At 44.6% G+C, this 117,910-nt stretch overlaps 5 protein-coding genes across 16 annotated transcripts; 1 reads left to right on the forward strand and 4 right to left on the reverse strand.

The window, feature by feature from the left end:
- Positions 1 to 794: 794 nt before the first annotated feature.
- On the reverse strand, positions 795 to 13,799 carry LOC138802317 (5-aminolevulinate synthase, erythroid-specific, mitochondrial-like). Of its 2 annotated transcripts, none has more exons than XM_069985489.1 (11): positions 13,706 to 13,799; positions 7,769 to 7,964; positions 7,463 to 7,630; positions 5,878 to 6,012; positions 5,569 to 5,791; positions 5,167 to 5,351; positions 4,259 to 4,438; positions 2,832 to 2,996; positions 2,290 to 2,558; positions 2,048 to 2,210; positions 795 to 1,491 (listed from the first exon to the last, which is right to left on the reverse strand). In XM_069985489.1, the coding sequence occupies exons 1-11, from the start codon at positions 13,730 to 13,732 to the stop codon at positions 1,328 to 1,330; spliced, it is 1,875 nt and encodes a 624-aa protein (XP_069841590.1). In that variant the 5' UTR covers positions 13,733 to 13,799; the 3' UTR covers positions 795 to 1,327. The 2 variants fall into 2 exon arrangements, with proteins under 2 accessions (XP_069841590.1, XP_069841592.1); XM_069985491.1 differs by lacking the exon at positions 13,706 to 13,799 and adding an exon at positions 11,857 to 11,975.
- A 9,084-nt stretch (positions 13,800 to 22,883) lies between these two features.
- Positions 22,884 to 26,263, reverse strand: LOC138802753 (three prime repair exonuclease 2-like). The gene is made up of 2 exons (XM_069986384.1): positions 26,115 to 26,263; positions 22,884 to 24,925 (listed from the first exon to the last, which is right to left on the reverse strand). The coding sequence occupies exon 2, from the start codon at positions 24,899 to 24,901 to the stop codon at positions 24,254 to 24,256; it is 648 nt and encodes a 215-aa protein (XP_069842485.1). The 5' UTR covers positions 24,902 to 24,925; positions 26,115 to 26,263; the 3' UTR covers positions 22,884 to 24,253.
- A 15,556-nt stretch (positions 26,264 to 41,819) lies between these two features.
- On the reverse strand, positions 41,820 to 58,303 carry LOC138802667 (three prime repair exonuclease 2-like). Of its 3 annotated transcripts, none has more exons than XM_069986218.1 (2): positions 58,216 to 58,303; positions 41,820 to 42,658 (listed from the first exon to the last, which is right to left on the reverse strand). In XM_069986218.1, the coding sequence occupies exons 1-2, from the start codon at positions 58,240 to 58,242 to the stop codon at positions 41,984 to 41,986; spliced, it is 702 nt and encodes a 233-aa protein (XP_069842319.1). In that variant the 5' UTR covers positions 58,243 to 58,303; the 3' UTR covers positions 41,820 to 41,983. The 3 variants fall into 3 exon arrangements, with proteins under 3 accessions (XP_069842319.1, XP_069842320.1, XP_069842318.1); XM_069986219.1 differs by lacking the exon at positions 58,216 to 58,303 and adding an exon at positions 50,523 to 50,672; XM_069986217.1 differs by lacking the exon at positions 58,216 to 58,303 and adding an exon at positions 48,331 to 48,467.
- Positions 57,913 to 68,001, reverse strand: HAUS7 (HAUS augmin like complex subunit 7). Of its 3 annotated transcripts, none has more exons than XM_069986215.1 (10): positions 67,892 to 68,001; positions 66,873 to 66,988; positions 65,132 to 65,199; positions 62,458 to 62,519; positions 62,111 to 62,220; positions 61,452 to 61,607; positions 60,823 to 60,913; positions 60,137 to 60,346; positions 59,786 to 59,897; positions 57,913 to 58,460 (listed from the first exon to the last, which is right to left on the reverse strand). In XM_069986215.1, the coding sequence occupies exons 1-10, from the start codon at positions 67,943 to 67,945 to the stop codon at positions 58,399 to 58,401; spliced, it is 1,041 nt and encodes a 346-aa protein (XP_069842316.1). In that variant the 5' UTR covers positions 67,946 to 68,001; the 3' UTR covers positions 57,913 to 58,398. The 3 variants fall into 3 exon arrangements, with proteins under 3 accessions (XP_069842316.1, XP_069842315.1, XP_069842317.1); XM_069986214.1 differs by lacking the exon at positions 67,892 to 68,001 and adding an exon at positions 67,609 to 67,681; XM_069986216.1 differs by lacking the exon at positions 67,892 to 68,001 and adding an exon at positions 67,355 to 67,435.
- A 58-nt stretch (positions 68,002 to 68,059) lies between these two features.
- LOC138802664 (deoxyribonuclease-1-like) lies at positions 68,060 to 99,783 on the forward strand. 7 transcript variants are annotated; one of them, XM_069986209.1, is made up of 11 exons: positions 68,060 to 68,079; positions 72,614 to 72,762; positions 78,946 to 79,088; positions 82,741 to 82,829; positions 84,286 to 84,369; positions 84,795 to 84,910; positions 93,162 to 93,274; positions 95,398 to 95,555; positions 96,188 to 96,284; positions 96,381 to 96,432; positions 97,935 to 98,300. In XM_069986209.1, exons 3-11 carry the CDS (start codon positions 78,951 to 78,953, stop codon positions 98,147 to 98,149), a joined length of 1,062 nt encoding a protein of 353 aa, XP_069842310.1. In that variant the 5' UTR covers positions 68,060 to 68,079; positions 72,614 to 72,762; positions 78,946 to 78,950; the 3' UTR covers positions 98,150 to 98,300. The 7 variants fall into 7 exon arrangements, with proteins under 7 accessions (XP_069842310.1, XP_069842309.1, XP_069842312.1 ...); XM_069986208.1 differs by lacking the exons at positions 68,060 to 68,079; positions 72,614 to 72,762 and adding exons at positions 77,298 to 77,338; positions 77,559 to 77,572; XM_069986211.1 differs by lacking the exons at positions 68,060 to 68,079; positions 72,614 to 72,762 and adding an exon at positions 77,318 to 77,338.
- Positions 99,784 to 117,910: the final 18,127 nt, after the last annotated feature.

Raw genomic sequence — 117,910 nt, forward strand, 5'->3', positions numbered from 1 at the left:
TAAATGTCCCCATATCAGTTTACCCGCCATAGATGCCCCATACCAGTGTACCCATCATAGATGCCCCCATAGCAGTGCACCAGCTATAGATGTCCCCATAACAATGTACTTGCACCTGTATTGTACCTGTTACTACCTGTGGATGAACACTCTCTCAACCTATAGATGCGTTTCAGTCAGAAAGTGCTTTGAACACCTGTGTGTGTATGCTGCGAGTCTTCATGGCCCCTCAGAAAGACACAGACTCATCTGTCACATGATCTGAAAATCCTGGCTGTCCAGGAAATATCCCCCTGCAGCAGCCGTGTTCTGGAAATGACAAATAAAAATGTTGTCTATCATGTTTGCAGGGGGTAAGACCAAACTGAGTGTATTTGCAGCTACATACTGTATGTCTCTTATGTAAGGCTTAGAGCGCCACCTGGTGGCCACTGAAACTGGGTGATAGGTTGTGAAACACTGTTGTTTATTATTCTGTTCATTGCTTCCTCTTGTTTGATACATCCTGCCTGAGGTCATTGGGGTGGTCCCCAGCGCCCCACCAGCCCTGATTGATAGATTTCTCCCAATACTCCCAAAGCGACACTGAATCAGAAGGGTGAAATCCAACATGGCTGCCCTTCTCTTCCGAGACTTCATCTGGTGTTAGGAGCGCTAGGGGGCGAGCAGGCCCTGTAGGTTTGGTCACAACAGTTTAATGTGCATGGGGCTCTTTTCACTTTAACTGAGACTATTATAACAGTGTTGTAAAGTGGAGTTCCCCTTTAAGTAGTCACCATCACACCCAACCACAATTACTTTGCAGAACACTTTATTGTCAGTTGACGTGTGAACATCTCAAACACTCCGGCAGCCCAGAGGTGGCCGCTCGTCTATTTTATGCTGATAATTCACAGATTCTATCATGTTTGTATTTTTACTGGAAATAAATTACAATAGAAGCTTGACTATAAGATGCTGGGGGGTGTAAGGACAGACTATAGGAGTAGTGGTTAGGTTCCACTAAGGGGGAGAAGGGGAACCTGCAGCCTCCAGCAGATGCAAAGCTACAATACCCATCATGCCTGGACAGCCAAAGCGATAGGCAGGCATGATGGGAATTGTAGTTTTACAACCGCTGGAGCACTGCAGGTTCCCCTTCCCTGAAGTACGGGGTAGCTATCCAGCCAATATTGTTGCATTCATGCTATCTGCTATGTTGCAGAGATAGCATCACAACAACAGACAGCTTGGACGTAAATATATGGTTACTAGCCAATGTGGACTGTAGACATTCATTTTCTTTTAGGACTGCTTGCTTCGGGGTGTTGAGGCTTTCCCTGCAGGCTCATGCGTACATAGTGATATATTTCGGCTCCATGTTTCCAAAGTATGTACGCTCCCACTCGCTCATCAGATCGAAGTGCAGGGGTCTGTGGCAGAAGTTGCACTCGGCAGCAGATGGTGACTGCACTGGCATCCCAACCTCCTTCCATGTTTCAACCAGAGACTCTGTGGAAAGTGAATGGGAGGGTTAATTTCAGAATGTCTGGACCAACAACCTACTTTCTTATTTTTTGCACAGAGCTTCTATACAGACTTATGAGTTTCCATGGTAACAGACTACAAACAAAACCCATGCATAGTCTGATACAATTATACTCCCTTCCATCTGTTACCTACTATTACTCAGCTAAAGACATGGTGACTTTTTTTTCTTTCTTTCTTTTTTGTTTTCCCCTGGCCTGGAGGGGGGGGGGGGGATAGGGGGGATAGGAGGTGAGGGGGGAGGGATTGGTACAAGGGCACAGGGATACAAATTGTTATGTACAGACAAAACCAAATATTTTATATATGAGGTACGAGTTTGGTTGTAAAATAGTAAAATGTAAAAAAGTTATGTCATCTACCCTTTTGCGCTACTTTTGTAAGGCTTTTTATATATAATTATGTATGTAAACATCAATGTATATGGAATATGTTTGTATCCCTATGTACCTTTTTAATGTAAACTGAATTAATAAAAAATAAAGAATTAAAAAAAAAAGACATGGTGACCATTGCTTACCCACAAAGTAGTTCATCATGTCAGGGGTGTGATGTGGAGAGGGAGCCAGCCTCAGCAATTCTTCTCCACGGGGAACGGTCGGGTAATTGATGGCCTGGACGTAGATGTTGTACTCAGATAGGAGGATGTCACAGATCTTGGTGTTCACTGCGGCGTTGCCAACCTGGTGTGGGATAGAATGAGTTACCCATAGACCGCTTCTCTGATGGCAGAATATATAGGTCAATATTTCTATTTGTTACCCGTATGGGGATGATGTGGCTGGGACAGTTGATGACGGGCAGTCCAGCGTCCATGAGTAGTTGGCGCATATGCTTGACATTGCGCTGGTGGGCACGGCGGAGAGCTTGTCCTTCCTCGCTTTTCAGGACTCGCACAGACTCCACAGCTCCAGCAAGCACCATCGGGGGCAGAGAGGTGGTAAAGATGAAGCCGGCGGCATAAGAACGCACCGTGTCTATGAGGGCAGCTGAGCTAGCCACGTAGCCACCAACACAGCCAAATGCCTTCCCTGGTGGAGAAAAGATTGAGCGTTAGTGACAGGAGTCAAGTCTATAACATATAGGTTGGGTTCTGACCTTCTTGTCTTAAAACCAGTCTGCAGAACATGTGATTCCCAGCCAGCAGGGGACATGTAGTGTACACAGCCAGCCAGTGAATGGGAACTTCCAAGTGTCCACCAATGACCACCACTGGTAGCCACCTCTCCTCATAGGCCTTGTTGACCATTACTTTTTTTTTTACCAAAATCCTAATTCCCTCTTATAATATCTCCTTCACTTACCCAGCGTTCCTGAGATAATGTCCATCTTATGCATGACGCCATCCCTTTCTCCGACTCCTGCTCCCCGCACTCCATAAAGCCCCACTGCATGCACTTCATCCACGAATGTCAGGGCACCATATTTGTGTGCAATATCACACATCTCCTCCAGGGGGCAGATGGCACCTGTAAATGATACGAGTGATGGTGAATAAACAAAGAATATGACAATAGATGTTTACGGTATTACAAACTCATATCCATCCCCTTAAGCAAGCAGCATCATGAAAATATAGTGCTCCATGTAAATATAAAGATTACGTATTGTACCTCCCTGACAATTGTGCCTTAGGGCCCTATTCCACCGGACGATTATCGTTCAGATTATCGTTAAATCGTTCGAATCTAAACGATAATCGTTCGGTTGAAATGCAGTAACGATTAACGACCGAACGAGAAATCGTTGATCGCTTTATAAGACCTGGACCTATTTTTATCGTTGCTCGTTCGCAAAACGTTCGCAAATCGTTCGCATTGAATAAGACATCGTTCGATCGTTCGCAATAGATACGAACGCAATAGCGAAGAAATACGGAAGAAGAAACGATCGCAATTACGATCATAAGTAACGATTATCGTTCCATGGAAATGAGTGAACGTTTTCAGGTCTTTCGCAATAGCGGTCGTTTGAGATCGTTAATCGTTAACGATTATGCTAACGATAATCGTCCGGTGGAATAGGGCCCTTACATGCTTTCCGATTTATATTGCTGCCATTGACCCTCAGAGTAAAAATACTCATCACCTAATGTAGCTGCATGGCCTTCTAGGTTTGCAGGCCGGGCCTGGCCTCTTCTTGCCATGCTCCTGAAGAAGAGCACAGGTGTGGTGCATTGGCACCTACATGCGGAACATGACAGAGAAGGCACCATTTTATCCACATCCTAAGGGCTTGGATACAGTTAAATGCAGCATGGTACTGGATCCCCAGATCTCAGAATTCACAGAAATTTAACAAGTTCTAGAGAAACAGAGAATACACCAAATCTTTCCCCTGGAGGGAACCATGCGTATGCTCCCTCCTCTCTACTGAGGCTCAATCCTGGAGACTGATCCTCAAAATCGACTAAAGAATAAAAAAAAAATCTATTCACTGCCTCAAAAACATGGTGAACATCTTGTCACTTATGATGATTCAGCTTGAGAGCCCCTTTAAGATGAGTACTGGATATGACTTGGAGGGGTTGTCTCTGCCACTGGACCCCCACCTATCTGACTTTATATGAGCTGCACATTGAACATTTTCGGAACATGATGTAATGTGACGTTCTCCTCATTAAATGGATTACTGTCCTGTCTGGGACATCTACAGCCATTGTCACATATCAGGTCACTTTCTACATTGTTCATTGTGCTTGAAGGGATAAAAGGAGGATTTGGTTACTTACCATCCATAGAGTGGACAGTCTCAAAGGCAACAATCTTGGGGGTTTTAGGATCTGATTTACGAAGCAGTTCTTCAAGATGGGCAGGGTCATTATGGCGGAAGACGTATTTGGTCACCCCGCTGTTACGGATGCCCTGGATCATAGATGCGTGGTTACCTGCATCCGAGTAAATCTCACAACCTGGAAACAAAAATATGAAATGATTATTTCTGTAGGATGGGGAGAAGAGCGGCAAGGGAATCTGTGGCAGAATACAGACTACCTATAACATCTGTTTATAAGGTCCTGCCATATCTCCTACCACCTCTGCTCTCCTTTCTTCTCCATCCTTCTCCTCTCCTTTCTTCTCAGAGTTTCATCCTGTTTCCCCCCCAATTCTCCCTTGTCTATCCCTCTCCTCTCTAGCCCTTCTCTTCTTCCCTCTCCTTCTTTTCCATCTCTCTCCTTTACCTCATTTCACTCATCATTCTCTTTTTCCTTCCCTCCTACCCTCTACCCTTCCCTCTATCCTGCACTTTTTCACAGTATTAGGCTATGTTCACATGACGGTTGTTTGGCCACTGTTCACTGTATTATGTGTTAAATCGTCCGTTGCTTGCATTGACTTCTATGGAAATTATCATAGAAAAGAACGTCCAATATTTTCCAAAAAAGTATGTTGTGGGAACATAGCCCCAAGGTTTATAAACCATGTTATCATTACTTACCACCACCATGAAATAAACATGGGGGTGGGGAGTATATATGGATGACCTATGTTGGGGTTAACCGTTTTCCTTTGCTATGACTAAGAGATTACAGCCCCTAAACCTTTCCTACTCCGACCTACATCCCCATCTGCAGCTTCCATAACAATATGGTAGGGAACAACTTCCTCTTAATCCCATCTGCAGACATACATTACCTACCTGGTAACATCTTTGCCAAAGTGAACAGAGTGGAGTCGTTGGCAACAAAGCAGGAAGAGAAGAGCAGGGCCGCATCCTTGTGGTGCAGATCCGCCAACTCACATTCCAGGTCCACATGGTATTTGCTGGTGCCAGAAATGTTTCTAGTTCCACCTGCACCAGCTCCATGCTCCTTAAGAGTCTCCCTGATGAGAAAAAAGATGGAGATTGTAACCACTTTCAGCCATTTTGGAGACTACGGATAGCTATTTTTGGTCGCCTGGTCAGTGCTTAGTATGTACACCTAACTGCATTCACAATTATACAGCATTCAGAGCCGATATCTTACTGCTGTGATATATTTTCATGGACCTCTTGTCTTTAGGAGAGCCTATATATATGCTTTTCCCTCTTTCTACTTACGCAATAGCTTTAAGCACCCGAGGGTGCCTGCTCATGCCCAGGTAATCATTGCTGCACCAGACGGACACTTCCTTCTTTTTTCCCTGGAGGTCAGAGAAATCCTCAGCAAACGGGTAGGCACTGGCCTTACGGTTCACAGTCTTGAACACCCGATACGTGTAGTCCTGTTTCTTCTCCTCAATCCTCCGGTAGAAGTACTCATCGTAGCCAAAGGCAGCTCCACCTGGTGAGTACATGAAGGTCATCCAGGCATGGTCGCTCTGACTTAACAACAATGGGGCAACTTTTTCAAGGAAACTTGTAACATACCTGGCATGTTTTCTTTCAGCAGATGAGTTGGAATGAGAGGAGCCCCAGTTCCAAGGTTCACTTTTTTAGGAGAGTCACCATAGAACTTCTTCTTCAGGTTGGATTTGACTTCATACAGGAGAGAACTAAGAACATCTGATGAACAGATACAGGAAACATAGGAGATTGGCGGCAGAAAAAGACCACCTAGTCCATCTAGTCTGCCCTTATATTATCATCTTAGGTAATATAGGGTAAACTTTTTGACCTGCATTTCCAAGTATATAGATCAGTTGATTATCATAGCATAGTGTTCCTATCTATTGGTGCCAGACTAGAGCTCTTTAGGCCTATGGCTGTAACTATGTTTTCTTGGACTCCCTAGGGCAGCCTCCAACTTCTTTAGCCACAGGTAATCAAATGGCGAGAGATCTGACTTAAGCAAGCTCAGGTTTGTCCAAACCCAAGCGTGCAGCATTTGATTAGCGGTGGCTGAACTTGGATGCAGCCCTAAGGCTGTCTGGATATTATACCTATTATCCTTAATTTACAAGTCCAGTAAATCTTGAAGGCAGGTAAGTCAATCCAATAAAATAAGTAAATTCACACGGGCGGATCCGCCGGGAGTCTCACGCACGAAATCCGCAGCTAATCCGCAATACATGTATTAATAATAATAAGAATAATGCGTGTATTGCGGATTAGCTGCAGATTAATAATTGCGGATTTTGTGCGTGAGACTCCCGGTGGAACCGCCCGTGTGAATTTACCCTAAAGGGAACCTGTCACCCGGCATTATGGCACAGAGCCCGCCCGACCCCCTGGGGGAGCCCCGGATGCTTACCCTTTCCTGCAAGGCCCGCTCCTGGACCCGGTCCCGGGATGTAGATCTCGCCGGCAGAAGCCGTGCACGCGCTGCAGAGATGAGTTGGACTCATCTCTGGTAATTTGTATACGGCGCGCGCTCACCTTCCGGCGCCGATATCTCCATCCGGGGCCCGGATCCAGGAGTGGGACTTACAGGAAAGGGTAAGTATCCTAGGCTCCACCGGGGGGTCGGGCGGGCTCTGCGCCGTAATGCCGGGTGACAGGTTCCCTTTAATTCCAACTAAGATGGCACCAGGTATGGACGTTAACCTGGTTTAACACACATCGACAAGCTGTCAAAATGGGATGCTGACATATACATGCACATACAGGCTTGGATACTGACCTAATCTGATGCTATATACATTGTCTAAATGTTAGGCTGGAATCACACTTCGACTGTGTACGTATACATTGGCAACCAGTCAAAATGGGATGTTTGCGTATACAATGTACACAGATTAGGATCCATTGACTTCAATGATCTTAATGTAGTCTAGGCTGGGCACTACCTTGGGGTAAAACACGTATATGTTCCGGTTATGACCTGAGTGTAGTCACTAGCTGACTACGTTTGGACCATTGACCTCAATGGGGCCCCTCCATGCTCATGTGTTGGCATACTATTAGGACAGCTTGCCAATAGTCATAGTGTGAACCCAGCCATAATGTGTAGGATGTGCATCCTGTTCTTGATACCATTTGAGATTCATCTAGTCTCCATTTTCAGTATCTCTACCTGTCTTAAAAGCCTTTAGATCCTCTTGAACTTCAGGACCAGCTTTCTGAACGATGAAACTGTCGTCTTTCTCCATCTCTGTCTCGATAAAAGGGCACTTGGCGTTGACAGTGGCAGCCTGCGGAGCTGCTTGGGCCAGGGTGCGCCTATTGGAGGCTCCAGAAGAGACTGAAATGGTAAAAGTTTCATGATGTCATCTATCATGGACATTATAGCTAGAATGGTGGAAGTTAGAGTTAAGGCGGTGCTGTCAGCCATTAGATTACAGGGGAAAGAGAAGGTCAGAATGTTTCTTTTACTACTCACCTCCAGGGGGCAGTGTGGTGTCCTTGACCTTCTGTTGGTTATTAATAGAAGAAGAGAAGGCGCGGGTCACCATGACTGGACAACGTTCCGCACTGCGCAGAATCATTGGTGATGTGACACGCAGGAACACCGAAGGGTCCCGGGTGTAGAAGGGACAGAGTTTGATGAGAGACGCCATGTTCACACGTTGCAGTGTCTGCAATGATAAGCAGTAACAACAACTGATGTTACGAGAAGTCTTTTAGCCATTCGCATGTCTCATGTGGTGTCTTGAGTAATAGTTTGGAGGTTTTTGTCATTACAACCATTGAGAAAACACAAACAGTAGTGGAGGAAACATCTTACCATCTCACCAACATTGCACCATAGCACCTTGTGGCTGGAAGATGGTGAAAGTAGGTATCCCAAGACTGAAAGTCATCCACAAGATAGGGGACAACAAGCTGATCGTGGGGGATGATCGCATTCTCATCAATGGAGTACAGTGTGAACATGGCTAGTGCCCATTTACTTTCCTGTGATTGGTGGGGGTCCTAGTGGTCAGACTCTCACCACCTATAGTGTGGATAGAGGGAAATTCCTTTGTACGTTGGCATCCGACATCATTATTTGGAACGATCCCATATATACCATTGGGCGATCCTGCCTCCACTGTCTACACTGGCACTTCTCAATGTTCACTAGGTCAACAGTCTGTATGACAAAATGGCTGATTCTTTACTATTCGTGCTTCATTCGCTGAGTGGACTGGGACTATCTTAGTGACAGTGACTTTTCACTGGCATAGTGCGTGTGTCTGAAATAGATAACACCAGTAGACTGCGTTATCTGTGGTGCTACCGAGTTACACCCAGCCGACCATGGGCCGGATCACCGGCCGCCCTGTACATGGGGCTTCAGGAACAGCCGAGAAAAGATGGGTCATGGGAATTTTATTTATTGTGAGGGTGAAGAGCAGGATGTAATATTAGAAAGCAAACAGCAAACATTAGTGTCCATATAAGATAACAGACTCTATTGGTGAGATTATCGACACCGGCCAAATCTGAGCAGACCCCAGGGCCCAATGAGGGGCCTTTTACACGGTCTGATTATTGTCAATGAGTGTTGCTAGAAATACTCATTCTCCCAATAATCAGCCCATGTAAAAGTGTCAGCGATCAGCTGTGGAGCTGGAAAATGATGACTTGTTGGCTGATCGTATGTTTTGTGTGGGCCTATAAATTATTATTTATCTGTGGCTCATCTCTCTGATGTGTGGCTGATAGCAATGTATATAAACGGCCGCATGAACAATCTCTGTCTCATTCGTGTGGCCATTTATACACATTGCTATCAGACACACATCAAAGAGATGTGCCGCAGATAAACAATAATTTATACCGACGGCGTGATTAATTGTGACGGCCGACAATCTGCCAGTGTGTAAAGGACCCTTAGAGGCCCATGTTAATTTATGTAAATGTGTGGTAGGCAGAGGTTCTACACTGACCCCCCCCCCCCCCAAGAGTCAATCTATACATGGAGCAAGATTACAAAAACAATGGTTGCTAAGAACAATGCCACACTTGTCCATAGGATGTGGTATTTCCGCACAGTTCCATATATATGTATATATATATGAATTAGCCCTAAAAAGCACTCTTGGGTTCTTTTTTACAGAGAACGCCTAGTCACTACAGGGTTAAGAAATGAATCGTTATAGAACGCTGGATTCTGTCACCCTCCCTACACTGACAATTTCACAACGTTCTAAGCACTACTCTGTCAGCTCTCCCTACACTAATTAACTACCACTGTGAATATTGCTATCTAACTGAATTCAGCTGCTGTCCCTGCTCTTTCCACTCTCCCTACTGAACGGCACAAGAATCAGGGAAGACTGTGAGAAAATTTGCCTCAGCGTTGCGTTTTTATAGCATGTACATAACGTACGTAATGACGCTTATCGTACAGCCAATCACAGTAAAGCCAGTAGAGAACATGGCTACTACATTACCTGATGTGCTCTTCCTTCCCAACACATTCATCTGCTCTTTCAAATTGCTGGGAGGAAACTTACGCAGTTGCGTACATTGAAAGATACACATTCGCATATACGAAAATAATCATTATAGCCATCCGATCATTTAACAAATTGTTTGTGACCGACGAACAATTAGCATGTTCGTCCGAACATACAAACATGTTCGCTAACCACTAGTTATTATGGATCGGGGATCCCGAAAGCAGATGCTTCATTCCCCTGCAGGTGAAATGAGACAATACACAGAGCCCATTGAAAGGGAATGGTCTTGTTGTGTCAGGAATAACAGTTTATAGGGGAGGTGTGGGCAGCGGACCCCTATTTAGGACCCCTATTTAGCTAGAATTTTAAAATGGGTTTGCTAACATTTTGGGAATGTAAATGCCCACGCACTTCATATTACGTCAGCGGGGTGACTGAGCCATGGTCTTCAGTGTGCAGGTTATCCGGGATCTTGCTCAAGAGGAATGTGGCTACGAATTCAGTGACGCAAGAGGCTTCTGTCCAGCCGTAATGATAAGAGCCCATAGACCCATCACAGAGCACCTCCACCCACAACTAAAAAGTGCTGCTACTTACATTCTGGAAAGCTGGGTGACCTATAGCTGGAGGGCCAAATGTTCCCCATCTCTCATATAGATAAACCTCACCCAATGATAGTTTGTTTTGATGTGCTTTATACCCCATTTTGTGTAACATTCTTGCATGCGTTGTGCCTATAGATCTATATAGTATATGCAAGAAAATTTCTGCCTAGTTCCTGCTTAAAAGGATTTTCTTGGACTAGGATTCTAGGATTGAAAAAACAGCGCCACCCCTGTCCTCATGTTGTGTGTGGTATTACAGCTAGATAGGTATTACAGCTTGCATGACCCTTCAATTAGCTTATCTACAAGAGTGTCAGAAATGAGACCCCCTCCGGTCTCAAGTGTAGGCCTATGAAAAAAATCCTTAAAAATACCCTTTAAGTCAGATAATGCATTTGTTTTTTTTTTGCATCAAACTATATAGGCTAAGGATTAGATTAATTTCCTACCTGGCACATTACTGTACACTGGGTAGTAGCTGCACCTGGTATTGAAGCTCATCCTATTGGTACACCTATTGGAGTGAATAGTATGAGCTACAATATCCTGTTAGGCTGTTGCCTAATGTAAGACGCTTTATCTGAAGAACCCCTAATATAAAATCCAACTTGCAAGATGTTTTTTTTAAAAAAAAATCACAGTTCAGTGACAGCCTTTGGCTTCTATTGTAAGGCCTAGTCTCAAAACAGTGCCCAAGATCCGAGACTAAAAAAAGGGCTATATATAAAATATACCTTAAATGGGTCGTCCAGGACTAAAAAAAAAACATGGTTGCTTTCTTCCAAAATATAGCGCCACCGCTGCTCTCAGATTGTGTGTGGTATTACAACTCCATTCACTTTAATTTAACTGAGCTGCTATACCACATTCAAACGGAAGACAAGAGTGGCGCTGTACGCAGGAGAAAGCAGCTATGTATTTCTAATCCTGGATAACTCCTTTAAAACTCCTAGTCCAGGTGTAAGAAACCTTGACCCTCCAGCTGTTACAAAACTAAAGCTTTAGCTTTGGCTGTCCAGGCATGATGGGAGTTTTGGAGAGCCAAGGTTCCCTTCCCTTGTCCTAGTCCCTAGTGTAATCTCAGGGTCCCCACCTACCATGTTACATATATACTATGGCCACTGATCCCACTATAGCTATGGCCACCTCTTATATTACATTACTGTTAGTTTGACGCCATCGGTTACTGTGGTGAAGGCCGGACCTGTATCTGGTCGGGTCTGATTTGCCATTTTTACTAAGAAGAGCGTCTTTATCAGGAGGGGAGCTAAGTGTGATAACAGGCGTCCTGCTCAGGAGGAGATACAGAAGAGACCCAAATTCTGCTGATGTCAGCAACAAGATGAGTTCTACACGTCGGCGGCATCAACACACCGCCCAGGAGATAACACTGGGGCAATGCCCGACTGGCCCGATCCTCCCATATACACATAACTATATACAAGGAAACCAAAGGGCGTGTGGGGCAACAATACCTTCCTGCATCCAAACAGGGTAGGGGAACATATGGCTCTCCAGCTGTTGCCAAACTACAATCTCCATCATGTGTTGGCTCTCTAGGCATGATGAGAATTGAAGTTTTGCAAGAGGTGAAGGGCCAAAGGGAAAAACAGGCCTCGTTGCCTATAGCAACCTATCAACGCTCAGCTTTCATTTAAAAACTTTTTGAAAAAATGCGCTGTGATTGGTCGTTTTTGATAAATTAGGCTCAATCAATTGACTGTTCTGACACCAGCTCACCCCTTCCCATCGAGTACACATAAATGTTTGGCACGGCCAGAAGAGACACCTGCTTGACGGTGTATAGACGCCCTAGTTTGGATCTATTTTATGACCCTTTAAAATCGTCCTGATAGCTTCCCTATTATAATGGTGTGATTGCAATAGATCTCATGTCTTTTTTTCCTTCTTCTACTCTCATAGGGGTCTGGGATGCTGAGATATGGGGAGCTGTTTGCTTAGGGTCCTATTACACGGAGCAATTTTTAATGATTAACGACTAACGATAAACGATCTCAAACGAGATTGTTTATCGTTAACCTGAAATTGTTCACCATATTACACAGAACGATGGTCGTTAGTTATGATCGTTACTACAATCGTTATTGCGATCGTTACTATGATCGTTTATTCCTTCTGATCCCAGCAAAACAATGAACAATGTGCAATTACACTGAACGATTAGTGAACGAATGCGGAATGAATTGAGCGAATGAATGTGGAATTACAACGAACAATTAACGATAATTTTAGGTTCAGATCTAAATCAACGATCAACGACATACGAACGATTTTTCCATTGTTGCCTGCAATTACACAGAACGATTATCGTTTAAATTCAAACGATATAATGATTTTTCGCACGATAATCGTCCTGTGTAATAGGGCCCTTAGAGTTTGCAGTATCCCAGTACCCAGTACCATGACTAGGGCTCTGTTCACATCTATGATGAGGTTTCAGTTTATTATAGTAAGCATAACAGTCTATTGGTCTATTGGATTCTCTCGTATTGTGGTTTTACAGATATCATTCTAACATATATATATCAGATTCCCAAGAGCTGATATCTGAGAATATAAATATGTAGATTAAAGTGTCACCTGTCGTCAGAAAAAACTTTTGACATATCATAGAGACATGTCAAAGGTTTTCATCGGTCCGGGTTTGACTGTTCAGACCTGTACCGATCCAGACATAGAGTGGGGAGGGGTCCTCTCCCCGCTCTATCTTCCGATCCATACAGGTCTGAACAGTCTATGACATGTCAAAAGTTTTTTATAATGACAGGTACACTTTAAGGCTATGTTGGTAAACCATAAAATAAAGGTAAGAAAACAATGCTCTCCATTGAAGTCAATAGGAAATTGTCTGGTAGTACCCACGCCACATAGAATAACGTCCATAATTGATTATGACCGTTCAAATAATGAACATGCTCAGTATTTATCACCTGGTTTTGCAAACCTGGTCAAACTGCTTTAGTTTTACTTAAAATTACAGTCACATGTTGGTATTATTATACTGTGTGTTAACACAACCCCAAAGTTCATTCACTTTTAACATACAGTCTAACATAAAAAAAAAGGTTAAAAAAAAAAAAAAAAAAAAGTAAAAAAATAAATTTATAATAATAATACAAACATAAAAATACCAGCCAAACAATAGTAATAGATAAAAATAATAACTATCAATAGTATATTTTGTAAAGCTTACTGTGGTATCTTACATATGGCTATAGGCATAGCATCATAGCTTCGGTAAGATTCACCATCTAAAGTGCCAACAGTGAGTCTGGTAAGAATAAGTGTATTAAAAGTTCTTACCTGTTGCCCTGCACTGAGGACGAACATGAAGTGCTGAGCACGACTGGTGCAGATAGTGAAGGCTACACATGGTCACACCCCGCCACTTCTCATTGGATCAGGGAGTGTCACAACTTTATAGGATTGAAAAAAAAAGGGGAAGATGAATACTTGTAAACAGAGGAGGCATTCAACAGAATAAGGGCTAATGCACAAGTTAGTAGAATTCCGTCCGTACACGGACAGTGTTCTGTGCACTGGATCTGAGAGCTCCCGGCATCATGATTAATTATGATGTAAGGAGCCCCGATACTTTTTGAACATTCGCGCTAGTGTACTGACACAGCTGCGCAGCTCTCTTTGTACACTAGCACACACTTATAAATTGTTCAGGAGCTCATGACATCATAATTAATCATGATGCTGGGAGCTCTCAGGTCCAGTGCACAGAACACTGTCCGTGTATGGACGGAATTCTACAGATGTATGAATTACCTCTAAAGGGGGCTATTATACAGAGTGTTTTTCTGCCAAATTGCCGATGCGGTAGATTACCGTAGGTGCGCAGCCTAAGCCTGATGATTGTGTAAAAAAAAAAAAGAAACCTTATACATACCTGTCCACATTTCCCGGTGTCCTCGCTTCTGCCCACTGCTGAAACTTCTGAGCTGGTCTCTGCATTGACAGGCTGCTCAGCCAATCACTGGTCGTGGCACTGTCCCGGTGATTGGCTGAGCGGCCTGTCGCTTCACACAATGCGGGATTAACTGAAGCTAGAAGAACACCAGGGTGCGTGGAGAGGTAGGTATAAGTTTATTGTTTTTTTTACACAGTCATCAGCCGTCTTTTGCGCATCGTGTAATAGGGCCCCATGGGAGAAAACCAACATAGCAGAGCTGCAGCTGTTTTATATGGAGGAATTGACTAAAATATCTCCAAGCTGATGTGTACGACTGATCAACAATTCCAGTTATTAGCACACAATGGCAGATACTAAAATCAAAGGTTCCCATACTTTTTTTTTTACCACCCACACTTATTTGATGCTGGATCAATTTCCTCAATACATAAATGTTTTGTTTGATTTGGTTCTTCATCTGCTTTTTAGGTTAAATTTGTATAAAAATATAAAAAATAATTCTGCCTTGCAAGTACCCCTGTATGTGCAGTGTATGTAAGGTGTCATAAGAAAACCATTATGGTCAAATGTAATTGTACTTTGTCTTTGGAGCCCTCTAGTGGGAATAATGGGTATAACAAGGAGAAAAGTGAAGTATGGACAGAGACAGAAACATGTCATAGACATGGTATAACTAGAAATCACTGAAGCCAATAGTCATTTTCCAGCACTGCTGTGATATGTTTGGGGAAACCAGACAGATGTAGAAAAAATATAGATTTGGGTAATGTTTCCTATAATTTGTGAGTGTGAGGAGAACACTGGTAATAGAGAGGAATGAGAGTGAGGAGCTGTACAGGATGCTGCACCATGTTCAGGCTGTACATCACTGGTATATATCTGATACCCAGTGCCGGACTGGCCCACCAGAAGACCAGAGGATCCTCCGATGGGCCCCAGCTTTAGAACCTGCACTTACATTTACTGACATGTTGTTTCTCACTGGTTCTTCATTGGTGGGCCCCCAGGATCATTTCCTCTGGTGGGCCCCAGATACCCCAGTCTGATACCTAACCAAATGTCACAGTGTCATATACAGTGGCATACCCTATTCATGTTAATGAACCAAACAGAGTTTACTAGTGACTATTTTTGAACACATAAGCGTGGTCTGCCAGTCACTTTTCTATTTAGCTCTTTTTATTATCACTTTTCCCCTTGTATAAGAGCTATCAAAAAATCCAAGGCTCTATATACATGTGGCGGTACAGTCCTTCAACGTGTTCTTGGATATCCCCTATTACTTAGTAGGTCTTTTTATTACAAAACACCATGAAGTGTAGGTATATGTATAGTTCCTTTTTACAGCACCTGTGGTTGTATATAGACTTGAATAAATTTATTGTAAAAACCAAGGGAATCACTTAAGCCGACGGTAAGCCGGCTGCCGAGCTAACAAAGAGATTTGCTTTGCTTTTACTGTAAATTCGCTCATCTCATACTCCATCTGACTAGTCCTCTGCATCCTTAATACCAGGGAATGGAATAGACAATTCCAGCTTTCCCGAAGCAGATCCCCATAAAAAAACCTTTCCTGCTGGGGACAGTTCCTGACATGGACAGAGGTGGTAGCAGAGAGCACTGTGTCATACCGGAAAGAATACACCACTTCCTGCAGGACATACAACAGCTGATAAGTACTGGAAAGCGGGAGATTTTTAAATAGAAGAAATTTATAATTTTATAGAATTTCCTGACACCAGTTGATTTAAAAACAATTTTTTTAAAGGGCTGTACTGTTTGTAGTCCCAGGAGCATAGCCGGCACCATCTGTATTATGCATCACCCCAGTCTGTTACTGGGTCCGTTCTTTATGCCAGCTGTGGGTACTGCGATATAATGGTGCCCTGGTATCCTCCATCTGGATACATCCCCAAGGGAACCAAACACTCCATCAGCAAAACAGGATGCCCACTACCATAAAGGAAATCAATACCAACTTATAAAGCACAAGATGTTATTTGGAGCCATTCATTGTACTGTTACTTGAACGTATGGCCTAGGTTCTGTTTTTTGCATGAACCGAAACTTTATTATTCTTTTTTATCTGTTTCTATTTTTTTTTTATTTAATTTTTCTTTACAATAATATAGTTGCAGCCATCTTGTCTACGCTTGCGGCGGGCACTGGTGAAGACCAGCGGTCCCTTAGACTCCGCTCCCTGGTACGGCTACATCATCGCTAGCGGTGGTACAATTGGATCCACAACCCCAGTCGTGACAGATGGTCAGTGGTATTTACAATATCCAGTCCCAGATAGTGGTATATACAGTGTCCAGTCCCTGATAGTTAGTGGTATATATGTGGTACTTGGCCAGTAGTTGGGCTAACTGTGACGCCAGTTATATGGTGTACGGCTAGGGAAGGTGGTTGTTGGGCTTGAGGAGGTGCTTAGAGAAGTAAAGTAGAAGAGGGGTAGTTGTAGCGGTGCTTGAAGAGTTGAGTAGAGTAGAAGAGTTTGTCGAAGGAGCCCCAACCCAGTGTAGCAGCTTACTTTGCTGGAACTTGAAGATATATACTTTATAGTGAGAAGTTTACTTGTACCTGTGTTTAGACTATGTCTGACCACCTTTTTCCCTACAGTGTCGAGCTACCCGTCCCAATAACGTGATACAAGCCCCAGCCGTGGTTATCTGGGCTTAGCTAAGTGTCCAGGGGTGTCCCAGATACCTGCACTGCGAGATAGGATACCTAGACCTTCTTTACGGTAGCTGTGTCCTATCCAGGCTGGCTAGTTCCTCTTGTGTTCAGGATACTGCTCTGCACTTTTTAGACGTGTTCTTGGCATGGGTTAGGGTGTTCATGGACTCTTCTCCCTTTTTAAGTGCTTAGCACTGCATAATAGATTTAGTAGAAGTAGTAGTAAAAGAACTAGTTGTCTCTAGCTGCATCTGAACACACTCGTGTCTAGACTAGACTAACTTGCTTACTTTCTCTCACACGGAGCTAACTAACTCCTCCTTTAGAGGGTGAGTGAGTGTGTGGAGAGCAGGGATAGGTAAAAAAGAGAAAGCACCTCCTATTGGCTGGCACAGAACCAGGGCCGGTTTTAGACTAGATGTGGCCCTGGGCAAAGTTGAAGGTGGGGCCCCAAATGCTGAAATATTTTAGCAACAATTTAAGGTCCCCATACATTTTACTCTTTTGTTGGTGGTACCTGTTGCTCCTGGTGGGTTCGGCCATCAGTGTAAGGTGTATGGGGCTCTCTGGACAGTCCTCTGACAGATGATATCAGTGGACATAGGGGGTCGAGCTTGATGGAAAATCAACGCCCAACCTCTTTGTTCTCAGAGAGATAAGCCGCCATCAGATCTGTATGGCTATGGCTTTTCCCTCTCATAGAGAACACAGGAACACTTAGATGTGGCAAATTTCTGTGTATGGGGAGGACAGGACCGAATGGGAGAGATAATTGTCAGCTGAAGGATTGTTCAGCCAGCAGTTATTGGAAGTGTACGGCCATTTTTAAGGCCGTATTACATGGCCTGATATTCCGCAGAAGTGAGCGCCAATCTGGTAGAATGGAGCTCGCTTAGAGAGCCTACTACATGGCTCTTTTATGATGCAGCAAAAGCTATGGAGGAGATTTATCAAACTGGTGTAAAGAAGAATTGGCTCAGTTGCCCCTAGCAACCAATTAGATTCCATCTACTTAGAATCTGAGTAATGAAAGGTGGAATCTGATTGGTTTCTAGAGGCAACTGAGCCAGTTTCACTTTACACCATGTTTGATAAATCTCCCCCTATGTGTATATACTGTATATACAGTATATCATTAGTGATGTCTGTGCAATCCTTGCTGTATATAGTAAACAATAAAGATATATATACTACCTGATCACGTTCCCCGGTGTCCTCAGGCCGTGTCTGTGATATATACTACCTGATCATGTTCCCCGGTGTCCTCACAGAGCGATAGCGTCCTGATTCGGACTATTTTCGCTCCATGTATTAGGGCCCTTACTCAGTTCAGAAGGTTACATGCCGGGACTGCCGCTACATGTCAGGACTGCCCCTACATTCTGGGACTGCCGCTACATGCCGGGACTGCCCCTACATGCCGGGACTGCCCCTACATGCCGGGACTGCCCCTACATGCCGGGACTGCCCCTACATGCCGGGACAGCCCTTACATGCCGGGACTGCCCCTACATGCTGGGACTGCCCCTTCATGTCAGGACTGCCGCTACATTCTGGGACTGCCGCTACATGCCAGGACTGCCACTACATGTCAGCACTGCCCCTACATTCTGGGACTGCCGCTACATGTCAGGACTACCCCTACATGCCGGGACTGCCCCTACACTCTGGGACTGCCGCTACATGTCAGGACTGCCCCTACATGCCAGGACTGCCGCTACATTCTGGGACTGTCGCTACATGTCAGGACTGCCCCTACATGCCAGGACTGCCGCTACATTCTGGGACTGCCGCTACATGTCAGGACTGCCCCTACATTCTGGGACTGCCGCTACATGTCAGGACTGCCCCTACATGCCAGGACTGCCGCTACATTCCGGGACTGCCGCTACATTCTGGGACTGCCACTACATGTCAGGACTGCCCTACATGCCAGGACTGCCGCTACATTCTGGGACTGCCACTACATTCTGGGACTGACGCTACATTCTGGGACTGCCACTACATGTCAGGACTGCCCTACATGCCAGGACTGCCGCTACATTCTGGGACTGCCGCTACATTCTGGGACTGCCGCTACATGTCAGGACTGCCCTACATGCCAGGACTGCCGCTACATTCTGGGACTGCCGCTACATGTCAGGACTGCTGCTACATTCTGGGACTGCCACTACATGCCAGGACTGCCGCTAGTGGTGTAAACACAAGAACTATTTATATGAATTGCTTTAAAAAAATAAAATAAAAAAACCACTATAATCAGGACCAAAAATTACCTTTATACCGTTATTGAAGAAAACACACTATATATAGGCCAATATTACCACCATAAAGTGACCGCCCCATAATGACTCTATATACACTATATACAGACCAATATTACCACCATAGAGTGACCACTGTATAATGAATGACTCTATATACACTGTATACAGACCAATATTATGTGGCTGTCACTCTATGGCTGTACTTTTGGTATGTATATAGTGTGTATATAGAGTCATTATGTGGTGGTCACTGTATGGCGGTAATATTGGTCTGTATATAGTGTCATTATGTGGTAGTCAATCTATGGCAGTAATGACTATATATACACTATATACAGACCAATATTAATGCCATAGATTGACCACTGCATAATGGCTCTATATACACTATATACAGACCAATATTGCCGCCATACAGTGACAGCCACATAACTCTATATACACACTATATACAGACCAATATTACCGCCATAGATTGACCACTGCATAATGACTCTGTATCCAGACCAATATTATGTGGCGATCACTCTATGGCTGTACTTTTGGTCTGTATATAGTGTATATAGTCATTATGTGGTGGTCACTGTATGGCGGTAATATTGGTCTGTATATAGTGTCATTATGTGGTAGTCAATCTATGGCAGTAATGACTCTATATACACTATATACAGACCAATATTACCGCCATACAGTGACCACCACCTAAGGACTGAATACCACCTTATTTTTTTTCTCACCGTATTGCCTTATATACATAGGAGCTGCAGCCAATCAGCGGCCTCAGTTACACTATACATAGGAGCTGCAGCCAATCAGCGGCCTCAGTTACACTATACATAGGAGCTGCAGCCAATCAGCGGCCTCAGTGGTCACCTGCAGCAATTACATAGGACTGATGAGGCCGGAGAATGGCTGCAGCTCCTATGTACAGTCTATTCACCTGAACACTTGGAGTCAGCAGTGCTTATACACACACACCATTATATATATATATATATATATATATATATATATATATATACACACACACACACACACCATTATATATATACATATATATATATATATACACACCATTATATATATGTATATATATATATATATATATATATATATATATATATATATATATATACACACACACACACACCATCACTCACACACACACACACACACACACACACATCCATGAAAACACATTATACAGATTCAAACCATCCAGTCCATACACTACACACATGACATGTAACACACACTACATTCATCCATTATACACTTACATTCATACACATTACACACTACATATACAGTATACTTACTCCATCTAGCATGCTGGGTGTACTGATGCATCCCCCTCATGTTCCTTAGCAGCAGCAGTAGGCTGTCATCCTCACCCGGCAGTCCTCTCCTCCATCGTCCCGACAGCTCCACATCAGGAGGAGGAAGTCACGTGCAGTAAGAGGAGCTGGAGGGAGGGGGAGGGGGAGCTACACACACGGAGCAGCGTCCTGCAGCCTCTGCGTGACCCCTGACAGCAGCAGCCAGGGATCATTCCCAGACGCTGCAGGACGATCTCCTACTGGAACTGCCTTAGGGGGCCCCTGGGGGATGGGGGCCCTGGGCATTTGCCCTGCTTGCCCCCCCCTAACGCCAGCCCTGCACAGAACACATGGTATACGTAATTTATTAACCCATGACCTCCCTCAGCTGTGCAAACAAGAACATAAGCATATAAAGGATACTGACATCTAGTGGCGAAACTGTAAACCACTTCATCACCACTTTTAACCTGAGAGTGAGAACTTTGAAACAGATGCATAAGGCACTTAATAGTGGGACACCACATACAGTGTCCAGTCTTTGATAGTTAGTAGTATATACAATGTCCAGTCCTTGATGGTCAGTGGTATATACAGTGTCTAGTCCTTGATGGTCAGTGGTATATACAATGTCTAGTCCTTGATGGTCAATGGTATATACAGTATCCAGTCTCTGATGGTCAGTGGTATATACAGTGTCTAGTCTCTGATGGTCAGTAATATACAGTGTCTAGTCTCTGATGGTCAGTAATTTATAGTGTCTAGTCCTTGATGGTCAGTGGTATATACAGTATCCAGTCCCTAATGGTCAGTGGTATATACAGTACCAGTTCCTGATGGTCGGTGGTATATACAGTGTCTAGTCTCTGATGGTCAGACTCAGTAATATACAGTGTCTAGTCTCTGATGGTCAGTGGTATATACTGTGTCTAGTCTCTGATGGTCAGTGGTATATACAGTGTCCAGTCCCTGATGGTCAGTGGTATATACAGTGTGTAGTCCCTGATGGTCAGTGGTATATACAGTGTCCAGTCTCTGATGGTCAGTGGTATATACAGTGTGTAGTCCCTGATGGTCAGTGGTATATAGTGTCTAGTCTCTGATGGTCAGTAATATACAGTGTGTAGTCTCTGATGGTCGGTGGTATATACAGTGTCTTGTCTCTGATGGTCAGTGGTATATACAGTGTCCAGTCCCTGATGGTCAGTGGTATATAGTGTCTAGTCTCTGATGGTCAGTAATATATAGTGTCCAGTCTCTGATGGTCAGTGGTATATACAGTGTCCAGTCCCTGATGGTCAGTGGTATATACAGTGTCTAGTCTCTGATGGTCAGTGGTATACAGTGTGTAGTCTCTGATGGTCAGTAATATATAGTGTCCAGTCTCTGATGGTCAGTAATATATAGTGTCCAGTCTCTGATGGTCAGTGGTATGTGAAAACATGGTATTAACATATGAAAAAGGGATGGATGTAATTTATACAAATATTTTATAGTTGAATTTGTTAGATTAACCTTTCAGAGTGTCGGTAAGGTGATTTTAGAGACCATGAGAGTCCCCTCTGTGGTGCACAGCTATTTCCCATTCTGTCATTCTCCAGGACCAGAGCTGTGCTTCTCGCCAGTAGTCAATCAAATAGTTTGAATATAGAATATAGAATATTGTCCTTTAAAGTGAATACCATTAGATACATCGCTGCGCTTACCCTAATTGACGCAGGCGCAGGGATGCCGGTGGCGAAATCTTTTTTTTTAAATTGCCTCCTGGTTCCCGCACTAGGTACCGGTCTTTTTCCAAGTACCAGCCCGTCCCAGAGCACGGGGGCAAGCTTAGCGCCAACCAGTGTGGCAATATTCCCTCCCCTGTGATGCGGCTCCATTTATTCTAATGGAGCCGCGTCACAGTGGGGAGGGGGTGTCATAACATTGGGGCCCAGTGGAAAAGACCGGTGCCAAGTGCCGGAACTGAGAGGCAATTCAAAAAAAGGACTTTGCCTCCGGCACCAATTAGGGTAAGTGAACAGCGGTGTACCTGATAGGACATTCGCTTTAAAGGGGTAGTCCGGCGGGGGGGCATTTTTTTCAGGTGGCTGAGGAAAACAACGTCCACTCACCTCCCCGGTTCCAGCGGCGGGTCCCGCATCGCGGCACTCCGGTCCCTGTGACGTCTCAGGTCCGCTTTGCCAGTCATTGACGGAGTGACGTTGTTTCCCTCAGCCACCTCATCTCCGGTCCCAGGAAAAAAATGCCTTAATCTTCATCAACCATCAATAACGCAAGGACACAAAAAAAGATATTTTTCATAAATGCTCAATATATATTCTTTGTTTTAAATTCCATCAAACAATGTAACCAATTCACGACCGGCAGTACAGAAACAAAAATCACCCATAAGTGCTGAAACATCCATCAGACCCTGTCATGGCATACCCGCATGGTCCATAAGCCGCAGTTCTTTCACTTAGCTGAGCTGATGGAAGGAGTAGCTTTGTGGTACATCATCACGCAACATTTCGGGGATCCACAAAACATCTTTGTCAAGGGTGTTGCCTTTCGATGTTTAGTTGCTTTTTGCTCATCCATTTCCAAGGACATGTTCCTGCATGGTTACTGCGGTTCTCTACACAGTGCTGCTCAGGCTACACAGGTATCGTGCATTACAGAAAACATACTGACATCTTTATTAAAGTATTATTTTATATATCATACATGGTTGCCTCTATGTACTGTATTTTGCACATGCACTTTGATTTGATGATGCTTTGTCTATTTGTGTATCGATCATGCTGTCCTAGTAATATATACATCCATGAATGGTGTTTTTTTCCCTTTGTGCTATTGATTTTCCTCCTTGTATGTATGTGTGTGTGTGTATATATATATATATATATATATATATTAAAAAAAATTCTGAAGTAATCAATATAGGAATATATTTCTGAAATATTGTGGATGATATCTTTCTTTTTTTTTGTGAAACCAAGTTTTGGGGTTTGTACTTTGAGGAACAGTGCAGAACATCTTTAGCAGTCAGACTGGCCCAGTTTGCAGGTCCACAGCCCAGGCATTCATTACCTCCTACACACAGCAAATGGTAAATCCTGCCCCCACTTCCTGTAATCTGTCCTGATCTAGCTGTTACTAGAGACAGATTTCCTCTGACAACAGGCAGGGGACAGCAAATTGCAGAGAAATAAGACACCTAGTGACAAGACTTCAGAGCTGTTTTTCTGCTGTAAGGAGTCATTTTTGGTTAATCAATGATATATACATATGTTACATATCACATTGACTATCACATGAAAGGAAAAATCAACTGTGACCTTCTAATGTACAATATAAAGCTAGAATTCTCTCATCATGAAAAACAGTGGAGGCTTTACCTAATAAGAAAGAAGGGCCCCCAACCAATTTTATCCACTTGATCCTAGTATGATCTAGTTTGCGTATGCCAGGGAGAAGGCGCAGATCCGTCCCTTCTCCCTGACCTGGGGAGGCCTGGGTTCAGGGGGGGGGCTCGGCAAGGGGGGGGGCCTCCTCCCACGCCTTATTTATCATGATTTATGCAGGCACAAATCATGATAGGAGCAGGGGTAGATTTGTTGCGCTGGGGGAAAGGGGGTGCGACCTAATTTAATACCAAGTAGGTACAAGTAGGCTGATCTTAATAAATGTCCCTCTTTGTGTTCATGGGTCTTATCTCCTCCCACGTCTTGTATTTGGCCACTTCAAGTATTCTCCTTGCTTCACAAATAAAGACCGAGATTAGGGCCAGGGCGTCCCCCTCCGCAGTGTGAGAATTTGGTGGTTCTTTTCCAAAGTATCCCTTGTATATTTCTGTCAAGGCGCTTCCCAGTTTTGGAGTTGATGTATCCAGTTTTCGGAAAGTATGGAGAGAATCTAGGCACAACGTCTCGTCGGGGAAGTCTACATTTAGTTGATATATCTCAGTTTTCAAGAGGGCAAAGTGATAGGAGAATCCATTATGAGCGACCAGACATATGGGTTTAGCTTGACGTTTGAGGAACCCCCCGATAGCTTGGATGAGATTCGCATTGAATTCTTGCTTCTCGTTGTTGGTGAGATTTTCATTGCTGAGGCCGGTCATGTTGGAGGCCTTTTCTGTGAGGGGTTTTTCTGGATCCACACACAGACACAACTTGTCCATAATCCGTGGGAGCTGCCCTTTCCCTGTCTCATAGAGAGAGGACACATGGACGGCAATTAGACAGATCTCAGTGATTTTTGGTGCATCCATAGGTAGACCGGTGGCTTCCAGGTCCAAGAAGACAAAGGTTCTTACCGCATTCATAACTGAGACCTGTGATGGAATATTCTGAAAAACACAAAATAATACGCCACATCAACTAAAGGGAAGAGACTTTCTCATCTCAGTACCTAGATACCACAACCATTACAATCACCCTTCTTACTGGACCATTTCCTTTTTATTGCTGCTCCTAAATTCCCTAAAAATCTAAGAAACCAGAGCTGAGGAGGACACCTTGCTTAGCAGGCAAAACATGCTGATGATCTATCCACAGGGGTACTTCAAAGTCTTTTATATATTGCTACCCTTATATATGTAACATAAGAGACTATTCTTACCTCATCTCACTCCCCCAGTGTCCTCCTGCAGTGTCTTCCAGTCCCCCACTAAACACTCCCAACTCCACTTCTGAGACAGACTCTTGGCAGTAACAGCCCACTCACCCAATCACTGACTGAAGCGGGACAGTGCCGCGGCCAATCATTGGCTGAGCGGGCTTTCACTGCGGGGGACTCGAAGACGCTGCAGGAGAACTCTGGGGGAATGTGATGAGGTAAGAATGGGATCATTATGATGTTCTATATAAGGGCAACTATATGTAAAAAAATCTATAAAATTTAAATTTAAAAAATTTAAAGGCCAGAGTACTCCTTTAAATGTTGAAGGACATAGACCCTAGATTGTGACCTGTGGATATGCCATAAATGCTTAAAGTGACTGTACCACCAGGCCCAGGCTGAAGCACTGGAGGCGGCCGGCCCACCCTTAGTGGGAGGAAACCGTAGCCCCTCAATGATAGGGTCCCATTAATTCTAATGGAGTCACGTCATGGAGGGGTTGGAGTTTCTTCCCACTAAGGGTGGGTCAGCCCGCCACCAGTGCTTCAGCCTGGGCCTGGTGGAACAGTCACTTTAAATTGGAAATAATCCTTTAAGAAAACTGCAAATTACCACATCCCATATAGACATTGTATAAGCCGATGAGTGTATATGCAGAGAATATAGGAGCAGATACTGATGTAGCAGAGCTGACAGGTGTAGTCTTATCTCAGCCTATCTTTAGGAGCTGGTGTCTCTCCAGGTCATTACAGGAAAGTTTCTGGCCATTTTCTATTCAGGAATTGCTGTCTTTGCCAATGACTGTTAGTCTTTAAAGGGACCCATTAGCTGTATAGCTGTCAGGAACATACTTCTACTACTACTACTACTACCACTACTACTCCTCATTTGTATATATGACATCTATAGGATCTTACCTGCTATGGTGACAGTCCCAGGGCTACAGCTGATGTCTGTGGACTAGTACGAGAGCTGTGTGTAAGCACACCCTCCAGTATGTATCAGTGGTGACGGTGCCAGTCAGAGGGCAGGCGGAAGCTGCTGCTGCTGACACTCCCTGCCGACTGCTTACTGTCAGTTTCGTTTCAGCTTAGAGAAGTCATCAGCCTAAGGCTATGTTCACACAACATACATTTTATGACAAGAACGGACGTTCTTTTCATAGTAAAATCAGTTGCATTGAAGTCAATGCAAACAATGGCCGTTGTTCACACAATGTATTAATGTCAATTATATCCGGCCATTGTGCATTGGTTTTTAATGCAATCTTCAATGCAACAACGGTCGATGTCTGTATGTTGTTGGAACATAGCCTTAGGTGGAGGTGTCTGTACAATAAAAACATCTGTATAGTGGTTGACATGACAAACATCAATGGCGTAGCTGGGGAGTCCTGTTGTAAGCAGAAATAATAGGGGATATATGGCATCAACTGCGATACAAACTGCAGCTGTTGAAGAACCTCTTTTTTTTTTTGCTGTGTTTTTTTTTTTTTTTTGTTGAGTCAAGGAGCATTACATGTTAGTTAAAGGGGTTTTAGAAAAACATGTTTACTTTTTCCAGAAACAGTACCTTTTGTCCCCAGTTTGGGTGTGGGTTTTGCAGCTTGAAGTGAATGAAGCTGAATTGTAATACCACACACAACCTAAGGACAGGGGTGGCGCTGTTTTTGTAAGAAAGTACCTGTAATTTTTCCAATCCTTGATAACCCCTTTTAAAATGTTACTGTCACTTTAAATATGGTTGATCAGATCCTACCAATCGCTAGTTACAGGCAGGAAGTGCAGAAGTCCTCAAGTAGATGCCCTCCATGTAAGTCTATGGGAACTGTCTATGATAGAAAGGAGTCAGATCACACAGACATTGCGTCTTGCAGTATAGCCAGAGCCCCCAGAACTGGACCACCGAACAGTGGGTGAAGGTGCCTGCTTTGATGGATCATGTTTTTTCTTACATAATGTGGGCGGTCAGGTGTGTGCCTGTTAAAGGTAGTAGGTAATCCCTGTAGTGTGACGGTGGTTCAATGCAGATGAACCACAGAGTCCAGGATAAACTGAACCACTTGAACACTTTACTGGAACGTCTCTTAAAGTACAGCTTAAAGGAGAAGTCCAGTGAAATTTTTTATTAGAGTATTGTATTGCCCCCCAAAAGTTATACAAATCCCCAATATACACTTATTACGAAAAATGCTTATAAAGTGCTTTTTTCCCCTCACTTACTACTGCATCAAGGCTTCACTTCCTGGATAAAATGGTGATGTCACTTCCTGGATAACATGGTGATGTCACTTCCTGGATAACATGGTGATGTCACTTCCTGGATAACATGGTGATGTCACTTCCTGGATAACATGGTGATGTCACTTCCTGGATAACACGGTGATGTCACTTCCTGGATAAAATGGTGATGTCACGCCCTGACTCCCAGAGCTGTTTGACATCACCATTTTATCCAGGAAGTGACATCACTGTGTTATCCAGGAAGTGACATCACCATGTTATCCAGGAAGTGACATCACCATGTTATCCAGGAAGTGAAGCCTTGATGTAGTAGTAAGTGCAGGGAAAAAGCACTATATAAGCATTTCCCGTAATAAGTGTGTATTGGTGATTTGTATAACTTTTGGGGGGGCAATACAATACTTTTTTACAGGACTTCTCCTTTAAAGGGGTACTTAAGCGATTTTATTTTCTTTCAATTCAACTGGTGTCAGAAAGTAATATAGATTTGTGATTTGCTTCTATTTAAAAATCTCAGGTCTTTCAGTACTTATAAGCTGATGTATGTCCTGCAGGAAGTGTTATATTCTTTTTAAGTATGACACAGTGACAGGAACAGGAACTGTCCAGAGCAGGAAAGGTTTTCTATGGGGATTTTCTCCTGCTCTGCAGAGTTCCTGACATGGACAGAGGTGGCAGCACAGAGCACTGTGTCAGACTGGATAGAATACACCACTTCGTGCAGGACATACAGCAGCTGATAAGTACTGGAAGACTGGAGATTTTTTTATAGAAATAAATTACAAATTTATATAACTTTCTGCCACCAGTTGATTTAAAAAATAAATAAATAAAATCAGAGTACCCCTTTGCACAAGTTTTAACTAAGCAGTTTGCACTTATGTGTGATCGCAAATTCCCTTTAACCCCTTAAGGTCAAAGCCTATTTTCGTTTTTGCGCTTTTGCTTATTCCATTTTAAGTTTAAAAGTCCATAGCGCTTGCATTTTTTCACCTAGAGACGTATATGAGCGCTTATTTTTTGCGAAACCAATTGTACTTTGCAATGACAGGCATTATTTTTCCATAACATATGCTGCGAAACCGGAAAAAAATCATTTGCGCTGTCAAATTGAAAAAAAAAACGAATTTGTTTTGATTTCAGGGAGTTTTGCATTTACGCCGTCCGTCCTATGGTAAAACTGACTTGTTATGCATGTTCCTCAAGTCGTTATGATTACTATGATATATAACATGTATAACTTATATTGTATCGGATGGCCTGTAAAAAATTCAAACCATTGTTAACAAATATACGTTCCTTAAAATCGCTCCATTCCCAGGCTTATAGCGCTTTTATCCTTTGGTCTATGGGGCTGTGTGAGGTGTCAGTTTTTGCGCCATGATGCGTTCTTTCTATCGGTACCTTGATTGCGCATATACGACTTTTTGATCGTTTTTTATTAAATTTTTTCTGGATTTGATGCGACCAAAAATGCGCAATTTTGCACTTTGGAATTTTTTTGCGCTGACGCCGTTTACCGTGCGAGATCAGGAATGTGATTAATTAATAGTTCGGGCGATTACGTGTGCGGCGATACTAAATATGTTTATTTATTTATTTATTTATTTATTAATTTATATTTATAAAATGGGAAAAGGGGGGTGATTTGGACTTTTAATAGGGGAGGGGATTTTTTATTAATAAAAACACTTTTTTACTTTTTTTTTACATGGACTAGAAGCCCCCCTGGGGGACTTGTATATAGACAGCACTGATCTTTCATAGAGATCAATGCTGTGTATATACACAGCAAAGATCCATCAGATCGGTCATAGATTACTATGGCCTGCTGCAGGCCACAGCAATCTATTGCCGAGCCGGGATCAGCGTCATTCCGACGCTGAGGCCCGGCACGGGCAGAAGAACGGATCTCCCCCCCGCGATCGCATCGCGGGGGGGAGATCCGACCCACTAGACACCAGGGATAGTGTGCATAAAGCACTTCAATGCAGCTGTCAGGTTTGACAGCTGCATTGAAGTGCTTAATTAGCCGGCGCGGCAACGGGACCCGCGCCGGCTAACAGAGGCACCCCGCTCTGAACACCCCCCGCGGCGCCATGACTTATCAGATACGTCATGGGTCGCTAAGGGGTTAAAATAGTGGGCAATAGTTTTGGATAAGTTAGACTTAAGTAGGGACACTTTGGTAGGGTCTCTTTAGTAGGTTTTAGGTACAAGACTTTGTAGAGTAGTTAGTGGCTACCAGAGGGGACCTGTCTAGGCAGTGCAGAACTCAGGGTCAGGGGGACCTTAATATTTGACTCTTTATAGAATACCCGTACTCATGGTTTAGAGCATGGGTCTCCAAACTGCGGCCCTCCAGCTGTTGCGAAACTACAACTCCCATCATGCCTGGATAGCCAAATCCAAAGCTTTAGCTGTCCAGGCATGATGGGTGTTGTAGTTTCGCAACAGCTGGAGGGCCGCAGTTTGGAGACCCATGGTTTAGAGAATACCAGCTTGTGCCGGAAGAGATCACAGAGTGCCAGATCCAGGAACGAACGTGTGTAGCTAATTCCTCAAGATCACCAGAGGAGAGTGAGTGAAAGTTCAGTGGGGTACTGCGGCTATAATTGCTGTTTGCCAACCACTGGGGATATTCCAGACAGCTGAAGGACATCCTAACTCTCTCTTGTGCAGTCTAAGTGTAATCAGATTTTATTCTCTTGTGCAGTCTAGTAAGGAACGCTATCAAGATATGCAGTGTCCCAGAGCAGGTCCACTGTCTTTTCTAGCTGGTATAGTAGGTCGGTATCCTGTATATGTGCATGCACTGCGATAGATAACTGTAGTATGCAAATCCCGCCACTTGGTGTCACTGTTCTACAGTACACTACTCAGGTACAGCTACAGGAGAAGTAATGTATAGGTTAACGGTTTTGGATTAATTATGTGTTCTATCCTATCAGAGAAGTTGTTTGTAAGCTATGTGAGATCCAATCTTTATCGAGGGTGCCTCACACAACACCCTCCACTCACACACAGCCTGGGACCTGATCTGATAGAAAATCACACTCTTGCACATGTTCAACATCACTTAGTATTAACAATTACAAAATTAACAGAAAGGTATACAGATTTGTAAGTTGTTTCTATTTAAAAATCTGAAGTATTTCAGTACTTATCAGCTGCTGTATGTCCTGCAGGAAGTTGTGTATTCTTTCCAGTCTGACACAGTGCTCACTGCTGCCACCTCTGTCCATGTCAGGAACTGTCCAGAGTAGTAGTAAATCCCTATAGAAAATCTCTCCCACTCTGGACAGTTCCTGACATGGACAAAATGGCACCATTTTAGACTGAAAGGAAAACACCACTTCCTGCAGGACATACAGCAGCTGACAAGTACTGGAAGACTTCAGATATTTAAATAAAAGTAACTTACAAATCTGTATACCTTTCTGGTTACAGTTGATTTGAAAAATAATTATTAGTGGAACACAAGTTCCCGGACAATACAATTAGACACAGTCCCCCCTTTATGGCAGTGGGAACCCCTAGTACCAAAATAATTCCCTGGTCACTCTGCAGACAGGACTTATATCTGCTGCCATTGTCTTGGCTATATATATATTATGGAATCTTGACAGGTCAGAGCTTTTTTGTCAGTAGAGTTTTAGTCAGTGCTCAGATAAGCCGCCCCTGTGTATGGCCCTGATGTCGTCCTTTGGGGCAGATTGCCCTACAGGTACCATGTTTGACCTACAGGCAGCATCAGACTGGTACTCCATGGAAATGGCTTCTATCTGTAAGAATATGTGCACATCCACATCATCAATAAGGTTTTGCCCCTAGTGGTCGGTGACCGGATACGTTGGGGGCGGTTATAAGAGATGAGGGAAACTGGACCATGTTCAAGTCTAATCGTTCTGCATTTAATTACAATGGCTGGAGAAGTTGGATGCAGCTCTAGGGAGTCCTGGATGAATAGTTACATGACAGTCCAGTTCTTCTATCCCTGATAGTCAGTGGTATATACAGTGTCTAGTCCCTGATGGTCAGTGGTATATACAGTGTCCAGTCCCTGATGGTCAGTGGTATATACAGTGTCCAGTCCCTGATGGTCAGTGGTATATACAGTGTCCAGTCCCTGATGGTCAGTGGTATATACAGTGTCCAGTCCCTGATGGTCAGTGGTATATACAGTGTCCAGTCAGGCCCGTATCTGCCATGAGGCGAGGTGAAGTGTTTGCCTCAGGCGGCAGATAACACAGCCCTTGAGGGGGGCGGCATCAGTGTCCTGTGTCCTTATCATTACAACTAGTTACGGCTCAGTGCCCGGCCGTGTTTCCTGTCAGTTGCCTCATGAGAAGCGCTGAGGAGGCACTGGAAGCCTTGTATTCACAGGTATTCACATCACATAAGACATAGATATAGTGTCTCCTGCTGTTAACCCTTTCAATAATGCAGTTATTATACTCTGCATCACTTACACACTGTAGAAAAGAAAAAGTTACCAGCAGCGGGGACGCTATATTATGTCTTCTCTGCACTGCCGACCTCCGAGCTGACCTCAGCACAGTGCAAGAGCAGGAGAAGAGGCATAAAAGTCATGTTCTGCTCTGCTGTTAACTCTTTCTGTATAGCAGAATGTAAGTGATGCACAGTAATACTCTACATTCTGCAGTACTGAAAGAGTTAACAGAGCAGCCCGTTTTATGGCTCTTCTCCGGCTCCTGAGGTCAGAGGTCAGCAGTTGTAGATTGTTGTTTGTTTTGAAGCTCCCAGGGGGCCCATAGTGGCTCAAACAGTTAAAAAATCTGGTCACTGCACAGAGCACACTGTTATCTATAGTGGTGTCCCATACACACTGCGGTAATGCACTGTGCCTGTCCTGGATCTTCTCTCCCTGACTATTGCTCTGAGGGGGGGGGGTTGGCGCTTTGTCAGTTTTCGCCTCAGGCGGCAAAAAAGCTAGAATCGGCCCTGTGTCCAGTCCCTGATGGTCAGTGGTATATACAGTGTCCAGTCCCTGATGGTCAGTGGTATATACAGTGTCTAGTCCCTGATGGTCAGTGGTATATACAGTGTCTAGTCTCTGATGGTCAGTGGTATATACAGTGTCCAGTCTCTGATGGTCAGTGGTATATACAGTGTCCAGTCCCTGATGGTCAGTGGTATATACAGTGTCTAGTCTCTGATGGTCAGTGGTATATACAGTGTCTAGTCTCTGATGGTCAGTGGTATATACAGTGTCCAGTCTCTGATGGTCAGTGGTATATACAGTGTCCAGTCCCTGATGGTCAGTGGTATATACAGTGTCTAGTCTCTGATGGTCAGTGGTATATACAGTGTCTAGTCCCTGATGGTCAGTGGTATATACAGTGTCCAGTCTCTGATGGTCAGTGGTATATACAGTGTCCAGTTCCTGATGGTCAGTGGTATATACAGTGTCTAGTCTCTGATGGTCAGTGGTATATACAGTGTCTAGTCCCTGATGGTCAGTGGTATATACAGTGTCCAGTCCCTGATGGTCAGTGGTATATACAGTGTCTAGTCTCTGATGGTCAGTGGTATATACAGCATCCAGTCTCTGATGGTCAGTGGTATATACAGTGTCTAGTCTCTGATGGTCAGTGGTATATAGTGTCTAGTCTCTGATGGTCAGTGGTATATACAGTGTCCAGTCCCTGATGGTCAGTGGTATATACAGTGTCTAGTCTCTGATGGTCAGTGGTATATACAGCATCCGGTCCCTGATGGTCAGTGGTATATACAGTGTCCAGTCTCTGATGGTCAGTGGTATATACAGTGTCCAGTCCCTGATGGTCAGTGGTATATACAGTGTCTAGTCTCTGATGGTCAGTGGTATATACAGCATCCAGTCTCTGATGGTCAGTGGTATATATAGTGTCCAGTCTCTGATGGTCAGTAATATATAGTGTCTAGTCTCTGATGGTCAGTGGTATATACAGTGTCTAGTCTCTGATGGTCAGTGGTATATACAGTGTCTAGTCTCTGATGGTCAGTGGTATATACAGTGTCCAGTCCCTGATGGTCAGTGGTATATACAGTGTCCAGTCCCTGATGGTCAGTGGTATATACAGCATCCAGTCTCTGATGGTCAGTGGTATATACAGTGTCTAGTCTCTGATGGTCAGTAATATATAGTGTCTAGTCTCTGATGGTCAGTGGTATATACAGTGTCCAGTCCCTGATGGTCAGTGGTATATATAGTGTCCAGTCCCTGATGGTCAGTGGTATATACAGTGTCTAGTCTCTGATGGTCAGTGGTATATACAGCATCCAGTCTCTGATGGTCAGTGGTATACAGTGTGTAGTCCCTGATGGTCGGTGGTATATAGTGTCTAGTCTCTGATGGCCTATATGCAGTACCCAGTCAGTGATATACATAGTATCTTGTCACTGGTGAAACCAGTGCCCGGTGTCCTGTGTGATACCCTGTGTATGTGCAGTCCTCTCTACAATATGGAATAATTCCTATAATAGGTTATTGCCTATAGGACACATAATTATAGCGGGTGAGTCAGTTCTCTTCCTGTTTTCCCGTATCACTGACTGATGTTTTCACACTGCGACACTGTAAAACCACACATGACAACGAATGGGCATTATAGGAAGTGTAACAAACCTCCCGGGATGTGTGTGGGGACATGGTATCAACGTATGAAATAGGGGATGGATGTGATTCTTATAAATATTTCATGCTTGGACTTGTTAGATTAACCCTTCAAAGTGGTGACAAGGTGGTTTTAGGGCTCATAAAGTCCTGTCTGTGATGCAGTTATTTCTCCTTCTCTCCATTTCAGGGCTAGAGATTGGCTGTTTGCCAGCAGTACACACATAGGTACTTCCTTCCTGTTACTAGAGACAGAGACAGGCAGGGGACAGCAAATTGCAGAGAAATAAGCCATCTAGAGACCAACACTTCAGAGTAGTTTTTCCGCTGTAAGGAGCATTTTTGGTTAATGAATATGTTACAGATCACATAGGTAAACACATCCAAAGCAAGAGACCGGTCAAGCACCAACCCTTTTTTTATGTCTATTAATGTCGGGCCCCGTGCGGAGAAAGTGAGGATGGGGTGCCAAACCACTCAAAAGAGACAGTCTTTTCATCTAAATACTTATCGAGAAGTGAAAGGAGGTGGCACTCACCATCTTACTGTAATCCAAACTTTTATTCGGACATAGCAGATGCAGACATCAACGGTGTGCAGACGCCAGCAGGTAGGTGGTAACAGTCTGTTTCGCGGGTTACCGCTTCTACGGACCGCCTACCTTTTGCGCGTCATCACTAGATTAAATAGTCATATGACTCGTGACGACACAAACAGATCACGTGTAGTATATACTATATGTGATAAACATATAAAAAAACAAGTGCTTTACAATGTTAAAAACAGTCACATATAACAAAATAAGTATCATGGGGACCTTTACATGGGAAATGTGTCAGATTAGAAAATTTCGATCTACTTTATCATTTAGACCACCCGGGCCCTCTGCTTCTAACCTGAGTATCCACTTTGTTTCTAATTTCATTAGCATACGATGCCCATCTTGTCCTTTGGCGCTATAGACTCTCTGTATACCGGCAAATTTTAAACAAGTCACATCGTTATTGTGTACCTCCTTTATATGTTCAATAAATCTAGGAGCTCCTATCCCTGAACGTATGGAGTAAAAATGCTCCTTTATGCGTATATGTAGGGCTCTTTTTGTTTTGCCCACGTAAAATCTCCCACATGGGCAAAACATAGTATATACCAGATTTTTAGTTTTACAGCAGATAAAATCTCTTACCTGTATTTGGGTACCATTTAAGATCATGTTTGTACCTTTATATATCTGTTTACATAATTTACAGCTACCACATTGATAGTTTCCTGTAAGATCATTTTTTAACCACATTTTATTTTTAGTTTCCCTAAATTTGCTCTGTACCAGGATATCTTTCATATTAATACTACGTCTAAAAGTTACAAAGGGTTTTGTTAAAGACCAAGCACCGAGTGTCATATCATTTTCTAATAAACTCCAGTGTTTTGCAATAACTTTCCGAATCTGCATGGCCATAGGTGAAAGTTTAAAGGAGAAGGCAAAACGTTCACAAGTTGTTTTTTGTTTAGATCTAGTACTATTCCGTAACAACCTGCTTCTATCTTTATTGAGGGCTTTCTGTAGGGCATTATTAAGATTTAGCTCTGGATACCCTCTCTGTAGTAGGCGAGTTTTTAATTCTTGTGCCTGCTCCAGATAGGATTCTGTAGAGCTATTTATCCGTCGTAGCCGTAAGAATTGGCCATAGGGAACTGCCTTTTTGGTTGCCTCAGTATGATAACTTTTATAGTGTAATAAATTATTACAGGCTGTCGGTTTTCTATAGCCTTTTGTCGTAATTAAACCATTCTCCTTTTTTACCATCACATCCAGGAACTCTAATTCATCGGGATCAATTTTAGATGTGAACGCCATATTCATAGTATTTATTGAATTGAGATGGGCCACAAAGTCTCTGAATTCATCCGGGGTCCCTGTCCAAACAATAAAAATATCGTCAACAAAGCGTGCAAAATGCTTAATAAATTTAAGGAATGGATTACTAACAGAGAAAATGTGGCGCATCTCAAAAAAAGCCAGATATAGATTAGCTATACTGCAGGCCACTGGAGTGCCCATCGCAACTCCGGAGACCTGCAGGAACCACTGATCATTAAATTCAAAAGCATTGTTAGACAGAATCAGATTAAGAGCTTCACATACAAAGGAGATCATTTCATCTCCTTTTTCTGCTCTTTTTAGGAAGAAGGCAATGGTTTCAATAGCCATGTCTTGAGGGATTCGTGTATATAAAGACTCCACATCAATAGAGGCTAGAAATGTGGAGTCCTCACACTCACAGTCCCCCAGGCCCACCAAAAATTCATTTGTGTCTTTAACTAGCGAAGGAACATTACTAAGTATAGGATTCAGTAACCAGTCTATATATTGTGATAAAGGCTCCAACACAGAGCCTACACCTGACACAATTGGGCGGCCTGGGGGACTGTGTAGTGACTTATGAATCTTTGGTAGGAAATACCAGCAAGGTGATTTATAATCAACTGGGAGTAATTTCTTAGCTGTATTTTCCGATATCATCCCTCTTTCTACTTGGGTTCTAAGGAAGGTCTGTAATTTGCCTCGGATTTTGTTGGTGGGATCTATAGTTAGTTTCAGATAGTTTCTAGTGTCGTGCAACTGTCTAAGAGCTTCCGAGATGTAAAACTCCTTGGTCATTAACACTATCCCCCCCCCCTTATCAGCGCTCTTAATTATTATGTCTTGTCGTTTTTTTAAACGTTGTAGAGCCACCCATTCTTCTTTATCTAAATTATGGGAATCTGTTGGATAGATAAGTGCTTTTACATCCTCAATGACTTTTTTCTGAAAAGAATCTAGATTACTTCCAGGGATGATTGGGGGGGAAAAAGTGGATTTAACACCCTTAGTGAAGTGTTCGTTAGTCATGGCATCAGCCGATACCGACGAAGGAACATCCCCTGCTAATTCAGCTAGAATAGCTACACTGGCCCTTTCTATCTCACTATCTAAATCTGGTGCAATGAATCCTAGTGAACCCACGTGTATACGTTTCTCACCTTCTTTCTTATCTTTATTATTCATACATTTATTTGAAAAAAACTTTTTTAAATTAAGCTTCCGTATGGCTTTCACCAAATCTGTTTCAAATTCTGTAAAATCAAAGGGCTGTGGGATGCAAAAATTCAGACCCTTTGATAGAACAGACTTGGTTGGAGCATCTAAAACAAAGTCAGTGAGGTTGATAATATTAACTGTATTAGGGTCACTGACAAGTCCAGTCTCTAGCGTCTCCATGACACATTCTTCCTCTTTCCTCTGTTGTCCCTTTGCCATTGTCTTCCTTCTCCTCTTCCCTCCCCGTCTTGTTTTCCTCCTAAAGGGAGAGAGGGCTGTTGGACAGAAGACGCAGTGGGCGGTGTTACTTCCATTGTAGCTGATCTCTGACTCGCCATAGTATCTGACTGACTAGAGTCAGAATCGGTAGTCCAGTGATCACTATTCACGCGGTTCTTATATCTGGGTTTCCGTTGTTTTCTAGTATTATTTCTTCCTTTTTTCTCAAAGACTTTGTTTTGTTCATAATCTAATTTGTCCCGTAGAAATTTGTCTCTTTTTTGCTCCTTTGTAACTTTTTGTAACGTCATCAGTTTCCTGTCTAAGCGGGTAGAGAAAGCTTTAAACTGCTCCTCAGACATCCTTGTTTTTAGCTCTGTTTTTGCCCGGTTCAAATCTTTAGTAACGATACCATATTCCTTCTCATTACGAGTGGTGACAGCTTTAAGAATACGTAGAGAGTGTTCTTGGTGTAGCTGTGTCCAAAACGCCATGAACTCTGGGTCATCGGTAAACTGTGAAGCTTCTTTAAAGCATCTAAGGCCTCTCGGAACCCTTTTAACTTCCTCATAGGATTTAAGGGAATGTATTGTCCAGAATAATTTAACCTCCTTTTCGGCCAGAGTTTGTACTTTAAACTCTAGATGCTTTGAGCTCATCAGTTGCAAAGGATCCCCCAGATCACACGATCTGAAAAAATTGTTGGCGTCTGCCCGTTCGGCATCAAACATATTGTCCATTATATTCTCCACTACGGGATCACTCACTGGAGCAGTCTGTACTTCCATCTTTGTGAGTGTTTTTTTATGCTCCGACTTAATGTTAGCAACAATTCAGACAATACAGGGTGTGCTCATAACCGCAGAAAAAAATGTCCAATGTAAACACATCCAAAGCAAGAGACCGGTCAAGCACCAACCCTTTTTTTATGTCTATTAATGTCGGGCCCCGTGCGGAGAAAGTGAGGATGGGGTGCCAAACCACTCAAAAGAGACAGTCTTTTCATCTAAATACTTATCGAGAAGTGAAAGGAGGTGGCACTCACCATCTTACTGTAATCCAAACTTTTATTCGGACATAGCAGATGCAGACATCAATGGTGTGCAGACGCCAGCAGGTAGGTGGTAACAGTCTGTTTCGCGGGTTACCGCTTCTACGGACCGCCTACCTTTTGCGCGTCATCACTAGATTAAATAGTCATATGACTCGTGACGACACAAACAGATCACGTGTAGTATATACTATATGTGATAAACATATAAAAAAACAAGTGCTTTACAATGTTAAAAACAGTCACATATAACAAAATAAGTATCATGGGGACCTTTACATGGGAAATGTGTCAGATTAGAAAATTTCGATCTACTTTATCATTTAGACCACCCGGGCCCTCTGCTTCTAACCTGAGTATCCACTTTGTTTCTAATTTCATTAGCATACGATGCCCATCTTGTCCTTTGGCGCTATAGACTCTCTGTATACCGGCAAATTTTAAACAAGTCACATCGTTATTGTGTACCTCCTTTATATGTTCAATAAATCTAGGAGCTCCTATCCCTGAACGTATGGAGTAAAAATGCTCCTTTATGCGTATATGTAGGGCTCTTTTTGTTTTGCCCACGTAAAATCTCCCACATGGGCAAAACATAGTATATACCAGATTTTTAGTTTTACAGCAGATAAAATCTCTTACCTGTATTTGGGTACCATTTAAGATCATGTTTGTACCTTTATATATCTGTTTACATAATTTACAGCTACCACATTGATAGTTTCCTGTAAGATCATTTTTTAACCACATTTTATTTTTAGTTTCCCTAAATTTGCTCTGTACCAGGATATCTTTCATATTAATACTACGTCTAAAAGTTACAAAGGGTTTTGTTAAAGACCAAGCACCGAGTGTCATATCATTTTCTAATAAACTCCAGTGTTTTGCAATAACTTTCCGAATCTGCATGGCCATAGGTGAAAGTTTAAAGGAGAAGGCAAAACGTTCACAAGTTGTTTTTTGTTTAGATCTAGTACTATTCCGTAACAACCTGCTTCTATCTTTATTGAGGGCTTTCTGTAGGGCATTATTAAGATTTAGCTCTGGATACCCTCTCTGTAGTAGGCGAGTTTTTAATTCTTGTGCCTGCTCCAGATAGGATTCTGTAGAGCTATTTATCCGTCGTAGCCGTAAGAATTGGCCATAGGGAACTGCCTTTTTGGTTGCCTCAGTATGATAACTTTTATAGTGTAATAAATTATTACAGGCTGTCGGTTTTCTATAGCCTTTTGTCGTAATTAAACCATTCTCCTTTTTTTTTACCATCACATCCAGGAACTCTAATTCATCGGGATCAATTTTAGATGTGAACGCCATATTCATAGTATTTATTGAATTGAGATGGGCCACAAAGTCTCTGAATTCATCCGGGGTCCCTGTCCAAACAATAAAAATATCGTCAACAAAGCGTGCAAAATGCTTAATAAATTTAAGGAATTTATTAAGCATTTGTGTCAGGAATTGTGTCAGGTGTAGGCTCTGTGTTGGAGCCTTTATCACAATATATAGACTGGTTACTGAATCCTATACTTAGTAATGTTCCTTCGCTAGTTAAAGACACAAATGAATTTTTGGTGGGCCTGGGGGACTGTGAGTGTGAGGACTCCACATTTCTAGCCTCTATTGATGTGGAGTCTTTATATACACGAATCCCTCAAGACATGGCTATTGAAACCATTGCCTTCTTCCTAAAAAGAGCAGAAAAAGGAGATGAAATGATCTCCTTTGTATGTGAAGCTCTTAATCTGATTCTGTCTAACAATGCTTTTGAATTTAATGATCAGTGGTTCCTGCAGGTCTCCGGAGTTGCGATGGGCACTCCAGTGGCCTGCAGTATAGCTAATCTATATCTGGCTTTTTTTGAGATGCGCCACATTTTCTCTGTTAGTAATCCATTCCTTAAATTTATTAAGCATTTTGCACGCTTTGTTGACGATATTTTTATTGTTTGGACAGGGACCCCGGATGAATTCAGAGACTTTGTGGCCCATCTCAATTCAATAAATACTATGAATATGGCATTCACATCTAAAATTGATCCCGATGAATTAGAGTTCCTGGATGTGATGGTAAAAAAGGAGAATGGTTTAATTACGACAAAAGGCTATAGAAAACCGACAGCCTGTAATAATTTATTACACTATAAAAGTTATCATACTGAGGCAACCAAAAAGGCAGTTCCCTATGGCCAATTCTTACGGCTACGACGGATAAATAGCTCTACAGAATCCTATCTGGAGCAGGCACAAGAATTAAAAACTCGCCTACTACAGAGAGGGTATCCAGAGCTAAATCTTAATAATGCCCTACAGAAAGCCCTCAATAAAGATAGAAGCAGGTTGTTACGGAATAGTACTAGATCTAAACAAAAAACAACTTGTGAACGTTTTGCCTTCTCCTTTAAACTTTCACCTATGGCCATGCAGATTCGGAAAGTTATTGCAAAACACTGGAGTTTATTAGAAAATGATATGACACTCGGTGCTTGGTCTTTAACAAAACCCTTTGTAACTTTTAGACGTAGTATTAATATGAAAGATATCCTGGTACAGAGCAAATTTAGGGAAACTAAAAATAAAATGTGGTTAAAAAATGATCTTACAGGAAACTATCAATGTGGTAGCTGTAAATTATGTAAACAGATATATAAAGGTACAAACATGATCTTAAATGGTACCCAAATACAGGTAAGAGATTTTATCTGCTGTAAAACTAAAAATCTGGTATATACTATGTTTTGCCCATGTGGGAGATTTTACGTGGGCAAAACAAAAAGAGCCCTACATATACGCATAAAGGAGCATTTTTACTCCATACGTTCAGGGATAGGAGCTCCTAGATTTATTGAACATATAAAGGAGGTACACAATAACGATGTGACTTGTTTAAAATTTGCCGGTATACAGAGAGTCTATAGCGCCAAAGGACAAGATGGGCATCGTATGCTAATGAAATTAGAAACAAAGTGGATACTCAGGTTAGAAGCAGAGGGCCCGGGTGGTCTAAATGATAAAGTAGATCGAAATTTTCTAATCTGACACATTTCCCATGTAAAGGTCCCCATGATACTTATTTTGTTATATGTGACTGTTTTTAACATTGTAAAGCACTTGTTTTTTTATATGTTTATCACATATAGTATATACTACACGTGATCTGTTTGTGTCGTCACGAGTCATATGACTATTTAATCTAGTGATGACGCGCAAAAGGTAGGCGGTCCGTAGAAGCGGTAACCCGCGAAACAGACTGTTACCACCTACCTGCTGGCGTCTGCACACCGTTGATGTCTGCATCTGCTATGTCCGAATAAAAGTTTGGATTACAGTAAGATGGTGAGTGCCACCTCCTTTCACTTCTCGATAAGTATACAGATCACATAGGTATCACATATCACATGAAAGGAAGTTGCTTAAAGAGCGACCTTTTAATGTACAATATAAAGCTTGTATAATACGTTACACAGAATTCTATCATAAAAAAATGGTGGAGGCTTCACCTGATAAGAAAGAAGGGCTCCCACCCAATATTATCCACCTGATCCTAGTATGATATAGTTTAGAAGGTAACATTTATGTGTACATGGGTCTTATCTCCCTCCACGTCTTGTAACTGGTCCGCTCAAGTATCCTCCTTGCATTGAAAATGAAGACCAAGATGAGGGTCAACACGTCCCCCTCTGCAGCGTGAGAGTTATTTGGTTCTTTTCCAAAGCATCGCCTATAAATTTCTGTCAGGGTGAATCCCAACCTGGGCGTTGATCTATCCAGGTATCGGAAAGTATGGAGAGAATCAAGACACAACATGGTGTCAGGGAAGTCTTCGTTTTGTTGCAGGAGCTCAGTTTTTAAGAGGGGAAAGTCATAGGAGAATCCATTATGGGCGACCAGACAGACTGGCTTAGCTTGACGGTTGACAAACTCATTGATGGCCTTGATGAGAGTCAAATCAAATTTTTGCTTCCCGTTGTTGGTGAGGTTTTCATTGCTGAGGCCGGTGATGCTGGAGGCCACTGCTGTGAGGGGTTTTCCTGGATCCACACACAGACACAACTTGTCCATAATCCGTGGGAGCTGCACTTCTCCTGTCTCATCGGTTACTGGGTTCTTCAGAGAGGACACATGGACGGCAATCAGACAGATCTCGGTGATTTTTGGCAGATCTCTATTTAGACCGGTGGCTTCCAGGTCCAAGAAGACAAAGGTGTTTACCGCTCCGTTCATAACTGAGGCCTGTGACGGAATATTCTGGAAAACAAAAAATAATACGCCGCGTCAGCTACATGTAAGAGACTTCCTCCTCTCTGTACACAGATACCACAAACATTACAATAACTCTAGTCACTGGACCATTTCCCCTTTTACCACTGTCCAGTGTGGGAGTGGGGAGAGGTGAGCTCTTTTTGTTTTCCACTGGCAGAAATAGGGGTGGGGTAGTTGGCCTATTTACAGTGTGGGGGCATGAAGGAAGACATACTGATTGGAGGGGTGCCAATACTGTGGATAGCTCCCTCCGTATGTTTTCCCTGAAAACCCCCTTAAATATGTGAGTGGTGACCATGTAGGTAAGAGATAAAGGGCTTCATGGTTGTTGGTGCTGATGCAAAGTCCCTGGCGTAAACTACCCAGCAATTCACTTTAAGGGTATATTCACACGGACGGGCTCGCAGCGAGATTCTCGCTGCAAGCCCGGCAGGTCCTGGCAGTTCCCATACACTACATACTTGCTGCGGTCTAAACGACCGCAGCGAGTATGTAATTATACCGCCCTTAACCCCTTCTGCTCCCCCGCTGTGTATATACTTTACCTGTCCTCGCTGCACGGGTCCGGCGTCCTGCTCTCCCGCCCGGCCAATCAGTGTGTTGCCCAGCCGCAGCCACTGATTGGCCGGGCGGGAGAGCAGGACGCGGACCTGTGCAGCGAGGACAGGTAAAGTATATACACAGCGGGGGAGCAGAAGGGGTTAAGGACGGTATAATTACATACTCACTGCGGTCGTTTAGACCGCAGCAAGTATGTAGTGTATGAGAACTGCCAGGACCTGCCGGGCTCACAGCGAGAATCTCGCTGCGAGCCCGCCCGTGTGAATATACCCTAAATGGGATTGACCCTTTAAGAAAACAGCAAATCACGACTTCCGGTTCCGGCGCTGCTATGTGAGGAAGCAGGGTGGAGAGCTCCCGCGCACCCGTCATCTCTTAACCGCCGAGACATAGAGCCAAACTGATCCTGACCCCGGCAGTTGGTTTCGGGGGACGCAGTGGACTCCCTAGTGCCGCAGTGTATGGATCGGTACGTCCTCCGGAGCACACAGAAGCTTCCCGCAGCGGAAATAACCGACCCCCCTGCCACGCCACAGCAAGCCAAGATGGCGCCGGCGGCACACAGCGCCATACAAACAGGTACCGGGGACAGTGAGGAGGAGCTGGCCGGGACCCAGCAGGGAGCCTCGGAGGCTGCGGACCCACACATAGCCCAGGCGATACCCCCACTGAATGTGGACTGCCACAAATTGACGGCCGAAGTGGCTCTGAAACTGTTGCCAGACATACAAAAAGCGGTGGAGGGCGCCATTGTAGCCTCACTTATCCAGCTCCAAGCGGATTTGGCACATACTAATGCGCAGGTGACTACCCTGGAGACCTCTGTCACGGCATTGCGGGGAACTAGTGCTGATCTTCAGCATGAGCTGGCCTTACACCAGCAGGAAATTATCACACTGCACTCTAAACTGGATGATCTAGAGAATAGATCAAGGCGCAGCAACTTGAGACTCATAGGGTTACCAGAGTCTGTACGCAGTACTGAACTTTTCCGTGTGTGTGAAAAGGAGCTGCCAGAAGCTTTGGGACTGGGATACTATTGCAGAGTGGAGAGAGTCCACAGAGTGGGCCCTGAACCTGCCCGCGCCAAGCGACCGCGGCAAGTGATAATGAAATTGCTGGACTATAACGATAAAGCAGCTATGATTACAGCCTTCAGGCGGAGGGATGCAGATATAACGGTGAGAGGTTATCGTATCCTACTGTTCGAGGATTTTTCGGCAGAGGTAGTGAAAAAGAGCCGTGCTTTTAGTGGCATCTGCACTTCCTCGTACAGGAAGAAGTTGCGTTTTCAACTCCAATACCCTGCAATTTTGCGTGTCTTTCATGAAAACGGGTCTGTGGATACCTACACCTCCCCGTCGGATGCGGAGCAAGCATTGCAAACATGGGGGCAACAAGAATCATCTTCGAGGCACTCGGATGAATCCTTGCAAGGACAGAACAGCGCCACAGCCCGTGGAGATCCACTGCCACCTCGGTCACCCCGACGACAAAGGAGGGATATGCCGCACCGTAGTCCACGGGAGGAGGACCAGTCACGTTGAGTACATCATTGACTGTCCGTGGGATTATCATTTACGGTATTGAATTATTTCCGGAAACTCAGGCTGAACGTCCCTAGAGATCCAGTGTGCATTTATTGTTGGGATGTGTTAACTCACTTTCCTATTGGCTGTGGGGGCAAGGATTACGACCCGTGAGATGATAGCAGCGGGGTACAACCAGTGTGTATAACCACTTTATTGCGGGTGCACACCGATATCTATATTTTTGTTCTTCTTATTTTGTTTTTGGTGGGCGGGTAGAGTCTAATGTAGGGATGGCGGGTCTCCACGCTGGGCTCTCATAGTAGAAAAAAGTGAAGTTCAGAGCTCAGTATCACCACCCGCAGTAGATAGGGTAGAAGTGATAGAGCGTTCTTGATACCCGTTAATGTAGTTACAGTTGATGTTTACGACATTTTGTCTCTGTTCCGGTCTCCCTAAGCATTTGGTCTAGAGGGCATATTTACTTTTCCTTTCATATTGTTGTTGATTGTCTTGCTCTTCTTTGTCCTGTTCAGTCTGTGCCCCCTGTAGTGTCTGTGTCTGTGTAGTGTATGTCCTTTTACCCTCCTTATTCATTCCATTTCTCAGGTTACTGGTACTTGGCACTTTTGTACGCGGATTGTAGTATCATGAGGATTATTTCCTGGAACGTGAAGGGACTGCGTTCCCCTAATAAACGCTCTGCATTGCTGAGACACCTTAAACGGTTCCGCCCAGACCTAGTCTTGCTCCAAGAAACGCACCTAACTGAAGGTGATTTTATCCGCTTACAAAAGTTCTGGGTGGGTAAGGTTGTGGGTTCTCCAGCGAAGGAGGGGAAAGCTGGAGTGGTAATCTTATTTGCCAAAAACTTCTCTGGATCAGTGTTGGATGTGCGGACTGGTGGCGAAGGCAGGTGGGTCCTTGTGTTGCTCGAGGTGAATGGGGCTCAATATAGCGTATACAATTTGTATGGCCCAAATGGGGACAACAGGTCCTTCTTCAGGGACATGGGTCAGTTGCTTCAGGCTGACACAGTGGCCCAAAAGATTGTGGGGGGGAGATCTAAATACCGTCTTAGCTGTGTCAGAGGACAGACAAAGTGGGGACTCACGGGGTCCCATGCCACGCTCTAGAGATAAACTTCTGGGCCCTTTTTTGGAAGCCCAGCATCTGCATGACCCATGGCGTCTTACACATCTGGATAGTAGAGAGTTCACTCACTATTCGAATGTGCATAATTCCTGGTCACGTATTGACTACCTGTTGGTTAGTGATACATTATTAAGCAAAATGGTGCGCTCAGAAATATTAGACATGGTGATCTCTGACCATGCACCTATACAAATAGATCTACATGACTCCTTTCCAAAAGGGACTGATTATTTATGGAGGTTTCCCTCCCATCTTGTTAGAGACGATGGCTTCCTTGAGACCATGAGGGGATGGTGGACAGAGTTCAGCACCTACAACGAGTCACATAGAGATAATGTACCATTATACTGGAGTACTGCGAAAGCGGTTCTGAGAGGACGTCTTATTAGTTACATTTCCTCACTACACAAAAAAGTCACTCAGCACTATGCTGATGTGCCGGAACAGGAAGTGAAGGCGACTATTAAGGCACTTCACAATGGCAAAGCACCGGGACCAGATGGTTATTCGGGGGAGTTCTATAAGGCTCTCCTGGATCCTGTAGCGCCGGTTCTTACCAGCTTGTTCAATCATATCTTGCATACGGGAGAATTGCCTGTCCACTCTAACATAGCTCACATTAAATTGTTGCTGAAACCGGGGAAGGACCCCCTGGATCCCAACTCGTATAGACCAATATCATTAATAGATCAGGATATGAAGATTCTGTCCAAATTATTGGCGGAAAGGCTAAGTGGATTTCTGGGGGATCTGGTGGGTCCTTCACAGGTTGGTTTTGTCAAAAACAGGTCTGCAGTGGCCAATATTAGAAAGGTCCTCACGGTCCTCGATTGGACTAGACACCTCCCCCCCGCCGTCCCAGTCTCCTATTCTTTTAGCGTTGGATGCCAAAAAGGCTTTTGATAGTGTGGACTGGGGCTGGTTGGGGGAGGTGCTTGATAGATTTGGCGTGCAGGGACAATTCCGCACCTTCCTGAATTGTATATATTCCAGCCCCAGGGCGCGAATTCATACTGCGGGCTTTTTGTCTGCTCCGTTCCAGCTGTTCAGAGGTACTCGCCAGGGGTGCCCTCTGTCTCCTCTCCTTTAAGATCTGGCGTTGGAGCCTCTGGCGAGATCCTTGGAGGATTCTAATATTTACAAAGGAATTATGGTAGGGCAAGCGGAAATAAAACTCACGCTCTTTGCGGATGATGCGTTATTATTTGTGTCGGATCCTAAGGCTCATCTCGGGCCATTGATGGACCATATAAATCATTTTGGATCATTCTCTGGATATCGCATCAACGCCGCAAAGAGTGAGGTTCTGATGCTAGGGAAACTGTTACCCCCACAATTTTGGGCCTCTCATGGTCTAGGTCCCCAATCAGTGAAATCCCATATAACTTATTTGGGCGTACGGATTGGGAAAGAATCCAGCTCTTTATATACGTTGAATTACCCACCACTCTTTACCAAAATCATAGGAGAGCTGAGAAGGTGGACCCACCTGCCTTTGTCCTTCATGGGGCGCTGTCATCTCATAAAAATGATCAGCTTTTATTAAACTCCTGTATCCTATGCAGACTATCCCGGTCCTTCTGAAGCACTCCGATGTACGTCGCCTCACCTCAGAGTTTACGACTTTTATATGGCAGGGGAAAAAACCCAGAATTGCACTGCAAAAACTAATTCTTCACCGGGTGGTGGGTGGAGTGGGGTTTCCCAATATTAGAGGCTACAATTTAACCTGTTTATTTAGACATGTGTTCGATTGGGTACATGCCACCAGTCAGTTTTCCAATACTCAGCTGGAGTCAGAGCTGGTAACTCCCTGGAGTCTGTTGGCATGTCTCCACTCAAGAGTGGCCTCCCTTCCCCCCCGAATAAAGGGCTCATTGGTGATCAGAGACACCGTTATTGCTTGGAGGGAAATCAGAAAATTATTTAAACTTCCCTACCTGATGACTAAGAAACTCCCCTTTATGGGAGCATCCCAATTTTCCCCAGGGTAGAGATGATCGCCAGTATGAGTTGTGGAGAGCCAAGGGTATCACGGAGGCAGTACACCTTATGAATACAAGTGAGAAAAGATGGATGACTACCACGGAAATACGTGATACATATGACCTGCCATCCACACATTTCCTACAGATCTTGAAAGTGACCTCCTTTTGTAGGAGTAGGTTACTAAATGTGGCAAAGGAAGCTGTGACCACTTCCTTTGATGAAATCATAGGTGTACGGCCTAGGCAGATTTCCCTCTCAGATCTTTATGGGTTATTGCGCAATGATTTTCTAAAGGTGTCTGCTTCCAATTTGTTCTCCAAATGGATTGATGTGATACATGATCCAGATATTGGTGATAAGATTGGGCAGGGGTTGGTGAAAGTCAGAGCATGTGTGATCAATGAGCGCTGGAGGGAAACATACTTTAGGATCATACACCGTGCAATCTATGGTTTCAATTTTCCAGTGTCGCCACAATTCCCAGATCGCATCACAGCGTGTCCGAAATGCAAGGTGAATGCCACTGATTTCTGGCATGGCCTATGGTCCTGTCCGATGTCGCAAGAGTACTGGAAACAAATTATAGTGTATGTTAAGGCGCATTGGAATATTGACTTAAAGGTGTCCTTGCCACCTTTCCCCCAGTGTGTCTTAACTTTCCCTTTTATGTTACATGTATTTCACTTATGAGGTCTGGCCTAAAATGGACATAATTGCCTAAGGGACATATTTTTGAGTGCCTTGCGCCTAAGAAATGGGTCACATATAGGTTCAGTGCCATAGACAACGATTTATTGTTTTAGCTATGCTTTCTCTGTTTATATGTTTCTTTGTGTACACTTCTACTTTCCATGTTGGAGAGGGATGTGTTCCAACATTTGTTTTATGTACCCCAAAAATGTTAAAAATTTCAATAAACAGAATTTGAAAAAAAAAAAAAGAAAACAGCAAATCACCACATTCCATGTAGACATTGTATAAGCTGTTTAATGTATATCAAGGGAGCAGATACTGATGTAGCAGAGCTGACAGGCCATTCTAAGGGGTAGACTCATCTCAGCTTGTTATCCCCTATCCATAGGATATCGGTGGGGATCTGACTGCTGGGGTCTCAGTATAGGTATAAAAGGGCCATTCCATCCAAACTGAACCTTTTCGTAACACCCGTAACACCTAGTTAAACATTTTTTTTTAAACAGCTAATTAAAAAAATGCAATTTAACCACAAAAGTTATAAATATACATTAAGACTCTTAATGTATATTTATAACTTTAGTGTTTAAATTGCAGTTTTACTAGGTTTAACTAGGTGTTACGAAAAGGTTCAGTTTGGATGGAATGGCCCAAAAGTAACCATGAAATGAATGGTGTGCACAGCCGGTTCTCCATTCCCTCTATAACTATAACTATAAAGCCGCTAACATTTCCAAGCACTGAACTCCCCATACTTGTAGCATTCAGCAAACCTGTCTCCTTCTCCTGATAAGCTGCTCTTCCCCATTGTTGACAACTCATTGTCTAAGTTGTATCACAGTCCATAAAAGAGAAAATACATGGCACTCCCGCTTCTTAAGGTCTTCTTATTTCTTTATTTCATACAAAAAACGAACACAGCAGACAGAGAAGTGAGAGGACGCTATCAGTGTTGCAGCTACAGCTGTTTCATGCCATTACGGCACTTCTTCCAGCAGCCTTGAAGAAGTGCCGTAATGGCATGAAACAGCTGTAGCTGCAACACTGATGGCATCCTCTCACTTCTCTGTCTGCTGTGTTTGTTTTTTGTACGAAATAAAGAAATAAGAAGACCTTAAGAAGCAGGAATGCCATGTATTTTCTCTTTTATGGACTGTGATACAGTTTTTCTATTCCTTACTGCACAATGAGTACCCCCCTGAAGTGTCTATTCAGTAAAAGTTATACCACTCAGTTACTTTGGACTGCCACTATATTGTGTTAGATCTGCTAGTAGTGCCGGACTCAGCTGTTTCTTGGTGGCACACTCGTCATTGTCTAAGTTACTAACCACCACTCTGCTCTAAAAGCAGTGGTCTGGCTGCTGTGTGTGTATGTATGTATATATTTTACAGAGTGGTGGTTGGTAACCTAGACAAAAAGCTTGCAACAATGGGAGGAAAAGAGAAGATCAGAAGGAGGAGGCAAGTTTTCTAAATGCACAAATATTTACCAATGCAGAGTCCTACAAGTATAAGTATGTTAAATGAGATGGTAATAGCCCTTTAATGTTGTGACTCTGATATTCTGCAGTCCCATGTAAGCGCACTGTCCCATCCTGATGAATGCATCACACTGCAGCCCCCTACATCTATAGCTACTATTTCCATTCATTTCCAGAGAACAAAGCCATGACAGCTCTACACCACACATGACCGTCAGTCACACTATGGCAGATCTAGAAGATGACAGACAAGGAATGGGGCAGGCATTACACCTATATTCCCCTTCACCCTAAGGGAATCGCCTTCAGGATTTACCTTCAGGAATTGCTCTCTGTGCGACTGTCTGTTAAGTTTTTAAAAGGGACCCACTAGCTGTATAGCTGTCTGGAACATACTCCTCCTCCTCATTTGTTATATATGACATCTATAGGATCTTACCTGCTATGGTGACAGTCCCAGGGCTACAGCTGATGTCGGTGGACTAGTACGGGCAGGTTTATATAGTGTGTGGTCCACTCCCAGAAAGGGATGGGAGCGTCATCCATAGAGATGTGTGTAAGCACACCCTCCAGTATGTATCAGTGGTGACAGAGCCAGTCAGAAGGCAGGCGGCAGCCGCTGGTGCTGACACTTCCTGCTTGGTGTCAGTTTCGTTTTAGCTCAGGCCGTATCATACAAACCTTTGTATGATTTCCCCATGACACACATTAAAGGCATAGGTGGGGTTCCTCAACCCATTTCCTGAAATGCCCTGGTGACCTATGTGTAGATCAAAAACTGTATATAGAAAAGTGGGGCAGTAGCCTATAACAATCTACGAGACGTCATCTAAGAGGAGTCACATTGTAAGCTGATATAGTAGGGAATACATTGCATTACATGGGATACAACTGCAGCTGCTGGAGTATTACATGTTAGTGATTAAAGCTTTACTGTCACTTTAAAAAGATTTGACATGAAAAGTTTAGGTGTTCGGTATCTCACTGACCGCTATATACAAACAGAAGTGCAGGACTTCATTCCCAACTAGCTGCCCTGGATTCTTCCAGCTCTGACCCATCGAGACGTTTGATATGCAAAGATTAAAGGGGTACTCCAGTGAAATATTTTTTTTTTTTTTTCAAATCAACTGGTGTCAGAAAGTAACAAAGATTTGTAATTTACTTCTACTTTTAAGTCTCAAGTCTTCCCATACTTATCAGCTGCTGTATGTCCTGCAGGAAGTGGTGTATTCTTTCCAGTCTGACTCAGTGCTCTTTGCTGCCACCTCTGTACATGTCAGGAACTGTCCAGAGCAGCAGCAAATCCTCATAGAAAACCTTTCCTGATCTGGACAGTTCCTGACATGTACAGAGGTGGCAGCAGAGAGCACTGTATCAGACTGGAAAGAACACACCACTTCCTGCAGGACATACAGCAGCTGATAAGTACTGGAATACTGGAGATTTTTAAGTAGAAGTAAATTAAAAAACTGTATAACTTAATGAATTCAGTTGATTTGAAAGAAAAAGATTTTTGCTGGACAACCCCTTCAAACTTAGATAAGCATTGTCTGTGTGACACCACTCCTTACTTACTAGGATCTTTAATCAATCATTCCTAGTAGAGAGTTTGATCTGCTCTCCGCTCATCAAGGCCACAGCTCCGCTCCTACTAGGATGCTGGGAAAAGCTGGATCCAAACCTGGGAAACTTCTGTTTCCAGCTTTTCCCCGGCCCCTGGGGTGGAGCGGCAGGGAGTGGAGCAGTGCTGAAAAGCCGGCGGCTTAATGAGCGGAGCGCAGATCAAAAATCGCTTCGCTAAGATGAGCAATATGCTCATCTCTAATTCCTCAGATACACCTATATGGCAGTGACCAGGCATTAGCAGGGGACAGTGTTTGGATACTTTAGGCCACAACTGAACAGTCAGGTCTTGAAGTTGATGTGGTGAAAAAAGGAAAAGTGAGTAAGCATACAGATCCGAGCAACAGTGATAACTGGCAAGATGGCACCAAGATACACGGCGGGCACACATCACTCTCAGCCACCATATACGGCGGGCACACATCACCCCCAGCCACCATACATCGCGGCCACACATCACCTCCACCCACCATACACTGCGGGCACACATCACCTCCAGTCACCATACACCAGGGGCACACATCACCTCCACCCACCATACACCACGACACACATCACCCCCAGCCACACATCACCTCCACCCACCATACACCACGGGCATACATCACCCCCAGCCACCATACACCGCGGACACACATCACCTCCAGCCACCATACACCAGGGGCACACATCACCTCCAGTCACCATACACTGCAGGCACACATCACCTCCACCCACTATACACTAGGGGCACACATCACCTCCACCCACCATACACCGTGGGCACACATCACCTCCAGCCACTATACACTGCGGGCACACATCACCTCCACCCACCATACACTGCGGGCACACATCACCTCCAGTCACCATACACCAGGGGCACACATCACCTCCACCCACCATACACCACGACACACATCACCCCCAGCCACACATCACCTCCACCCACCATACACCACGGGCATACATCACCCCCAGCCACCATACACCGCGGACACACATCACCTCCAGCCACCATACACCAGGGGCACACATCACCTCCAGTCACCATACACTGCAGGCACACATCACCTCCACCCACTATACACTAGGGGCACACATCACCTCCACCCACCATACACCGTGGGCACACATCACCTCCAGCCACTATACACTGCGGGCACACATCACCTCCACCCACCATACACTGCGGGCACACATCACCTCCAACCACCATACACCGCAGGCCCACATCATCCCCAGCCACCATACACCATGAGCACACACCACCTCCAGCCACCACACACTGCGGGCACACTTCACCTCCACCCACCACACACTGCGGGCACACATGACCTCCACCCACCATACACCGTGGCCCCACATCACCTCCAGCCACCATGCACCGCGGGCACACATCACCCCCAACCACCATACACCAGGGACACACATCACCTCCAGTCACCATACACTGCGGGCACACATCACCTCCAGCCACCATACAGCGCGGGCACACATCACCTCCACCCACTATACACTAGGGGCACACATCACCTCCAGTCACCATACACTAGGGGCACACATCACCCCCAGCCACCATACAACAGGGGCACACATCACCTCCACCCACTATACACTAGGGGTACACATCACCTCCAGTCACCATACACTAGGGGCACACATCACCTCCACCCACTATACACTAGGGGCACACATCACCTCCAGTCACCATACACTAGGGGCCCGCATCACCCCAGCCACCATACACTGCAGCTCCTGAGGGCTCATAAGTCTATACCGGCGGCACACACTGCTGTATGTTATGCAATTACCTTTTTTTTTTTTACCATCTCCTTCCAAGAACCATGACCTTTTTTTATTTTTATGCTGACAGAGCTGTATAGGGGCTCGTTTTTTGTGGGACAAGTAGTGCTTTTTATTGGCTCCCCTCTAGTAGCGTCACCTTCTATAGGAATGGCTATTGCATTGTTTGACCACAAAGGTTGCATGTCCCAAAAGCCGCCCCTGTTTATGGCTCTGATGTTATCTTTCGCTGTCCGTGGCCCTACCAAGTGTGACTTCAGGCAGGGTCAGGCTGGTATTTTTTGGGAATGGCTTCTATCTATAAGAAGATTTAGTTTATTTTTATGCTGATAGAGCTGTATAGGAGCCCGTTTTTTGCGGGACAAGTTGTACTTTTTTTTGGCTTCCCTCAAGTAGTATCACCTTCTGTAGGAATGGTTATTGCCACTGCTGGTACATGTGGGCAATGTCAGTACCCGCCCCCCCCCCCCCCCCCCCCCCCCAACCTTTAGTAGGAGATTATGGCGCCAACAAGGTATGTGATGTTATTCTATATGATGAACAGTAAACATGTTTCTAGGAAATCATTATAGTCATTATGTCATAAAAGAATATCCCAGATTACACACCCAGACATGCCGATGGAGGTGAATCATCAGACGTGACGTGACTGGGGAACGAGGAAAAGTATAATAAGTCATCCTGTAATTAATTATGGGAGTTATCTTATTTATGCCGATTATATAACAAGCAAAATCAACACGTACTGAACAAGTATCGAAAAAATTAAAAAAACACTAAGCCGCATAGCTCTAAGCTGCCCGACAGAGGAGTCTATGGGCCTCGGAAACAGGCAGCAAGCTGGGGAGTGAAGAGATTAAAGGGATTATCCAGCGCTAAAAAAACATGGCCACTTTTTCCCCTCTCGTCTCCAGATTGAGTTGGGTTTCAAACTCACTTCCATTGAAGTAAATGGAGCTTAATTGCAATCCACACCTGAACTGGATACAAGAGAGGGGGAAAGTGGCCATGTTTTTGTAGCGCTGGATAACCCCTTTAACTGTGCGCTTGTCCCGGCTGATTATAGAGATCATGGAGGTCTGAACAATCGGATCCCAACCAATCAAAACTTACGCCGTGTCCCTGTGATATAAAGGTTTATTCTAATGGCAACTGAGCATTCCAGAGAACCTTTGTTCAACAGGGATATGATGTGGACGACCTTCACCAATGTCCTAGATAAAACTTCTGATTCAGAGCGGCCATAACCTGGCAGTGTTTTCCCCATTGTATTTGGAGTAAGGCCCTGACACCATAGATAAGTCAGCGAGCCTTTATCTAGACGTGTGGGAGTCGGCTATGACACAGCACATTCAGGAAACAAGACAGCTCCTTACTTAAAGGGGTTATACAGTGCTACAAAAACATGGCCATTTTGTCTCCAGTTCAGGTGTGGTTTGCAATTAAGCTCCATTCACTTCAATGGAAGTGAGCAGCAAAACCTGCACCCAAACTGGAAACAAGAGTAGGGCTGTCTCTGGAAGAAAGCGGCCATGTTTTTATAGCGCTGGATAACCCCTTTAAAGTGACTGTACCACCAGGCCCAGGCTGAAGCACTGGAGGTGGGCCGACCCACCCTTAGTGGAGGAGGAAACCCCCGCCCCGCTATTATAGGGTTCCATTGATTCTAATGGAGTCACGACATGGAGGGGCTGGGGTTTCTTCCCACTGGGGGTGGGTCGGCCTGCCTCCAGTGCTTCAGCCTGGGCCTGCTGGTACAGTCACTTTAAGGCCCTATTACACAGAGCGATAATCTGCCCAACCAGGCCAATTCAGCAGATCCATGTAACAAAGACAACGATCAGCTGAAGAAACGATCATCAGCTGATCATAGTCTTTCAACCTGCTGAAAAATCTTGTAAGGCTGTGTTCACACTACATTCTTGCAAAGTTTTTTGCACAATGGAAAAACAGATGCATTGTGTGCATACCTTTTTTAACGTATACAAAAATAAGGTCAAGTACATTTTTGTGTACGTTAAAAACTGATGCATTTTGATTTTTTTTTTTTATAATGGAAGTCAATAGACAACAAATTTTTTATTGTATTTTTCAGAATAAAATACATCAAAGTATTAATAAAAAGAGCAAAATAATGTAGAGCATCTAGATGTAGCAAAAACACAGAATGAAAGCATATAAATTGTTGTCAAATAAAGGACATATATGCATCGATATACACTATTCTTGTAAATCAAATATACCGGCACCCCCCCGTTCCCCCCCCGCTGGGTCACCCACGGCTCACTTAACCCCAGCTCCCTCGTGCCACCCGCTCACCACCGGCGACATCTTCCCTCCGCTGGCCTCTTCCGCGGCACCTCCCGTGACCTGCGGCAGCGCTAACCGACACCCCCCTCTCCTGCTGGGCTCAATCGCGGCACCCCTCCCCCCTTGTCACCCCCGGCTCACTGTCAGCCCCAGCTTACAGGCGGCACCAGCCATCCGGGACACCTCCCGTCCCGTCGGCCGCTCACCGTCCCAGTATACCAGCGCCATTACCCCAACCCCCCCGGGCTCAATCACGGCACCCCCCCTTCACCCGCGGCTCACTTGTGCTGCTCGCCTGCGGCACCCCCATTACCTTCACCATCCCAGTTTACCGGCGGCACCCCCTCCCCCTGGGCTCAACAGATCAGTCTCACCAGTCCACCCACCCATCTCAGCTCTGCTGCACCGTGTCACCATCTCAGCTCTGCTACGCCATTATCACCATCTCAGTTCTGCTACATCATCATCAGCAGGCATAAGCATTGCATGATGGGAAATGTAGTTTCCTATCTTGATAATAGAGCATCTTTTAAAAAAACGTGTAACTCAGGAACGACAGCAGCTAGAAAGACGGGAGATGGCTTAAAATACTCAGGGACAGCTAAGTTTGGGAGCATTACATTTTTTTGCTCTTGGGGGGGGGGAATACCCCTTTAAGGTAGCTTCACACGTACTGGATCCGCAGCAGATTTCACGCTGTGAGTTTGCAGTGAAATCCGCTGCGGATCCTGTAGTGTGAAGGTAAATGGATCCCAAACTCGCAGCATGAAATCCACTGCGGATCCGGTACGTGTGAAGCTAACGTAAAAAGGTAAGAGTGAACTAGTCTGTATGTAAGTATATTATCCAGCCCCCTAACCAATACAAATGAAGGAATGATGGTGTGTTTAGTTAGTGATACCATATAACATAGGCATGACCCATCATACATAGTGAGATTTGTGCCAAATATATGAAGTCTGCCAGAGCTGTTTAGTGAGATGTGGTATAAAAGAGACGGGCAGTAAAAGGACTGTAGAAGTATTTGGTATTCTTGGAAAGCTTTACAATAGAGAAGCATGTTACATTAACATCTTGTAGGAGGCTCAAAATGTGGATTATACCACTAGAGTAAAAGACTCCATTTGATAATAATGAAAAACATTACCAAACATGACATCTTCAGAGAAACCAGACAAATAAAAGAGAAACAAATTAACAAATCACACCATAATTGCCATCGTTTTTTACAAAAACGTAGTGTGAACCCAGTCTAATGGCGATGTGCGGCCGACAGCTGTGTAAAAAATAAATAAATGTTATACCTGTCCACGCTTCCAGTGTTGTTCTTGCTTTTGCCTGCTCCCTGCAGCTGGAACTTCTGATCCAGTCTTTGAAGTGACAAGCTTCTTAACCAATCACTGACCAAGACAGGACAGGCCACGGCCAGTGATTGGCTGCATAATGAGCAGGGTAAGTGAGTGCCAATCTGCTAGATCGGCGCTCGCTTACACAGCCTATTAGGTGGCTTGATGATCATGCAGCAAGGGTTCCACGGACATCATAAGCCCTTGCGTTATATAGGAAATAATAAAGCTGTTATGCTTACCCCTCCCCAGGCTCCCCTGGTGTCCTCCTGTAGAGCCTCTGCGTCCCCTGCTGAACCAGTCTCTGCAGCAACAGTCCGCTTAGCCAATCACTGAGTAAGACAGCACAGCGGTAAGAGATTGGCTGAGCGGTGGTAAATGCAGAGACGAGTTTAAAAGTGTCAGCCGCAGTCAGCGGGTAAAAGGCAGGAGGACACTGGGGGAGCATGGAGAGGCGAGAACATCTTTATTACTTTCTATACTGTTTAATCAGTTGTCGGCTGCAATGACTGAAGCAGGTTTTTTTCCCATCACAAAGTTCTATTAGTGGGGTCCGACCTCTGGGATGTGAAAGACCTTTGACACGTCAATCGCGATCTCTGTAAACAGGTTCCTGTCTCCTTAATTTTTTTTATTGTACATGAAGCAGATTGTACAGCCAGAACATGGTGATCCTGCTGCCTGATCCCTTACACCAGGTACTTCTTTAATCTAATGCATTGTTACACTTGGTGTCATTATTTAAAAACATAATAAAAATGATAAAATAAAATATCACCTTTATTTTCACTATACAAAGATATTGGCATGTGTGATCTGCTCCGTGTCTTCCCTGCATACTATGCATCCTTAACAAATACCACAGTCTGCCGTGCTATAGCAGAACTTGGTCTATTTCATCATGGGAACATCTTATGTAAAAATTGCGGAGAACCCAGATACTTGTCTTCCTTGCACAAGAATAAGTCCAAAGAATTTGCAATGGTTTTGAACTTTATACGTGGATTATAACCAGACTAAACTGTAACGTATAACATAGCAGCAGTTAGAGGGTCAATGACTTACATAAATATATTCTAAATGAAGATCCATTCTTCCCTATACAAAGTCTGCATCAGTCTGTGTCCTCTATGGATGTACGTGAAGGGCTGCCAGCAAGCTTCATGTCCAGAGAGGAGTTCCAGATGGTGAAGCCACGTCACATGTAGACGACTGGTGCCACGACCACAGGTCACCCGTCTCATCTTCTTAATCTTGGAGAGAACTCTGGAATAACTCATAGTTTTGTTTTAGTTCTTTGATTTTCTCATCTAGCCAGGGAAAAAAATTGAGAAATTACTTACTTTAAGGGTGCGTTCACACCTACAGGATCTGCAGCAGATCTGCAGCAGATTTGATGCTGTGTTCAGTTATTTAAATGAAATCTGCTGCAGAAAATCTGCTGCAGATCCTGTAGGTGTGAACGCACCGTAACAAAGTATTCTCAAGATAGGACATCAGTGTTAGATCAGTGGGGAGGGCCGACTCTAGGCACCCCCAGCCGTGTATAAAGGAGCCGTGATGTTCCTATGAGCAATGCAGCTGCACATACCGGCACACTCATAGTAGTGACAGTGCACACCCCACTGAATAGAAAGTTTATTTGATGGGATCTGGGTGTTCATAGCACCATAGATCCAGGACCCCCCGCTGAATACATTTTTTTTTTTTAAAGGTGACAGTAAGGTTCCTTTTATATGTGTAGATTTGTTGGCCGCAAATGAGCACTGACCAGTGAGATTCTTGCTCACTTGGGGCATGTGCACACTGAGTAATTTTGACGGAAACTCCGTTGCGGAATTCTCAGCATGTCTCCGCCCGTGTCATAGACTTGATCATTCTTTGGACGGATGAAAGAATCCGCCTGTGCATAAAATGGAGTCTATGACACGGGCTGAGACACGCGCGCCCGCCACAGTCTGTGAGTTGAGAATTCCGCTGTGTCAGAATTACTCAGTGTGCACATACCCTTACAGTGCCTTTAAACTGCACAACAAATCAAGAGGTCCATTCTGTTTGTGCAGCCCGGGAAAAAGGCAGCATAGATATGTATATAGCATACGTGTATATATCCGTGCTGTCAGTATAAAGATCACAAGCAGCAGTCTATACTTACATCCGTGTTACTTGTGATCCGACACGTCTTCTCCAGTACAGCCTCCGACTGGATCTCCAGAATGATTGACGGCAGGAGGTGGGTCCTGAAGACAGGAGACCTGGATGCCAGATCACAAGCAGCGGGGAGGGTAAGTATGCACTGCTGTTTGTGATCTTTATACTGGCAGCACAGATATACACGTATCCTACTGTATATACAGATCTGTGCTGTCAAATTTGTTTTATCGTTTTCGAGCTCACATTCCCTGTTTACACAGGAAGAGGTGTGGCCGACCTGATAAATGAATTTGATTTCAGCCAAGGATCAGGCATTTTCCCCATCCTCGGCTGATTAGGGTCACTTTAACACGGGCCGATTATGAACCATAGGAGCCTTCCTAGCAAACACCCTACTGATAATCGGCCGGTGTAAATGGCCCTTATCACTTTCCTTACATTCCCCATGGAATAGACATAGGCTCTGTACAGCAGTACTTACACAGTGTGGCCGTGCTGCTTCCTCCCCAGCACTCTCTCTCTTGCTGTCTCTTCTTCGCCACTTCTTCTATTGTACTGGAAGTTTCTATGAATTGGGTGATTCCTTCCAGTTCCTGAACACCAAGAAGGGAACAACAAATAAGTGGATAACATGACCCATATATTTCAAGGGAAAATCTAGATATTTTTATCTGTCATATCTACAAGCAAGACCAACACATGGTGGAGTCTCTAATCTCCGACCACCACAGGTTTCCAGAGGTCTTACTGAAGGTCAGTGCTGGGTTCACACGCTGTATTCTGATCGGTACAATGTGTTAATCCTGCCTCAAACACATAGGAGGGGAGATACCTTGCAGAATGTAGTCAGCATCTGGTGTACTGACTGGAAGAGGGGTCCTGAGGGGTTCATCTGAGGCGCTGCGTATCTGCAGTGTTCCTGCAGTTCATTCTCATACACCTGACTGAATGTGGTGGTGAGCTGCTGGAAGTCGCTCAGCGCCAATCTCAGCTTCTGTATTACAATTTCTTCACTGGGAACCGAGCTGCAGAGGAACGTGCACTGCGGGGACATGAGACGTAACACAGTATGTCATAAGGAGTCAAAGGTTTACATCTCATAAGAGCGACAATGGTTCACAGGATACAAATAAAGCATACAGAACACATACATACCGCACACACTGTATATCCATACAGAAGACATGCAGTATATACATACAGTGCCCACACACAGTACATACATACAGCACTACATACAGTGCACACAGAGTACATACATACAGAACACATACATACAGCTCATATACAGTATATACATACAGCACACACACACACAGTATATACATAGAGAACACATACATACAGCGCACACACAACATACATACAGCTCATATACAGTATATACATACAGCGCACACACACAGTATATACATACATCACACATACAGCGCACACACAGAACATACATACAGCTCATATACAGTATATAGATACAGCGCACACACACAGGACATACATACATCACACATACAGCACCTCTTGTTTAAGATCTTCCAGACTGAGTGAGATTTTCTGTAACTCTTGGATGTGGCCGCTGATGGCGTTATCCTTACTGCATGGAAATGTCCTGAGGTAAACAAAGCAAGTAATACTATTGTAATATACAAAAAAGGGACAACAAAATGGTGTTTAAGTGTGGACATTCAGATATAATAGGAACATGAGCTCTGGAGTAAAAATGCTGCTCTAACAGCAGTTAGTGTTCAGTGTATCTTAAACAACCTCCTACTACTAACCAGACGAAGAACAAGAGCACTGATGGCAACAGGAGCTATTATTATTTTTCTTTGTACTATTTAACTTTTTTTTCTAGAAATGGCGCCACACTTTGGTTGTGTCTGGTATTGCACTACATTTACTTAAATATGATTACGCTGCAATATCACAAATGTTTTCCTGGCAGCGCTAGGACAGCATCCAACTTCTGGGGGTGCTGAACCCTAACAGTTTGACAAGTCTGCTCAACAATAACCACAAACCATCGCTAAGTGCTGCCGTTTCTGCAATTTTTTTCCCCTAACAGCAGACAACGGCTTTACTTCTGGTGACCACTTGATGCAGTGTCTGTACACTTCATGTGGCAGCTAACAATCCCACATTATTACCTTTTCTGCAGCTCCTCTGGGACCAGCAGCGTTTTCAGATCCGCAGGCCAGGGATTGCACTCCGGGGTCAGGGTTGCTTGCAGGTGTGGACTTGAGAACAGTTCCTTTAGAAGCTCCTCATTCTCACGGGCACAGGTGACAATGTTCTTATCATCGCTGAGATAGTCAGAAAAGAATACACTGTATATAGGCATGGGAAAGGTAACACAACTGAACAGAAGGACTGGTGGTCTTAAGGGAGACTTCTCATTACTATCATGCTGCCTGAACTAGGAGTTATTAGAGCGGTCCCCACCAGCCATGACTGACAGATCTCTCCTTATACCCTGACAGTGATAGATCTATCAACCAAGGCTGGGTGGGCAGGGAGAAGCCACTAGAAACTGGCCTAATTATTCGTGATTCACACAGCAGGAAAGACAATACAGACAACCCCTTAAAGTAGGTTGCAAAAAAAAAAAAAAAAACAACACAACAGTGCCATGCGTTTCTAAGGCTGTGCCCGGTACTACAACTCAATTCTATTCACTGTTCTGTGATGACATGGTGGGGGAGATGCTCAGGTGCATCTGAGGTGACTTGCTGCAGCCAGACACAATGGAGTCTACATCACATGACAGTCACAAGCTCCATTATTGTAGATGAAAGCGATCACTAACCTCAGAGTCATCAGCTGCAGCTCCGAGCTGCTGGACACAGGGTCACAGGTCTGCACAACGTCCAGTAACTGCGCCATGAATGACAGCTGTCTGCTCGGGCTGACGCTCCCCTGTCAGATACATACAGGAATCCATTACTAAAACCAGCCCTATCCAGGCAAAAGGGGAGTTGTAGTTAAGCATCAGCTGGAGAGCTACAGGTTGGGGTATACTGGTATATACAATAAAAAGTTGACAGGCTGTCAGAGCATGCTGGGAGTTGTAGTTTAGCAGCAGCAGGAGAGCCAAAGTTTGGGGAATATTGGTTTATACTATGAATCTCACAGGGGATCAGTGAAACCACAAACCTTTATGAGGTCCAAGTCTTCTGGATTACACAACATTAGATCAAAGCAAAGCTTTGCCATCTCTGTGGAATGAAACAAATACTTTTTTTTATAATAATACCTGCATTATACACAAACACACGTACATGCACACCTATGAATAAACAAACATTATTATTATTAGCCATAATAATCCTGTATAACAGCTCTAATAATCCGACCTAAATACTTCACGGCACCGGTTATATGGCTGCATACCATTTACCCTATTAAAGTGACAAGTGAATTCCACTTCTGGGAGGGGGAGACGGGAGGTGGAGGGACAGGGAGGAGATGGGAGGTGGAGGGACCAAGAGGAGGAGAGGGGAGGTGGACGGACCAAGAGGAGGAGAGGGGAGGTGGACGGACCAAGAGGAGGAGATGGGAGGTGGACGGACCAAGAGGAGGAGATGGGAGGTGGACGGACCAAGAGGAGGAGATGGGAGGTGGACGGACCAAGAGGAGGAGATGGGAGGTGGACGGACCAAGAGGAGGAGAGGGGAGGTGGACGGACCGGGAAGGGGAGATGGGAGGTGAAGGGACAGGGAGGGGGAGATGGGAGGTGGACGGACCGGGAGGGGGAGATGGGAGGTGGACGGACCGAGAGGAGGAGAGGGGAGTTGGAGGGGGAGATGGGAGGTGGAGGGACCGGGAGGGGGAGATGGGAGGTGGACAGACCGAGGGAAGGTTCTGTGCTTGGTTGTTTTCTTACATTATAGCATGACCTGGATAACCTCACCATTGAAAATGGGAGCATTACATTTTTTTCGCTCTGGGGGGGGGGGGGGGGGGGGGGAATACCCCTTTAATAATATATTTTCCTCCAGACTGCTAAGTGATTAAATACTCTTCTCCATCTTTTCTCTCCTGACCTGTCTGGTATTTTCTCTTCTCCAGAATAGATGGAGATGCAGCTAATTTTTACCTACAACCTGGGCAGACACATAAGGACGTCTCACCATCTTATCACCGGCCATCCAGTTCACTTCACTTTCTACCAAACCTGCAGTCACCAAGTTTGTCAGATGGAGAACTAGACCAGAGAGCCTGATTGTTACAGCATTAGGCGCTGTTCACGTCTCATCTGAGCCTACCTACCGTCTGGCACATACCTAGGGAGTATGGTCACTGTATAGGCATATATCACCCACTGACTCATTGTATACCACACAGTATATGTTTTTATTACTGGATGCCTCTGCATAGAATAACACAATCAGTCTGCTAAGTTAATGTATACAGCGTGCAGTGAGCAAGAGTTTTAGGGCCCTATTACACAAAGTGATAATCAGCCGAATTAGGCCAATTATCGCTCTGTGTAATAGAGACAACAATCATCGGCTGAACGTTTCTTTAGGTCCAGATCTAGAATCATCGGATGTTGACCACACGCTGCTACGTGTAATAGCGAAGCACGTCCGGCAGCTAACATTTGAATAAACTGTCATACTTCACCTGTCCACGCTCCCGGCCTTCTCTTGCCAGCACCTCGTGCTACAGGATCCTTGAGCTGACAGGCCACTCAGCCAATCACTGTCCGGGACACTGTCCGTAACCGCTGCGGCCAATGATTGGCTGAGTGGCCTGTTAGCTCAGAGACGCTGCAGCAAGCGGTGCTGGAAAGGGAGAAGAGAGCAAGAGAAGGCAGTAAGTGTGGAGAGGCAATGTATGAACAGGGCTGCACAGACATCGCTAACAATGTCTGTGCAGTCCTTCCTAAACTATAATCAAGCCGTGTAATCTAGCAGATCGGCACTCGTGTACGTTATTGATCGGGCCGCCATCGACCAATCTAATAGGGCCCTTAGTCCTTCATCTGAATGGCCGCCATGTAATGCAACCTTTGCCCTGTGGATGATGCTGCAGCGGATGTTTCATTTTCATTCAAAGTTAGTAAAGCTCAACTGCAATAAGTCCCTGTAGTCCAGGGAAGGGGAACCTGCACCTCCCAGCTGTCCCAAAACTACAAATCCCATCATGCCTAAGTTAATGTTTTGGCTGTCCAGGCATGATGGGAGTTGTAGCATTGCAACAGCTACAGACACAGGTTGTACATGGGAACGTGACCTAACATTCCCACAAACATTTTTTTTAGCTTATTTAAGACACATTACAAAGTTATAGAACTTTGTAATGTGTGTCAATAACCTATCTGGCCCCCTTCCCCGCCCCCCAGAAGTTAAATAAATTATACATACCCAATTACTGTCGACCCCCGTCCTCTTCTCCCGGGCGCCATCTTGTGACGATGTTGTCAGAGCCGGGGGGCGGGCCAGGTCTTCTTCCTCCTTGGCGTCTTCTGCCGACTTAAATGGGAGAGGAAAAGGCTGCTGGTGCACTTACGCACCTGATTGGCTGAGCTTGCTGGAAGCCATGTGATGCGCTTTAGCAAGTTCACCAGCAGCCTTTTCCTCTCCCATTTAAGTCAGCAGAAGACGCCGAGGAGGAAGAAGACCTGGCCCGCTCCCATGAACCTGGAAGTGAGGGAGATCGGAGGTGACAGAGACGCGGGCGGCTGCCGATTTAAATGGCGATCATCACCAGAGGAATGGCGAGTATGGAGTGTGTGTGCGTCTATGTTTTTTTTTTTTTTTTTTTTTAAGGTCCCACTGGAGTTGTTTTTTAAGGCAGCCACCATAAAATGTGAGACAATTACCTTTCACCTTTAATTCTGCCTGAGATTCTTTTAAAGTAGAAAACTGTTCCTGGAGAGGGGGGTAGGCTCTGTATATAGAGAGAAGAACCAATAGACAAGTCACACACCGCCAGATCTATACAGGAAGGTTTTACATACAGCAGAACGACAAGCTTCACAAGCAGAAGACTGCAACAGAAACAGAAGATTTCCAGAATATAATATAATTACTGGGTAGATGGAATCCAGCACGTCACATCTAATGTACAACCTGTAGCCACTCCTGGTCTTACTTTATGTTTAAAAGGGGTATTCCATTCTCAACTTGTTATCCCCTATCCATAGGACCAGGAATAACAAGCAGATCAGAGCGGGTCCACCAATACCAAGAATGGGAGGGAACCCAAACTCAAAGAATGATGTGCACTGAGCGTGCAGGGCCAGCATAATTCTCAGCCTATCATTCTATATACAGCTCTCAGAAATGTTTGGTGGCCCTATAGAGATGGCCCTATGGACCATTCTTAATTAGGACAATTGTTTCCTCTAATTCTCAGGATCGTTGGGGACCTCAGCAGTCAGATCACCCCCGATCAGCTGGTCATCCTTTAAAGCAGGGATGGGGAACCTTCTGCCCTCCAGCTGCTGCAAAACTAAAATTCCCATCAGGGCTGCCTAGGCACGATGGGAATTGTAGTTTTTTGCAAAACCTGAACAGCCGGGAGCACGCCGTGCACGACGTCGGCGTGCCTATGTTCTTACGCCGCCGCGCATGCGCAGTACAGCCGCTCCCATTCAGGCTGTACTGCGCCTGTGCAGAATAGCCTCGAACTCCGGCTCGCACTGAGTTCGAGGCTATTCTGCACAGGCGCAGTACAGCCTGAATGGGAGCAGCTGTACTGCGCATGCGAGGCGGCGTAAGAACATAGGCACGCCGACGTCGTGCACGGCGCGCTCCCGAGTGACGTCGGAGCTACTGGGTGATTTGAATCACGCCCAGAGGGGCGTGATTACCGTCGAAGAACGCCCAGGGGACCCGGACTGACTGTGACTACCATCTAGCCGAACACCACCCAGGTGACTACCTGATGTAATTTGGATACCGGGCGCCAGTTTTATAAAGTTACTTTATGGATTACACGGGGGAGGCAGGGAGTATATAGAAACATGTATGGAAAGTGTGCTGTGGGCTCTAACAGCACATTTAAAAAGCTATATATGCGTTTTTGAGGTGATTGGTTCCCTTTAAACTGTGAGGAGATAACTTTTTTAAATGAGACTACCTAAAAAAGTGACCTCAGTGTCTGCAGCTTCTGTAGCGTCCACATATGTTACAACCTTATAGATCAGGGGTGTCAGACTTGCAGCCCTCCAGCTGTTGCAAAACTACAATTCTCAATATGCCTGGATAGCCAAAGCTTTTGCTTTGGCTGTTCAGGCATGATGGAAATTGTAGTTTTGCAACAGCTGGTCGGCTGCAATTCTGACATCTGTGCTATAGGTGACGGCTACTGTACTGGATACAATGGGAATAAACAGGGCAATGAGTGAGAAAATCACACCAGCTCACAGGTGATATTGCAGCTCAGCTATTCTCCATTATAGACCTAAGCTGCAATACCAGACCTGACCTACGTATAGGTGTGGCACTATATAATTCACCTGTGTGTATTATAGACACAAGCCCTGATGTTACAGCAGCACAGCCCCCTCAGGTCGGCCAAGACCAGTGTCCGTATCCTGCCTCTTATATGGGTGTTACCTGGTGCAGATCCATTCCAGGATGTCCAGGCGGTGAGCAGACGGGGTGCACAGGAGATCATGGATGCTGTGGGCTTCAGTCACGTAGACCCCCTCCAGAGCCGGGCACGACAACTTCTGCAAGAGGACCCAGAGGGGGTTACATATCACAGGAGCATATAGTGACAGAGAAAAAGACTGAGAGCGCTCAGTCACTCCTGATGGAAGAGGATAAAGTGACAGCTATCAATGGGGCAGGGGCCTACACATCCTGGATATTTTTATTATTAAAGGGGACTTTCCACTAATAGCATTCCTCATCCATCCACAGGATAGTGGGACATGTATGTGACATGGGGGAGGGGCAACAACCCCCAATTTTTCTGACATTGGCCCCGATACTGGTATCAGCCTTAAATAGGTACCGTCACTTTAAAATAACACTTCACATAGTTTGGGGTCTGGGTGTTCGCTGCGAGAAATGCTCAGTCCCCATAGACTCACAATGGAACCAGTCATCCTGAGGGGGTGAAGCTCTCAGCCAGGCGCTTCAATCAGTGAGGTCCGAACACCCAGACTAGGACTGGACAAATCTTTCAACATATCAAAACTTTATTGAAGTGGCAGAGACACCAATGACTACTCAATGTCAATTTCCTCCAATTTTAGACTTTTCCAGGAGGAACATAACAGTGCAGACCTCAGTGGTCCAGTAGTTGTAGGGGAGAACTACAAATCACAGCATAATTGCTACTTACACGTTCTATGACAGGGATCAGGAACCTTCGGCCCTCCAGCTGTTGCAAAACTACAATTCCCATCATGCCTGGACAGCCGAAGGCTGTCCAGGCATGATGGGAATTGTAGTTTTGCAACAGCTGGAGGGCCGAAGGTCGCTATGAAACTACAACTACTACAATAACGACGTCTCCCAGCATGCCACGGGTCTGTGGAGGCATGCTGGGAGACGTAGTTCTTCACAAGAACAGGAGACGCAAGCGAATGTCATCCGTCCGGTATCCGCCGCCGCCCCGTCCTTACCTGTAGCCGCTCATACAGCTCCGCGGCCAGCCTCAGCTCCACACCTCCCGCCATCTTCAACGCTCCCCGCCTGGGGCTCTGATTGGCTAACGTTCTTCATGTCTACGCTCTGATTGGTGCAGGAGATTACAGCCTTATTGGCTGTTTGGATGATCTACATAGGAGCCGCCTCTCCAGCCCGCTGATTGGTTGGTTTGGGTTTCCGCGCCCATTCTCCTCCCTGCTATTGGTTGTAGGGTTTCCCGTGTGGTACCTTGTACCTTGTAGTGGTGTGTGGAGCGGCTCAGTGTGTGGGGATTATGGTGACAGAAAGGCAGCGTATTACACAGCTTCATAGCACATTGCTAATAAAATTTACTGTGCAGGAGGAATTACTCTAGAAAATTCTGCAGCTCTCTGTGGAGTTCACAGTGTTTGGTCAAATAAGATAACTAAACAATCTAGATATGGACAGGATGGCTTTAAGTCCTCTACGGGCACTGGGGCTGTATATATATATATATATATATATATATATATATATATATATATATATATATATATATATATATATATATATATACATATACACTCACCGGCCACTTTATTAGGTTCACCATGCTAGTAACGGGTTGGACCCCCTTTTGCCTTCAGAACTGCCTCATTTCTTCGTGGCATAGATACAACAAGGTGCTGGAAGCTTCCTCAGAGATTTTGGTCCATATTGACATGATGACATCACACAGTTGCCGCAGATTTGTCGGCTGCACATCCATGATGCCAATCTCCCGTTCCACCACATCCCAAAGATGCTCTATTGGATTGAGATCTGGTGACTGTGGAGGCCATTGGAGTACAGTGAACTCATTGTCATGTTCAAGAAACCAGTCTGAGATGATTCTAGCTTTATGACATGATGCATTATCCTGCTGAAAGTAGCCATCAGATGTTGGGTACATTGTGGTCATAAAGGGATGGACATGGCCAGCAACAATACTCAGGTAGGCTGTGGCGTTGCAACGATGCTCAATTGGTACCAAGGGGCCCAAAGAGGGCCAAGAAAATATTCCCCACACCATGACACCACCACCAGCAGCCTGAACCGTTGATACAAGGCAGGATGGATTCATGCTTTCATGTTGTTGACGCCAAATTCTGACCCTACCACCCGAATGTCGCAGCAGAAATCGAGACTCATCAGACCAGGCAACGTTTTTCCAATTTTCTACTGTCCAATTTCGATGAGCTTGTGCAAATTGTAGCCTCAGTTTCCTTTTCTTAGCTGAAAGGAGTGGCACCCGGTGTGGTCCTCTGCTGCTGTAGCCCATCTGCCTCAAAGTTCGACGTACTGTGCGTTCAGAGATGCTCTTCTGCCTACCTTGGTTGTAACGGTTTGCTGTTTGAGTCACTGTTGCCTTTCTATCAGCTCGAACCAGTCTGCCCATTCTCCTCTGACCTCTGGTATCAACAAGGCATTTCCGCCCACAGAACTGCCGCTCACTGGGTGTTTTTTCTTTTTCGGACCATTCTCTGTAAACCCTAGAGATGGTTGTGCGTGAAAATCCCAGTAGATCAGCAGTTTCTGAAATACTCAGACCAGCCCTTCTGGCACCAACATTAATATATACAAAAAATGTGAAGGAAAAAAGGCTCTCTCACCAGATCGCTGTAATCTTCGGGTGTTTCAACCCATTATTCTGTTGAACTCTTCTGGCACCAACAACCATGCCACGTTCAAAGGCACTCAAATCACCTTTCTTTCCCATACTGATGCTCGGTTTGAACTGCAGGAGATTGTCTTGACCATGTCTACATGCCTAAATGCACTGAGTTGCCGCCATGTGATTGGCTGATTAGAAATTAAGTGGTAACGTGCAGTTGGACAGGTGTACCTAATAAAGTGTCCGGTGAGTGTATATATATATATATACACACACACTCACACAAGTAATAAGTACTCCTCTACCCCTAGTCCCCTGCAGCCCCTGTTTCTCCACTACTCATGATGACAGGACCCTCTAAAGAACTGTCGGTCACAACACCTTGGTGACCTCTCCTACAACACCGTTCACACTAGGCAGGGGTGCGTTGCTGTGGCTGAAAATGCAGACACACAGAAACACAATTTTCACTTTTGTATTGGGTTGATGTCATACCAGCGAGCTGTTGCAATTTTTTTTTCTTTGTGTGTCAGTATTATACTGTCCTCAGTTACAAATATAGTACCCATTGATTTAAATGGACTTTTTTACACATCCATAGTTGCTATATAGTGTATATTTATTTCAGAAAACCCTTTGGGTTCGGGATTATACGGTTAATGGCATACACCAAACACCCTCGGCAATCAACCACTGAGTGCCCCATATGCATTGAAAAAGACCAGGATGCCCTGAGAGCTGAGCTGCAGTTCCCACATCCACCACTATGCAGTGAATGGTGCAAGTCTTCAGGCGTCAAGCATGTGATGTTGGGACCTCATCGATCAGTGACTGATGGCCTATGGCCTGTGGATGGCCCATCAGTTATATAGTCCTGGAAGTACCCTTTAAAGCCAATGTACCACCGGCACATGGCTTTTTTGTTTTCTATATGCCAGAGCCACTGTCCTTTTTTTTTAATTGTCACCCAGTTCACACACACAGCGCTGGTTTATTACTGAGCACCAGCCGGCCATGAAGCATTGGAGGCGGGACTGCCTGCTGCCTAGTGTGACGATCTACTCTCCTCTCTGTGATGAAGGTCCAGCTGTGGGTTGGTTGGGGGTTGGGGGTCTGGTTGGGGGGAGGGAGGGCAACCATTTTTAAGATACTGTGGATGTGCCATAAATGTCCCAATTGACGTTGGTTTTTCGTGCGGCCGGTTGGAATCCCGGCTGGAGCGCATACTATGTGTATACACTCTGGCCGGGATTCCATTGATTCCAATACAACGTATGTTTTTCAGAAATCATGTCTGTTGTTGCAAATTACCAGACCTGACCAGTACCACCATACTGTGACTGGGTAACAACACCATACCAGACCTGACCAATATCGCCGTACTGTGACTGGATAACTCCGACACAACAAAACCAGACCAATACCGCCATACTCTGTCTGGATAACACTGCCATACCAGACCTGACCAATACCGCCATACTGTGGATAACACCGCTATACCAGACCTGACCAATACCACCATACTGTGACTGGATAACACCGCCATACCAGACCTGACCACTACTACCATACTGTGACTGGGTAACACCGCCATACCAGACCTGACCAATACCGCCATACTGTGGATAACACCGCTATACCAGACCTGACCAATACCGCCATGCTGTGACTGGATAACTCCGACACAACAAAACCAGACCAATACCGCCATACTCTGTCTGGATAACACTGCCATACCAGACCTGACCAATACCTCCATATTGTGACTGGGTAACACCGCCATACCAGACCTGACCAATACCGCCATACTGTGGATAACACCGCTATACCAGACCTGACCAATACCACCATACTGTGACTGGATAACACCGCCATACCAGACCTGACCACTACTACCATACTGTGACTGGGTAACACCGCCATACCAGACCTGACCAATACCGCCATACTGTGGATAACACCGCTATACCAGACCTGACCAATACCGCCATGCTGTGACTGGATAACTCCGACACAACAAAACCAGACCAATACCGCCATACTCTGTCTGGATAACACTGCCATACCAGACCTGACCAATACCTCCATATTGTGACTGGGTAACACCGCCATACCAGACCTGACCAATACCGCCATACTGTGGATAACACCGCTATACCAGCACTGACCAATACCACCATACTGTGACTGGATAACACCGCCATACCAGACCTGACCAATACTACCATACTGTGACTGGATAACACCCATACCAGACCTGACCAATACCTCCATACTGTGACTGGATAACACCGCCATACCAGACCTGACCAATACTACCATACTGTGACTGGGTAACACCGCCATACCAGACCTGACCAATACCTCCATACTGTGACTGGATAACACCGCCATACCAGACCTGACCAATACTACCATACTGTGACTGGGTAACACCGCCATACCAGACCTGACCAATACCTCCATACTGTGACTGGATAACACCGCTATACCTGACCTGACCAATACCGCCATTACCCCCACCCCAACACCAGATTTACTGGCAAGTCTGAATGGGAGGTGGGAGACTGAAAAAATAAAAAAGTTTTCTCCCCCCTGCTCCCTAGTGCTGCCCCCCCCCCTGCAAGGTGCTGCCCTAGGCACCAGACCTGGGGTGCCTAGTAATACGGCCCTGCATTCACTATATGATCAGTGGGGTCTAAATAACTAGATCAACTAAATGGAGTTCAAGTGAATGGGACTGAGCTGTAACTCTGATGACTCTGTATGAATGGCGCTGTGGCAGCCTGAACAGTGCAGAGGGCACAACTGATCAGTGGAGGTGCCAGGACTGGATCTTCTATTGATCAATTATCAATTACTTTTCCTAAGGAATACGTTATAAGGTCCTATCAGCCACTGTAATACTATATAGAGAATTAGGAAAACATGTGGACCACGGATATTTGCATTCTCTACGGTGACAGTCACATGACCCTAGAGTCCTGCATCGCATGCCATGCTTTTTCCCACCTAGGTCTATGGGGTTAATGTGTAAAAACACTGATGGCCTCCAACATACTGATTATATTCTTGTTTACAGCGCTGAAATAGGAAAACGCGTCAGGTGGAACGCTGCCTTTTTCTCTCACGCCCAGTAGTATCGTATATAAGGCATTGATAGAAATCCGCCATGGGCTGTGCACTCCATTGTCCGGCATCACACATCCAGCTAGGATCCCAGGAGAGCAGGTAATTCTCTGTCCCAGACAACCATATCTGCCATAAAGCTGTATCCAGGTCTATAGGAATGGGAAAAGGCAAGAGTAAGAGTGCAAAAACTGCACTTGAAACGCGTCAGCATTTCTGTGCTGGGGGCATGTGTTCAAGTGTACATTAAGGTGATTTTTGTTCAATAAATGGGATGTGATTTAACTTACTACATCAGAGCCTGCTGGATCATCTGGTATTTCATTACCTGCAATCACATGGCTCACCATTGGAGAAGCCGGAAGATTTTCACAGGAGAGGTGAGCTGGCAAAATCTCTTTTTTTTTCTAAATCCCTGCTCGTTGCCTTTTTCATCTCTGCATGAGATGTTTTGTAAGTCTATGGTGATCGCCTTCTGCAATGAGGTGGAGATAGCAGCAATACAGGGAGTGAAGCGCTTCAGAGAGAGTTTCTCCAGGCATTAACAATTGTTGGGAGTCTAAACACACAGATCCGGAGGGATCAGAACTTTAGACAAGTCTCTAGATCACATCGAACAGGGCCGCTATCAGGGCAGTATTGGCGGTACAGGTGTCAGGGGCCCAGGCCAAAACTGGAATCAGAGGGGCCCATCTGACCAGCCTCCCTGCATAGAAGCTCCTGACAGCTGTACTGCACACTGCAGCTCCCTGCTCACTGTTTCTATACAGTAAGCTTACTATAGAGAGACAGGAAAGATGGGTGACAGGGAGGTGTAGAGCAAGCAGGGTCCCCCTCCTCACTACCCCAGACCCCTCCCCAGTTCCCTCTCTACCTTCTCTGTGGGCTTTCTGCTCTCTGGGGACAGAAGAGGAGGAGGGGTCCAGAGCCACTGTGAGGAGAAGAGCAGCTGAAGTTGAGACCTGCACCACATGGACCCTTGTAGCATCCCTGCTGTTTAGAGTAATGCCCCTATTCCACAGGTCGTTTAGAGGAGCAAACGAGCGCTCTCAGCTCTCCTCGTTCCCCGCTCGCTGCCGCCGCTATTCAACGTGGCTGCAGCAAGCGGGTGAGTGCAGGAGGGGCGGCGGGGAGCTGCGGGGGGGCTGCCCGGGGGATCGCTGATGGTCCGGGCAGCCCATAGGATATAGCAGCGTCTGCTGCCGATGCTCCTATTCAACGGAGTGACGGCAGCAGATCGCTGCTATATCAGTCGCTTGTTTTTCAACATGTTGAAAAACAAGCGACTGCAACGATCAGCCGACATGAACGATGCACTCTATTCCACCGGACGATTATCGTCCGTAGCGGCCGATATCGGCCGAATACGAACGATAATCGTTCCGTGGAATAGGGCCTTAAGTATACCTGTGTGTGTGTGTGTTTGTGTATATGTTAGTAGAATGGATCATGGATGTAAATATGTAATGTGCATAAGTGCATTTATCTATGTAAATGTGACTGTAATGTACACAGCATGTGATGGGTGTATGTGATGTATGTAATGTATACATGTGTATGTGCGTTAGGTGTGTATGATGTGTGTAAAGTATATATGTGTATGTGTAATGGGTGTGTATGATGTGTGTAAAGTATACATGTGTATGTGCATTAGGTGTGTATGATGTGTGTAAAGTATATATGTGTATGTGTAATGGGTATGTATGATGTATGTAAAGTATACATGTGTATGTGTGTTGGGTGTATATGATGAATGTATCATGTTTAGCAGGAGCAAAGTGGTGTCTTATACAAAGAATGCACATCCAAGCAGACTAAGTATAGAAATGTATAGCTTTATTATACATACAAAAAGATACCACCAAAAGCATCATACATGGTCCCATCACAAAACATGAACCCAATGGCCAAATCCTGCATCCAGGAAAATAGCCCTACTCAATGGGCAACATGTGTGCGGATGAGACCGCATGTATGTACACGACAAGTAACCAGAGTAAGGATCCTGTGTTTGGACGAGACACCATGGATATACAAGACAAGTAACCAGAGTTAGGATACTGTGTTTGGATGAGACCGCATGTACAGTGTCGGACTGGGGTACCTGGGGCCCACCAGAGGAAATGATCCTTGGGGCCCACCAATAAAGAACCAGTGAGACAGGACATGCTGACCCGCTCCTTTCCTTCATTCATCAGTATCTGTGACAACTTCCTAATGAATAACATGTTTTCAGTCGAACTAGAACTCTCAGAATGCCCTACACTTATACATCTCTCAGGGTATAATAAGGAGTTGTAGTTTCTGAGATGATGCTATGTAGAGGATCCTGAAAGTCCAGCAATAAATCTCTACAGCGCCAGTTGTTATCAGAGGATTGTCTATTCACTGTACGACAAATCCCAACATATTCTAAGAGCTGTAGACTGTCAGTAAATGCTGGGAGTTGTAGTGTCTGCAGCTGTTATAGTTGGAGCCTCGTAGGTGTATTGTACCCTGGATGCTGTATGGAAGATCAGAATACATAGCCCCCTCTGTGCAGCATCCCCCCCAATACATAGCCCCCTCTGTGCAGCATCCCCCACAATACATAGCCCCCTCTGTGCAGCATCCCCAACAATACATAGCCCCCTCTGTGCAGCATCCCCCCCAATACATAGCCCCCTCTGTGCAGCATCCCCCACAATACATAGCCCCCTCTGTGCAGCATCCCCCACAATACATAGCCCCCTCTGTGCAGCATCCCCCCCAATACATAGCCCCCTCTGTACAGCATCTCCCCCCCCAATACATAGCCCCCTCTGTGCAGCATCCCCCCCAATACATAGCCCCCTCTGTACAGCATCTCCCCCCCCAATACATAGCCCCCCTCTGTGCAGCATCCCCCACAATACATAGCCCCCTCTGTGCAGCATCCCCCACAATACATAGCCCCTCTGTGCAGCATCCCCCACAATACATAGCCCCCTCTGTGCAGCATCCCCCACAATACATAGCCCCTCTGTGCAGCATCCCCCACAATACAAAGCCCCTCTGTGCAGCATCCCCCACAATACATAGCCCCCTCTGTGCAGCATCCCCCCCCCAATACATAGCCCCCTCTGTACAGCATCTCCCCCCCCAATACATAGCCCCCCTCTGTGCAGCATCCCCAATACATAGCCCCCCTCTGTGCAGTATCCCCCCAATACATAGCCCCTCTGTGCAGCATTCCCCCAATACATAGCCCCCTCTGTGCAGCATCTTACCAATACATAGCCCCCTCTGTGCAGCATCCCCCACAATACATAGCCCCCTCTGTGCAGCATCCCCCACAATACATAGCCCCCTCTGTGCAGCATCCCCCCCAATACATAGCCCCCTCTGTACAGCATCTCCCCCCCCCCCAATACATAGCCCCCTCTGTGCAGCATCCCCCCCAATACATAGCCCCCTCTGTACAGCATCTCCCCCCCCCCAATACATAGCCCCCCTCTGTGCAGCATCCCCCACAATACATAGCCCCCTCTGTGCAGCATCCCCCACAATACATAGCCCCTCTGTGCAGCATCCCCCACAATACATAGCCCCCTCTGTGCAGCATCCCCCCAATACATAGCCCCTCCGTGCAGCATCCCCCAAATACATAGCCCCCTCTGTGCAGCATCCCCCACAATACATAGCCCCCTCTGTGCAGCATCCCCCCCAATACATAGCCCCCTCTGTACAGCATCTCCCCCCCCAATACATAGCCCCCCTCTGTGCAGCATCCCCCAATACATAGCCCCCCTCTGTGCAGTATCCCCCCAATACATAGCCCCTCTGTGCAGCATTCCCCCAATACATAGCCCCTCTGTGCAGCATCTTACCAATACATAGCCCCCTCTGTGCAGCATCTTACCAATACATAGCCCCCTCTGTGCAGCAGCTCCCCCTCCCAATACATAGCCCCCTCTGTGCAGCAGCTCCCCCTCCCAATACATAGCCCCCTCTGTGCAGCAGCTCCCCCTCCCAATACATAGCCCCCCTCTGTGCAGCATCTCCCCCTCCCAATACATAGCCCCCTCTGTGCAGCAGCTCCCCCTCCCAATACATAGCCCCCTCTGTGCAGCAGCTCCCCCTCCCAATACATAGCCCCCCTCTGTGCAGCATCTCCCCCTCCCAATACATAGCCCCTCTCTGTGCAGCATCCCCCATGAAGAATTAAAAACAAAATAATAAAAGCCTACTCACCTCTCACAGCGCTCCCCAGCAGTCTCTCTCCCTCCTGGAACTCCGGTCCCATGCAGCGTCCTGGGCTTCTTTCCTCTTCAAGCCTCCTGGCCTCCCCTCCTTGTTCCTCCACGCCGGTGTGTGTCCAGGAAGTGACGTCACCGGGAGGAGGACGCTCTAGCAGACGTGCCTGAGCGCGGCGCGTCTGCTTCTATTGGATGGGGATTTAAAGGGGCAGAGCAGCCGCAAGTGGATCCGGCCGCTGCGGTCCCCCGCAAACAGAATGTTGGGCAGGGCCCCCAGAGAGTAATACAGTTCTGCGTCTGAGGCTAGGGCCTAGTCAGGTGATGTCAGCAGCACTGTATCACTGTCTGGGGCCCAGCTGCCAGACAGTTAGTGTGCGGGTGGAGGGCCCACCGGAGGATCCTCCAGTCCTCCGGTGGCCCAGTCTGACACTGCGCATGTATATACAGGACAAGTTACCAGAGTAAGGATCCTGTGTGTGGATGAGACACCATGGGTTAGATTTATCAAACATGGTGTAAAGTGAAACTGGCTCAGTTGCCCCTAGCAACCAATCAGATTCCACCTTTCATTTTTCAAAGAGTCTGTGATGAATGAAAAGTGGAATCTGATTGGTTGCTAGGGGCAACTGAGCCAGTTTCACTTTACACCATGTTTGATAAATCTCCCCCATATATATACAGGACAAGAAACCAGAGTAAGGACCCTGTGTGTGGATGAGACACCATATATATACAGAACAAGTAATCAGAGTAAGGATCCTGTGTATCGATAAGACACCATGTATATACAGGACAAGTAATCAGAGTAAGGATCCTGTGTATAGATAAGACACCATGTATATACAGGACAAGTAATCAGAGTAAGGATCCTGTGTATAGATAAGACACCATGTATATACAGGACAAGTAACCAGAGTAAGGATCCTGTGTGTGGATGAGACATCATGTATATACAGGACAAGTAACCAGAGTAAGGATCCTGTGTATAGATAAGACACCATGTATATACAGGACAAGTAACCAGAGTAAGGACCCTGTGTGTGGATGAGACACCATGTATATACAGGACAAGTAACCAGAGTAAGGACCCTGTGTGTGGATGAGACACCATGTATATACAGGACAAGTAACCAGAGTAAGGACCCTGTGTGTGGATGAGACACCATGTATATACAGGACAAGTAACCAGAGTAAGGATCCTGTGTATAGATAAGACACCATGTATATACAGGACAAGTAACCAGAGTAAGGACCCTGTGTGTGGATGAGACACCATGTATATACAGGACAAGTAACCAGAGTAAGGATCCTGTGTATAGATAAGACACCATGTATATACAGGACAAGTAATCAGAGTAAGGACCCTGTGTGTGGATGAGACACCATGTATATACAGGACAAGTAACCAGAGTAAGGATCCTGTGTATAGATAAGACACCATATATATACAGGACAAGTAACCAGAGTAAGGATCCTGTGTATAGATAAGACACCATGTATATACAGGACAAGTAACCAGAGTAAGGACCCTGTGTATAGATAAGACACCATGTATATACAGGACAAGTAACCAGAATAAGAATCCTGTGTGTGGATGAACCTGCATGCGTATCGCCTCAGCAAGGGTTACATTTCCCAGCAGCGCCTCCGCAGGAAAAATAAAGCATTACATGATGCCTACTGAAGTGCATTGGTATTGGGAAGCGCTGGGTCTCCCAAATTCAGACTCTATTAGTAATTTCTCTTCACTGTGGTTAAAGGGGTGATTCAACTAATTTAATTGTATATTGTTAAATGGACCAATATAAGATCAGAAGAGTGGTGACACCTACTTTCACATCAATTTGGGGTGATCCCAGCGGTGAGACTACAATGATCCCATTTGTCCATTACTATGAGAGAGTCCGGCCTGTGTTCTGGAGTTTCCTCTCCTGTAACCCTATACCCCTGGCATCCGCTGCTGCGTTCTTACCCTCCTAGTAGTCTGCGTTCTTACCCTCCTGAGTTTTCATCTGACAATAGCCTCCTGAATTACCCTGTAATACGATTTTACTTTCCTTGTCTATAGGGAGAATGAAGTCGGTGTTCCTGGTGGCGCTGGTGATCTGCTTCCTACAGACCGGTTCTACTCTTAAAATCGCCTCCTTTAATATTGAAAGGTTCTCAATCTCCAAGGTAGAAGACCCGGCCGTCCTAAACCTTCTTATCCAGGTAAGGATGTGTATGTACAGCCACATAGACATTTCTGATAGCTGTAGATTGTTTGCAGAATATGAGGGTGGTGAAGTATAACCTGATGACACATTGGAGTGCTGCAGTGGCTGCCATATTGTCCTCCTGGTAAAGAAGGGCCCCGTCTCTAGTGGTGGCTCTTCGTTGTCTGCTCTATAACTGGCTGTCATCCTCCCCCTCAGATGTGCCCATGGTCGTTGCCCAATTGAAGGTATACCTGGGGGTAGACAGGATCGACACAAAAATAAAGCAACTAAACGGTTCTTCCAGAAATGGCGTACCTTTATTGTAACACATTTCTCTGAATCTGAAATACCGGATATTGTCAAACCCTTCTGCCTAACTGACTGGTATTGTAAGGCGGATATCGCCAGTACTCTTGGTCGCCTAAAGATCCCTTGAGTATGTATGACAGCCATTCCCAGTACTAGTGAAGAGACTGTCGATTCTTATTTTTGTGCCACTCGTTAATTTGCACCTGTGTGCATATCTAGGTCCCCTCATCCCTGACAATGTCGTTACAGAATGTGAAGTGATTGTAGTCGGTCACCATTTTGTGATCTGCTGTACTGTTGTTAGATGTTTATTATATCTGCTTTATTGTTGTTACTTTTATGCATTTTATGCATCTTTTCTTTTGAAAATCAAATAAAACATTTTTTTTTTTAAAAAAAGAAGGGCCCCGTCTATGGTGACGTATATCTGGAATGTACAGCAATAACGTTGTGTGAACCCAGCATTAAAGATGTAGGTAATGGGCTATGGGCCTGAGATTCCCCACCTAGGATACATGCCCTTATCACCTCCATGATGCTGTTCTATTTGTCCACATTTATTCTCATTCATTTCAATGATAAAGCAAAGTAGATTGCGACATATAACTTTTTTTGCTGGATACCAAATTGTGAATATGCCACAAATAGTTAGATACCCCTTTTGGTATGTAGTGGGAACTGGAGGATAGACTATGTGTAATCACTAGCAAGGTATATAGCTTCACATGTTAAATAATGAGTCACGATGACCAGAGAACTGAAAAAGCAAAAGATATAAGGAGGCGTCGCCATGAAGAGTTCTCCACTAAAAAACGCACAGATAACCAAAATGACTGGTTTATTAAAAGGATAACACATTTCAGGGAAACCCCTTGATCACATGCGTAAGTATACATGAATGGTTACATGCTGGGTATATATCTCTGTATATATTAATACATACAAGATCACAAATATAACAAAAGGTTTGTGTGTAAGCAAGCCAAAATGGCTTGCTAAACTTAACAGACATGAACATAAGTGAGGTGAAATGATTAGATTAATGAATATATAAAAAAATATATAACAATATATGACAGCTGGGAGCATGGACAAGTATGTATACATTCCTTCATTTTTTTTTTTACTCTATTACACACGCAATTGGCGACTGATAATTTTTCAGCAGGTTGAAAGACAAGGATCACCCAATGATCATTTCTCAGGCTGATAGTTGTCTTTATTACATGGAACAATAGTCTGCCTTATTGGGCAGATTATCGCTCCGTGTTATAGGGCCTTAGGTGTCTTCAGTTTGTAGATCCAGAAGTTATCTCTTTTTTTTTTTATTTTTCTTTTGAAATCTTTGTCCCCTATATTTGGGTACATGCTCTATTGGGGTGACTGTGGATTGTGATTTTGTTTTTGTTCTTCCAGCATTACTCGGAGCTAGAATGTTCATAAATGTTCCTGAAAGAGGTTGTTTGAGAATATTCCAGTCACTGTAAAGATGGACGGATTGTATTTTATTGCTATCACAAGTGTAGGTTATGATAAAATTGTAAGACATAGAATGACTTTTAACATTGGCAGATCTGGGTAGAAGACAGTATTCCCAGTTTAGAGTGCTAGCTTTCAGTGAATTTTTATAAAATTTTCAAAAACAAGTTTTAAAGATCTTGCTTTGTGCATGAAAATCATCCGTTCGAGAACCATTCCCTTCTGATTCTCTGGGACTGTCCAAACTGAATATTCTAAAGCCTTGTTGAAATGTGCACTTTCAGTATGAAGATAGCTGTTACTATCAATGGGTTTCAAGAAAGTTTTTGTGAGGATTTTGTTGTCTGTATATAAAACAATGATATCGAGAAATTCGGCATAGCTGGTGAACCTAGCGTGTGTGAATTCCAGGCCCCAGGTGGTATTGTTAATGGAAGATATGAAGTTATCCAGTTTCTCTTGATTTCCTTTCCAGATGATGAAGATATCATCTATATATCTGTGATAGGTGACACAGTGAAACAATAAATGGTGTTGCTCAAAAAGACCTACAAATACACTTGCAAAGCTTGGTGCGAAATGCGTCCCCATCGCAGTCCCAGTAAGTGTGGTTGTTGAATAGAAAAACATAATGTGTCAGGATGAATTTAATTCCAATAAGCATAAAATCAACTTGGGCTGTGGACATTTTGGGGGTCATTATCCAAGAAATGGGCAATGGCTTGTAGGCCAAGATCATGATTGATGACTGTGTTAAAAAAAACACAGGCCATTTTCACACGGAAAGTCAACAATAGAATTAATAAAGTCAGCGGTGTCCCTTGTATATGACATGAGGTCTTATAGTTCTGTAACAAAACGTCAATATACTGGAAGAGATTGGCCGCGAGAGAATCAATGTCAGTAGTGATCAGCCTCCCTGGTGGTTAGAGGTGTGTTATGCACCAAGGCCTTTAAAAAATTGAGCCTTTTCTGAAGAACCTCTGTTTGTTCATTCTTTAGTACGTGGGTGAAAAGATTTTCTAGTTGTTGTTCCTGGTTTGTAAATTTAATCCTCTACTCTACACCCTCTATTCCTCGTCTCCCCCCCAAAGGGTGAGAAGAGAGTCCTTTAAAAGAGGGGTCTTCCTGAAACTGTCCACGAGGAAGTCACAGTTTGTTATGATAAACTAGTCTCAGAAGGTCTGTGGGTATCTGTACAGTAGGATTGGGGCTTATGATACTGGGGCTTGGAGGATGTGGAGGTTCAATGCCAATGGGTTTGAAAAGGAGTCTGTGTGGCCATAGAATGTGTGAGAATTGGGGTCTTGGACTTGGAAGAGGGTGTGGATAAGCAGACTTGTTGTTTTCAGTAGGAAAACTCAACCTTAGCCTTCAAACCGCATTGGCTGGAAAGCCTATTCTCCAGTTTTGTTTCGGTAAACAGCCAGCAAAAATTACAGTCCTCCACAGCAGAAGAAAATACTATTGTTTGACAATTTGGATCCTAACCACCTCTGCAAAACCTTTGGCGTGTCACACTTGGCAGGTCACACTCACACAGAACATGGGGGTCACACTAACACAGGACCTGGCAGGTCAACCTCACACAAGAGCCAACACTTCACACTCACACAGGATCTAGGAGATCGCAGTCACTCAGGACCCAGCAGGTCACACATAAGACGTGGCAGGTCACTATCACACAAGACCCAGCAGATCACACTCACTCAGGACGTGGCAGATCTCACACCAGACGTGGCAGGTCACATAGGTCATGGCAAGTCAAACTGGTAGTCAGGAGTTGTCCCATGAAGATGAGGTGTATGGACGCATCCCGTCTACTTATGTGGTTGGCCTGGATTTTATACTTCATAATTTACTTATCCTTATTACAGATCCTTAGGAGATATGAACTCATCTCTATTCAGGAGGTCATGAGTAAAGATGACACAGCTATTATAAGTCTTGTCCAGGAGCTTAACTCGTGAGTAAAACTACAACTCCCAGCATGTTGATACAGCTTATTGATATTTATTTCTCTGTGCGGGTATATCTACTATAAACCTTTATCCCCTATCCACATACAGTGGTGTGCATCCCAGAGGGAAAGCAGCTAGGGGACAGGGCCTGCAGGCTGGCTGGACCTTGAGATGCTTCAGCCAGTTCATGATCAGGTGGGCTTGGGGGATCCTGCAGCTTATATCCACCCTCCTCTGCCTGAACCAGAGTAGCGGTGGTCACACAGATAGTGTTGGTAGATTCCGCTGGGGCACTTTCTAGTGCGGGTGTCAGGCATGATGAAATAGGGTTGTTATGGTGTAGAGTAATATGGCTCCCTGTCGTTCCGCATGGGTGATGTTGCTGCAGGCTTGCTGGGAGTAGTACAGTGCAGTGCTCTGTGAGCCCATACTTTAACTCAGTGATGGGGAACCATCGGCCCTCCAGCTGTTGCAAAACTACAATTCCCATCATGCCTGGATGGGAATTGTACATTTTCAACAGCTGGAGTGCCAAAGGTTCCTCATCCCTGCTTTAACTTAACATCAATGAAGGCACAGATCATATACAGTTGCAGAGGCAGATAATGGCAGGTGACCAATGAGAATGTAGAGTTAACCTGAGTAAAATGTAGTGGTTATATAGACAAGTCCTGATGTATTGAATCCCTGAAGTCTTTGAGCTTCACTTTAGGCTGGGTTCAGGGGCTCTTATGAGGTCAAAACTTCTCAGCTTAAACTGCACACAATATATGGTGGTGCAACACTTCATCAATCTTCTCTGTAGCTTATACCCAAAGTTGAAAGTTCTCCCTCTTCATTTTTCCTGTTGTATTTCCTTTAGTAGAAAACTTAACCTAGGTAATTCTAGTACTTCGCTGGGGTATCAGATTAGAGATCTAAGGCCTAATTTAGAAAAGGGGGAGCTATGGCACACCACACACCTCCTTATTCTTCCCTAGGCTTTTCTAGACTAACTACTTCACACAGGATTTCCTCCCTTAAGGCTGAGAGAGGCTGGGCTTGAGCAAATGACATTTTAGGACTTTCCCCAGCATAAGCCTATGGGCATATATATAGTGTATAGTACTTTTCTGCTCACAGCATTGACACAATGTGACCAGTAGATGGCAACATAATACAAGTATACAAAGAAATAACAGTGCAAGTATTAGGTAAATTGGATAAAGTACATTTTTCTAATAAACCAAGAGGAATACTACCTTGTGAGATACTGTGCACAGGATTGGGTATATGTGTATGGCTGCAGTGGGCTGGACTGCTGGGACCCCCGTTATCCTGTAGAGATAAATGTTAATGTTGACACAACTCTTTCAATCCCCTTGTCACGCTCTGCAACCTGGTGTCTTGCCACAGTCATAACTTTTTGCATGGGATGTAGATTTAAAGACCACTTTCTGTCCAATGTTTCTTTTGTGACAGGGCCACCGGTCTAAACTACAATGTGCTGATTTCTGACCATCTGGGCCGCAGCTCATACCGGGAGAAATATGCATATATATACAGGTAAGCCACCATGGGCATGTGTATATAGGTTCCTGTACTGTGTCTCAATATTGTCAGCCCGTTCTGCACGTTGGTCATGAGTAGGATGCTCGAGGGAGATGGTGGGGGTGTTCTCCTTGTATACCACCTGTCTATAGACTGCAGCCAGACTGCTCATAAGATGTGTAACCTAAATTGGGAAAATTAGCACCTTCATTATTCAGCCAGTTTTGCTGGGAGTGCGGTTACACTTGACAGCATCAGTCAGGACGATTTCTTCAGGGTTGAGAGATCTGAACACCTGTCTTGGCAGCAACTTGGACCATGATAGATATGAAAGATGCCTGAAAGTGAAGAGCAGACTGTGTCGTCCCATTAAAACCCCCGGCCAGATGGAGCCGGGTAATGAGCGAAGCTTCACCCTTGTCTTGTTGTTAACTCCGCAGAGAGGACATCCTGAAGCCGACAGAGTGGTACCACTATGACGATGGCTGTGAAAACTGCGGAACCGACGTCTTTATCCGCGAACCTTTCGTTGCTCGATTTTCATCGCTTAAGTCAGGTACACAGGATACATACAGGATTTATATAGAAATCAGAACTGTAAATAAAAAGATAATGCTATAGATTCGTCTTCTATAGCACCAACATATTCAGTCCCTGCCTCCAGCAGAGTTCACAATCTAATTTCCTCATCACCAATGAACCCTATAGCCAACTTCATAGTTAACCTCTTATCTTCAAGGGACCTAAGAATACAGGAAAAAACAACATATAAAGTGCTTGGATGTGGATTCAAACCCAGGGTAACAACAGAAGACTGCTAAACACTAAGGCATCATGCTAAAGTGTCACTTAATTTAAAAAAACTTTTGATATGTCATAAGTAGTGATGAGCGAACATGCATGAGCGAGCATTAGGGTACTCGATGGTACTCGTTACTCGGACGAGCATCTCGCGATACTCGAGAAAATCTCATTATCCGTTTCCTGTAAGTTTGGGCGCTATTTCTCAGTCAATAAACATGCAGGACACTCTTTGGTACATCCTGCGATCACGTGGGACACATACATGTCGATAGCAGCGATTGATGGCCAGATCAGATGACCCTACCATATAAAAATCGCGTCCGGCAAGGCTCGGCTCACAAGCATGCTGGAAGAGATCAGGGACAGAGCTGCTGCTGGTCAGGGAGAGCGTTGGGGAGGGAATTAGCGTTCCAGTAGGCAGGGAATACTAGCGAAACAATCAAACAGCCCTTGTAAGGGCTTCAAATCGTTTATAAATTGTATTACTACAGACTGTTGGCTGGGACTTGCAGTGCAGCCACGATTTCAGCAGCACACTGTGGTGATCGGCTGCTGGCAGAAAGGGGACATTAGGTGTTGCATACAGACCCCTGAGAAGTGCTCAGTACTCTTTTATGATTTTGTGGCTGGTGGTGCTGCTGTAGTACATTGTATTGCTGGGATTTGTAGTACACCTGCATAGAACTCCACTGCTCATTGTAAGGGGGTGTCACAGAGTGTATTGGTGCAGCCACCACCAGATTGTATCCCACAGCCCCCCCAAAACTATTGGGACCACTAGTATATTTCCAGATTTCTGTCTTTCTTACTCAAGCCATCTAAGTTCACTGCTGCTTGCACAGTGTAAAGGGGGTGTCACTTAATGCAAACACCCTGTAACCTAGTTTGCTGTCACTGAATGCAATCTCCCAGTAACCTAGTTTGATGTCACTGAATGCAAACACCCAGTAACTTTGTTTGCTGTCACTGATTGAAAACACCCAGTAGCCTTGTTTGCTGTCACTAAATGGAAACACAGTAACCTTGCTTGCTGTCACTGAATGGAAACATCCAGTAACCTTGTTTGCTGTCAATGAATGGAAACACCCAGTAGCCTTGTTTGCTGTCACTGAATGCAAAGACCCAGTAACCTAGTTTGCTGTCACTGAATGCAAACACCCAGTAACCTTGTTTGCTGTCACTGATTGAAAACTCCCAGTAGCCTTGTTTGCGGTCACTGAATGGAAACACACAGTAACCTTGCTTGCAGTCACCAATTTTGTTGTGGTTCATATACTACCTGTGTTTTAATGGTTCCCTGTGTTCTCACCGCCATGCTGTGTCAGGCTAAATTTTGGGGTAGTTCATATGCTACCTCTTGTTTAATGGTTCTCTGTGTCCTCACCGCCATGCTGTGTCAGGCAATGTTTTTGGGTGGTTCATCATATGCTACCTCTGTTTTAATGGTTCCCTGTATTCTCACTGCCATGCTGTGTCAGGCTGAGTTTTTGGGTGGTTCATGTGCCTACCTCTATTTTAACCAGGCTGTTGACAAGAATTAGGCATAATAGTGCGATTACTGACAAGAAGAGAAAATAGCGATGCACCTCACACCTATGGCTGATACTAATGCTTCTCAGCTACATTTAAAAACCAACTCCAGGATGTTGGTAAAAAATTTGATCAAACCATATTGCCCCATGTACTAGCGTGCAGGTCTCCTGGCTCACACGGGTCCCTACACTAACTCATCACCGTGTCAGTCAGCGACCGCCATCCCCGCAAGGCATGCACAACCAGGAAGGGAGGCCATAGAACGGCCCTGCAACCCCACTGTCACAGGACCAATACCCGGAGGCCCCCGTAAACCCCAGCAGGCCCCGCCGGCGGAGAAAGCTGTCACCAAACAACACAAGTGTAAACAAAGTCTAAAACACTCACCACACTCCAGCAGGTAGAATGGGAAGGATAGGAGATACAAGTCATGTGTGCACAGGTGTCTCCTGCTAATTGCGGCCATGTGGGTCTTACCAGGAGGAGTGCAAACACTGAGAAAAGGGAGAAATGTAAAATACTGACAAGAAGAGAAAATAGCGCTGCACCTCACACCTATGGCTGACACTAATGCTTCTCAGCTACATTTAAAAACCAACTCCAGGATGTTGGTATATAATTTGATCAAACCATATTGCCCCATGTACCAGCGTGCAGGTTTCCTGGCTCACATGGGTCCCTTCACTAACTCACCACCGTGTCAGTCAGCAACCGCCATCCCCGCAAGGCGTGCACAACCAGGGAAGGGAGGCCATAGAACGCCCCTGCAACCCCACTGTCACAGGACCAATACCCAGTGTAGGGAGTTAGTGTAGTGTTAGTGTTAGTGTTAGTGTAGGGACCCATGTGAGCCAGGAGACCTGCACGCTGGTACATGAGGCAATATGGTTTGATCGAATTATATACCAACATCCTGGAGTTGGCTTTTAAATGTAGCTGAGAAGCATTAGTATCAGCCATAGGTGTGAGGTGCAGCGCTATTTTCTCTTCTTGTCCGTATAATGGTGCGATTAGACAGCCTCAGAGGCATCCATACATGCTGCTCCTGCTGTTTCCTGTCCATTTCCATTGTGTTTCCATCATTTTCTGAGGTTGACAGGTTTTCACACGACCTTCCCTCTACCGAACTTGGGTCCCCTGCAAAAATGCTCGAGTTTCCCATTGACTTCAATGGGGTTCGTTACTCGAAACGAGCACTCGAGTATCGGGAACTATTGTCTCGAGTAACGAGCACCCGAGCATTTTATTACTCGCTCATCACTAGTCATAAGTTGTCAAAAGTTTTGACGGGTCAGGTTTTGGGTGTCCAGACCCCCCCCGCTAGACTGAGCCAGGAGTGCTGAGCGCTGCCCTTTCCGGCTTCCTGCAGGAGATGGGCTCCTTAGACTTATTACAGAGTCCAACTCCTACATTGCAACAGAGAGAGCAGTGAGCTGGGGAGAGAAGTGCTCAGCCAAGTGTTTCTCCCTAGCTCAATCTAGTAGTGATCGGTCTAATCACCGAAACCCTGACCAATCAAAACTTATGTCAAAACTTTTTTTTAAAGTGACAGTCACATTATAAAAGCTCATGAATACATGAATCACTATGGGTCCATACTGTCCCTCTATGTCATGTATCATAGAAGTATTATAGAAGTATTTTTCCACTTAAATACTGCATCTAGGTGAAAATATGGGGACTAACAGACTATGTAGGTCTTTGTGCCTCGCTACAGGTCCAGTGTATACACGTGTGCCATGTCTATGGATCCTTTGCAAAGTCTTTTATTATTTCTTCATCATATATACATAAAAAACTGATATATATATCCGACCTCTATATAGCTAGTCCATGAGTGCTTACCGCAACTATTCCCTATATAATAATCTATAGCTATTCTGCATATTAGTCACTTGACTAATTGAATTGAGAAGAACAAATGCAGAGACATTAAGTTCCCCTCTGCAGATATTCCTAGTGCTGTAAACATGGGTGCAGGGGTTAACGTCTTACCTGAACTCTGGTGCCTATTAACATGTCATAGTGATATATCAGATGTATTGATCAGTAGGGGTCTATGTACTGAGACCTCCACCGATCACTTACACAATGAAGCAGAAATGGCCTCTATGATCCAAGTGTGCAAACATGTATATGGAATTTTTTTTACATTTTAGGGATCGATCCATTTTTTAGGTCTGCTGTTCTGTATGATGTATGATGAGACAGAATCATACTGGATGGGTTTAAACAATGCACATCAGACTGGGTCGTATGTATGTATGTATATATATATATATATATATATATCGTAAATATTTGGACTGTTGCTATGTACTGTCTGTATGCAGGAATTCTGTGCAGCATTCTGTTACATCTTGGCGCTGCAATACCACAAGTGACCACAGGATGGGGCTTTGATCTAACGAACAGGCCCACATCTGTATTACATTAGCCTGAATTGTACAATAGCGCTGCTTAATCACACCACGAAGTGAATGCAAGATTGTGACAGCATAATGGGATTTTATGGTGATGAAGAACTATAGCAAGCAAGCGCATGTGGTGGGAGGAGAGTGGGGGCTTCATGAAACGTGACAAAGGTTAAAAGTTGAACGCTATGGATGCTCATCTATTTTTATTACTTTGCATTCATGAAAACGCTATCGCTAAGCTGTGATTTCCTTTCATCATTACTTTCTTATGTAACACATCTCTAAAACCATCCAATTAGATAGGAGAATATGGATCAGATCTTTCCTGCATTATAAAGCGTGCTGTATAATCCTCGCTTTGTTCTTCACCGACTGCGTAGTGTTGGAAAAAACGGGATTACTGTAGGACTGTATGACCTTAGCGTTAATGATTCTGCCCCAGGCCGGTTTCACGTGAGCGTGTTGCGGTGGAATTTTTCCTCCCGTATTACAGCTGAGCGTCTAAGTGTGAATGCAGGTTTACTGTATCAAAGATGGCTATGGTGCTTGGAGTTTGCATCAGTTAATGTGTTATTCACTGCATGGATATAGTTTTTATATTGCAGGCGGCTGGGACCTGTAGTGCCGCAAACTAGAACAGAGGGGCTATGCTAGTCCAGATTTAGTTCCTGAGGTGTCCAAGTCCCTGGGGCTTCTGGTTGTAAGAATGGACAACCCCCACATGAGACCAACTAAGGATCCTTTTACATATAACAGTTTGTCAGTCATGGGTGGCTGCAAACGAGCACCAATCAGAGAAGTTGGCACTCATTTGCAGTGCCTTTACACAGCATAAAAAATTGAGTGGCTGGGCTGCAGGAATAATTCTTGTATTGTTCGTGCAGCCATGGAAACTGACAGCACACTTATGTTCACATTGGGGTCTGGGATGTATATACTGTATCTGTGTTGTCAGTTTCCAGATCACAAGCAGCAGTCTATACTTACCATCCATGCTGCTTGTGATCCGGCTCCAGCATCTGGCTCTCTAGTTCTCCCTACGCCAGCTGGATCTTTAAGCCTCCTCTGGCTGTCAATCCTTCTGGAGGAGGTTGTGACCTGAAGTTACAGCAGCGTTTGGAGGACTGTAGAACAGGATGCTGGATTACAGCAGCAGGGATGGTAAGTATACACTGCTGCTTGTAATCTGGAAACTGACAGCACAGATATTTGTATATCCGTGCTGTCAGTTTCCCTTTATCATTGTTGGCCACACGGACCTGTTTACACAGGAAGATGTGCGGCCAATAACAATAAATATTGAAGCCTGCTATAAGAACCTGATCAGTTGAGGATGGGATGTTTTTCCCGTTCTTAGCTGATCGCTGTCACTTTCTAGCAATGCTCCTGGCCGATAATGTGTGTAAAAAGGCCCTTAAGCTTTTAGATTTCTACGACTTTCAGAAGTAGCATTGGTCTACCTGTGGTACTCGGCCAGTTACTGTGAAGTTGTTCGTCGTGACGCCAGCACTGTAGTATTGCCGAAGTGTGATGTTGGTACCTGTTTTTGACCGGTATATGTCCCCAAATGGTCGGTAACCTCTGGGATTGTTGCAGGTCCTTTCGGTACTTGTCACGGCAACCTGCAGTGGTTGTAGGCCCACTCAGGATGTCAGTACCGCCACCCACAGAGAAGGGAAAGATAGCCCAAGGTAGACGGTGGTGTGTGTGTGCAGGTGCAGGAAGAGAAGACAGAGTCCCGTGTGTTTAGTATAAAAATGGAACACTTTACTGAACAATGTCGGTTATCTTGGTGTTGCAGACTTCTTCTGACAGCCTGACCTTCCACTCAGCCATCCCAGAGATCCATAGTATCGGGACAGTACATCAACCTGTGTTCTGGTGGACTCTTGGCCGCAATACAGGAGCAAAAATTACACTGACCTTAGTGTTGCTCTTCCTCTCTCAAAATTCCTCTTTACTTGGCGTGATCTTCTGCTTCTTCTGGACCATCGGAAGCCTTATCACCATCAAGCAGGTTTTTTTTATGGTGTTTTTTTTTCTTATTTCTCTAAAATGTTGCAGCCAGATCTTACATGAGTGAAGTATAAAATGCACTCCAATGTTTTTTTCTTTATAATGCAATTTTTTTTATACTTTGGGAATGACGTCTTTCTGGCGTTTCTCCCGTCTGCTTTTCTATAGCATTTAAACCCCCCAGAGGAAAACACTGAAAACAAAGTAAAAAAAACACAACTCCCATTAGCCTCTATAGGAGTTAGGAAAACTACAGTAAACAGCATGGTCAGCAAGTAGGCCGGAGGAAGCCATGGTGGCCTTTGATCTCAGGATAAGTGCAGGTCCCAGTGGTGGGAATCACATGCATTTTAGATTTATCTTGTGGTCATACTATAAATATCCACATAGGACTATCCATTTAACACTTTACTACTTTTATGCATGACTATCTGTATTACCATAAACTCTTTATTCTCTATGATCAGACACAGCCATGTCTTAGGGTCCTATTCCACGGGCCGAGGAGGGCCCGATCAACGATGTAAACGAGCGGCGATCTGCTAGATCGCCGCTCGTTTACTGGGCCTATTGTACGGCCCGATGATGGTTGAGCGAGGGCTGCAAGGACATCGTTACCGATGTCCTTGCAGCCCTTGCAGCAGCATACATTACCTGCAGGTCTTCTTCTCCGCGCTGTCTTCATCCCCGGGTCCCGCGCGCTCTATCTTCCGAATGGCCGGTCAGCTGACAGGCCACACTCAGCCAATCACAGGCCGCGGCGGTCAGCGCTCCGTCAGCTGACCGGCCATTCGGAAGATAGAGCGCGTGGGACCCGGGGATGAAGACAGCGCAGAGAAGAAGACCTGACAGGTGATGTATGATGATGATGCTGCTTCTGAAATCGTCGGTTGCCCGCCGTGCACCGCTATTCAACCGTAGCGATGCGCGGTGGGGGAACAATGATTTTAGGTCTGGCCCTAAATGAACGGTCAGCCCTTACTTTGTCATTGGCAACAGTATTGCTTTTCAAGAGTTTTGGTCCATAAAGCCACCCGTATAAAGGCCCTATTCCACCAACAGATCTGACGACAGATTATCTGCCAAAGATTTGAAGCCAAACCCAGGAGTGGATTTGAAAAGAGGAGAAATCCAGTCTTTCCTTTATGACCTGTTCTCTGATTATAGTCTGTTCCTGGGTTTGGCTTCAAATCTTTGGCAGATAATCTGTCATCAGATCTGTTGGTGGAATAGGGCCTTAACACCTTACCTTCTTTTCTCCTGGACAGCTACATAGTCCGCAGATGCCATACTGTATGTCTGCCCCTGACCTGCTGGATATAGTAATAAGAGTAGGGGGTAGCAGAGGATCAGTGCCAAAACTAAGGACAACTGCACATATACGCCATGATTTGAAAGTGGTGCTATGGTGTTGTAAGTGGTCAGTATGGTTGACTTGGTTGCATTGAGGTCCTTGGTTGCAGTCCCGCAAAGGCTAATATCTGCAAATATGGATGTTCGCCATTCGTCCACATAGATTGCCCTCTGCTTTCCCAGGCATGCAAAGGTTGCAAACCTCATTCTGTGGAGTCTATCAAGACTGTGGATTTAATAGGAATAATAAGTGTACAACATGGCAGCCATTCACATATCTTTTGTAACTCTTGTAATGCTTAGTCTGTAGTACTGGCCTCCTCATATGGGGAGAAAAGTCTTTATGGGCCCAGATGAAGCTGCACCCTGTGCACCCTCTAAAGCTTGGCTGATCTTCCTTGTGAAGATACCAGATCTAGACCTAACATTATATAGCTGGGTTTTGCCAACCAGACAGGGGCCTGGTGTTTGTCCCCCGCTATACCCCTTTTCCATGACCCTTGGGTTCATCGATCCCCCCCTAGTTTGCTCTACTGATTGTTCCACACCAATGATTGCCAACCTGTGCTTCTCCAGCTGTTACAAAACTACAACTCCCAGCATGTTGTAGTTGGAGAACACTGCTCTTCTAAATTCGGCTACTAGTAAGTATATAAACTTTCTTTTGTCCTGTTTTCGACATAGAGTTGAAGGACTTTGCCTTGGCCTCCATTCACACCAGCCCAGATTACGCAGTGCGGGAGGTGGACGCTCTCTACGACGTATGGGAAGACGCCAAGCAACGCCTGCTTCTGGAGGTTCCTCTACTTCTTCTTCCCGCTTTATCTTTTATTTATGAGGCTCCTACATTCTCGACATTGCAGCATCGCAGGGATGAATGACAGTGACAGACACGTAACATTGAACATAATGGCTCTGCCTTCTAAGGCTTTCAATACACTATCCCTGCTAGGAGGAGTGAAGATAAAGGGAAGATTATTACTTTTTTCTATTCAGGGGAGCAGGGCCACAAAGGAGCGAGCTAGGGGACTGGGATTCTGTTGTAAATCTTTCTGGAAGTTTCCGCATTTGACGTGTTCAGCATTTCATTTACGGAATCTGTTCTTCTGCTCTCCAGTAGTAACCTCTGGGCCTCCTTGTAATGTTTCCTGTACCCCCACTGTTATCCTGCCATGGGGGCCTGCTCAATTGTACAGCTTACTATACTATATATATATATATATATATATATATAAGTAAGAAATCCTAAGCGGATTTAGTTTTTAAAGGAATATTCTGTTGTAAAAAAATAAATACAAAATTTTACATTTTTTAAATACAGCTATATAAGTTTGTAATATAACTTTATTAAAGAAAAAATATATTTATTTTTAAAACATTTTTACATTGAGAAGTCACAGTACAGGGCAACATGGCTCCTCTGGCTGCGTGAGGAGCTGCAGGGCTGCTCAATCCCTTGTCCCAACAGTGATACTGAGCCTTCCCTTGTACAGATAGTCAACTTCCCACAACTGCTGGGATCACAGATAACTCTGCTCCTTGAGGTTTAGCCTCTTAGATACCAAAGTTTTTAGTGATCATGGCATCTAAATGACAGGGGTTTACTGTGTCAGCCCACTGGCATTGCCGCAATGTGGTCACAGGGTGTCAATAGATTGTAATAGAAGCCCCCAGGTCTGCCACCTCAACACAGTGATTTTCAACCTTTTTTGAGCCGCGGCACACTTTTTATACTTAAAAAATCCCGGGGCACACCACCAACCAAAATGGCACAAAATGACACTAAAACAGTACATATTATACATATAGTTAATAATATAGATTCTAAATGTATTTATACTCACTCAGTGTGAAACCTGGGCCTGTTTTCTTCTCCCCCCTGTGCTTCTCTCCATCATACTTCTCCCCCCTACTTCTCTCCTGTGCTTCTCTCCACCATACTTCTCCCCCCTGCCTCTCTCCTGTGCTTCTCTCCACCATACTTCTCCTCCCTGCTTCTCTCCTGTGCTTCTCTCCTTTGCTTCTCTCCACCATACTTCTCCCCCTGCTTCTCTCCTGTGCTTCTCTCCACTATACTTCTCCCCCCTGCTTCTCTCCTGTGCTTCTCTCCCCCATGCTTCTCTCCTGTGCTTCTCTCCACCATGCTTTTCCCCCCTGCTTCTCTCCTGTGCTTCTCTCCCCCCTGCTTCTCTCCTGTGCTTCTCTCCCACATGCTTCTCTCCTGTGCTTCTCTCCCCCATGCTTCTCTCCACCATACTTCTGTCCCCCCTGCTTCTCTCCACCAAACTTCTCTCCGCTGTTTCTCTCCCCCATCCCCAGGTTTCTCCCCCCCCCCCTTCCTCCTCACCTCCTCCGAGATGGTCGCTGCTGCTGTCCGCCTCACCTACTGGGCGCCCGTAGGGCCCTGACGTGCTCCTCCAATCAGCAGAGACTGGGAGCGTGGTGCGCTGCGGCGGCGCACACGTTGATTGGATGGGTGCATCACGGCCCGCCGCAGCGCACCACGCAACCGCCCACATTATAATCCGCCACTGATCGCTGCGCATTGCCGGGGAACAAAACACAGGGGCACCATAGTTTGGGGAACTTTCCCCGCGGCACACCCGACCATGTGTCGCGGCACACTGGTTTAAAATCACTGCCTCAAGACACTTATTAAGCCCTGCTAAAGGCCGGACCTTAAGGATGCCCGTCGATGTGTATTATAGAAGCATTTTATAAGTAGTGCAGCGTATTATACCAACAATCAAGTGACCGCAGGGTCAGGTTTAACAGAGTGTTAATAGTTAAAAGAAAATGAAAAGTAAACAAAAATTGCCATTTTCCCATATTGTAGTTTGGCTACAGTGATAGGAGGATAGCAAAGGGTTAAAATAGAAATACAATCTTTGCATTTTCTTGAGCATTACTTCTCCTGCAGGACATCCTGATCTTGGGGGATTACAACGCCGGCTGCAGTTATGTGAAGAGTACCCACTGGCCTCAGATTAGACTCCGCCATGAAGCCGGTCTCCAATGGTTTATTGGTGACTCTGAAGATACTACTGTGAGCACCAATACTCACTGCCCATATGATAGGTATGGGATATAACATTTGCCCATCAGTAGTAATAGGCAGTGTATAGTTGAATGTCACTTTAGTTTTAGACAACTTCCTCCCACATGATAGCTCATATGATTTATAACAAAAAAGACTCCTTACCCCGGAAAAACCCTAATGTATTGGCCCCTATGCATCTCACTTCCCTGCAATTTACTGTTAGGCTCAGCCTTTCCCAGAGGTTCCACACTGTGCCTAAAAGGTAAATCAAGGCTTCTGTCTTATCTCTAACCACCCATAAAGTTTTGAGCAGGTATGTGTAAACATCAGTTTTCTACATGTACACAATGCTGCCTCCTGAATATAATCTTACACTTCCACTCTTATTAGTCTGCAGGCTTTATCAGCAACAATAGTTCAGTGTTTAAAGTAACTCCTTCCTTGCTGTGCTACTGTTGTTTCTTCCAAACCCACATAAACTCAACATAAATGCCCCCCCCCCCCATATATTATATATGGAAGTGTACTGTAAATCATCCCCCAGCTCTGTGTCATGCCATACTGTGTTCGCAGACACAGTACAGTATCAGGGGGATATCGGGAAGCATTTTTACAGAACATATCTTAATACTTTGTCTCTGCTCCTTATTTTATATACTTGTCATTTCAGGTTGGTTGTTGGTGGAGCGAAGTTTCGGAACACAGTCATTCCCGGCACGGCTAAAGCTTTCAACTACCATGTGGCGTATGGTCTTACATATGAAATGGTAAGGCTATGACTGATGTCTCTGTTTGCTTGTTTCAGCCAAATCCTCTGGAATATCTTGTAATCAGTTGTACTACTTGGTAACTTTACACCTTAGGCCAAAGCTGTTTCAGATCACTACCCCGTGGAGCTGGAGATACGTGATGACGGTGAGTAACAAGTCTTATAGACAATACTGTATACTTCAGAATAAAAGATGGCGACCAGGGCACTATCTCCCATATTGCAAGTTGTATTAAAAGGATGACTATGAGTGATTGGTCAGTATCAGATAAACATGGCTGCTTTCTTCCATAAACAGCACCACGTCTGTTTGAGTGCAGCTTAAGATAAATTGTCTTCAATGGAGATGAACGTCAGTCCCATACACATCGCCGTAGACTGGTCAGGAAGAAAGCAGATAATTCCTGTATACTTGCTTTATGCTTTGTGGGTGCTGCACATGTTACCCCAAGCAGTAGTGACCCACACAGGGCCTTCCCTTCTTAAAGAAAAGAGAATAGAACAGATCCAATGGTAACACTGTCCGTCCTCCATGGGCACCTGCCCATATATCAATGAAAGTGTCTAAACACCTTCAATGGGAGCATTTGGCCAGCAGCTCCCAAACCTCCCATACACATTCACACTTGGCGTGGCTGAGCATACATATCTGGTGGCTTATGCCAAACTTCATCTTTTGGGTACGGGAGAGTCAAGATGCCTTTATGTAATTGTCAATCCCATCTGTATCAGTGGGTTTGGCTGACTAATGTCTATATTGGTCTTTAGATCCCCCATATCAGCCTTTCCTAATGCCATTCCTATTAAAAGGGGTAGTGCACCAAAAAATTTTTCTTTCAAATCAACTGCTGCCATGAAGTGCCAGAGATTTGTAATTTACTTCTATTAAAAAATCTCAAGCCTTCCAGTACTTATCAGCTGCTGTGTGTCCAGCAGGAAGTGGTGTTTTCTTTCCTGTCTGACACAGTGCTCTCTGTTGCCTCCTCTGTCCATGTCAGGAACTGTCCAGAGAAGGAGCAAATCCCCATAGAAAACCTCTCCTGCTCTCCAGACTGGAAATAATACCACTTCCTGCTGGGCATACAGCAGCTGATAAGTACTGGAAGGCTTGAGATTTTTTTTATAGAAGTAAATTACAAATCTCTGGAACTTCATGGCAGCAGTTGATTTGAAAGAATTTTTTTTTTGGTGCACTACCCCTTTAAGGCTATGTTCACATTCTTATAATTGTTATAACTAACGTCTGTTATTCACCTGTAAATGACAGCTGTCCAATAAAAACGTCCATCATTTTGCCAATGTGTGAACATAGCCCAAACCTTTATTTTGTCAGTATGTTGAGGTAGATGCATTGATGGGACCTGCCCTAGATAGCATTTTACCCTTGTTAACATGACCACTATGACGTCATACAATTTATCCCACATGATGTTGGTCTGGTTCGTGACTCCCTCATAGCTTGCAGTGTCATGACTTATAACCTCTTCCATGTAATTACTCCCATATTCCTGATCCCAAAACTATTTACACATTTACCCATAGACAACATATGTCATTTAACGTCACATGCTCTGTACCCTAAATGTTGTAAATGGGACAAAACATCTCTGTGGTATACTGAACGGGCCATGTTCCCTTCCTTTTTCAGCTTTGTACAGCAATGAGAAGTTCCCGATCAGCATCAGTATTGGTATAAGTGGAGGCCTAGCGTTAAATGGCGTCTGCGACTGTGTAGGGGTGGATTTCACATCCTGTGTGGGGCGCTGTGGTGCCAATTCAAGTAGCTACCCGTGTAACTGTAATGCTTCATGTGGTAGCAGTAATAAGTGCTGTGCGGACTACCAGGCTTCTTGTAAAGTCTAATCATGTCTTGTTCTTCTCCATCAGTTATACAGTATATATTTCTTACCACCATAAACAGTAAATGATAAGCATATCGCATCACTACTTCTTTGGCCTATTGTCTTGCTTCCATTATTATATTACTGTATGATGTTCCGTTCAGGGGTCTTTTTTTTTCAAATAAACTGGTTTGAGAAAGTTATATAGATTTGTAATTTACTCCTATTGAAAAACCTAAAGCCTTCCAGTACTTATTGTAATGGAGCTGCGTCACAGAGGGGAGGAGGGATATCGTCACACTGGGGGGAGGCATGCCTGCCCCCAGTGCTCCGAGCCGGGCCGGTGCACGGGAAATGATCGTCACTGAGCGAAGGAACCAGGCGGCGGTTAAAAAAAAGGACTGCATCACCGGGACCCCCACATCGATGCTGATTGCCTTGTGTAAAAAAAGAAAAGCAAGTACCTGATGGTCAGTGGCGTAGCTACCATAGAGGCAGGGAAGGCGGTTGCTATGGGGCCCATGGAGGGAGGGGGCCCAGGGAAGATAAGAGCCTCCTGTGTCCTTTTGCTTAACCCCTTATGTACTGCAGTGTATAAGTGACCCAGTGTTCTCTTACATGCTGCAACACAAAAAAGGGTTAATATAAGCTCAAGACAATTAGCTCTCTGATAACCTCTGACCTCTGAGCTCCTGCAGAAGTCAGGTGTTATCAGTGCAGAAGTAGCAGGAGAGAGCTAATTGTCTTCTGCATTAACCCTTTGTTACAGCATGTAAGAGAATGCTGGGTCACTTACACACTGCAGTAAATAAAGGGTTAAGCAAAAGGTAGTCTGCTCCTGCACCTATGTATATAACCATGAGGCTCCTAATAGGCTGTTATAGTTAAATATAGTGGATGGACAGAACAAGCAGACATTGGCTTTCTTCTCTGCCAGTCACTGTTGTGGCGGCATGCAGGATTCTGACTCTGGCCACAAGAGAATTTTTTTTTTTGCCACATCACTGAGTATATATATATATATATATATATATATATATGGGAGGGGGGCCCCATACAGTTTTTTGCTATGGGGCCCCATGAATTCTAGCTACGCCCCTGCTAATGATATATGTTTTCTTCCCTCCCAACCCTCCTATCCTTCTATTTGGCTTAGATCAGGACTTCTGCCGCCCCTTTACTTGTGATCATCAAAGGTGCCAGGACTTGGAGTATCTTAAATCCTGGAAATTATATTTTATAATTAGACTTCGCCTGTATAATGTACTACTATATATTTTTTATACCTAAACGGTGAGATTTCATTGGTTCTCTCCTATTCCGTTGCAGCATCATACAGTGGTCAGCGTTTTGCCATCAGCTCTAATATTGGTATAAATGGAGGCCTTTCCCTTAATGGAGTTTGTGACTGCGCAGGGGTCAATTTAGCATCCTGTGTGGGGCGCTGTGGAGCGAGCGGGAAGACTTTCCCTTGTAACTGTAATGCTTCCTGTAGCAGCTACAATGACTGCTGTTCTGACTATCGCCCTGCCTGTGTTGTTTAACCTCATATATATCGATGAGATGATAACCAGCAAAACCATATCCAATAAAGCATAATAGAATAAACTGCAAACATATTTCATCATAGTACATAGTGTCTCCACGTGATCATTACATTGGTACTCTCACAGGTATGGTTTCTGCATGCTACCAGATAGTAGCTGTAGTCTCCATGATTATATACCAGACTCATTATAATCTTATTACAGTCATGTGATAATAAACATCTATGAACCTGTGCATCCTACCTCTACAGTTTGGCCATATGGGACTTCATTTTCTGGTACTGTTACAATGTGTCACATCCAGAAGGAAGCAGGGGTGAGTGGCGGGGAACGGGGCATGTCAGAAAGACAGCTGCAGGGGAAAAGGGGCAGGTAAGTATGGTTTCTTTTTATATCCTGAATTATTTTTCTAAGACTAGAAGATTGCTTTAACAGTGGAAATAACTATATTGTATGTATACTCTTAAGAAGGTATTTCCATCTCAACTTGATATCCTATACATTATGGGACCACCGAATGTTTCCAAGGAAATGAATGGAGTGCAGCCCTATATATAGAGAATAACAAGCTGAGACCATTCATAGAAATTATGGTGACATTCATGACATAAAGTCATGTAATAGATACTGATTGATGACAGATATCTGTCATGTTGGATTTTTTTCATGGACCAATTATCAGGCAGGAACACTCATTGCTAGAGATGAGCGAACGTTCAGCATTTGAATACAGGTGGCTGAAGAAGTTGGATTCAGCCCTAGGGAGCCAAACAACCATAGGCTATAGGCTGTATCCATGTTTTCCCAGACCCTGTAGGGCTGCATCTAACTTCTTCAGCCACCGGTATTCAAATACCGCACGATTGAACTCGAGCATGTTCATTGCTAATAATCATGTTAAAGGGCCAGTGATCAGCCAACAAACATAAAACTGTTTGTTCATCTGCAACTTTTTTGCATCCATTAAAAGCGCTGCTAGTCAGTTGCACATCTTCCGATGTAGACGGGAATGTGTGACTGACTATAATGGAAATAATAGGCTTGTAAAGATCTTGCTGATCGACTTAAAAAGGCCATTACTAAAAAGTCTTTCTTGCCGATTGCAATATTTGCCCAGATCATGGCGGGGAATGGTTGATCAATTCTTTAATATTAACTTATGGCACAGTTGTACAAAACAACAACTTTCTGACACCAACCATGAGCATGAAATCCTTCATAAAACGGCCTTCATAAGACCCTTTTAAACAATCTCTGTACTAATACTGTATCAGATGCAGTACCGTAATTATGGGAGTACCAAATAATATGGCAACATGGCTGTTTGACATTTTAATGGCTCCTCCTCCCAGACTGATTATTATTTATGTCATCACTGTAACCAAAAGCAACTGTAAGACATTTTACGCGTTCAATCGAAACCAAATGCATGCCCCGTGGCTGAGTCTACAACGCGACCAGCCATCGAAGCTCTAAGCTCACATATTGGACGTATTTGAGAAGGATATACCAACGTAAGAACACTGAGGCTGATGTCTGCATCCATCCAGTCCGTGCATAACAAAAAATAGCTTCAAAGGACAGGGGGATATCTGATCTTTTTCAAAGAAAAGTGATCTTCCGGGCCTGGAATAAGAAACAGTGATGGTACCACATGGTTCTTAAATGACACTGACTTGGACTCATTTGTAACCTGTATACATCACAGCTCTATCCCTTGACTGTACTCTACTTACCGCTTTACATAGTTGTTGTTTTTATTGACAAATACATGTTAAAAAAAAAAAGAATGTTGATGATCAGGGCCGTAACAATGTTGTTAAATGTAATAGGGAATGTCTGGTAAAGAACAATAAAGAGCGACCAGTCAATAAAAGGGACATAGGCACCACAGGTGAACTTGTTTTTGGGGGTGTTGGAAGTTGGGCACCATTTTAGACTTGCCCCAACCATCTTTCCTTTAGGCCCCATCCACTACTCCATGGCATCTTCCCCACACACTGCAAGCGTGAGCAAATAATGAATCTTGGCATGTGTCCAAAGTGTCTTTAAAGGGATTTTCCAGTATTAGAAAACTATGCCTGCTATCTTCCAAAGGAAGAGCACTATAATTTTCTTATTCCTGGGAAACAACTACTATGGTTTTCTAAGCCACTCTCTCTTCCACAAACCCTGATACATTAGGGACCTTGGAGGAGCAATTTGTTACACCTCTGACATTATCTCTACGATTTCAGCATGCCGTCATGACCCCAGCATACATGGCCACCTCCACTGTCAAATCTGTTCTGCACATTTTTGCCCTTACGTTGCCCAATGTTCTCTCCGTGACCACCTGACTGTACTGTGGTCCAGAGGAAATGAGCCAAGATTCTCCGATCAGATGCTGAGAGAGACCTTTTCTGACGGCCGTAATGTTCCCAGCTGCAATATTAACATCAAACACGGCTTTATCTCCCTGCTAGTAGCTGAGGGAAGGGAGGTGCCCCGTCAGGCTAAGAGGGAAATTAAGCTTAAATAACTATGGAATGACTATAGGTCTAGACTACTTGGCAAAGTGAAGGAACGTGAGTCAAAATGAGTTGAATAAACAAAGCTGCAACTGCTGATTTCTGAACAAAGGGGGCAGACAGAGTAGGCAGGAACAACAAGACTGCCCGCTCACATCCAACGGGCATAGTGTAGAGACTGTGAGCTGCCAGATGACTAATAGAAGGTGCTAGATGATCCGAGGCTCCTGCTGAGATCACACTCTGAGGGCCAAACTCTTTGTTTTCTCTCTGCAATGGCAAAGAAAGTGTTCGATGTACACAACTAACCAGGGGGTCCTGAGCAGAGAACGCCCCTCTGTCACAGTTATCCATAGCAAACAATAAAAAAACTTCTACAGCACATTATTTTGACATGAGTATATATTAGGAGAGCTTTGTTTCCAACATATTGGGACCATATCGGAGAGGGGAAGGATAGTTTGTATATTGGAGACTGTCAACAAGCCAAGAAGCACGTTCACCGTTTTGCCATCTATCCTTCTCCAACAATTTCTGACAAACGCTCTTGAGACGTAGCCGATTACTGGCTCCGAAGGTCCATTTATGTCAAAGTAAACAAATGACTAATCGGAAAGCAGCACAATCTCCAAATTATTTTATCGGGTTCTGAAAATTTGGAATTTTTCAGCCACCTCAAACTCACTACTCACTACTCCGCCAAGTCAGAAAAGAGAGGCATTCTTCAATGGTAATTCCTACTTTAGTGGGCCTAGCTCATCCATGCAATACACTGACCACCATCACCATTCAATGCTAAAGTTCCTCTGCAGTGGTTATACCTATGCAAGACAACCCCCTTGAAAAAAAACCTCTAAGCCAGAACTAAGAGATTTTGACTGATCCTCGGTGTTCCAGAACATTCTCTCCTAGTAAACTTCTTTAAGTATCAAGACCCCATAAAACAACAGCTGCCCCATTACTTAGACGGGTGTGGTAAGTGTCAGCTCGTGTCAGGCTGAGGTGACTAACTTGACATGCATAGACGAGAGCAGAAAACTCTTGTCAAATGGCCCACAAATGGAACATCTGATGGTTCTTGTTTGTATGTATACAGAGCGGCCATGTCTAATTACAGGATTCTGGCACAGACCAGGAACGACTGACTTTTCTTGAGTACAACTTTACAGTCCTGGACTGAAATACGCAATGATATTGCCAGTAACGGCGCAGAGAGTTGGTGTTCTTGGACTGATTTTATGTCCTGGATGAAGATGAAGCTGAAATATTCATGTGGTTCTGGAAAGCAGATAAACCCCAAAGGACTGGTCTATTTTGGGTCTTCAGGATCGAGCGATTCTTTGCTTTTTATCCAGTCATTCCAAGAGCCATATTATTTTTCTCATTTTTGTGATTTTGCTTTCTCAGAACTATAATGTTTTTACCCTTAGACATGCAATAATCAGGTTATAGAGTGCTGATGGTCTGGTACCTCCCTTGTTCAAGCACCTGAGATGACACAGTCACTACTAACCATGGGATATCATGGGTTAATATGCTGGACCCAGAGATATTTGTGACCCTGGCCATTGCAACAGGTGCACAGCTGTATATAACATCTACTCTACTGACCACCGCAGTAAAATCATTGTACCGTGATGGGTATATACGTCCCAGGGCGTTAAGGGGTTAAAGTGATTGGATGTATGCAGACCATGTATACATCTGGCATTGGTACTCCATGCTAGATATTTATATATTCCAAGCTTACTGTATATTTTATGACGGGATTATCGCGTCTTACCCAAGTTTGTGAATTTTGGATGTACATAAAAGTAAACGAAGAGTCAAACCTCAGTGGGTTTACAGCTTTATGGTTGTCCAAGAAAGCGCTAGAGAAATATATCCTGAGCTTCAGAGTGTAGGGATTAAAGGAGCCGAATCTGAATGCATGAGAACCACACATTTTATTATACCAGGTGTTCAATGCCAAAAACAATCTTGACCCACTCGAAAACTGCACACTTATAAAAACACGGCATGGTGTCAGAATATAGGTTGAGCGTATGTATGTGACCCCGCGCCTCAGCCTACTGGTATCACCTGGACAAGTATCTTGGCAGGGGGCTTACCAGTATTGTCAGGTGGAATTTTCATTCCTGACCTGGTTAATGTTGCTTAAAGGAGTATCCTAAATTAAGAAAATTGTATTCAGATAAAACTATCACCCCCCATATATATACACTGATATAGCATTATCACTAATAGTACTGTCTTCGACTGGAAGTTAAATAAAGAAGAACTGCAAAATGTGTATTGTCTGCAGATCCTGACTCCTCCCTCTTCCTGTAGACAAGACATCCTCTGATGTCACAAGAGACTGGATCTTGTCTCTGAGCTCCTGCCCCACCCGCCTGAATGATGCCACCATCTCTAACCAGCCCCTCCAGCCTACATCACCATCTTCCTGATATATATATATATATATATATATATATATATATATATATATATATAGAGAGAGAGAGAGAGAGAGAGAGAAATTTAGAAAGGGTGAGATGTCATTACAACATGCTGCCTTGGGCTAAATAAGGAAGAGCCCAAAGAGAATGAATGAATGAATGGATTTTTGGTAGTTTCAGGACTGGGACAGGACTGACAGATAGTTAAGCAATGCTGGCAGACAGTTAAGCATATATGCATCTGCGGCATGTATATGGTTTACCTGATAGTGGAGTGCCCCTTTAAGATTTAATGTGCCATCATTTAAAGGAGTTGCCAAGCTTTCACAAACCTTTCATAGACTGAGCTGATTGTGGAATGAGTTCTTGCTGCCACAAGACCATTTTAGAGTCCATCAAACATGGCACCCACCAAAACTGTCCATATCATCTATGAAACTGAACAGAACCAGTGCCCCCAGGTATCAGAAACTCTTAAGATCTATTCAGAAAGATGGCGATCCATGGCCCAGTTGTTGGCCATAGCAGCAGATCTTTGCCACATTCCTGAGTTATAGAGAAATACTATGAAGAGTGGATGACCCAACAGGCCACCTAATAAAATGGATAACCTTTAGGGCTCAATGGGAACTGTGTAATGTTTACTTACCCTGTAGTACGGGTGTATAGAAATTTAACATCTGGAGATGGGATCCCCCATAGATTGTTGGTAGGACACTCGCTAATCAGGTTCTTGTTGTTTATAGTGTACAATTTCCTTAAGGAGTACTATTATCTATTGATTTCCTGATTAGGATTGTGCCCGCAGATTTTTGCTGCAGTGACTTTTGTGAAGGACGTCACCATTCTGCCAAGTGTTATCCATGGCAGAACAAATAACTCCCAGCCAGGATGACATCTCAAACTATAATGCCCAATAATGTCCTCCGCTGCCAAAAATGTACTTTATTTAGATTATTTCACTTACGAATTCATATGGAAGTCATCTATGACTCTGATGTCTTATGAAAAACAACAGGGTGATATATATGTTTAATCCAGAACTCGCTGGCTGCCACCCTGACGGGCTAGAAGGTCCGGAAAACGCTCAGGTTACTTCTTGATTTAGAGTCCTCCCGCTGAGATCACATGTCCGTGCTATAATGTGCTATGCATTTTCTCTCTTACAGAGACTCTCAATGCTCTTAACCCTGTATGGCCCACAATGCTTAGGTCATCAATCATATTAGGTATACCTAGAACCTTGACAGATAGGTCAGTGAGTTTGCTGGTTCTACTAGAGGATATCATCTTCAGTTACCATGGCATATATACCATACAGGCTGTGCTATTGAGAAAAGGGGACAAAGACTGGTTTGGCTCATTACTGGGATGGAGAACCCTTGTTCTTCCAGCTGTTACAAAACTACAATACCCACCAAACCTGGACAGCCAAGGCTTGGCTTTGGCTGTCCAGGCTTGATGGGAATCGTAGTTTTGCAATAGCTGAAGGGCCGTAAGTTCTCCATCCCTGGACTGATGTGATGATATATAGTGTAAGCCATGACAGCGCTCTCTATTTTGGCTAACAGATGGAAGAATTATTGTACGTGTACTAGAAGTCCAGTGCATGATTCTACTCGGGCAACAACAGTCGCGCTGACGTTCACCGTTCCCACCACTGTACCTATGACTGTACCTGGTCCCTGGCTCCACAGTCATTACATGTTAGGGCCGTCATACTTCAGCAGTCCAGGCCTCTCTTGTAAACTACACTCTTTCACCCTCTGACAGTGAAGATGATGGGTAAGTCATGTCATTTCTTTCTGCCAAGGGGTCCACCATTCAAGAGGGTTCAGGATGAGTGAAGGATAAGCAGCCAACAAGTGCTCAGCACCTAAGTGAGCTTCCTCATTTCGGGTGACTCCCACAAAGCCGACTGAGGGAACGCCAAGGGTGTACAAAGCTGTCATCGAAGAGAAAGTAAACTATAAAGCATTCTGGTTTAACAGGGTGAAAAGGTGTGTTTTTTGCATGGTACTATATATACTGTATATATAGCACACCTCTAATAAAACGTATCCCTCGCATAGCTGCAGCAATGGCATTGGATTAGATGGTGCATCACCTTCCGTTGAGCCTCCCCATTGGGTGCACCATATAGTGCCCAATAGTAAACTCATAAGGTGTACAGATAAATACAGCATGCAGTAACCATGACCCTTACTCTAAATAAACTATAAACAGATCCCCTGCAACTGCCTGTCAATAAGTCTGGACAATGAGAGTGGTCTCAGGGAGTGCAAGTCAAGTCACGTTCCTGTGCCACCATACTAGTTGAACTCCCCTACGGCCCCCACTGTGCACCTGTACAAGGTCTATCCAGAGATGTAACCTGAAGCTTCTGGCCCAATGCAAAATGTGTAACAAGGCCGTTCTAATAGGATAATGTGGGAAGATTTTGGTGCAAACCTCGGCTCTATACCATATAAAGTTCACACAGCAGAACTGCTGATATACCGCCATGTAGACCTCAGCCCCAGCACCAGGACCGAGAGAGGCGTACAAAGGGGGAAGAAAATTACATAAACTATTGCAGAAAAAAATGAGCCCTTAATTTAAACCAGACTGCAGACTTTGCAATATGAGTCTGAAGGCAAACAACATGTAAGATGGTTTTTATTATTGAGCATTCCCAGGTTAACAAAAACAGGAAAAGAGGAGGGGATATAAAAAGCTGGCATGGCTCTGGTCAGCCGAAAAATAAGGCAAAATTATTAGAGATTTACTCTGTTTTTTTTCTCATTGGACATTTTTTTTACACCCAGGAGGTGGATTAGTGGTTTAGTATTTATATAATGTACCAGGAGAATGTATGAAAGTATGAAATAGTGCGCGTATAACGGTGATGAGAAGATATATGTGGTACTCGGCCAGTGTTGTTGTGCTGTTATTCCTGACACCAGTACTGTGGTAGTACACAGGTGTGATGCTGGTACCTGTTTTGACCGGTTTGTTGTCCTCAAATGGTCGGTAACCTTCGGGAGTGTTGCTGGTCCCTTGGGCACTTGTCACAACAACCTGGTGTGGTAGACCCACCCAGGATGACGATACCGCCCCTAACAGAGAGGGGGGAGGGGGGGAGTGTGTTGGGGCTGAGTGTGGGTGAGAGAAAGGTAGTGACTAAATCCCATACCGCAAAGGGACCTCACTAGGTGCACGCACACAGCTCCCAGGCAAGCCCTGCCCCGGCCGGATTTCATTGGCTCTTCCACTCCGGGCTTCCTATCAGTTAAAATCAGACCCTGCCGGACCCCCGACCCTAATCCGAGTTTAGTATTAGGGTTAGGGTTGGGGGTCGGATTAGGGTTACTAAAATCATCTAACTATCCCCTTCCCACACAACAACCATAACCCTAACCCTCGGGGTTGGTGCCAATCAGGAGGGTTAGGGTTGGGGCTGTGGGGAGGGTTAGACATGAGAATCAGTGGGAAGTATCCCTAATCCGACCCCCAACCCTAACCCTAATACTAAACGCTCGGATTAGGGTCGGGGGTCCGGCAGGGTCTGATTTTAACTGATAGGAAGCCCGGAGTGGAGCAGCCAAGGAAATCCGGCCGGGGCGGGGCTTGCCTGGGAGCTGTGTGCGCGCACGCAGTGAGGTCCCTTTGCGGTATGGGATTTAGACACTACCGTGAGAGAAAGGAAGGACAGGATAGGATTAGAAAGAAGAGTACCTGTGACTGGTCAGCATACAACACTTGGTATAAAACAGTTAACCCTTTTGACTCTACAGCTATGCATAAAAGACATAAAAAACAGTAGTGACACCTAGTAGGGAAAATAAAGTACTACATCTCCCACTGGTTAACCTAAGGGAAAACTCTACACAGGTGCCAAGGAACAGCACCTTGTGCTCGGACACCACGCATGATGCTTTATGTATGGGGTCAGTGGCGGCTCAAATTTACCTTGTGTCCCCGTTCTTGGACAAGAAACCAATGAAGGCTCGTGATCATATAAGGGAGCCATCTGTAATATGGATCTATACTGTACCGCCACATACAAGTTCATAGAAACCTATTTTGTTAAAAATGGTGGCTGATCTGTAGCCAGCATGTTATGGGAGGAGCTGAGCAGATTGATATATAGTTTTATGGGAAACGGTTCAGTAGAACTTTACTTATTTACATCTCTGCTTTTTCTATGCTTAGGAGTCCAGTGGGCGGTCCTACTGAGAATCTTCTTTATGACTTTAAATAAAGTGATAGCTGTCAACCACTGAGGAGTCCAGTGGGCAGTCTTATTGGTGCGTCACATCTATCTTTGTACGGAAAATCATATAGAAAAAGCTGCCAGTCACTAAGTGCCACCACCGTCGAACTCCCAACTAACTCGAACTCCCAACTAAAGGTCGATTCTCAATATCAACCTGAAATAGCATCCAAGTTGCCGGCATGAATGCCCATTGACTGTATTGGTCGTCAATGTAGCTGCTCGGAAAAAGTGAAGATCGGCCTCTGATAAAGTGGCATGGTTCTCTGGTGGCTATGATTTAGTGATTGCTTGGGGTCACAGGTGTCAGACATTAGTGTTTAATCTTATCCTTTCCAACAGACAGTTAAGTCAGTACCAGAGGGTTATAAGACAATGTCTAATGGACTGCGAAGGTATGGCTAATATGGCAACTGATGGAATATCCTTGTGTAGAAAATAACATCTCCAGATATAACCATAAGAACCAACTTTAAAAAGTTCCACCGTGCAGAAATCTATGTCTGAGGAGGAAATTCTAAATACAAAACTGGGGTGCCTAAGAGATGGAGGGAATGTGCTGGGAGGGGACGTCACACTCCACTGCAATCTCTCAGGGAGCAGACCATCACTACTAGTGCTATGAGTCATATCCTGCTGCTTAGTCTAGCGAGAACGGCATTCATATGGATTTATACTACTGTTGGGATCCTGTTATAAAAATGGAAAAGGTTGCAAAGACTAGACAGGAAAGAAGAGCAAAGAGGCTCCATTGGAAAAAGAGAGGGGTGTGGGCTTTATTGTAGGCAAATCTGTAAAAAAAAAAAAAAAAGCATGAAAAATATCAATCTGTGGTGGGACGCACGTTCCTGTTTGTTAATCCCTGTTTGTTAAAGGGATCCTCTGATGAAGCTCTTGGACTCCTGGTGATCAGGTGTTGGGCATTTACGTAACATCAAGCTATAAGCAAGCAACATAATATAAGCATTATATTGTAGGTAAAACATTTGCTTTAGACGAATGCAGTTGGGGCGACAGGAATTACACGATCAGAAATTCTTTAAACTGATTTTTATAAAGAACCAAAAGTAATAATAAGGCGGCAGGGTTGTGGAGATATTGGAGCTCTGCAGGGGCGTGGCTTGGCTCAGGGATTCTCTCTTTGGTGTTGTATGAATTTCTTGGTCTTGCCCCTCCCCTGAGGACTGGGTCCAGTGTATCAGTGTTATCTTAAATATGGAACACCCTTTAAGCGAGTCTATTCTGTACACTTGACCATTTACTCTTAATATGAAGTCTTCACAGTGTTCTGGAGGACTCCTCAGTAGCAGAATAAGACATTGCACAATATACAAGTTTCTATCAGCTCTCTCATGGTTTCTTGGCCCTGTTTCACATCTTAATCATCAAGCTTTAGCACTGTCAGCCTCTTGCGATTGCAAAACTAGCCCCCTCCCTTCTTTTTTTTTCCTTTTTTTTTGGTGTTACTTAATCCAAAAACTGAAAACAGACATCAGGAAAGTTTGTGTGTGCTGTACTTATACATGTGATAGTGTTGTCATATAGGTGGTAAGTGCTGATTCATTACATTTTCTGCTAGAGACAGGATTATTAACCCTCTAAGTCCCCCAGCTGTGATATGTGAAACTTGGCTGCACATGCACAAAAGAAATGAAGCATTACACAGTTCTTGAAAATCAATGAGCTGTTTGTATAATGCATGTACAGTCTGGGTGAGGTCCTGCACTGGGACCCCCTGTTCCAATCTTTCAGCACATCAGAAGCTTTAAGGAAGATGATGACGTCAGACACTGAGCAGCCTGGAAACTTTCAGTGGTGGGCTAGTACTGCCGGCATAGCAGCATGCTTATACCAATAATAATCTGATCTAATAAATGAAAGTTTAATAAATTAATGGATTAACTACTCTATTCTAATCTCTACAAATATTAGAACTTTATTATGGAGTAATTTTAAAAACATTTTTAAAACTTTTTTTTTTCATCCCCCCCCCCTGGGGACTCGTATAAGCAATCGTTTGAATGCTTATTCAATTCAATACAATGCTTTTACATTGGACTTTGAAATTAATTTATTGGTGATCATCTAGTACATACTGCCTGTGGCAGACTGTAGGAGTTGATCACAGATGGCAGCCATGTAATTAAGCCTTCTGAACATTGCCATATTAAACATCAGGTAAGCACACCCCAATCTGCTAGATCAGCACTCACAGAGCCTATTATACAGTTCGATTATCATGCAGCGAGGGCTGCACAAATATTGGTAACAATGTTCGCCTGGCCCTTCCTTTATATAAAAAATACTAATTCTTACCTGTCCACAATCCATAGTATCCTCCTGCCTGTTTCCTGTTTCCAGCACTGTGGCCAGTGATTGGCTGAGCAGCCTGTCAATTCAGAGATGGATGTAGATGCTTCAGAGGCGGCTCTGGTCAGCAGGAAACAGGCAGAAGGACCCTGGGGAGAGTGGACAGGTAAGTACACACCTTAAGGCTAAGTTCACACAACGTAAATTTCCAATAAATAACGTCCGTTGCAACACCGGACGCTATTTATTGAAAATTAATATAACATTGTGTCCTATGGAATCCTGGCCAGAGTGTATACACTTTGTATACACTCTGGCCGGGATTCCATGTGGCTGCATTGAAAACTGACATGTCGGTTTTGTGCGGCTGCTATTCATTGAGTGCTCCAGCCGCACTTTACATTGTCTGCTATGGTGATTTGGAATGTAGGCACAACCTGAACGCGCCCACATTCCAAATGAAAAGAAGTTAGATTCATCTGATTGGTACTGCTGTGTCAGTCACAAAACGGCCGCTGTCATACCTTGTGTAAACCGGGCCTTATTATTGTTCTTTCTTCTTTATTCAGCAGCCGACCATGCATCTCCTATTACATGTAATGATGAACGGTTGTGGGCTTAGGATTTAAAAAAAAATATATATTTAACAATTTTTTGTGTACAGGTGATTAGAAAAATGTTATCCTGAACAAATCTAAGTCCAGGAATCCCTGGCACATAATATTATTAACAGGGATTGAAATCATAAAGCAGAGGCAATTGTTGGTGGTATGGCGAGGGGGAGGAGCAGAGGAATTTACCGAGGGCGTTTGTTCCGATGGTTCCAATAGGCCATTTGTGCCAATGAAGGAATATAAGTTACGGAGAGAATTGGAGAAGTCGGTGTAACTGTGGGTTTAGTTTAGGAGACAGACGCATTAGGAGACGGCTCATCAGATGACGGCAGCCCCGGCTTTGATTGTCAGCTGATTATGACCTAAGTTCGCTACAAAAACACACAATCTGTCTGAAGGATTTAGGGAGAATCTGTGAGCTGACATCTGGAAACAGTGTGACGGAGACCATGCCGACACCAGAGATCCCGCTGTGAAATGTAAAATGTTATATGTCACTACGTCTAACATCTCTTGCTGTCAGTGAATGGAAGTTTCTTAGACCAACAGAACACAAAGAAAATAAGGACGCATTTCAAGGTCTATATTATGACCACAGACTTGGAAGCAGGTCTGATGATTAGAGCGACTTATGGCTGCAATATACAGTAGGTGTAGATGTGAGCCTGTCTATTCTTGTGACTTAAAGTGTCACTGTCGTTATAACCTTCAAAATCTAATTCAACAGTAGATGTGATATAAAGCAAGTTTGCAATATACATTCATTATTTTTTTTATTGTTATCCTGCTGTAAAACAAAGCTGAACTTACCAGAAATCCAGGTCCAGTCTCCTGAAGGCAGACTTTTCTGACTAAAAAACAGACTAAACACATAAAGTCCTGGCCAGTAGAGAGAGTCACGGCTTAATGTGTCCATCAATCACTACTGCCTTCTCTGTGAGTGCTCAGATGGCCTGGGATACATAGGACTTCCTGTTTTCTGACTGTTTTGTGTTTTTTGAGTCAGAAAACAGGAAGTGCCGTGTTTTCTATGATAACTAAAAAAAAGAAATAATGAATGTAAATTGCAAACTTGCTTTATATCACATCTGCTGTTGATTTAGATTTTGAAAGTTATAACGACAGGGACACTTTAAGAAAACATTTAACATGTCACGTAGACAACAGTTTTGATTGGTCGAATCTTTCGAGCTGGGGCATGGATGTTGCTCTTGCAACTCATTGCAGGAGCTGGTATCCATAGACTTATAAAGGAGCCCATCATTTGCAATGAGCAGCCAGCCACGGAGCGAAGCACACAGCCGTGTGGTTCTTCTGGCTATAGAGACCATGAGGGTTATGTGGAAAGTTTAAGCCACAGTAATGCTTTAAGCTATGCAATGCATTTGGCGGAATCTCCCGGCGGATACATAAACATAAGCGTAAATCCCAATTTACACAACAGTCCTGTGTTAGGGTGCCTTCACACCTACCATATCGCAGCAGAAAATCCGCTGCGGATCCGCAGCAGATCCGCAGCAGATTTAACTAAATGAATGAACACAGCATCAAATCCGCACTTACAAATCTGCTGCGGATCTGCTGCGGATCCGCAGCGGATTTTCTGCTGCGATACGGTAGGTGTGAAGGCACCCTTAAAGTGATACACATTTGTATACTTTATTTTTCTATAACATATAGCAGGCTTTGGCTGTCCATAAGTTTCCTATATATTTCCTATATATTGGACATGGGGGAGATTTATGGTGCTGTCATATAGTAAGATTCTCCTTGTTGCCCATAGCAACCAATCACAGCTTCTTGCATTGCTCTGGGATAATGAAAGCTGAGCTGTGATTGGTTGCTATGGGATATATATATATATATATATATATATATATATATATATATATATATATTTTTTTTTTTTTTTAACAATGTGACCTATAGGCCACTCAATGGCTATACAGAGACACACATTGCAGGTATATGTCACAAAATAAGCCTGGCGTATTCCTTTGAAATATACTATTAGGGCATATTCACTTAGTTGATTTTTCCATTGTGAAATTGCTATTGCAGAAATCTGAGGTATACAGTTTTAGAACTTATTCACAAGTCCGTAGTTCTGTCCACAATTGGGGATAGTACATAGGACCAATGTATTTCAATATTTCAATGGCTCTTTCACACGTCCACACATATACAGGGACGTGACTCATGCCATAAAAAAAGGACAGGTCCTAGTGCTGACCTGCAGTTGTGACACGGATAGGGGGGGGATTTATGAAGACCGGCGTACAAGTAGGCCGGTCTTATATTAGGCCCCATCCCCTTTTCCCTGGCAGGATTCACTAAGAGGCGCACGCCACTTAGTAAATCCGGCCAGCCCGGTGCCCAAATCTACGAGCAAACGTAAATCATGATAAATGAGGTGCAGGAGGAGGCCACACCTCCTCCCCGCCTCAATACGCCCCCGCAAGCTCTGCTAGCCTGCCCATCGAGCGAGCTGGGCATATCTGCACCTTCTCCCTGGCGTACACCTCGGGCGTATGTTTCATAAATATCCCCCTTTGTCCAATGCAGTGTTCCATATGATATCCATAGTGCAGACCGCTAAAACGAGCCACACTAGGGACATATGAATGAGGCCATACCAAATGACGCAGATTTGGTTGTTAAAACTTTTGACATGTCAAGAGGTTTTTTTTTAAAGAGACAGTAACGCTGAAAAAACTGACAAAAGGACTGATGACTGATGGTGATGTAAATGGAGCCTTAAAAAACAGGATCCATTTTTCATATAATGAAGGTCTATGGCGAGGATGGGGAACTTTCAGCCCCCCAGCTGAAATTCCCATTATTCCCATCATGCCTGGATAGCTGTAGTTTTGGCTGTCAGGCACGGTTGGAATTGTAGTTCTTTAACAGCTGGAGAGCCAAAGGTTCCCCATTCCTGCTCTATGTACTACTATCTATAGGCAATGGGAAGCAAACCTTACACAGTGATGACGGTCGTCCAATGTTTGTTCCACTGGGCAACTTGCAGAAGCAATGTACAATATAGAGAAGGCATACAACTTTAAAGTGATACAAATTGAAGGTTTTCTATGCATCTGTGGAGTCTACCACAGTAGGGCCACATTGGGAGTTGTAATTTTAGCGACACAGGTTGGAAACCATTGGTGTACCAGATGCCTCATGAAGAGTCAGAAGATGGCGCCAGTAATGGACACGTGCGGCCCATCCACAGCTAGGAATGTATTTACTAGCCCCTAGGCTGTGCTGGCCATTCCCCACCATCCTGGTCTCAGCGCGCTGGATGTGGATGTTGCTTCCAGGACGTATGACCAACACTACACAAGAACACTTATAAAACCCTGTTGTGAAAACTACTGGTTGCTATAAACATGGTTTCCTGGTTTCACCGAAAATAGATCATTTGTATGTTAGTCAGAGAACAGATGTTTTTGAGCAGAACCCGGCATTTTGTAGCATATTTAGATATACACTTTAAAGCCGAGGGTGGAAGTAGGTCAGGAATAACATATATGACATCCTGTAATAGCCATGTTAGCAAAACCAAGACTATGTGGGAGTCTTCGGAGAGACATTTCATCACCTTGGTAGCATTATATTATAATGACAGTGATAGCTCTGGTAAGACTTACTGTAAGTGCAATGACTTAAAGGGATTATCCACCCTTATAAAATTGATGGCCTATTATCACGATCAATATTAACTTTGAACAATCAGCTGTTTGAGGGGTTGGGGCAGCTGAACCCCACAGCCTCTTCAGTGTTTATCCACATCATGGTTCAAGGTTACCCAGCATTTACTTGGGACAATGTGGTGACCCCCAGTGTGGAGGTACGGCCGGTCACTTGCCAGATGGTTAAGCATGACACCAGTCCTGTGGTGGTTCTGCCTGGTGGTAGTTTGTCGTGACGCCAGTGCTGGTTGGGCACACAGGTATGGTGGCACACCTGCTTTTATTTAAGTAGGCTGGCTATACATTGTTCCCCTGTGGACAGTGACATGCCGGTTGCTGTTGGGGAGATTACCCAAGGAGTGTATGTGTGCAGTGTCAGTGCTTGACAAGGAATCACAGAGTCTCTTTAGCATAAATATAATCTTGTTTACTTTGGAGATACTTGAGGTAGGCAGCAGATAATACAGCTTTGCCTTGATACAATACTTTACACTTGATAAGTTACTTAATACTTTAGAGTCCAGATCTGCACTGAGAGTAGAAAGAGGGATATAGTTGTGCTGACTGAGTTGTGTGATGAGGAGTAGAAGAGAGGATCAGAAGAGAGTCCCAACCCAAGCAGTACTGTGCTCTACTGGAACTTCAGAGGTAGAAATAGAAGAATACTTGAGACTAGAGAGAGAATACTTGTGACTGTGTTTTGACTCTTTTGGTCTTTACACCACCTATTGCCCACCAGTGTGAGGTGACCCGTCCTAGAGGGTGACACAAGCCCCAGACCTTGTTATCTGGGATGAGCAGAGTGGTCAGAGTGCATAAGCTTTTAGCAACTTTGCTCCATCCGGATCAGTACCTCAGTTCCGGATCAGTACCTCAGTTCCTCTTTGTCCACGGTGTGGGTTAGGATGATCCCTGACTTATTCTCTCTAGTAGGAGCTTAACACTGCATAGTGTGGAATACGGTTACTTGAAGAGAAACTGCAGGTAGCATCCTTCTTCTACAGAGTCTAAAGGCAAAAGACCTTACAGTTCCTCTACTCATGTGACTTCCTTCCTACAGCGCATGTAAGGTGAGCTGTGAGTGGGTGAGGGGTGCATGTGAAAAAGTAAAGAGAGAGATGATAGGTGAAGAGAAGAAAAAACTCTCATTGGTGTGCAGACCCATGTGGTACATAAACAAACAATAACCCTTTGGTTCCTGCAACTGTGCAATATCTGAATACACATAGTTATAACATCGACATCTTGTGGAAAAACTCTGGTACTACTACATCACCACTTACACTTAAAAGTACAGGCTTTTACAAAGGGTGTAACCAATATCAACCCCCGTGGTGGGACACCACAACAACACTGCATTACCTTGCATCACAAATGTGGTTTTCTGGGCAAAATGAATTGATAACATACCCTAGGGATAGGCAGTCAATATCAGATTGGAAGGGTGCCATCTCCTGATATCCCTGGAGATAAACTCTTTGACAGAGCCACTACAATGGTATATATATTTAAACAGAACAGGAAGCAGACAGCTCCGTACATTGCATAGTGGCAGTGCTGGTTTTACCACAGCTCAGCTTTCAATCAATTCTATGGGGGCTGAGCTACAGTAATCCAGCATGGTCAGTATACAATGTACGAAGCTGTCTGCTCCCATCTCTTTGGGCATTATAGCTTTGGCAAACAGCTGATGGGTAGGATTCTGGGTGATGGTACCCCGCCAGTTTAATACTGATGGCTAGTGTTAAGCGAACTTGCTGAACCCGAACGCTCAGCATTTCACTCCAGGTGGCTATAGAAGTTGGGAAAACAAGGACACAGCCTACGGCCTATGGCTATATCCATGTTTTTCAGGCAACCTTAGGACTTCCAACTTCTTCAGCCACTGGTAATCAAATGCTGAGCGATAAGGTTCGAATGAACCCAAGCGTGCTCGAGGTTCGCTCATCTCTACTGATGATCTATCATGAGGAAAGATGAAAGGCTGAAAAACTCATGTTTTCACTAGCATGGGAGACCAAGGAGATGGCTAACCTGAGCTGGAGCCCCTTCTCTATCAGCCCCTTAGCAGCTGCCTGTTCTGCCTCTATGTTATCTGTTGCTGACGACTCAAGGTGATAATCTTCAGAGCTTAGCAGCATTAACAGTGGGCTATAAACTACGACGTACAGTTTATCAATGCTGTTACATTTGTAAGGCAAGTTTCTCAAACAATCCATGTATTTAGCTCTATTCCCAGTGGGGCTGACCTCCAGCTGTATACATGTATTTGCTTATATCACCCTAAGCCCTGTATAAGGTGTACACCTTAAGTGCTTACACATTGCTGACAGTAATTTATTGGGAGGGCTAGTGAATTCATATCCATAAATACATACATTAATTCACCCATATATTTAATCAGGGCTTACAGA

This window comes from Dendropsophus ebraccatus, chromosome 10, assembly GCF_027789765.1.
Source record: "Dendropsophus ebraccatus isolate aDenEbr1 chromosome 10, aDenEbr1.pat, whole genome shotgun sequence".
NCBI lineage: Eukaryota > Metazoa > Chordata > Amphibia > Anura > Hylidae > Dendropsophus > Dendropsophus ebraccatus.

Excerpts from the sequence above, each read along its gene's own strand:
- LOC138802317 (XM_069985489.1), bottom strand. The coding sequence starts at position 13,732 with ATGTTCGTCCTCAGTGCAGGGCAACAG. Across the intron at positions 5,352-5,568 it reads CGGGTGCTTAAAGCTATTGC|GGAGACTCTTAAGGAGCATG; the intron begins GTAAGTAGAAAG and ends TTTTCTCATCAG. Across the intron at positions 2,997-4,258 it reads GACTGTCCACTCTATGGATG|GTGCCATCTGCCCCCTGGAG; the intron begins GTAAGTAACCAA and ends TATCATTTACAG.
- LOC138802753 (XM_069986384.1), bottom strand. The coding sequence starts at position 24,901 with ATGAATGCGGTAAGAACCTTTGTCTTCTTGGACCTGGAAGCCACCGGT.
- LOC138802667 (XM_069986217.1), bottom strand. The coding sequence starts at position 48,444 with ATGCCAGAAATCAGTGGCATTCACCTTGCATTTCGGACACGCTGTGAT. Across the intron at positions 42,659-48,330 it reads GCACGGTGTATGATCCTAAA|AATATTCCGTCACAGGCCTC; the intron begins GTATGTTTCCCT and ends TTTGTTTTCCAG.
- HAUS7 (XM_069986214.1), bottom strand. The coding sequence starts at position 67,674 with ATGATGGGAATTGTAGTTTTGCAACAGCTGGAGGGCCGAAGGTTCCTG. Across the intron at positions 61,608-62,110 it reads CTGCAGCTGATGACTCTGAG|CGATGATAAGAACATTGTCA; the intron begins GTTAGTGATCGC and ends TGACTATCTCAG. Across the intron at positions 59,898-60,136 it reads TGCTGACTACATTCTGCAAG|GAACTGGAAGGAATCACCCA; the intron begins GTATCTCCCCTC and ends CTTGGTGTTCAG.
- LOC138802664 (XM_069986207.1), top strand. The coding sequence starts at position 77,527 with ATGTTTGATAAATCTCCCCCATATATATACAGGACAAGAAACCAGA. Across the intron at positions 77,573-78,945 it reads ATACAGGACAAGAAACCAGA|GGAGAATGAAGTCGGTGTTC; the intron begins GTAAGGACCCTG and ends CCTTGTCTATAG. Across the intron at positions 82,830-84,285 it reads CTTGTCCAGGAGCTTAACTC|GGCCACCGGTCTAAACTACA; the intron begins GTGAGTAAAACT and ends CTTTTGTGACAG.